Source organism: Macrotis lagotis, chromosome 1, assembly GCF_037893015.1.
Source record: "Macrotis lagotis isolate mMagLag1 chromosome 1, bilby.v1.9.chrom.fasta, whole genome shotgun sequence".
Taxonomy (NCBI): Eukaryota; Metazoa; Chordata; class Mammalia; order Peramelemorphia; family Peramelidae; genus Macrotis; species Macrotis lagotis.
In genome coordinates, this window is record NC_133658.1 from 214,577,584 (window position 1) to 214,713,801 (window position 136,218).

The window sequence follows — 136,218 nt, forward strand, 5'->3', positions numbered from 1 at the left end:
TCACAAAGTTCAGTCTTCTAGAAAGATATGAAGCATGTCCAGACTTCCAACAAAAATGGCATAGAGAAGCCAGGAAGTAATTTAAGCTCTCCTGGCTCTCTATCAGAATTGATAAATCAAACCTCTTAATGAATTTTGGATCCACAGAACCTACAGAAGAATAGAGGGTAACATCTCCCAGAAAGGTCTGTGGGGGTGGGGCATGGGCCTGCCCAGGACACAGAGCAGAAACTCAAAGTAGGGGTGGGGTGGAAGCCTTTGCTGTTTACACAGTGGGTGAACAGGGAGGGCTCAGGATGGCTGCCCAGGACATCTGTCATGCCAGCTCCACCAGTTTAGATGACCAGGATTGGGAACCCTGTGTTTCTCACTGAGCCCACCTCCCTTGTTCCTGTAGGAGGGCCTGACTTCCTTCAGCATAAACACAGAAAGAACCACAGGTTTTCACATTTTGCCCCAAGGCCCAGGTATGGGAAGCTGATCTTCTCCAGAGCTGACCACCCAGAGAGAGCCAGTGGTTTTTCTAACCTCAGGGCCCAGGTCAAATTTTGCCCTGGGTCTAGAGAGTGGGCCATCAACACTGAAAACACAAACAATCCAGAGAAAGCTTCTGGCATTCCTACTTGTGGGCCTACTGAGTAACCTACTAGAGTGCCTAATCTTTGTCTCCAGGGATCTCAACATTGAAAGTCTGCAAACCAGCCCATGCCCCAACCTAAGACCATAAGGAAAGGGTTCAAAATTAAGAAAGGACAGTGGAAATCAGGGTCTGTTGAATGTTACCTTGGAGATAAGGATACTAGTTCTGAAAAGCAGGGCCAAAGAGGTGAAGCTGCAGAGGAAAATATGAATTGGTCTCCAGCCCAAAAAGACTTCACAGAAGAGATAAAAAAGAAGTTTAAAAAGCAAATGGAAAAATCGGGAAAAGAAAGAGAAGAGAAAATTAACTCTATGCAAGAGAATATGATGCAAATGCAAAAAGAAAATGATTCCCTTAAAAACTCAATTGGGCAATTGTAAAGGCAAAACAACTCCATCAAAAATAGAATTGACTATGTTGAAAAGGAGATGCAAAGGTAAATGAAGAAAATTTTTCCCTTTAAAAATAATTGAAATGTGTGGAACCATGATTTCATGAGACACCAAGAATCTGTTAATATTAAAAAAAGAAAAATAATAGAAGAAAATATAAAATAACTCATTGGCAAAACAACTGACCTGGAAAATAGAACCAAGAGAGATAAATTAAGAATCATATAACTATTTGAAATCCTTGAAGAAAAAAAAACCTGGACTTCATACTTCAGGATACATTAAAAGAAAATTGCCCTGATATCCTAGAACAAGAGGACAAAATAGTCATTGAGAGAATACATCAATCCCCTCATGAAAGGTATCACAAAATGAAAACACCAAGAACTATTGTAGCCAAACTCTAGAATTATCAAATCAAGGAGAAGATCTGGCAAGCAGCCAGAAGGAAGCAATGCAAATATCATGGAGCCACCGTCAGGATTATGCAGGACTTGACTGCATCAACATCAAGGGATAGAAGAGCCTGGAATAAGGTATTATGGAAAACAAGAGAGCTTAAATTACAACTAAGAATTCACTATCCAGCAAAAGTGAGCCTTCTCTTTCAGGGGAAAAGATGGACATTTAATGAAATAGGAGAGTTTTAATCTTTCCTGATAAAAAGACTAGAGCTAAACAAAAAATTTTGGTCTTCAAATAGGAGATTCAGGATATACTTGAAAAGATAAATTGGGGAAAGAAAAAAATATGTTATCCAATAAGATTAAATAGGTTACATCCCTATCTGGGAGGACAATTCTCCTAACTCTTGAGAACTGTAATTCTATTAGAGGGAATATACTTAGGCAAAAGGAATGGACATTCATGATATATCCATGACTTTTATGGAATGATTTTAAAAAATATTTCATTAAAAGGGAGGAAAATAACAAGATGGATGGAAGGGAAAGATTAAATGGGGGTAAATTATATCACATGAAGAGATGCAAAAGGATGGAAGAGGTAAGAACTGTGCGAATCTTATTCTCATCAAAGGGGGATTAATACACATACACTCTCATTTGAGTTTGGAAATTTATTTTACCTTTCAAGTATTAGGAGGGGGAAGGGGAGGGGAGGGAAGGACAAAAGGGAAGGGGGAAGAAAAGGGAGGGAATTGGAAAGAAGGGGGTAAACACATTGTAGGAGGTAGTATTCAGAAGCCAAATACTGGGAAGGAGGAAGAAAAAGGGGAAAAATACAAATGGATGGGAGATAGCATGGAGGACAATAAAGAGTTAATAATTATAACTTTGAACTTGAATGGCATGAACTCTCCCATAAGACAGAGGTGGATAGCAGAGTGGATTAAAAATGAAAATCGCACAATATGCTGCTTGCAAGAAACACATTTGAAGCAGAGTGATGCACACACACAGAGTAATGGTAAAAAAGATGGAGCAGACTATATATTGTTTCAGCTAAAGTGAGAAAAGCAGAAGTAGCAATCCTTTTCTCAATCAAAGTAGCTGCAAAAACAGATCTCAAAAGAGATAAGGAAGGATGCTATATCCTCCTAAAAGGAACTATAGACAATAAAGTAATTTCATTATTAATTACTGAAATGGTATAATATCTGAATTCTTAGAGGAGAAGCTAAATGAATTACAGGAAGATATAGGCAGCAAAATTCTACTGGTGGGGGAACTCAACCTCCTTTTCTCAGAATTAGATAAATCTAACCATTAAATAAACATGATTGAAATTAAGATTGTGAATAGAATGTTGGAAAACTTAGATATTGGATGATTTTGATTACATTAAATTAAAACTTTTGCAGAAACAAAGCCACTATAACCAAGATCAAAAGGAATTTAATAAATTGGGAAATAATTTTTACAGCAAGTGATTCTGATAAAAGACTCAGTTCTAAAATATATAGAAAACTGAGTCCAATTAATAAAAAACCCAAGTCATTACCCAATTGACAGATGGTTAAATGATCTGTAAAGGCAATACTCAGGCAAAGAAATCTAAGTTATCTATAGCCATATGAAAAATTGCTCTAAATCATTATTGATTAGAGGAATGCAAATTAAAACATCTCAAGGTACCACCTCACACCTCTCAGATTGATGAATATGACCAGAAAGGATAATGATCAATGCTGGAGGAGATATATGAAATCTGGGACACTAATGCATTGTTGGTGGAGTTATGAATTGATCCAATATTTCTGGAGAGCAATTTGGAGTTATGCCCAAAGGGCAACTAAAAATAATGCAGACCATTTGATCCAGCAATTCCATGCCTGGTCCTTTTCTTAAAGAAAGCTTGAAAAGGGTAACAATCCCACATGTATAGAAATATTCATAGCAGTTCTTTTTGTAGTGGCAAAGAATTGGAAATTTATGGGACGCCTGTCAATTGGGAAATAGCTGAACAAACTGTGGTATATGAATTGATGGAATATTGTTCTATATGAAATCACGAAGGATATGATTTCAGAAAAGGCTGGAAAGACTTGCATGAATTGATGCTAAATGAAATGAGAAAAACCAGAAGAACATTTTGACACTAACAACAACCTGGGTTGATGATCAATCATGATGGATTTGTTCATTCCACAGTGCAATAATTAGGGACAATTTTAGGGAATTTATGATAGAGAATACCATCCTTATCTAAAGAAGCAATTGAAGAATTTAAATGCTTATGATCTTCAATTTTTAAAGGTTGTCTTATATACTATGTAATTTTATTATCTCTTAAATTGTCTTTCCTCCTTTTGGATCTGATTCTTCTCTCACAACACATTCAATTTCTTTTTATTTTTTTGAGAATAACAAAAAATAGTTTACTAAAACAGAAGTTTCCAGACAAGCCATGCAAAATGGTCACAAGCTTTTCTTAAAGGGTGGTTTCTACACTTTGAGAGCAGAATCACAATATTAGTATGGGCTGTGATGTTTAATGTTACCATTTTTTGTTCAAAAAAACAAGCTTGTCCATCTACAAAGTCTAAAGAGTTAGACTTGGCTAGAGGGCATATTCCAAAGTACAACTGGTTAACTGCTTTAACTGAAGCAATTAGCATCACCATAAAAACGGAAAAGGAGTTCATGAAACTGGAAGAAAAAAAGACACACCCTGGTAGCTAACAGACAACTACTTTCATTCAAAGTGTTGATACTTAAACCATCATGGGAGGAGTGAAAAAAAGTAGAGCTGTGCCATTGCTTTTAAACAATTTCACAATAATTCAGTTGATACTTCTGGTCTCTGCTCATGCATTACAATGGTGAGTCAGGACAAGACAGGATTTGCTAATGTGCATTTAATCACCAAAGATTGAAGATGGTCTGGGTTTTTATTCTGTAATGTTTCTAAGACTATGTTCATTAAATACAAACAAAAAAGGAAGAGGTCTTCACAGAACAGGGTAAGTGATGCACACTTTATGTTGAGATTGAATTTAAATATTATTCATGGAAAAGAGCCTAGTCCATGCTCTGGTTGTCTCTATAACTTGGGCTTCATTGGTCTTTCACTGCTCAGCTATATCATTTGCTAAAGGATCATCTGGATTGGGATCACTTAAAGTTTAGGATTAAGAGCAGCACTTTACAGATCTGCAATGCTGGAGACCATTTATCTTTAAAATATCTAAACCTGTTCTTCCCAACTTGTCTACATTAAGGTGATACATTTTGGTCTTGAAATGTACTTTAGGAGCTTCCATTGGGTATTCTTCTGGAAGAAATAGTTCAAGTTCCCTCCCTCAAAGGAGGAATCCTGTGGGCCTTCAATGATGGGTGTTGCTTTCATTTGGTTCTGCTTTTATCCTAGGAACTGGTTCTGCCAGTAATCTCTGAATTTCCTTAATAATCCTGCAGGGCAGCCTAGTCATCTGGTCTGATCTGGAATTTAGCCTCAGGGCCTTGACCAACAAGTTCAAGTTCTATCTACACTTGTTAGGATTGCAAATGAAACCTATATCAGATTGCCTTCTGTTGGGGGAGAGAGGGAGAAAAACTGCAAAACTCAAAACCTAGCAAACAAATATATGTAATTGGAAAAACAAATAAAATATTTAAATTAAAAATAAAGTTTAATATGTCCAGAAAGCTATTTTTCATGATAATAATGAGAATGATATTAGCATGACCCAAAGTGATGTGTGAATTCTGAAGGGGAAATACATTATATAAGATGAATATGTATTCTCACCTATTTTCTCAATCATCAGAGATCTTGTGGAATAAATGGGGATTTTTTTTGATTTAATAAGATATAAGGAGGAAGTTGGAAGCTGATATTTGTTTTGTTCTTTGAAGGTTACGTAGGAATCTAATAGTTGAAGATGATGAAAGAGACTATTTCAGTTATAGAAAAGAATATGTGTATATATATGAAGTCAGAAAATCAAGTGAAATAGAGGCCAATCTCATTTATCATGATGTAGAATATGAATTGGATAGAAGTGTGAAAAAAAGGATATAAAGATAGGATGAAAATAAATTGTTGAAAGATTTGAATGAAGGCAAAGGTGTTTAACCTTGGCTTTCAATTTTAAATGACTTTTCAAAGAGAAGAGTAATGTATTTATAACAGAAGTTTGGATGTGTCACCACTACTCCTTCTCTCTTTTCTTGTGTTGATTACCCATCCTGAAAATAAAAGGTTCTTAGAAGGTGGAGCCACACTTGCCACAACTCACTTTCAATATCTCAAAGTTACCCTTTTTTTAGGAGTTATGTTCCTCTTACCATAATTCCAGAGCTCCTAATCAGCATCCATTTAACAAATGAGACAAAATATCACTATTTTAACAAATTTCCCATAAATCTGGGCCACACCCTCCCACCAATACATAGTGTCCACAGTGGAGAGAAATCATAAATTTATAGAATCAAAGAAGGGAAACAAAGAAAACACAAGGACCTGTGTCTTGATATTGTATCTCCCTCTGGGATATGCTGTGCAACTTTTCATTGACAGTTGGGAACTAATGGATTACTGAAGCAGCTTTAAATTCTTTCAATAAAGCAGAAACATTAAGTTTGTTATTTGCAGAGTTTTTCCCAAGTCTTCTCCCTTGACTTAATAGTGATAATTTTTTATTTTCCATTGGTAGGTAGCAATATAAACTCTAGGTCCAGAAGTTTCTTCTGGGTTCTTGATTTTCTGCATGGTTCTTTCCTGGAATCATAAGCTCTAGGTTCAACTATTTGCTGAGCCCTAAGCTCACCTCTGCTTCAAGTGCAGTCTCTAAACCCTAAATTCTACTCTGATCAGCTCAATTCCCAGTTCAGACTTCTTAGCCTGAAACTAACTTCTGTTTTCCCAAATATCATATAGTCCATTCTACACTTATACTCACCTTGAAGTGTCTCCTGCACCTTGCTCTAAGGAATCTTCACACAGTTAAATATGAAACTTTTTCTAATGCACTGAGAGGATAATTTTGGTTATTAATCCTTTTCCCAGGAAGCATGTCCTGAATGAAATGACTTTACCTCTAGATGATGTCAAGAAACTAAAGTGCACATTTATTTTAGCCAAGTCACAATTAGGCAATATATGTTTGTTTCATAGTCACCAAATAATTTAATGTATTAAAATTTCCCAGCTCCAACTCCAAAATTTTCCTATCAGTCACATGTAAAGAAGTTGGGAAACAGTATACTTTTGTCACTGTTATTCTGATTGTCTCATTTTTGTGACCTAATTTCTCAGATTTTTCTTATAACTATCCTTATTCTTGTATATTCTGATAATGAAATCATCCATATCTGAAAGAGGCATCATCTAACATCTGTATAAGGATGATGAATTATTATGAAGGATGGAAGAGAGAAGATAATAGAAAATGCAAGATTTATTATTATTATTTGTAATAATACATTTAGGCCTATAGAAGAGAATATTCATGGGAATGTAGAAGTAAGGATAAATATGAGAGATGGTATGAAAGTAGAATTAATAGCTCCTGAGAACCAAATTTGTAATGGAGAAAATGAATTAAAGTTAGTCATTGAAGATGCTAATAATTTACATTTACCTAGGTTTTAAAACTATATAAAATGCTTTCCCCAAAACAACTTTCTGAAGTTCTCATAATATTATTATCTTCATTTACAAGAAAATTAAGGTGGCAAACTCATTGTCATATGCTTAGTGAGGTGTTCAATATAAGGGATTCAAGTTCTAGCCTATTGAACTAGAAGTTTTTTCACTATAGGATCGTCATTCTAGTTTCCAAATTGATCATTAATTTTTCTTTACAGCATATGTATGTGGGTGTGGGTGTGTGTGTATACATACATAAACACAAATACATACATACACACACACATATATATATAGAAATATAAAAACAGGGGTATATATTATTAGCATATACTAATTTTCTGACATATTTCAGCACAAGCATGAGCTCAGCACTGTAACAAAAATATATGTTCATACTCATCCCTTTCAATGCAAAGACCAGAGGTTATGAGTCATTTGCTTAGTATCAGTTCAATTAATAACCAAGCAAACATATTAGAATTTTAAAAAATTAATGAGAGATTTTAGAATACTGTCTGAAGGATTTTCTTATCTACTTTATTTTTTTTAAAAATAAAACATTTTATTTATTTATTCTTCTAACTACATTCTCTTTTTATTTATGTTTTATTTTTCCAAATATATGTTATGAAAGTTCTTCAGCATTCATCCATATACCTTTGTATATTATTAAATCACAAAATTTCCTTCTATCCTCTCTTTCCACTCCCCTTCCCTCAGTGGCTGAGAATCAGGTTAATATTGCACATCCACATTTGTGTTAAGCATGTTTACAGATTTGTGATTTTTGGTATGAGGAATTAGGGTTAAGGGAAAGAAATGCATGAGATATATTTTGATAAAGTAACTGTAGTGTTCATCAAATTCTGAAGGACATTTTTTTTTGTTTTATTTGATTTTGTTTTGTTTTTCTTCCTCTGGATGGGGATAGCATTGTCCACAGCCAGTCTAATACAGTTGGCCTAGCTATCTGAACTGCTGAGAGGAGCTGCTTCCATCAGGGTTGATCACCTCACAATGCTGCTGTTTATGTGTACATTGTACACATATGTACATATGTACTCTTGCTTTTGTTCCCTTCCCTTAACATTAGATCCTGTAACTATTCCGTGTTTCTCTAGAGTCCAAACATTTATGATTTCTTATAGAACAATAATATTCCATAGTATTCATGTACCATAACTTGTTTAGCCATTCCCCAATTGATGGGCATCCCCTCAATTTCCAAGTCTTTGCTGCTATGAATATTTTGAAACCTAATGGAATTTTTCTATTTTCATAATTTCCTCTGGATATAGATCTAGAATTAGAATTGCTGGATCAAACAGTATGAACAGTTTTATTGCTCTTAGAGCATAGCTCCATATTATTCTCCAGAATGGTTGGATCAGTTCACATCTTCTATCTATATTCAATGGTAGTTTTCACCAATCATGACTTTTGCAAGGTTCTAAATTCTACATTTTTCTCCCTCCTTCCCAGACTTCCCCACTCCCCCTGACTGAAAAAATAGGTGATGCATGTATGATTGTTGCACTGATGAAATGAGCAGGTACATTAAGGATGATCATCACCCTCATGTTGCTGTTAGGGCTTGTACAATGTTCTTCTGGTTCTGCTCATCTTGCTTGGCATCAGTTCATGTAAATCCTTCCAGGCTTCCCTGAATTCCCATTCCCTCCTGGTTTCTAATGGAATAATAGTGTTCCATCACATACATATGCCACAGTTTGTTAAGCCATTCTCCAAATGAAGGACATTCATAGATCCATATTGATCATGTTGTGAAAGAAAAATCAAATCTGAATGGAAGGGAAAAAAAAAAGCATTAGATAAAAACAAAACAATATAACATATGTCAACTTTTAAAAATTAAAGATATTAATCTTTATTCTTCATTTAAACTGCCCTACTCTTTTTTCTGAATATGGACTCTTTGCCATCACAAGTCTTTTAGAATTATCTTTGATTATTATCCTGCTGAATTGAACAAGCTCATCATAGTTGATCATCATCCAATATTGTTGTTACTGTGTATAAAGTTCTGATTCTGCTCATTTCACTCAGCATCAGTTCTTGAAAGTCTTTCCAGGCTATTCTGAAGTACCATTATTATAGAATAAGTATTCCATTACATTCATATATTACAATTTGTTCATTCATTCCTCAATGAACATCTCCTTAATTTCCAATTCTTTGCCACTAATCTTATCCACTTTCAAAAGGGAGTCAATAAAAGGAAACCATTTATGGTTTCTGACATAAATTTTGGAGATTCTGTTGCATTTCTGATCACTTTTTACTTTGATTGCTGGCATATGATACTTTCCCTTAATCTTAAAAAGAAGCTATTTAATAGTAGATATATTGATATGAAGTCCATTTCTATTCTCTTTTTACTTTCACTGATTCTCTGGATACCAGAAAAAAAGTCACCATGAAAACAAAATAATCCATCTCCAAGTTTCTGCTGTCTCTCCAACTCCTTTATCCTTTGTTCAAGAATTAGAGTAAATTAAATATATAGGGTCAAAAGAACAATAAATGTAAGACACCCACATAAAGCAATAAAGAGTTTTACCAGTTTCTTTAACTAATAAAGGGGAAATCTATTCATCATTTGCAAGTATTTGAAAGTTTTGATTGGTTATTCAGGATGTAACTGTCATTCAGGATATAGCTAGGAGCAGATGGTAGAAGTTACCAAATGATAAATTTCTGTGTGAATGAAAGGAAAAACTTTCTAATGATTAGATTGGTCTAAATCTCAATTAAGATATCTCAGCAGAGAGAGTTATTCTCTTTCTTCCGCACTGTCCAGCAAGGGTTATATGACAACCTGTGAGTAATTTTAAAGAAGAGATTTTCCTACCAGTTGGATTAGGTAATCCATGAGTTTTTCAATTTTAAGACTGAATCCATGTGAAAACTTTCTCATAATATAATGTTTATCAAGATCTGACCATTTTATAAAATTGTGGGTTTTTAAAGCTAAAACCAAACTTAGCCTATTTCAACTTAATTCTAAACTCACCACATCATTCCCTCAAAACTTCTTTCTGCAAAGTTAGCAATGATCTCTTAATTGTACAACACAGTGGCCTATACAGTAGCCTCATTCTCTTTGATTTCTCTGCAGTGTTTGATAAGTTTGAGGGACACCACTCTCCTGGTTCTCCCCCTACTTATCAGACTGTTTCTCATTCTCTTTTACTGGATCTTTGACAGTTTATATCCTTTAACTATAGTTATCTCACAGAGTTCTTTCCTGAGCCCCATTCTCTTCTTTTTCTGTGGTATTTGATAATGTGATTTTATAAACTTTGAATTTAACCACCATTCATATGCTGATTATTCTTAAATCTACTTATCCTACTTCTAAGGTTTCTGCTGACCTCCAAATTCACATTTTCAGCTTACCTGTAGACATCTTCAACTGAATGTTCAAAAAATATCTTAAGCTAAATATTACCAAAACACAATTTGTCTTTTCCCCTATGCCTTACTTATTAACTTCCCTATTGCTATAAAGGGTAACATTATATCACGGTTCTCTAGGTTCACAACCTAAGAGCCATCCTGGACTCCTCACTATTCCTCACTACCCTTCCTTCCCCATATGCAGTCTGTCACCAAGGTTTGCCATCCTTTTTCTCCTCTTACAGTACCAATGGTGATGGTATAGTCATTCATTATCTCACTCACCTGGATATTTCAATAGCCTGTTGGCAGGTCTGCCTGCCACAAGTCACTTCCCTCTCTTAGATTCAGAAGTTTTCCTGAAGATGGCAGTGTAAGGGCAGGATTTCCCAGAAGCTCTCTTCTAAATATTCAAAAAAAACCTTAAAAATTATGACCCTAATTAAATTTCAGAGAGGCAGAATTCAGAGAAGGTCCCAGTGAAATAATTCTATTACACCAGTGTCAGAAGGGGAGGCAGTGAAGCCAGGGTCATGCCACCACAGAGTAAATGATCTCCAGTCTTCCAGGAACTGCCTACAGGGGACCTGGATCCCTGGGGGCACTGGCTCATGTCAGCAGAAGTGGTTTCTAGGCTTCCTGAGACAGTGACCATCAAACACAATTTGGAGCATCATCATGGAAAACTCTGCCAGAGTGAGCACAGAACCCAGACCAGTGTGGTTCTCAGCACAACCCTGTCCAGGAAACAGAAGCAGGCCCAGGAGTTACCCACCTAGCAGCTGCTTCCAGAGTGTTCAGCCCACAGAAGGTAAGGGGGTCAGGGTAGACTGCAGAAGTTTCTCTGCTATCCCTGGGGCAGGACTTTATTGCTTCATCCATACTCAGACCCTGGTTGCAGTCTGGGGCCCCCCATTACCTTAGTGCAGAGATCCTCCTCATGGCTCCAGGGCAGAAGGATGTGCCATCTACAGACTAAAGCATAGGCAGGAAAGCAGTCAGAGCCTCTCATAAGAATTTAAAGGTCCCAAGGTTCTTGTGGGGATGTCCCCAAAGCATTCAAAAGCTCAGGAAGTACCTCAAAACCAGGACATAGATTGGGGAAATGAGTACAGAGGGAAAAAAGGAACCTGACTATAGATAATTACTTTGGTCCCACGGAGGATCAAAACACATACTTAGAGGATAACAGTGTCTGGCATGTAATTTGGGCACAGGTCCTCCTGGCCGCAAGGTCAGTGCTCTGTCTGCTGTGCCATTCAACTACCCCATAGCACACTTTTGAGGAATGACAAAGTGAAAAGAGAGAGAAAAGATAAAAAAAAATAGGAGCAGGAATGAATGTATAGAAAGCTTCGGTATCCAAAATCTCCAAGAAAAATAAGAATTAGGTTCAGGTTACAGCTGTATTTTGAAAATCAAATAATGGAGGCAAAAGAAAAATTGGAAACAGAAATGAGAGCAAGGCAGGAAAATCATGAAAACCAAGTCAGTAGTTTGGTGAAGGAGATACCAAAAAATGCTGAAACAAACAACACGTTAAAAACCAGTTTAGGTCAAATGGAAAGAGCATTCCAAAAGGTCAATGTGGAAAAGAATTCCTTAAAAGGCAGAATTGACCAGATGGGAAAGGCTAAAAGAAAGCTCTCTGGAAAAAACAGCTCCTTCAAATGTAGAATGGAGCCAAAAGAAACTGATGACTTTGTGAGGGAATCAAGAAACAATAAAACAATTCAAAAAGAATGAAGAACTGGAAGAAAATTTGAATTATATCATTAGAAAAACAACAGAAGATGGTGGTATAAGGGTAGGATTTCCCAGAAACTCTCTTCCAAAATATTCTGTAAAACAGATCCAGAAGAAACAATTTAAAAATTATTGGACTACCTGAAAGTCACGATAAGGAAAAGAGCCTTCACTTCATTCTACCAGAAAGTTCCCTTGATATCCTAGAAGCAGAGGGTAAAATAGAAAATGAGAGAATCCACCAATATCTTCCTGAAAGAGATCCAAAAAAAATAACTCCCAACAATATTATAGCCAAATTCCAGGACTCCCAAATCAAAGGGAAAATATTACAATCAACCAAAAAGAAATAATTCAAATATCAAAGCACTGCAGTCAGGATTACTCAGGATTTAGCAGTATTTATATTAAGGGCTCCTAAGGCTTGGAATATAATATTCTGGAAGGCAAAAGAGTTTGGATTACAACCAAGAATCAACTATGCAGCAAAACTGAACATCTTCTTCCAGGGGGGAAAGATTGATATTCAATGAAATAGGGGTCTTTCACATTTTCCTGCTGAAACAGCCAGAGCTGAACAGAAAGTTTGATTTTCAAGTACAGGACTCAGGTGAAGCATAGAGAAAGTGGATGGTAAGGACTAGTTATGAGAAATTTAATGATGTTGAACTACTTTTATTTCTACATGGGAAGAAGATGCTGATAACTCATATGAACTGTATCAATTAATAGAATGGTTTGGAGGATATTATTTGGACAAGACACTGGAGAGAGATAAATATGAAGGCATAATGTATTATAAACATGGAGTCAACTGGTGAAAAAAGGAATGCCCTGGAAGACAGGGAAAGGTGAGGTAGAATGGCTAAGATATTTCAAGTAAAAGAATTAAGGAAAAAGGTTTTGCAATAAAGTAGAAGGGTGGGAAGGGGGAGATGAGTGAAATCTCTTTCCCTAAAGGAAAAAGGAGAGGAAGAGGATGGGAGAAAGAGAACAGGGGGAGGGGAGGGGCAGTGTAGGTGATAGAGTAGTGGGAAGATCATGAGAGAGGGTAGTTAGATGCAACACCCTTTTTTGTTGTTGTTTGTTTTTTTGGCAAAGTGGTGGGATTGGGTGGTCTGCATGGGACCATGCAGTTGGGTGGTTGTTTGGTTTCTGGCATGGGATTTGGATACGTTTCCTCCTGGCTTCAGGGTCAGTACTTTGTCTGTTGTGCCACTCAGCCAATCCATAGCACACATCTAAGGAGAGACAAAGTGAAAAGAGAAAGAAAATAGAAAACATGGGAGCAGGGAGGAATGGATGGAGGGAAATGAATCAGCTACAGTAACTGTGGAAAAAAATATGTAAGCAACTTCCCTGATGGACTTGTGACAAAGAACGTGATACATCCCAGAGACAGAGTTGATGGCATCTGAACCCAGACTGAAGTACAACTTTTTTCTCTTTCTTTCACTTTATTTTTTGTGAAGTTTTTCTATTTTTATGGGGGGAGGGGCATTATGTTTACTCTTACAAGAAGACTATTTTAGTAATGTGTAAATAAAAAATAAATTAAATAAAGATTAGATTCAATAATATTATTAACTAGCCAATGCCCCAAATTTAACTGTCACAAAATCACCTGCAGGATCAAATATAAAATCCTCTATTTGTAATTGCTAGATCAAAGGGTAAGAACAGATTTATTGTTCTTTGGGCACAGTTCCATATTGCTGTCCAGAAAGGTTGGATCCATTGACAATTCTACTAGCAATGCATCAATGTCCCAATCCTCCTTTAACCTCTCCAACAATGATCATTTTCCCTTTTTTACTCATCTTTGCCAATCTGATACATGTGAGATGATACTTCATTGTTATTTTAATTTGCATTTCTCTGATTCTAGGTCTGCATCCAGAGGAAATTACCAAAAAAAAAAAAAGAGAGAGAGAAGGGAAAAATCCTCCATGTTTCAAAATATTCATAGCAACCCGTTTTGGAGTGACAAAGAATTGGAATTTGAGGGGATGCCCATCATTGGGGAATGGCTAAACAAGTTGTGGTACATAAGTACTAAGGAATAGTATGGCTCTATAAGAAACCATACATGGTCAGAATCTAGAGAAGCATGGAATGTCTTACACAATCTGATGCTGAGTGATGGGAATAGAACCAAGAGGACAATGTACACATCAACAACAACATTGAGACCTTGATGGAAGCAGCTCCTCTAAGCAGTTGAGAAAGCTAAGACAACTGCATTAGACCAGTTATGAACTATGTTATCTCCATCCAGAGGAAGTATTACAAAACGAAACAAAACACACACACACACAAAACCCTCCAGAATCTGATGAACACTTTACAAAAATTACCTCTTATGTATCCATTTTCCTTAATCCTAATTCTTCATACTGAAAATAACTAATATATCTCTCAACATGTTTATCAAAATATGTATGTACAATGCTAGCTTGAGTATTATTCACTTAAGGGAGAGAAATGGGAAGTGGGGGGAGGGGATGAAGAAAATTTTATTACTTGAAAATATGCATGTGCAAATGGATGATAATGAATAAACAAAGTAATTAATAAATTAAATAATTTAAAAAACATTATATGAAATATTCAAAACCCCAAATTTGTCTCTCCTTTCTTTTTTAATTTTAATTTTTTAAAATTTTTATTAAAGATATTATTTGAGTTTTACAATTTTCCCCCAATCTTGCTTCCCTACTCCCACCCCCACCCCACAGATAGCACTCTGTCAGTCTTTAGTTTGTTTCCATGTTGTACCTTGATCCAAATTGGGTGTGATGAGAGAGAAATCATATCCTTAAAGAGAACAGAATTCTCAGAGGTAACCAGATCAGACAATAAGACATCTGGGTTTTTTTTTTCTGAATTAAAGGGAATAGCCCTTGTACTTTGTTCAAACTCCACAGCTCCTTATCTGGATACAGATGGTACTATCCTTTGCAGACAGCCAAAAATTGTTCCCAATTGTTGCACTGATGGAATGAGCAAGTCCTTCAAGGTTGAACATCACTCCCATGTTGCTGTTAGGGTGTACAGCGTTTTTCTGGTTCTGCTCTTCTCACTCAGCATCAGTTCATGCAAATCCCTCCAGGTTTCCCTGAAATCTCATCCCTCCTGGTTTCTAATAGAACAATAGTGTTCCATGACATACATATAACACAGTTTGCTAAACCATTCCCAAATTTAAGGACATTTACTAGATTTCCAATTCTTTGCCACCACAAACAGGGCTGCTATAAATATTTTTGTACAAGTAATGTTTTTACCTTTTTTCCTCATCTCTTCAGGGTATAGACCCAGTAGTGGTATTGCTGGGTCAAAGGGTATGCACATTTTTGTTGCCCTTTGGGCATAGTTCCAAATAGCTCTCCAGAAGGGTTGGATGAGTTCACAGCTCCACCAACAATGTAATAGTGTCCCAGATTTCCCACATCCCTTCCAACAATGATCATTATCCTTCCTGGTCATACTGGCCAATCTGAGAGGTGTGAGGTGGTACCTCAGAGAAACTTTAATTTGCATTTCTCTAATAATTAATGATTTAGAGCATTTTTTCATATGGCTATGGATTGCTTTGATCTCCTCATCTGTAAATTGCCTTTGCATATCCTTTGACCATTTGTCAATTGGGGAATGGCTTTTTGTTTTAAAAATATGACTCAGTTCTCTGTATATTTCAGAAATGAGTCCTTTGTCAGAATCATTATTTGTAAAGATCGTTTGCCAATTTACTACTTTTCTTTTGATCTTGATTACATTGGTTTTATCTGTGCAAAAGCTTTTTAATTTAATGTAATCAAAATCATCTAATTGGTTTGTAGTGATGTTCTCCAACTCTTCCTTAGTCATAAACTGTTCCCCTTTCCATAGATCTGACAGGTAGACTAGTCCTTGATCTTCTAATTTGCTTATCGTATTGTTTTTTATGTCTATGTCCTGTAACCATTTGGATCTTTTCTCACTCCTTTCTGAAAAAAAATTCTTTTTTGACCAACTTTGTCATTTTAATTTCAATATTCAGTTTAATTTTTTTGATGTTCATATTATTTATATTGCTGTAGTCATTTACGTGTTGCCTTCATCATGTTTTCTCTACTTTGCATCAATTAATTTAAGTCTTCCCATGTTTTTCTGTATTATTTTCATATTCATTGTTCCTGACAGCACAGTAGTACTCCATTATAATCCTGCACTATAATTTGTTTAGTCATTCCATGATTGATAGCTAACTATTCTGTATCCACTTCTTTGTTACACCAAGAAGTGCTGGATAGCTACCACTTTAAAAGACCATAATAAGAGAAAATTATTAGGTACAGATGAGGGACTGGCAGATGGAAAACAATACTTTATTAAATGTTAGCTTCTTTGAATTTAGTTAAAGCTCCAGAATTTGCCATAAAACTATCTATGATACCTGATGTTCCTGTAGCAACATGTTTGAGACTCACTACTCTAAAATGTATATTCCTAAGGGGTAGGTACCATTATTTTTGCTATTTCTGCATAATGATATTAAATTACAAAAATATATTAAATGTCTACTCTGTTCAACATTGGTTTAAATCGAATGTTATATACAAGCTGCACACTTTCTTTGATCTTAAAATCTAATACTACAATGAGAATATATCATATACCACATGTACATATAAATAATATAATTCAATCAAAACATTTCAAAAATACATAAAGAATAGTTCTGTGTTGTCTGAAAGGGAAAATTATTGACAGCTAGAGGTGGGTGTGGGAGAGAGTTCAAAGAATGCTTAATGGAACAAACATATTTGCTGAAATCTCCAGAATCTTCATATCTCTAAATAACTTCTAGATTCATGATTTCATTTTGATATAACCCCAAATTTCTTTCACACATATTTATGGAAATTACAATAATGAGGCTAAAGTAGAATTCAAACTTTATCCATTATTGGAAAGAAACAGTTTTTAATCTGTGTTCTACAATTCTATGGTACTCAAATATTTTCTTTCTGAAAATCTAAGAGTATATTTCATCCTTTAACTGAAACATTGATAAGTTTCATTTTTTTCCTCAGAGAAACCATCTCTAGAAAGAAGGGCTTATATTCTGTTCATAAAAGTTTCAAGCCATTTTAAACAGTTACCTCTATCATACTCATTATTGTTTCTTACCCAAGCTCTCTCTTGATTAGGAAAGTTATTTTATTTTATTTTATTTTATTTTTAGAAAAAATATCACTGGCTGCTGGGGACAGCTGGAGTGTGTGGGTTGTGGGACTCTATTTATTCTTCTCTACTTTGAGAAAGCAGCAGATGGGTGGCTACTTCATTATATCAGAGGCCATGTATGGTAAATTCCAGATGTTGACCATGCTATCAGGATTACAGTGACAACCCTGTCTTTCCAAGAGAATTGTGAGTAGTTTTTCTTTTGAGTTTTAATAATTCTTAGTGTTTATTTTCTTGGAGTTTACCTTTAATGATCTAATTTGCATTTGTACCTCTAGCACAATGTCTGGAATATAATAGATGATTAATAAATGCATATTAGTAGTTTGTTCTAGCTTTTATGTTATACTAGAATATATTAAAAATAAGAAAGACCATAATAAAGAGATCATACACTAAAGGGTCAAAAAGATGTACTCTGTTTAGGCAAAAATTTTCTAATGATGATTTCCAACTTTCATTATGGGTCACTGGTTGGTGCCAATATCCTGTAGAGGGAAATTAACATTGCTTTGAGGAGTTTTTAGAATAGCTCACATTTTATTGGCAAAACTGATAAAGCACAAAGTTCCTGTGTTTGGGAGAAGTCATCTCTGCTGTCATGTCCTCCTGGACATACATTCTAGAGCATATGTCAGATATTCAGCTCTAGTCTAAATTTAAGGACACTCCCTTGATGGGCAAGTAGCTTTTCATATCCTATCTTCTGATAATGAAACTGTCTTTTAAAAAACCCAACTATTTCAAAACTGATTCTCCAGCTAGAACCTCCCAGGGTATGCCTGCATACTCAGAAATTTAGAAAAGCATTAATAAACACGTATGTTAACCTAATTCCATTTTGTTCTTTCTTGAGGTCAAACTCAAAAGGTTAACATTTATCCCTTATTAGGACAAACTCTGAAGATTGACACATATATAGTTTAATTATTATTTTTAATGCAAAACTCATGGAGGTCCTCAGTAATAGTAATTTTTTGGTAGGGAAAACAATCACAAAAACACCCCCAAAAATGAATGTCCATTGTTTGAAGAATACCTGAAAAAATTAAGATATATATATATATATATATATGCATATATATGTAATTATAGTGTAATATTAATGTAGTCCACAAGAACTATAAGACCTATGAGAAACACACAACTGTGAGAAGATTTATATAAACATGGTGAAATAAATAGAACTAGAAGAACAATATAACAATGGAAAAAAGGAGGCTGAGGTACAGACTTGCAATTTCATTGAGTTAATGAATAATTGATGACAAACTCCTTCTATCATTGTGAATTGATAGATATTCTATACTGATAGTTTTGCTTTTCTAGGATTCTAGAAAATTTTGTGCAGAATCAGACAGCTAATATAAGGACTTGTCAGAATTAGGGTATGAATTTTCCATAGTTTTCCAAAGTTCAGGTCTATTCAATTTATCTGATTTCCTCTAGGTCATCAGGACAATAGTACAATAAAAAGAACTTTAAAACCTACCAAATGTGCTTCAAATTGACACTGGAGATCAGATGGGGAAAGGTATTTCTTTCAGCAAAAAGATGAAAATTATGTGGATTAAAGTTTATTCAATAAGACTAGGTGGACTTATTTACCTTTTTTTTTCTTATCAGAATACCCAGGATCATAAACTCATCAATTAAAAGTTGAAAGATACCTTGGAAGTCATCTCATTGAACCACTACATTTGGTGATCATCTCGGAAAGCTTGAAAAATCACAGTAATATTTTATGGCATTTTACATATCTGAAATATTATTAACAATAACTCACATTGATATATTATTTTAAAGGTTTGTAAATCGCTTTACAAATATCTAATTTTATCCCCCTGAATCTAGGTCTTGTAACATCAACAAGGTAAATTAGCATGACAGTGCATTCAGTCAAACATCCTTCTTTTTGGGAAGCTATTGTCATAAGATTAGAGTTTGAAAAGGACTTTAAAAGTAACTAGTCAAAAGATGATTAAATTAGACACCAAGGGTTATTAGAAATCAATTAGTCCAATACTCTGATTTTATAATTGAGAAAACAAAGAATTGGAGAGTTTAAGTAGGGTCACAACACTAGAAAGCTGTAGGTCCAGTTTCAGCACAGATCTATTCTACCCAGATCTAATACTTTCATTCCTTGTGCTTCCTCCAAACAACTCATTTCATGAATGACATAACTGAGACTCAGAGGTTCTACAGGTAACACACTTTGTAGGCAGTGTTTGATTCTTTTTTCAAATACAGATCTTGGGTTTTTTCCCCTACTTCATACTGGTTGGATGGAATCAGTCATAGAACTATAGAACTTAAACTGGAAGAGACTTCAGAAAAGTCAACTAGTCCAACTGCTTCCTTCTATACTTGAGAAAACAGAGACCAGTGCGATTAAATGAACTGGCCAAAACCACAAAAGAACAAACTTGAATCCAGGTCCTCTGATAACAAAATCAATATTCTTCCTATTGTATTTTTCATATATTATCTATTTTATAACAGCTATAAATAATAAAAAAATCCTAACAATTTTTTCCTGAATTTTTATAAAACAAAAGGCATTGTCTTTGTAATAATTTTACTCTGGATGCTCACTTTAACCACAACTCACCTTGGGGTCCATACTATGGGAAAAATTTAGAGGTAGCACATTCTCAGAATAAAAGTGCATCCTGCCTCTCCACACTTTGGATAGGGTCCCAGACAAACTTTTCTCAAACTTAATTCTACTTGATGGCAAGTCCTGTTCCAGTGTGGTCCCCCACAGTGTTGATACACTTCCTCTCCTTTAGGGGATGGCAATCTGTTTTGGTTCAGGAGACATATTCTACAATCTCCAGCTTCCCTAGTGTTTCAGGGAGAAGGTGGGTCAGAGCCAGCTGAGAGATTTTGTAGCAGCTACCCCAGTCAGAGGCAGGTACTCAGGGGTGGGTGCAGACTTGATTTTACAAGTACATCTGTTCTGTTTATTTTTGCTTCTTTGCAGTATTATCAACTTCTGCTCCATATGGGTGATCCATATTGTGCCTTGGTGAAATGATACCACATTATGCTTTTATGCTTTTATCATCAAACACTACTCATGAAAAAATCACCAGGTTTGCTTAGGTTCATCTGTTCAATTTATTTTTCCCAAACTTTATTTTGAATAAAACACCTACGGTAAATGTGATTTATGTAAATGAATAAAACAAAACTGTTATATAAGCTTTTTTGACATCATTCCGTTTCTTTCTGTCAGGGCGCCACGAGATAAAATACTCTGGCAGCATATTTTCTATAGGATTATATTATTTCTGAAATCTAAGTGCTGAAGAGATAAAACTATAATATACTTTCAAAAGCTTTAATTTAATTTTTTTTCTTCTTTCTCCTCAAGCTTTCCATATGGAAGAACTCCAATATTTTAAAAGAAGCTTTTACTTATGAGTTTCTTTCAGCACGATCCCAAATGCCTGCAGTCATTCCTCTTTCGCTCTTTCATTTTTCTTATATCCTTGCTCTCTGTGACTCTTTTCTTTTTTTCTTCTTTCAATGTCTATCCTTTTTCCTTTTCTCTTATCTTTCTTCTTTTCTCTTTCCTTCTAGCCTTCTCACTCTCTTTTTTGTCTTACTCCTTTCTCCTTTTAGTTCCTTACCTCCATTTTTTCTCCCAGCTACATTCTCCTAATACTACTTTTAAAAGGTGGTTAATATTTCTTTTTCTTTTTTGTTTGTATTTCTGGTTAACTTTTGCTTCTCTTCCTGGGCTTGGTCACTTCAATCTAACTGCCATTCCAGGAGACTTCTAGAAAGAATAGTTTTTCGCATAAGCTACAGCATTGTTTTAAGATAGCTGACTTTTCCCTCAGTCAGAGACAGATAGGACAGACACCCTGCTCCTGTTGTGATCATACAAATCAGTAATCAATAATCAATCAATCAATATTTATTAAACACTTATTATGTACCACACATTGTGCTGAGTATTAGGGATACAAAAGAAAAAGTAAAACCAATCCTTGTACTAAAAGAGTTTAGGGGGACAAAGTGTACATATATAAAAGATACATGTGGGGTAGATAAAAGGTAACCTTAAAAAGGAAGATACAGCATGGGTGATGGGGAAATCATTGCTATAGATGATGGTGCCACTTGAGTTGAGTTTTGAAAGAAGTAAGAAATTCTAAAAGGATGAGGCAAGAAGAAGAATGGGAATTCCTGGCATGAGGACAGTCAGTTCAAAGAGAAGGTGAGGCATGAAACACCATGATTGTGTTGACCATTATAAGCTAGATTGTAGAGTGAATGGCAGGGACTAATATATAAGAAAATGGGTAACATAGAAGAGACAGGTTGTGAAAAGTTTTAAATGTCAACGGGAGTTTATATTTGATCCTTGATATATACAAGAAGTAACAAGGTTTGAATGCAGAGACACAGTATTACCCAACTCACATTTTAGAAGTAGCTCCCAAATATTCTCATTAAATCCCTCTAATTCTTCTAAGTACAGTCAAAGTGCTGTTTGCTCTAGACATTCTTCTCTTATCAGTCCTAGACAGAAGTGTTCCCCATTTCCTCATATTCCCATGAGGCAGCATGATGATTGAAAAGAATTGCCTTAGAACTCAAGAGACTTGGATTCTAGTAATGGTTGCATCATTAACCAGGTAGATGATTTTGGACAAGTCACTTGATTTTTCCTTTTCTTCAATTTCCTCCTCTGTAACATGAGGAAGTTGGGATAGTGGTGACTACAACTCAGTTACTCTAAGATTCATAGAGAGATTGCCTTCTCTAAGCATTTGCTTAGATAAAATATTCCCATACTGCATTTTAGAGATGTGTAAGGTTGAAGTCCAGAGAGAAGAATTAGATATCAAATGTCACCAAGTTAATGAATGACCAACTCAGGTTCCTTCATTCCAAATCCAGTGTTCTCTGTTTTATACCACTGACATTTCCTCTTATTACCTTCTAATTCGTATTAAAGTTATTTGCAGAGTTGTCAAAAGATTACAAAGTTTTAAGATCTTTAGTAGCAGGCAATGTTTTACTGTTTGTGGTATCCTTGGAATTGAGTCACAGCATGGCACATGAACTGAGAACTAATCTCACTTTTAGAAAAATATAGAAGGTAGTGTCGCATCTGGCACAGTATTGCTTTTTTACTATGGGTAGGTCACTTAACCATCTAAGGTAACTCTGTAAGACTATATTGGTTGCAAAACAAATGTTGACCTTATGAACTCTATTAACTCAGTCCCTTGTGTGAAAAAAATGGCAACAAAGAGAACAAATATAAGGGAAAAAAGTCTTACTGGAACAGTACAGGATATCTGCACAAAGAATTGAGATGGGATGAGGTCAGACAGTGACAAGAGGACAAAAGATACTATTTATAAGATCTACTGGATTTTCTCTTCATTCCAAATCACTAGATTGAAGAGAAGACTTAGTAATTGAGAAATGTTACCCACAACTTTGCCTTTTTCTTCTATCTTGCCCTGGGCTTTTCTCCATGTTTGACTCTATTCCTTTCATCTGTGAGATGTTATGATTTCTACTGGCAGAGCACAAAGACTGAACAGTCCAAGTCTCCTTGAAGGGACACATGTAGGGTATCAGGTGGGTCCCTGCCTTCTGTCAGCTCTACCAAGAAAGGAAGGCCTCACGGTCTGGTCTCTGTTATTCCTGTACAGACGCCCCCTACCCCCACCCAGTTCTACACTGTCAAATTTTCTGTCCCATTCCTTAGTTATGGCACATGGACTGAAAGCTTAGTTATAATAGTAATAACATTTCTATTATGAGAGTGGGCTGGATAAATGTTTTATTTAAGATAAAAAAAAACTTTCATTTTCATGTCACTTTGTGAATATGTTCTTCTTTCTCTTCTATCTACAGAGAATTAAAAAAGAAAAATTATCAGCTCAGCAAAAATAATCTTACTCTATACCAAGTCTACAGAGTTTATACAATGTTTCAGATATTTACTTCTCTAGTTCTAAAAAAAAGTGGAGGGAAGGAAAATTGTGTAACTTTTCTCTGGAGACAATTTTGTTCCTTATATTTATACAGTATTTATTTTAATTTTATTTTTAAAAAGTCTTTTCTTATTTACATATTGTTTTTTGTGCATTTAGTTTTTCCTTGTCCTACTCACTTCACTCTGTATATTTACTTATATATGCTTTTTCTCAATTCTTTATATTCATTGTTTATCATAGCATAACAATATTTCATTAGATTTATATAACACAAATTAAATAGGCACTGATTATCTGTTAAACACTAGATTTCCAGTTTATTTTTCTTTTTCTTTTTTCGTTTTTTTTTCGTTTTTTTTCTTTTCTTTTTTTTTTTTGCAAGGCAAATCGGGTTAAGTGGCTTGCCCAGGGCCACACAGCTAGGTAATTATTAAGTGTTTGAGGCCGCATTTGAACTCAGGTACTCCTGACTCCAGGGCCAGTGATCTATCCACTGTGCCACCTAGCTGCCCCCAGTTTATTTTTCTTGCTACCAGAAAAAAAGATTTACAAGGTTTATACAAGAACTTTTAATATTTCATTTACTGATAAAAGTCTGATATTGGAATCCCTGGGCATATGTATAATAATTAAAATTGCTTCCCTGAATTGTTATCAAAATCACTAACTACCACTAAAATATTATTTGTCTTTCAATAATTCCTTAAACATCCACCATTCCCATTCTTTGTCAGTTTGCAGATAAGATAAAATTTTATAATTGTTTTAATTTTTATTTTCCTTATTATCAGAACAATCTTGAAACAGAGGTTAATAATTTACAATCCTTATAAAATCTATTTTTATTTTTGATCACTTTTTAATTAATGAATAATCTAATAATAATTTGTAAATATTTGTGTTCTTTCTCAGTATATCTTGAATATTAGATATTTATCAAATACTTGTATTCAGAGATCTCCTCTCCCCTTTGCAACAGTTTGTTCTGAGTAAATGAAAAACATTGAATCCTCAGGGGAGCAGGCAAGGAAACATACCTCTCACCTCGTGGTAGAAGTAAAGGGCAGACACATACTTTGATATAATTACTCTTGCTTTTTTTAGTCACAAAGATAAGTTCAATGTGAAACTGTAGGGATGAAATAACTGATATGAAGACCAAAAAAGTAACATTAAAATAAATTATGAATATATTTATTGTATATGCTCATTTACATCTCCTCATGTTAGCAGCATAATAGTCATAATACATTTTATTCATGACTGTAATCTTTACATAAGTAATCAGCCTTGCTTCTTCCAGAATACTTAGCTTCATTACAAAGGAGAAAAACTAAGTAAAATACAGTGATTAATCCATTAACTTAGATAATATATAATATGATACACCTCAATTATATAATATATATAAATTATGAATAATATAGACTAATAGACTCATATAAGTGCATGTACATTACATACATACAGAAAGTCCTAGTTTATGTTTAAACTTTAATGGCTCATTACATTAATATAGAAAGTAATGTATTAATTAACATCAATAGCATAAGCTATACACAATATTATCAATAGGTAGTAAAGTACTTACTATTTCTTCAAAGATTAGCTCCATTTGTGGTTTGGCAAAATATGTTCCTTAGCAAAAATAAAGTATAAAAGACAACTTTGTGAATAGGGTATGTGGTAGGGAGGGAATGCTGTACAAAGAAATAGTTTATAAAGAATTCTTTGTTGTTAATATTATCATTTCAATTTTGTCCTATTCTTCTTGAACCCATTTGGAGTTTTCTTGACAAAGCTACTGGAGTGATTTGCCATTGCTTTTTCCAGCTTATTTCATAGCTGAGTAACTGAGGCAAATAGCCTTAAGTGACTTTTTTTAGTGTCAAATATGTATCTGGGGTTATATTTGAATTCAGGTCCTCTTGACTGCATGGTCCAGGCTTTATCCAATGTTCCACCAAGCTGTTCCTCAAAAAATTCTAAAGCCAAGAAAATTTTCCAGGATTTCATTGCATTGAATAGTTCAGTTCATAGGCACAGGATATGGATTTTGGTGAAAAAGTCACCCTCTTAATAAAGTGGGAGGAATGAAACTTGGACTTCCTCTCTTAACAAGATTAATGAGCAGAAGGTGTTTTTAAAAAAATGCAATTCTCCACAAAATGTGATCTATTGACATTCAAAGGATGATTTCAAAAAAGAAAAATTACATTCTATATTATTTTCTTACTTCAGCAATGTGAACATACCTTGTATTTTGTACATCATGAAATCTACTATTCTATAAATGTGCTATGTGAAAAATTAATTCATTTATCAATCTTGCCTGGAATAGATAATTCACTGAAAAATAAATAAATGTCCTTGGGTAATCTCTTAGTTGCTTTCCCAATATATTATACTTCAGTATGCATTTTTTAAAATTTAAATTTGTCAAATTTGAATTAATGAATATTCCCTCATTTTAATAGACTGAATGAAAAAGAAGTTCTACAACTCTGGTATGAACCATAAATTATAGCTAGGGATTAAGGAATATTATCAGAAAATTTAAATAACTACTAAACTTCAAGATAAAACATAGTATGACTAGAAACCAATATCAAAATTATGATTTTGCTTTTAATACAGAGAAACTTATCAATGCAATTTCCTATAAACACAAGTAATTTATCTAATATTTTTCAGTGCTACAAAACACAATGCTTTCTATGGGCAGCTAGGTGACAGAGCAAATGGAGTACTGGGTCTATAATTGGACCACCTGAGTTAACTCTAGAACACTTTCTAGTTGTGAAGCCCTAGGCTAAGCATTTGACTGCTATTTGCCTCAGATTCCTCATCTGTCAGATGGAGTTGAAAGAATAGTGTCTGGCACATGGTAAGTAATGTAAAGATATTAGTTATTATTAGCATTTCAATGCATCATGAGAACAGTGGCACCAGTACACATACCATGCACAGTTGCCACAGAATACAGATCCTATAGGACTTATATGACTTATGACTTATAAGTCATTCCATGCTTCTCTAGAGTTTGACTATTTATGGTTTCTTACATAACAATAATATCACATAATTTGTTTAGCCATTCCCCAATTGATGGGCATCCCCTCAATTTCCAATTCTTTGCCACTACTAAAAGAGCTGCTATGAATATTTTGGAACATGTAGAACTTTGCCTATTTTTTATAATATATTTTGCATATAGACCTAGAATTGGAATTGTTGAGTCAAAGACTTGAACAGTTTATTTCTCTTTGGGAATAGTTCCATACAGCTCTCCAGAATGGATAGTCTTTCTTTTTAGTTCTTCTTAGGTGTAAAAGGAAAGTACATGAATAAAATGTTGCTCTGTACGGTCAGTATCTTTTAACATTCATTGTTTTGATGGATGTTTATCAAGGAGCCTTTGCTCATCAACTGTGGAATCTGTCATTGGATGGTCTCAAATGAGTCCAAAGGTTTTGTTTTTATTTTTTCTTTTGGCCAAAGCTTCTGTTTTTGCATATGTGACAAATGGATTCAAATAAATAAAGGAAGAATTACAATGAAACTTGAAACTTTTTAAATTAAAAAGTTCCTAAAGATATTATTTTAATACTATGTGGATATATTCTGCTTCTCCATGCCATTTTGGAAGTACTCTCCCCCCCACACACATATACACACATTTTACAAAGAAAAAACAAAGCAAAAACAGGAGCTATGTCTACCATTGTACAAGTTATTTCATTCTAGTCATCTTTTATTATAAGAAGAAATGTCTGCTTTGCTATCTGCTCTTTGGCAATGCTTTATATTCACTTATGTCATGATTCTATCTTATAAATACTTTATTATATTATTAATTGGAACTATGCACTTATTATTTTGAATTCAACATATTTCATTATTCATACATTGCCTTCCTTCTAGTGATTTGTATAATTAATATAATTTTGTAGTCATTGTGCATGTTATTCTGTTTTTCACTCTGCATCAGTTGATTTCCCAATACTTCTCAAATATCCATCACCGCTTACTGACCAATAAAATATTATTATAGTTATATACCATATTTTTTCACTAGTCATTTCTCAATTTTATTTCCAGCTGCTATGAGAGAATGTTGCTAGAGAAGGAATAAGGGAACCAAAAAAAAGAAAAAAGAGGAGGGCAAGGATTGTCAAAACTTATTTTAGATTCTGCCTGACTCAGTCTTCTGGTAGGTGGCTATGCCTTCCAGTTTTATGCCATTATAAAACTCAATAATATGCCTTTGTAGAAATCATCAATTTTTTTAAAGACCAAAGATAGTTTCCCTAGTATATTCCATGAAAGACCACTTGCAAAGTTCATATTAAAGTATTAACAATTACTCTTTCAGTTTAGTTGTTCAATGAGTTTTAAGTCATGTATTTTTAGCATCTATTCAATCTCTTCATATTTCTAAAATCCGAGTATACTCTATCTATAGAATTCCCATATTATAGTGATTTATGTCTCTCTTGAAGTAAGAATATTTACTGTGATTTACTTGTTCTCAATGAAGTTGGGCAGACTCTTTGCAACAATCTTCTTTTCTAGATATCTATTTTATTGACTACCTCTTCAATGATTCCATCAATAATTCAGACTCTGTTAAAGTAAAGAGGGAAATCACCTCAAAAAGGAACATTGACCTGGACATAATAAAATGATATTAAAAAGAGATAAATGTAACATATTACATTTGGACCAATAAACAACATCATAAAAACAATATGGGAAAGGAATGGTTAGGCAACAGTTTGTAGGAAAAAAAATATTTGGTAGTTTTAGTGAACAGCAAATTCAATGTGAGTCAGCAGTGTGATGCAACAGTCAAAAAAAAAATAAAGGACGTTTTAGTAAAGCACAGATTCCAGAAATGGAGGAATGGTAATCTCTCTATACTGTGCCTTCATCAGAACACTGTTTTGACTTTCCTTTTCTGAAATCTCCTCATATTTTTAATGTTTTTCTTTCCAATTGTGGTTTCCATCATTGAATAAATTAAAATGTTAAGGCTCTTGAGATAGTGTTCTATTAAGGTGACCTGAAGGAACTAAGGATGTTTGACTTGATTAGTGAAGACTATGATAACTGTATTGGGCTCTTTGAACAACTATAAAATGAAAATGGGGAGAACCAGGAGTAAAAGATTAAAATTACAAAGAGTTATAGACCAATTTCTCTAATGAATATGGATGCAAAAACTTGAAAAAAATTAGCAAAGTGATTTCAGCAAGATATCCCTAGGATAATATATTTTGATCAAGCAGAATCTGTACCAGAAATGCAGGATTGGTTCAACATTACAAAAACTATTAGCATAATGACCATATCAATAAAAACCTAACAGGAATTACATGATCATCTTAATAGAGCCAAAAAAGCTTTTGAAAAAATACAGCACCCATTCCTACTAAAAACACTAGAGAGCATAGGAATAAATGAATGGTCCTTAAAATGATCTAACTCATCAATATATGCAATGGGGATAAGCTAGAAGCATTCACAGTAAGATCAGGGGTGAAACAACAATACCCATTATCACCAGTATTATTCAATATTGTATTAGAAATGTTAGCTTTAGCAATAAGAGAAGAAAAGAAATTGAAGAAATTCGAATTATTAATGAAGAAACAAAACTCTCACTCTTTGCAGATGATATGATGGTATATCTAATGAATCCCAAAATATTACCTAAAACCCTACTAGAAATAATTAGCAACTTTAGTAAAGTTGCAGGATATAAAATAAACCCATATAAATCCTTAGCATCTCCATATATTACTAACAAGATACAGAAGAAATAAATAGAAAGAGAAATCCCATTTGAAATATCTTCACCAATCCTTCTGGAGAGCAATATGGAACTGTGCTCAAAGAGCAATAAAATTGTTCATACCCTTTGACCCAGCAATTCTAATTCTAAATCTATATCCAGAAGAAATTGTAAAAAGTGGAACAGGCCCACATATACCAAAAGATTCTAGCAACTCTTTTTGTAGGGGGAAAGAATTGGAAATTGAAGGGATGCTCATCAATTGGGGAATGGCTAAATAAGTTATGGTACATGAATACTATGGAATATTATTGTTATATAAGAAAACATAAATGGTTGGAGTCTAGAGAAGCGTGGAATGACTTATGGGATTTCATGCTGAGTGAAGGTAGTCTTGATGGAAGTAACTCCTCTCTACAGTTCAGAGAGCTAAAACAACTGTATTTGACTGGTTATGGACTATATCATTTCCCAACCAGTAGAAGAACAAAAAAAAAAACACATAGAAAAATAAAACCAACCCTCCAGAATCTGATGAACATTCTGTAAAAATTATTTCTTCAGTATCTCTTTCCCTCAATCCTAATTCAGTGGCTAATTTGTAATTATGTTTCACAAAATATGTATGTAAAATCCTAACTTGACTGTTCCCTGCTGAGTGGAGGGGGTGGGAAGGGAGGGTTGAGGGAAATTTTGTAACTTGGAAATATACATGCACAAATGTATGAAAATAAATAAACTTTAAAATAAAATAAAGTATCTTCAGACAACATAAAATACTTAGAATTATACCTGCCAAGACAGACTCAGAAATTCCATGAAAACAACTATAAAAATCTTTTCACACAAATAAAATGAAATCTAAAAAACTGGGCAAATATTAATTATTCATGGGTAGGCTAAGCTAATATAATAAAAATAACAATTCTACCTCAATTAAATAACTTATTAGTGCCATATCAATAAAACATCCAAAATTTTTAGTTTAGTGAGTCAGAAAGAAATAATAACTAATGCACATGGAAAAGCAAACAAAAAAATAGCAAATGAAAGTGGTCATACCAGATGTCAAATTATATTATAAAGCATCAGTCATCAAAACTGCCTGATATTGGATAAGAAATAGAGTGTTGGATCTGTGGAACAGATTAGGTGCAAAGGAGATTTTGATAAACCCAAAGATTCCAGCTTCTGTGATAAGAACTCACTCTTAGATTAAAAAAACTACTGGAAAACCTGAATGACAGTATGGCAGAAACTAGGAACCATAGATAAGGTCAAAATGGATGAAGAATTTAACCATAAAAGATAATATTAAAAGCCAATTAGGAGAACAAAAAATAGTTTACTTGTTAGATCTATGGATATGGAAGCTGTTTATGAGCAAAGAAGAGATGGAGAACATTATAAAGACCAAACTGGATAACTTTGATTACATTAAATTAAAAAGCTTTGTTCAAGCTCAACCACTGCAATCAAGATTAAAATGAATTGGGAAATAATTTTTAAAACTAGTGATTTTGACAAAGGACTCCTTTCTAAAAATTATATAGAGAGAACTGAGTCAAATTTATAAAAAAAAAGTCATTCCCAAATTGATAAATGGTCAAAGGATGTGGAAAGGCAATTCTCAGATGAAGAAATCAAAGCTATCTATAATCATACAAAAAATTACTCTAAATCATTATTGATAAGAGAAATGCAAATTAAAGCATCTTTGAGATACCACTTTATATCTCTCACATTGGCCAATATGACCAGAAAGGGAAATGATCAATGTAAGAGAGAATGTGAGGAAAACTGGGACACTAATGCATTGTTGGTGGAGTTGTGAACTGATCCATCCTTTCTGGAGAGCAATTTGGAATTGTACTCTGTAGGCAATAAAAATATGCATGCCCCTTGATCCATCAATACCCCCATTGAGTCTATATCCTGAAGAGATCATGAAATAGGGTAAAAATCTCACATGCACAAAAATATTCTTAGCAGTTATTTTTGTAGTGGTGAAGAAATGGAAATTGAGGGTGTGCCCATCAGTTGGGGAATGGCTGAACAAACTGTGCTATAACTATATGATGGAATACCATTGATCTTTAAGAAATAATGAGGAATGGAATTTGAAGGAAGCCTGGAAAAACTTGCATGAATTGATGTTGCATGAGATGAGCAGAACTAGAAATACATACTAGCAACAACATGGGGTTATGATCAACCATGATGGACTTGCCCATTCCATCAGCATAATAATCAGACAATTTTAAGGAACCTGTGATGGAAAATAACATCTGTATCCAGAGAAGGAGCTGAGGAGGTTTTTTTTCTGTTTTTTTTTTTTAGGCAATCACATAGTTTATTAGGCAATTACAGTGTAGTCTCACAAAACTTCCCAGGGCAAAAACATTGATAAAAACAACTTTTAAACACAAATACTCTCCCAGAAAGGTATGTTTACAAATCTTTTTTTTTCTTTTTTTATTAAAGATATTATTTGAGTTTTACAATTCCCCCCCCCATCTTTACTTTGTCTCCATGTTGTACATTGATCCAAATTGAGTGTGATGAGAGAGAAATCATATCCTTAAGGAAGAGACAAAAAGTTTAAGAGATAACAAGATTAGAACATAAGATATCTGTTTTTTTCCTAAATTAAAGGGAATAGTCCTTGAACTTTGTTCAAACTCCACAGCTCTTTATCTGGATACAGATGGCACTCTCCTTTACAGACAGCCAAAAATTGTTCCTGATTGTTGCACTGATGGAATTCTTGTGTCCTTCAAGTTTGAACATTACTCCCATGTTGCTGTTAGGGTATACAGTATTTTTCTGCTTCTGTTCATCTCACTCAGCATCAGTTCATGCAAATCCTTCCAGGCTTTCCTGAATTCCCATCCCCCTTGGTTTCTAATAGAACAATAGTGTTCCATGGCATACATATACCACTGTTTGCTAAGCCATTTCTCAATTGAAGGACATTTACTTGATTTCCAATTCTTTGCCACCACAAACAGGGCTGCTATAAATATTTCTATATAAGTGATGTTTTTACCTTTTTTCATTATCTCTTCAGGGTATAGACCCAGCAGTGGTATTGCTGGGTCAAAGGGTATACTCATTTTTGTTGCCCTTTGGACGTAGTTCCAAATTTCTCTCCAGAAAGGTTGGATGAGCTCACAGGAGCTGAGGAGCTTTAAAAGTTTTCTTATGTATTATGTAATTTTGTTATCTCTAATGTTTTCTTTCTTCCTTTTGGATGTTATTCTTCTCTTACAAAACATTCGGTTTCACTCTATGTTTAGCATGGCTACAAATATAAAGTCTATATCATATTGCTTTTGTTGTGAGGAAGGGGAGGAAAGGGAGGGAGAAAAATTGTAAAACTCAAACCATGCAAAAATGATTGGTTAAAAACTACCATTACATGTAGTTAGAAAAATAAATGAAATATTTACATAAATAATTGCAAAGAGTCAAATTAATGTCAAGATTAAGTGATGTCATCTAAAAGAGAAATGGGCTTCCTCAGGGTCTCATGAATCCTCCTCCCTTTCAGGTCTTCAAACAGAGGTTTGATATATTAATAGGGGTTCCTCTCAAGAATGAGTTAAACAACAAAGCTTTCATTCCCTCTTTGCCGATGATATGATGGTATCCCTAGTGAACCCGAAAAAATCATCGAAAAAATTCCTTGAAACAATTAACAAATTCAACGGAGTAGCAGAATATAAAATAAACCAACATAAATCATCAGCATTTCTATATATGAACAACAAAAGCCAAGAGCAAGAGACAGAGAAATTCCATTTATAGTAACTATAAACAACATTAAATAATTGGGAATCCTCTTCCCAAGAAAACCCAGAAACTATATGAACACAATTATAAAGCACTCCTCCCCAAAATAAACTCAGATCTAAATAACTGGAAAAATGTCAATTGCTCAAGGTTAGGTAGAGCTAATATAACAAAAATGACAATTCTACACAAATTAAATTGCTTATGCAGTGCCATACCAATCAAACTATCAAATAACTACTTTATCAAACTAGATAAATAGTAACAAAATCAATTTGGGGTAACAAAATGTCAAGAATAGCAGGGGAACTAGTGAAAACAAAATGAAAATGAAGGTAGCCTAAAACTGTATTATAAAGACACAGTCATCAAAACAGCCCAGTACTTGTTAGAAAATAGAGTAATAGATCAGTGGATTAGGATAGGTTCAAAACAAGTCACAGTAAATGACTACAGCAAACTACTTTGATAAACCCAAAGACATCGATGTCTAGGATAAGAACTAAAAATTTGACAAAAATTGTTGGGAAAACTGGAAAATAGTATGGCAAAAACTAGACAGAGATCTATATCTCCTACCCTATACCAAAATAAGATCAAAATGGGTACAGGATTTAGACATAAGTAGAGACACCATAGATGAAAAAATACACCAAAAAAAAGTTCTACCTATTAGATCTATGGAAAGGTGATAAATTTATGACCAAATAAGAATTAGAGTACATTATAAAATGTAAAATTAATGATTTTGACTATATTGAATTTAAAAGGGGTTGCACTAATAAAAATCAATGCTGCTAAAATCAGAAGGAAAGCAGAATGCTGGGAAACAATCTTCACAACTAGAATTCTGATAAAGGTCTCATTTCTAAAACATATCTAGACTTGCATCAAATTTATAAGGTTACAAGTCATTCTCTAAATGATAAATGGTCAAGGGATATTAATAGACAGTTTTTGAATGAAGAAATCAAACCTATATATAATCACATGAAAAAATTCTCCAAATCATTATTAATTAGAGAAATGTAACATAAAAACAACAATGTGGTATCACCTCACACCTATCAGATTGGACACGGTGAGAAAAAAGGGAAAATGATCAATGTTGGAAAGATTGTGGGAGAATTGGGACATTGATGCACTGCTGATGGAGTTGTAAATGGATCCAACCATTCTGGAGGGCAATATGGAACTATATCCAAAGAGCAATAAATCTGTTCATATCCTTTGACCCAGCAATTCCAATTCTAGGTCTATATACAGAAGAAATTATAAAAAAGGGGAAAAGTTCTACATGTTCTGAAATATTCATAGTAGAGCTTTTTGTAGTGGCAAAGAATTGGAAATTGAGGGAATGTCCACTAACAAGTTATAGTACATGAACACTAATGATTATTTTAGAGAAGCATGGAATGACTTACAACATCTGATGTTGAATGAAGGGAGCTAAACTAAGAGAACAATGTGCATATTAACAACAATATTGTGAGATGAACAGCCTTGATGGAAGCAGCTCCTCTCAGCAGATCAGAGAGCTAGAACAACCATTCTATAATGGCTATAGACAATGTTATCCCCATCCAGAGGAAGAAAAACAAAATAAGACAAAACAAAAACAATCCTTTGGAATCTGATGAACATTTTACAGCAATGATCTCTTATGTATATCTTATACCATACTGAAAATGACTAATCAGTAAACATGTTTATCAAAAATATATATGTACAATATTAACTTGACTATTTGCAGCAGAGGAGAGGAGGCATGGGAAGAAAGGGTGGAAGGACATTTTGTAACTTAAAGATATACATGTGCTTATGGATGAAAATAAAATAATTTTAAAAAAAGAGTGAGTTGAACCAAATGACTACTAGGATTCTAAGTCTTAGATTCTCTTCTTTTGTGATGAGTACTTTCTTTAGAGCTCTTTGCTACCATAGTAATAGTTCTATGAGGAATATAGAATGTAGAGAGAGATCTAACACCTCTGGTATGAAGGCTTGTGGAGAACTTTTCAGGGCTGCTTCTTCTCCTTTGTATCCCCCTGATTCAACCAACTCTCAGCTTTGAAAACAAAAGGCTATAGCATGCACAGCAACCACACCCCATAGTGCCATCTAGGCAGATAGGCTAAAAGCTGGTTGAGGGTAATCAATGAGTCTCAACCCTTTCAGTGAGTTAGGAAGATGTCTACCCCCAAGGATGTGAAAACTTTCCCCAGTGAATGAGAATTAATTTTCCCAATGACCATGAAAGTAGATAAGGCAGGTACTATGGAGCCTTGGAGCTTGATCAGGCTTCAAAGTTGCCAAAATCATTTTCTATATCCCAGACACCTTCAATCTTGACTTTTTGTACTCCCACTGGACTTTAGTAATTCAAGAAGAGAACAAGTTGCTGATGATTTTGATCAGTTCTATCTCACTTAAATCTAATTCATGCACAAGTCAAGATGCAATCCTGTGATGTTATTGGTCTTTGAAAAATGTACAAACATCATAAAAATCAATAGTTCTAGGAACATAGTATAATTTGGACCTGAGTTTCTATTTTCTAATTTCACTAGGGGATTTAGCATATGTGTGAATTGATCCAACCTTCATATATATGTATGTATGTATATATATATACATACTCTATTCTATAAAATTTTCTTACTATTTTATTTTGCTGCTCTTCTCATAGAGTCCCCCACCCCAATACTGTCTGTTCTGTCATGTCATGCTTGCTACAATTTAATATTTTTCACATCATTTGTTTATCCTGCTGAATATTCAGTTATAGACTATAAACTAATATTCTTCAACTCACTAATCTTTATAGGTGTGGAGACAAAGGGATTTTTAGCTCTTTTAGAGTAAAATGACCACTACTTAGGGAGATGGAATGTTAATGATGGATGTCAAAGAAGAAATATTCAAAATTTATTTTGATTTTTTTTCTCTGTCAAGGAGAATGATTCATTATGGACTGGAGAGATTCAATCCCAAATTGTGAGTAAAGAGTTATATAAGATCAATAATTATATTTTTTAAAAGTTTCTTTGTTAAATTCAAGTAACTAGGCCTAGCTAACCACATTATAATGAAATAAATGGTAAAAATGTTTGCTTAGCAAGTGTCGATTTTTTTTAAACTAATGGGAGATGTGCTATAGGAATGGAGATGGATAAAAGCTAATTTACTTCTCAAAAAGAACTCAATTTCATTTCTGGGCAAACATTTTTGAAGGCTAAATATCAGACCAAATTTAGGAAATAATGCAATGATCAAGAAGGAAGAAAATGGTTTCATCAAGAACATCTGGAGCAGAGGTGTCAAACAAATGGCAGATGGACCACATACACCCACAACACTCCTGAGTGTGGCCCAAACCAAGTAAAATATAATTGGAAACTATTTAACAAAATAAATAAAAATCCAATAAATTATAGATAATATTGATATATAATTTTTTGAATCAGCATATGATCCACAGGGATCTTTATGTATATTTGAATGGCTCCCATTTTGATTTGTGTCTGACACCAATTCTATAGAATTCCTGTATTTTACAGACTTTCAAATTATTCTTGTTGAAAAGATAGAGATGTGGTCAAAATGATAGAATAATTAACTGCATATGATTGAGTGACATGATCTAAAACATAGTCATTAATGATTCAATATCTAAAACTTAGAGTTTAGTGGAGGATCTGTCCTTGTTTGACCACTGTTCAAAATCAATGACTGGATAAAAGCATACCTTAGAAAGAATGCTTATTAATCTCATTTTTTTGTGATGGCATAAAGTTGAATTTCCAAACCCTGATTGTGTGAATCTGATGAGATAAAATGTAATATAAGAACAAATATATAGGACACACTTGGGCTCAAAATAACAACTGCGCAAGTACATTATGAGAAAAATTGTGCAGTTCATTTGAATACCAAGCTCAATGTGAGTCAAAAGCATGACATAATGTGATAATTGACTGCATGAAAAAAGACATATATGTTTCCCAGCTCTAGGGACATCATACTTTGCTTATTGGTAGCATTGTATAAGCAAGTCCTATTCTCTCTGCATCACTTTTTCCTCATCTGTAAATTACAATAGCATGTACATCACAGGATGATTATGAGGAGGGAGTGAAATGATGTATATAAGTGATAGGTACAGCTCAAAGTGACATATGAATGTGAATTATGTTTATTCTAATAATGGCCATGGAATCAGGAAGATGAGAGTCAGAATTCAGCCTCAGATACTTGACACTTACTAGTTGTGAGACCTTGGGCAATTGCCTTTCATCCAGGACTATTTTCTGATTCATATCTGGCCAATGAACTCAGGTGACTCTGGAGGAGAAAGTGAGACTGGTGACTTAGCACAGCATCCCCTCGCTCAAATTCAATTCATGCGCTTGTCATGGCATTACCTCCCTGATGTCATAGTCTTCTTTGAGAATGAAGGGAAAACATCTTCATCATTATCACTTTACATGCATCCTGAATAAATTTCTTGTTAGTCTCAGCCCAGCATTACAACCTATAAAGTGTGATTTGGAAAGAGCATAAAAATTTAAAATTAGATAAATGTCACTTAAAAATCTCTATGATGCTATTTAAAATCCTTGTATTGTTTCCTCAAAGTATGGCATGTCACACAATCCCTTTGTTCCTTTGGTGCTGTCATTCAGTGTCCTGGTTTTATAATTAAGGAAGATGAGGTCAAAAGAGCTAACAGAATCACCCAGATAATAAGTAGCAGACACACGATTTGAATTCATGTCCTGGAACTCCAGGTACATCAAACTGATCTTTGATATTACACTGCTTCATGATGAGAAGCCCTTATAGTCCTAGGTTTCACTTGACTTAATATTTCATGAATCTGAATGTTTTTGAATGTGAAATGTCATGCTTCATGAACTGATCCTATTTTAATAGAATGCATTTTTAATTTAATTCCAAATTAATATTTTATTTTATATCATTTGACTTTGGAGTAAAAAGGAAGTAGTATGAATCAATAAATTATTCAAATCAACAAGCATTGATTAGCTGCCTACTAGATGGTAGGGACAAAAAACAGTTCCTAATCTCAAAGAGTTTAACAAATGTTATAGAATATTATTTTCATTGACTGACAATTGTCTGGATTTCAAGTATGCTTAGTGACTGATTATAAATCACAAAAGCATCATGGTACAGCTTTTGACCATAGAGTCAAGAGATCTTAGTTTCATTTCCCGGCTTCCATACTTTTCAGGAGTGCAATTTAGTCATCTCTTTTTTCCTCCTAGAAGGACTTTTGCCTTCTGTGCAATAGTTACAATAATATTAATTTGATGTTAATATGACAGAAATGCTTTGGAAATGTAAATGTATTATTGGAATGGGAGTTATTTTTAATGAAGTGTTTTCATAGTATATGCCCTTAGGGAACCTGCTTTAATGAATTGTTAATTATTTGTCATGGGATATCATTTGCATGTAACTATTTGTTGCAGTATTCCCTTCCTTTTCCCCCCTCTCTTCTTTCTCCTCCTTCTTCTCTCCTCCACTGAATAACTTGCAGAGCCCAAACATATAGAAATATAGTCATGTTCATGTAGATTGCCTTTAAGTTGCAAGGTAAACCTTAGTTCCACACAGTTCAGATGAATAATCTGAATTAATGAAGACTTGCTGTCATGTGTTTTACATTAATAGTTTTAATAGGTTTTACATTTAATAGTTTTTCAAAGCACAGTACCACTCATTTTACTCAGGAAAATTCTATGAAGTATAAAAAGCAAGAACTTAATATTCATTTCATAGAAGGAAGAATGGTCATTTGCAAAAGTGAAATAGTCTATCCAAGGTCATAAATTAGAGATAAAAGGGGGAAATTAATCCAAACCATTGATTTAAAGGTAAATGAGTCCATAGGTTCTATCTGATTCACACTCTGTGTTTGACATATAAGAGATCTAAGATGCAAGAGAGGTTAAGTGATTTAATCACGGAAGTAGCAAGTGATGAGTATAAATTAAGCCCAGTTTCCCGATTGCTTCTCTCCTAATATCAATTCCTATGTCCTTTTCTTGTACATTGTTGATCACAAAGATATACACCCAGATACCCAGTTCTCCCATCTATGATGCCTTCCTTCTATTATATTTTGTATTTCCACTTGAAACAAGTATCCTTCTTCCCAATCCCAACAGTTCATCCATATAGCAAAGCTGCAGAAAATGCTTGCAAGTTCAGCATAATATATTTTCTTGGCATGGCTGCCTGTGCCCACAGACTTAAGTGACCATGATTATAGCAGGCGAATTGATCCAAGCTCCAAAAATTGTACTGGAATCTTTATTTTCCTGTTGATAACAAGTTCCATCAGAGAGAGTTTTTCCCATCAAGTAGGGGAAGAAAATTATAATTATTTAAGGCGATAATGATATATAAATGTAGTATTAGACTATATATCCCTTAAGAATCTGATATCAGTAAAGATAGGTACTTACCAGTCAATCTTCCTTTAAAACCTAACACAACATTATTGAACTGAAAGCAAGGCGATGAGGTTGGGAGTGGGGATGAGCAGAGGTGGCTCAGTTTTTATAATTTCCTTGGGGAATTATACCTTGATATTAGCCAAAGTGACCACTAGATGGCAATGCAGTGTAACAAAATTTGAGTCAGTGCAATTTTTGTGGTTGGAAATAAATTCAAGATAGGATCATCAAATTTAAGTAAGGAATGGCCCCGAAAGGTCACTGAATTTTATAGATGAGGAGAAGAGAGGTTAATGCAGAGAGGTTAAAATGTTTCCCAAGGTCACACAGGGTGGTGTTTAAAGACTGATTCTTTGACTCTGGAGAAGCATTTGAAGTGATTTTATAGAGGATTCTGGTTGCCTTGATTCGAAATTCATTGCTCTTTCCATTACACTACATCTTAACTTGAAAAAAAATTTAGAAAGCTATTATGGGTGATTTATTTACTAGTTTAGTAGAATCAGGAACACCAATTTAAAGAAAAATTTCTTAGAGCTATCTATATTTTAAAAATACATATTCAAAGGTAGAAGTCATGCCAGTACAACCTCCAAATCCTACTCTTTTCTCTGTTTCTTTGTCTGCTTCTTCCTCCTCCATCTGCTCCTTTTCATTCTTCTACTCCTCTACTCTTTCTCATTCCTTTACCTTTCTCATTTCCTCTCTTTCTATATATATCTGCCTGTCTGTCTCTGTATATCTCAGAGAAGAGAATGAGATCACAGCAAGAGAGAAAAGAAAGAAGGAGGGAACATAGGAGAAGGGAGGTTCAGGGAAAGGAAAAGAAAGGTCTGAGCATTTTTTATAAATAAATAGGGAAATATGAAAATATGCACAATGGACATTTATAAATATACACATACACATACTCATATATACATATCTATCTATCTATAATATATATGTATATATACATATATTTATATATACATATATACATATATATATATATATATATATATATATATAGAGAGAGAGAGAGAGAGAGAGAGAGAGAGAGAGAGAGAGAGAGAGACAGGAAGGGAGAATGGACTTCAGGATTTTCAGAAGTCAGGAAAAAATTGCAAATTAACATTTCATATTTGATTAAATTTAGTTCTTTTCTTTGTAAAATTGTATTTATTTAAGGAAATGGGGTTAAGTGACTTGTCCAAGGTCACACAGGCAATTATTAATTGTCTGAGTCTGGATTTGAACTCAGGTCCTCCTGACTCCAGGGTTGGTGCTCTATCTACTACATTACCTAGCTTCCCCCAAATTTAGTTCTTTTCAATGGTCTTTCAAATACAGTATCTATACACTAATTCTATTTAAGTCTGAAGATATACTTAACATCAAGGTAAGATTTAAAATGATTTCTCAGCAATAATTTGACCAAGGGAACTTCTCAGAAAGAAGCTGTATTTTGATGGGAGAAGAGGACTGAATCTTCTTGGCCCATCTGCCTTTTTCCAAGACTTGTCTGTTGAGATAGAAAATGTATATGGTTCCTGCCTTTTGTTTAGTTTAATACTAATGAAACAATTTATTGTTTATAAAGAGTAGAAAAGGATAGTAAAAGAACTGAAGACTCTGGCATGTGGTTAGGGGAATAGTAATTTTTAGCACAGACTTAATAGGGCATGACAACTCCCATCAGGTAACTCAAGGGCTACTATATGGAAGAAGGATTAAATCTTGTTTTGTTTGATCCCAATAGGTGAGGGTCAGACTAATAAAGTTTAACTTGATTTAATCTTAACAATTAAAATCATTTTAAAATGGAATAAGGTAGCTTTCCTATTCCCTGTTCTCTTCCAGAACAGGCTGGAGGATCTCTTGTGGTAGATATCTTAAAGGGTATTTTTGCTCAGGTACATGTTAGAATAACTTCACATCTAACTTTGAGAAGTGGTTCTGGTTTAGATTTAATGGAGACCAGAGAATTAAAGATCCAAACTTCTCATTTAGGAGATTGAAAAATAACTGTCTAAGGGTCATTGAATGATTTTTTTACATGATGTGGTAAATTACAAAAAGTCTCACTCTTTTTTCTTTATGCTTTTATTTATGTCTTTATCTTACTATCTATTGTACTGATTCTTAACTGAAATCCATTCTCCTCTCTCTCTCTCTCTCTCTCTCCACTTATAATCATATATCTTCATATTATTCATGGAAGAATATAGATGTGTAAATCTCTCTCTCTCTCTCTCCACTTATAATCATATATCTTCATATTATTCATGGAAGAATATAGATGTGTAAATATGCATATGTGTACATGTATTATGAACTGTTTTTTCAGCATAATTTAGTAGCCTATGTATTTTCTGCATTGAAAAAACAATTTTCTGAGAAGGGTTTTATCAGTTTCACCAGAGTCAAAGGAGTCCATGAAGTACACAAGGTTAAGAATCTCTTATCCAGAGCTTCAACTCTCTATATTTCTACAGCATTCAGTTATGTTTCAATTCTATATTTTCTGGGAGTTGACCAATCTATTCTCATTTTCGTTTTATCCTTTAAAAGAAAAGCACAAATGAATTACAGCCTGAACTGTCAGAAAGCACCATTTCTTCCTTCCCTTTTTCTTCTTGTAGATCAATACTGTAATTCTAGAGTGCAATCTTGGGAGAAAACCAAAGGCCTGGGGAGTCTTGCTGTCCTGTGGGCTGACTGGGTAGTTGGTAGGAGCATTTCAGTTCTCAGACCCTCCCAAGCTCCTGTTTTTTTCCCCTCCCCGGAACTCTTTGCTCTCCCCCCCTGCTTCTGAAAGCCTTATTGATTTCTCAAAGTGAACTCATCGGCCCACGGTTTCCTCAAGCCTCAGAGGAGGTTTAATTTCCTCTGACGTGGCCTCTGTCTTCTCTCCCCCTGCCCCCCCCCCCACACACACACACTTGGGCCTGGGATTTTTACATTTCAAATACTTGACAGCTGGGTGAACTTTTTCTTCCTCTTGCCCAGAGAAGGACTTTTCAGATTTCATAATGGATACCAGTAGTGCCAGCGCTATTTTCTCTCCAGCTGTGAGAGGGGCTTTTTAAAATGACTCACCCAAGCTGCTGCCCAGCTGCCGGGCCTCACCCTCTTAGGAGGGCCCTGCATTTTAAACAGTGGTGTTGCTGACTGAGGCGAGAAGGGCTCATTTATGGGGATGGCACAGATGCATTCTACCCACAGCAGTTGAGCCTAAAGAGACCTTCCATTCAGGCAGGTGAGTCATGGGCTTATGTCATTGCAGGTGTTGACTTAGTGATTAGACTGTGAAAGGAAAACATCCCAAGTGGCCCAAAGTCATCACTGGCCCCCATCCAGGAAGAACACAGAGCAAAGTGTGCATCTCCATGGCCCGCGTGATCAGATGTTCCTGAAGCCACTGTACATGCTGTAGCCCACGTGTCTGTCTTGTTCTCTGTGAAACTACTGTTTGGTTAAGGGGAGAAATTAATTCTTTTTTTTTTCAAAAAATGAGTAATGGTCCTGGAAGACCAGAAGAAGGAAGGCTATATTTAGAGTTGGAGAAACTGGATTCCAATCCTTAACCTTTTTTTTGAGCTTAATTCCTTATCAATATAATGAGATGGATAGACTAGATAATCTTCTAAGATCCTTTCCAGCTCTGCATATATATATATATATATATATATATATATATATATATATATATATGTAGTCTTTTTACAGATTAGAATCTGATGATATTTGTCCTTTGTTAACAAAGAAGACCAAGACATCACGGGAGGTGATACCATGACAAGCATGTGAACTGGATTTGGGAGAGGGTTGCTGTGCTAGCTCACCAGCCTCACTTTCTCATCTAGAGTCATCTGGGTCCAGTGGTCAGATATGAATCAGGACTACTGATGATCCTGGATCAAAGTAATCAGGGTTAAGTGACTTGCCCAAGGTCACACATCTAGTACATGAACTCCTGCCGTCCTGACTTCAAGGCCAGTCATCTTTCCAATGCACCACCTAGAATCAATAGCATAATGAAAAGAGTGCTAGTTTTGGAGTTCAAAACTCAGCCCTACTAATTGTTTATCTTGGGAATTACTTAAGTTCATTATGTGGAACATGAGAGAGTTGGATTGCATCTCAAGCTCTCTTCCAGTTCAAAACACATAATTGTATGCATATGTCTCTATGTTTATATAAACACAATGCACATGTGTATATCATATACACACTTTTAATGTGTATGCATTGCAATGCATGATATATGCATACATATTTATGGACAGAATAAATAACACACAGAAATAGAATGAAATAAATAATACAATAAATATATATGGCTAATAATAATGAAGATAAATATTTATATACTTCTATGTACCAAGTACAATACTAAGTACTTTAATATTATCTCATTTGATACTCACAACAACCCTAGGAAAAGAGAAATGGAGACAAAAGTGATTTGCCCAAGGTCACACAGCTAGGAAATGTCTGAGGCTAGATTTGAATTCAGCTCTTCCTCACTTCAGGCCAAACACTCTATCCACTGAACCTCAAGTAAATGGTGAAAGTCCAATGTGTTAAATAAAAGATATTTTGGGAGGGAAGATATCAGAAGATAAGAGGAACAGAAAAAGTTCAGACTGGGGTTGGATTATGGAGGGACTTGGATATCAGAATAAGGAAATTTATCCTTTATTAATAGCTGCTGTTTATAAAGCACATTAAATTTTGCTAGTCATATGTCTAAGAGTACAGAATTGCTGCTTAGTCCAAAGGAGATAAGGCATTCTTGATCTCTCACTAAAGGGACCTCTAAGACATAACTCATGTGTATACCCTAGATTCAGACTTTATGGTTCCTGGGTCCTATACTCAGGAATTAAGCTCTTTTTCTTGAAATTTCTTGGTTTTAACCAGAGTTCTAAGGAAAATTTCTTGAAGTTTATATGTTTCTCATGCCTAGTATCTTTCCAAAAGGAAGTTAAAAAAGTAATAGATGTATAGTAGAAATCCCATATAAAATATTAATTTCCTTCACACAAAAGACTCAAAAACATAGGACAGGAATATATGTACACTCACATTCTCCTAGAAAATTGATAGATACTTAAAATATTGAAATGTCTGTGTGTGTGTGTGTGTGTGTGTGTGTGTGTGTGTGTGTGTGTGTGTGTGTGTTTGGATAAGATATAAATAAGCATTCTTCTTTCTTATAGATTCTAAATGAATCTAAACTGACCAAATGATTCCATCCAGTTCTATATCCTCTGGCAAGACAGACCAGGGCTTGGTCTCTTCCTCTTGCCAATTTTTTCCCCAAGAAGTGAGGTATTATCTGTGCTGTAGCACAGATGACATCTGAGAAAATCTCAAACTCACAAGGTTGCCTCCATGGCAGGAAATATTCAACTTAGAATTTCTGTTGAGAAACCTATAGTTCATCTAAAAACACAGAACAGAAGAAAAAGCTAAAGGTGGAGATTCAAACTCATCCAGCCATACTGCTATACTTGCCTTATATGAATGATGGTCATTTCTGCCAGGAATACTTCAACCTCTATCAGAGAGAGAGAGAGAGAGAGAGAGAGAGAGAGAGAGAGAGAGAGAGATTATACTACATTATACATATTTTGGAAAGAGAATGGAAGTGACGGTCAGGAAACACAATTAAAATTTTCTTGTCCCTCCCCAACCTAACCTCAAGTTTTGTTGTGCTGTCTGAAAGAGACAAAGCTGAGTACATGATTTCCTAGGAACTACCAGGACAAAGTTTTGACATTCCATTAGAATATGATTAAACCACTGAAAATAGGGTCTAGCTGTGGTCAATGCCCCATTATATCTATCTATCTATTTATCTATCTATCTATATCTAGATATATACTTTCTATAAATTGACCCCCATAGCAACTTTGTGAATTAGATATTGTGGGGATATTATAACCACATTTTACAGATGAGAAAATTGAACCTAGTTCTCTCTCCTTGTTCAAAGTCTAGCACTCTACTGTTCTGCAAATAATAAATGATCAATGACAAGTTTTGACTAAACTGTGACATAATCTAATCCATACATTCAGAAGACAATCCTTTATCTGTTATACTTCATCTGTTTAAACCTTAAACATCATCATTTGGAAGGCAAAAAAGTTTTGACCTTTGGCCTTAAATTTTTAATGGAAAAATATATATATTGAAAAATCAAAAGCATAATGGATAGGAAACTCACTTCAAAGGCATGAAGATCTGAGTTCAAGTCCTCTCTTTGACAAATAATTGCTTTATGGGGCAATGTTTCAGTCCCCACATTACTCCCTGAGATTATAAATTGTGGAGCAGGTATCAACTGACTTTGGTAAAAGGAATTTGCTTACTGGATGATACCTATAACAATGAAATAAATCACAAGTCTTATCTGAAATTAAAACAAAAATGCTCCTCCATAGAGTTTATAGAATGGAATAAACTTTCCTTGTCTTTTAAAAAAAAGAAATGTAACAACCTAAAAGATGGCATCATACTGTCCTATGAAGCCTTCAGCTATATTTGAAATCTACTACATCTTTTTTTTTGCAAGACAATGGGGTTAAGTGGCTTGCCCAAGGTCACACAGCTAGGTAATTATTGTCTGGGGTAGATTTGAACTCAGGTCCTCCTGACTCCAGGACCAGTGCTCTATCCACTGTGCCACCTAGCTACCATCAAAATCTACTAAATCTTGAAGTTATATACCAATTCCAAAAGGAAATTTTGTAGCAAAGTTCAATGTTTCTGAATACATTCGAGTAGTCATAGATTTACACAATAACTTAAATGCCACTTGCAAATTGTGCCATGTTGGACAAAAATTTGAGTCCTTCAGTTTTTAAAAAGCTATATATGGTGATCTTTCTTCTTGCATTTACTAGTTCAATTTCTTCAATATGGGTCAAGAAAAAAAAGAAACTCCAGATGGGGCTGCTGTGTCCTCTGGGAATTTGTCAGGTATGTCTCCTGGTATGCCCCTTGTTCCCTGGTAGAGTTCAGTAATGATGGAGTTATAGACCTTCTCCATTTCTTTCTATTGATGCTCATATTCTTCTCAGCATTCTACTTCTTATCCAATCAGTTGATTATTTCATTACTGTTTGTCTTCATCAGTAATTTTGCCTTGGAATTTGTCATCCTCTGTTACAGTCTTTCATGTTGTAAACATAAGGTTCAAGTGAATTCTTGAATTATCTTTTGAATTCACTTGAATTATCAAGTGAATTCTTGGAAGAAACCTCAGCATGGAGTCTTGGAGGACTCTCTGATCCTGTTCTTTATTCTTGTATTTCTCAGTTTCCTATCTTATACACTCTATGCCTTCTTTGTTCAGATGACCTTTGCCATCTTAAAGGTAGTCTTATTTTCCTTGACTGTCCTCTGAACCACAACAGACACATGTAAGATACCATTTGCGTTAATTCAAATGTTATTTCAATCTGAGGAACACTTCTGGGGTCTGGGGTGGGATCAGAACTTTTAAAATTCCACCAGAAGTTTCAAAACCAAGAGAAAGAAAAAGGATATTAAAAATAATAGTAAAGGGGTAGCTAGGTGGCGCAGTGGATAGAGCATCGGTCCTGGAGTCGGGAGTACCTGAGTTCAAATTAGACCTCAGATACTTAAAAGCCAGAACTGATGTCTGTATAACTCACTCTCCCTAAGTGCTACTGTATATTCTACCAACACCCAGTCTAGGCTGCTGACTGGTACCAATACCTTTCTCAGCTACTGCAGAGGCATTCAAATTCTAAACGCCTTTGAATAAGTCTGGTTCATATTTTCATAGGACTTCCAGTTACCTTGATGTTCCATTCAGGATAGGAGAAAAATTCAAAACACCAGCTCACAATAATCTGCCATTGGATGTTCCTTGAATTTTCTTGACTGTTTACAAGAGAAATACAATTTGGCTTTTCCTGGGGGATAAATTGAACTAATAACAATAACTAATTGAGTATTTAGAAGAAATTAAGAAAATGCAGGAGGTTCAATGGGAAGCTGAGGAAAGCTGAAGAATCGGAAGAAATAAAAGTCAATTCCAAGAGTGACTCAGAAGGTGACAGCAAAATGAGTTTCTCAGACACATTATGAGATCATCATGCCACATGTCATTAACCCCATCCATGCCAACTTACAAAAACGACAATATTCTCATCCCAAAATATTAGCACCCATGTCATAACACATGTTTCTTAACTTACCCCATATAAAAGCTGACTTTAACACCAATGATTTTGAATGTGAAGAGTATCCAATTGATAACATAGAATTTAAAACTATTGATGCTGGAAAGGAAATTGAGAAACATTCCTCTTGGTATGACTGGGCCTATCATGGCACAAATCTTAGTTAGCAATTTGCTCAAGGGATGTTCTTGGCTTGTATTGCCAAGGATCAAAAGTCTTGGCATCCCTGAAACAGGTTTCACTGTATTTCAAGCCCTTTCATGAACCCAAAGGCTTTATCATTTTCCCACCTTTAGGTGATTGTGAAAAGATATCACAGTCTTCCAAAATATCTCTCACTCCTATTGCTGCTTTAAACATTATCAAGCTTTTTGTTTTCCTCCCCCAACTTTACATCAAGAAAATTACAAAGCTTACAAATACTTTTCACAATACCAATTCCTCTGAATCCCTTACAGCCCAATTTCCAGATCAATGCTAACGAACTCAATAGACAACTTAGGGTGGGACTTTCAGCTTAAACTTTGGACAGTGGCAAGGAAAAAAATTAGTGCTCCCTCCTCATCCTATCTGCCTTCCTTGTCTATTTTGTCAACATGTATAGAGGAGTCATTACCTCCAAACACTGCTTCAGATGCTTCATATCAGGATATTACATGTATACAGAGTTAAAAATAAACCCTCCAAAAAACAGTGTATTTAGAATTGTAAACACGGTCTATCCATGAGTAGCATTGAGGGGGAACAGTGAACACATAGGATACTTCTATGCACATGCTTTGAAACTTATGAAGAAAAAAGGAGGAATATAGAACAGGTACTTGATATGTCTGCACATGCAGTTCTAGTCTGGTAGATTTTGGAAATCTGACAGTGTTCCTAGGAAAAGTCAACAGAAATTCTTCAATTAATGAACAAATTTAAGGAATTGGGCTTTGATTTGGAAGACATAAAGAAATTTTTCTTATTTCACAATAAATGATCAGGATTATTCATTGAAAGATCTCATGGTTTGGGAAGGAGCCACCAGAGAAAAGACTCCTGCTTACCTCTAACCTTCCCATCTCCCTTTTTACTGCCCCCAAGTGTTTTCATTGGTCCCTAGAGGTTACCTGCCCTTTGAATGGCTTCACATCCTCTTTAGCAAGAAAGGAAGTTGTTTGTTTGGTTTTTAGTTTGTTGGCTGCTATGTTCATGGTGCCACTTTTGGTGGTATTTATGGAGACATCACCACACCTTGATCTATGTAAGAGTCTGATCCCTGAAGTCCTCTAAGGCTTCTCTGAACTCTACCCCTCCAATTGATTTTATTTGTATTTTAATGAGTGCTCTTTCTAGTTGGACCCTGATGTTTATATTCAAGACCAAACACTGTTGGTATGTTCTCAACCTTGCCATGAATATGAAATACAGGGGTGGTCTGGAGGGAAGAGATTATTTGAGACTGTCAGTGTTGCTTTAACTATCATGTGCTGGTTAAGACATCTAATGCTTCTTGACTGAACTGAAATCCATATCTAGTGCAATGGAAAATGCATTTTTTAGAGTAGTTATTTGATTTTACTTTCTTTAATCTTTAAAATGAACTCCTTGCTAGACTCACTTAGTGTAACAATGGTTCCTAAATTTTTACAAGGCATAAAGATTGCCATTTTGTTTGGGATCTGTATTCTGCCCCTTCTGGTAGGTAATCATTCTGCTTACTCAAGTCCTTGGTTAAATCTTGGCTAAAAATCAGAGTATCTAACTGCTGCCCTTAACCAACTCCCTCAGGTTTAAAGTCCCCATTTCAAGGAAACTGTTCAATTGACATTTTAATCTTCACAATAAACAGTGATCTTCAAAGATCTTCTTTGCAAGCACTTTTAAATGGGGTTAGGAGAATGAGCCCATAATCCATTAGCCTAGCCCTAACCCACAAATCTATTCTTTTTACTTCCTACATTCTTGGGGAATTTACTCACTGCTTTAGAATAACATATTTGGTAATATCTAATAATATAAATTCAGCTATTTGGTTTGTTTTGTATTATGTTTTACACTGTTAAAGATTTAATAAAAGAAAAAAGTCTTGATGAATCTAATATGATAATTTTTGATTCTTCAGATACAACTATTAATAACACTTAAAAAGATTAAAGAAACAAATCGTACACACTCTCAGATTTATCTCCATACAAGATAGAATCTTGAACAACTGCATCATAGGCTATTGTTTCATCAGGATTGATAATCTGGTTCAGCTCATTGTCAATGAAGAAATTTTTTTTTTAGGTTTTTGCAAGGCAAATGGGGTTAAGTAGCTTGCCCAAAGCCACACAGCTAGGTAATTATTAAGTGTCTGAGACCACATTTGATCCCAAGTACTCCTGACTCCAGGGCCGGTGCTTTTATCCACTGAGCCATCTAGCCGCCCTCAATGAAGAAAATTTTACAGAAGTTTCTGGTTTGGGGAAATATGAGTGAAACCAGCTACCAATATGATATGTTGAATCTGTGAATCATCTAGTTTGGAATCCACTGGGACCTTTTTCACACAGTCTGGTGTGTCATGGAAGAAAAAAGCATGCAACTCTTCAAAATGGGCACAGGTTCTAGACGAATAGAAATTATTAGAAGTCAATCTATCAGTCCAAGCATAGCACAATATATAAACTGCTCTTTTGTTCTTTTATGCTTTTCATTGAATTCAAAATTAAATGACTGCCATGTGGTAGACAAAGTCCTTGCCACACAAGTGGGTAACTATATTTATTTCAGTATCAGTCTTTTGATCCAAAACATAAGCAACAAAAGCAGCAATTGGTGTTTTGATGATTTGTAACACTGAGACCAATGATGTTATTAGTATCTTTTCTGGCCTGACATTGGGAATCACTAAATTCAGTTGATAATACTGCAATATCATTTGTAGTCATCTTAAGGTAAGATTTGTCAATTTATTTCATCTTAATAGATCATAGGAGACATTCTGGATAGAAATTTTCGGGCTCCCCTTTATACTTGACTTGTATTTCTACTCCTGTCTGCTTCATTCACCACCATGAAAAACTAATGTTTCAAAGCAGATTGTTCAACTATGTCATGAAATCTGCATCCTGTTAGATGGCAACAAAAACTGTAGGTGAGGTTCATTGCAATTTTGTTCTTTGTTGCATCACTGATTAAAGATTCTATGTAAGCAAAGGAACTGTGGTTTGGAGTAGTCCTGTTTTCTTGGTCATGAGTAATGATCTCCACTTTCCAATATTAGAAGATTCCTACATGGAAATAAATGTTGTCAACATTAATGTAAAGTGTAAGTTCTTTCAAAATTATTTCTGGAGTGTCAGAGTTGTTATAGACTGTATAGAATAAGAAGGGTTGTTGCTGTGTTAAGCAAAATTATCTTTTAAGTGGTCAGTCAACTTCTGTTTGAAGATCTCTAAAGAGAGGAAGCCCATTACTTCTTATGGCAGTCAATTTTACTGTTTGCTTGTATTTTAATGAGTGCCTTTCCCAGCTTGTCCCAGCTTCTACTATTGGATGACTCTAATTTTTAGGAATTTTGATTTTTCTTGAAATTAAGCCTAAATAGGCATATTTATGAACTTCTACTTTTTGATCCTGGTTTTATCCATTGGGTTAAACAGAGGCAGTAAAACCCCCTTTTTATTTAAAAGTAATTCATATACAGCAACATAAATATAATATGTCATGATTATTTCCTTCTCCAGAATAAACATTCCGGTTTCTTCACATGATTCTTATATGACATGAACTCAAGAACCTTTATTTATTGTTTCAAAATGATGAGGATTTTCCTTCCTATGAACTTCCTTCTGTTTCTAGGTCAATTTCTTAAATGTAGTATCCAGAACTAAGCAAAATATTCCCGATGGATACTAAAAAAGGTCAGTTTACAAGAGGATGACACTTCTGCTTCTCTTAATGTGGCCCAATATTATATTAACCTTTTTGGCTTCCACACCACACAGCTGCCTCTAACTGAGCTTGTAGTACACTAAAACCCTTAGATCTATTGGAGACAAACTATGGTCTAACCTTGACTTATCTATCTTACTTTGGAAATGATATGATATAAAAATGTAAAATCTACATTTATTGCTATTTACATTCAACCTAATGTTTTACTCTTTCAAGATATTTTAAATCCTAAATCTGTCATATGGGATGGGAGTTGTGCATTTCAGCTCTATGCCATCTACAGATGTGAAGAACACACCACTTTGTCTTTAAGTCAATATCTCCAAATTTTGTATAGATCCCTTAGGTGGGTACTATATTGGACCCTTCATGTTAAATTTATATCAAACTATTAACCAAAATCTGGTTCTGATTGTTTAGTGGATTCTGAATTCATTTAACTGTGTCATTGACTAGTCCACATATCTCAATCTCTTTGTACAAGAGCACTAGGAGAAACATCATTAAATACTTTGCTAAAATCCTATGTAAACTAAATGACCCAGATTTTCTTCATCTACTAGTTTAGTAACCTTGGTAATCTTAGCAAAAAAGAAAGTGATGCTAATCTGACATGACTTGTTCTTTATGAAGCTATTCAGGCTCTTTGTAATCACTAATTCCTTTTCTAGATCTTTACTAATCATCTTTAAGAGGCAGATAATTAAGTGGAGTGGTGAATAGAGTAAAGGGGTTTGGAATTAAGAAGAAATGAAGTCAAATATAAACTCAGACATTTATTAGTTGAATGACCTTAGGAAAGTCACTTAATCTTTGTGTTCCTCTGCTGCAAAATGGTAATAATAATAATAATAATAATAATAATAATAATAATAATAATAATAATAAATACTTACCTTCCAGACTTGTTAAAATCAAATGAGATGATATTCAAAAAGTATTTAGCATAGTATCTGGCACATATTAGTTACTTAATGAATGTTTATTTTCTTCCCTCCTCTTTTAATAATCTGTTCTAAGATTTTCCCAGAAATCAAACTGAAGTTCACTCACCTATATTTTTCAGATATTATCTGTCTATCCAGTTTAGAAAACAAATATATTTACCCTCATAAATTTCTAAGACTTATTTTTCATTCCCTACAGTCTTTCAGATTTTGCTTCAATTGTTACATTCACTAGTTCTTTAATTATTTAAGTGTATTATTCACCTGGGCCAGGTGACTTAAATATATCAAAATGCATTAAGGTAGATATCATTCACTGTTACCTATTTTTATTGTGTCATTTCTATTGCAAAGGTTATTCTTCTGATGAAGCAAAATAAGAATTTATCGGCTCTTCTTGCTCTTTACTGGGAATTATCACTACACAATCCTTGCTAAATAGCAATTCTTATTTTTTTATCCTCATGCTCTTCTCCAATATAGCTAAATATAATCTTTTTATTGACCTTAGGGTCCATAGAAACCTCTGCTAATTCTGAGTTTTAGTACCCCTGACATGATTCTTATAGGACTTCCTCAGTGCTATGTTTATCCAATGCCTTGCTTCCATCTTGTGTATCAACTGGTGATGTCATCATCACTCATGGGTTCAAAGTATAGCTCTGTGGAGATGCATCTTAGATGAAATATTCAGTTCTCATCCTACTTTTGAGTTTCAGTCTAATTATTCCAACTGCCTCTTGGACATTTCAATCTGAATTCCTAAGATATCTTAAACTCTACATATTCAAAACAGACACCATTATATTTTCTTCCAAGATTTCCTAGTTTTCCTAGTTTTCCAGTAACTATTTGGAGTATCCCTATCCTCTCAATTGTCTAGGCTCCTCAGTGTAATCCTTGACTCCTCATTTGCACTCATCCCACATAACCAATCTCTTTCCAAGTCTTGTCATTTTTATCCTTCACAGCCTCTGGTGGCAAGAGGGGGAAAAACTAATCTAAAAGTGATATAGCATGAAGGGCAAAGCTATGCCATTATATTAGTTGGTCAACTACATCACCAGATGGACTCTGACTGTACAGAAAGAGTTTATGTCCAATAAACAAAAGCTAACTCCCCCTCTCTTCATCTAGAAATCCCACATCCTCTGTACTGCTTCAGTAAAGTCAGTGTTTGGTGCTTTTTCTTTGTTTTGTTTTAAACTTTGAGTGTGTTTTTTTTTTTATTTATAGACCTTACAATGTACTCTGGAATAAACAGTTATGTTGACATTATTCCAGCTTAAACTGAACAATATGGGATAACAGCAGTCAAATAGAGTCAATGTGGAATAAAATTTCTTTCCTTTTCTTCCAGTTATCATATTAATTATAAAAGGTACTTCCCTCTGGTAGACACTGAGTCTATACTTCATTATCTCAGTACACTTTTCCCAGGTGTCTTCGCAAGAACAGAATGCTCATTGTCATAAAACCTTTTGGAGCCGTTCTCTGATTAGTGAAGGGTGGATCAAAATAAGATTCTATGACATTAAACAAGCGAATTCTGTCTATTCTAAGTGACAATCTAAAAAGTAAACCCAGGAAATATTATTCATTAGATTGTGAATCAGATACCTATTAAATGTTGACAGCATTAAACTTAGATTCACAGAGCATAATATTAGGGCAACTATAAATTTCCTTGTAATAGAGACCGACTTTTCAAATGTTGAACAAGTACTCTCAAACAAGTGAAGATCACTTTTACTCACACATTATTTTTTAAGGTCAATGATTATATTTGAATTTACTAAATTTATATGATATGTTCTATGTAAAGGACTGGAGATACAAAACAAAGGAGCAAAATGTCCCATTTTCAAGGAGTTTCCAGGCTAATGGGAGAGACAAAATGCATATTACTACATATGTATAAATAAGGTCTAGACAGAATAAATGGAAGTAATTTCCAAGGGAAGGCATGAACATGAAAGAGAAATGGAAATACTTCTTTTCTTTTTTTTTTCTTGCAAGGCAGTGGGGTTAAGTGACTTGCCCAAGGTCACACAGCTAGGCAATTATTAAGCTATTATTGAGGCTTGATTTTAACTCAGATCCTCCAGGGGCAGTGTTCTACCCACTGTGCCACCTAGCTGCCCCAATTGAAAGACTTTATTCAGAAGGTAGCAATTTTATTGAGATTTGAAAGAAGCCAGAAAATCAGGAGTTGGAGAGAAATACAGGTATGAAGGATAGCCAATGAAAAAGCTCAAAGTCTAGAACATGGAGTGTTGAGTAGAGTTCAGTATCTTTGGATTACAGAAGACATGGGAAGAAGTAATGTGTAAAAAGACTGGAAAGGAAAAAAGAGGGATAATCTATGAAGGGCTCTAAAAGCCAAAAAAAAAAAAAAAAAGAAAATTTTAATTTGTACCTGGGGGTAATAGAAAGTCATTGGAATTTATTGAATAGTGGGATGAAATAGTCAGAACTATACTTTAGGAAGATCTTTTTTGATAGTTGAAGAGTAGATGGCTTAGCAGAGAGGAAGAGTATTACAATAGGTGAGGCTTTGGGGACTTTTATTTGGGTGGTTGCAATGTCAGAAGACAGAAGGGGGCCTACATTGACAGCTAAGTGGTATAGTGGATAGAGCACTGGATCTGGAGTGAGGTAGTCTTGGCTTTATTCCTGACTTCAGAAACTTCTGTGTGACCCAGGGGAAGTCACTTCATCTTTGTCTGCCTTAGTTTCCTTGTCTGTAACAGGAAGATAAAGACAGCAACTACCTTGCAGGATTGTTGTGAAGGACTGAGGTGATACATTGATATTCCCCTCTAATTTGCTTAGCTGAAAGCTAAACAGGAGTATATAGATATAAATGGTTGTATATCAATAAATCATAGGTCTTAGATTGTGTAAAAGACTTTGAAATTTACTTGATAAAGTAAAATGACTATTGGATAACTGTTCCGATAGAATGAGAGATCTTGCCAAATTCTGAATTCTGTATAAAAGTAATGACTTAACTAGAATCAAGGAGTTCCATGGAATATTGGGTCAAGTGAGAAATTAATCTTCAAACTCTTGAAGAGAATCCTGGGAAGAGGGATAAGAGAGACCTCTGTTTCAGTCCTATCATAGCCGCCTCCCCCATCTTCCCTTTGGATGGAGCAGGAACTTGAATGCTTCTGTGAATGTCCAGAGAATTTTAGACTTCCATTGTTCTTATCGGTATCCTAGTACTGTACTCCTCCTTCTAGGAGAGCAGCAACTGGCCCCAGTGTGTATATTGGACATAGGACAGATAAGGACCAGATTTCTCATGCTTAAGGGGAAATTATTGAGTATTCCATAAATCTGAGAAAATAAATTGAAGCAACTTTAAACTCTTGGTTACTCCTTTGTAACATGTACTCTCTATGTTCAATCTCATTTTCCCTTGGAATCTGTATGAACTTGATTGAAAATATATCACACAAGCTGTACAAGAGTATATCACACTATTAGTAGGCTGCTTTATATCAACTACTTTTACTCTACCATCTTAGTAAGAATACCTCTCTCTAGAAGCTCCTAAAGGCTAGATCTAACTTATGTTTCAATTAATAATTTGTAGAAATTAGAGAATCATCCTTAAGGGCATGTCTAGTACTCTCATAGGGAAATGAAGCCTTGAGTCAGAATTTGATAATTCTCTGTGATAGTATGAATTGATGTAAGGATTCCCAGAACTTATATAGACAGCAGAGACATTTGAGACCATAGGTGTTACTACCAGTTGTTTTTTAGATTTTTTTTGGTTACCTATGAATTCCCAAGTATCTCAACAGCTATTTTCTCTGTTTTTGTTAGTGGCTCTTTATAACTACTTTTTGAAACAGTACTGTCAGAATAACCAGATACTTGACTCCCCTATTATGATCTTAAGTCATTGACTTGGGTGTCCCTAAAAAAGAGAAACTAAAGTTAATAATAGTAATTTATATTTATATCGTACTTTAATATTTACCAAAACACTTTTCTTTCCTTTTCCTGAAAACAAAACAAAATGACAAGATCAGCAACAACAAGACCTTGACTGATATCTAATAGAACTATCAACATCCTGTTTTGCAGAAAAAGATAATGGATCTTTTTAATATTTATTTATTTTTCATCCATATGCACATGTATATTTCCTTCCACCTTCCCTTCCCACACCCCACTCTCAGTGGCAAGCAGCATTATACATACATAATTTGATAAACATGTTTATAGATTTTTTTTGTGGTATAAGGAATTAAGATTAAGGAGAAAAGATACATATGAGATAATTTTTATAGTTTTCATCAGATTCTTAAGGGATGTTTTTGTGTGTATCATTTTTTTCTTCCTCTAGATGGGGAGAACATAGTCCAAAGACAGTCTAATATAGTTGTCTTAGCTCTCTGAACTGCTGAGAGAAGCTGCTTCCATCAAGATTTTCTATCTCACATTGTTGCTATTGTGTACATTGTTCTCTTGGTTCTGCTCCCTTCTCTCAGCATCAGATCCCAAAGTCATTCCATTCTTCTCCAGAGACCAACCATTTATAGCTTCTTAGAGAACAATACTATTCCATAGTATTCATGTACCATAATTTGTTTAGGCATTCCCCAATTGATGGGCATCCCCTCAATTTCCAATTCTTTTCCCCCTACAAAAAGAGCTACTATGAATATTTTGGAATATATAGGACTATATATATAGGACTGTATCCATAATTTCTTCTGGATATAGACCTAGAATTAAAATTGCTGGGTCAAAAGGTATAAACAGTTTTATTGCTTTTTGGAGGATAAATGAATCTTAAGACAGCAAAAGAACTTGGCCAAAAATAAATGGCTGTTTTTCAGTGGTGAAAAAGTACATTCTCAAATTCAAATCTTTTCATTCTCAAGTCAGTAAGTACCCTTTGGAATAGACCACCCTATTTGAGTGCTAGTGATGTCCTACTTTCACAATTTTTTCTGACATTATTGACTAGGTAATCGAAGAAAGGATCTGGGGTTGTTTTGTACATTTGCTTGTTTATTTTTGTTTACTCCTGCTGGCCAAACTAATACTGAATCAGTCTGTCAGTGAAGATAATGTTTCAGTGTTTTTGTATGAGTAATCTGCAGTTTATCCTACTTTTTCTTCCCTGGATTGATGAAGAGGAATCAGGTAAATAAAAGATAAATCTTCATTTTTATTGGTACATGCCTAAGAGTGATTGATGAGGACTCAATAAGTTAAGGGCTAAATTTATGACTATTCATAAAAGCTTCCTGGATCTTTCCTCATTTTAGACTTTGTCAACATTATTTACAGTGACTTGACCTGCACCAACTGAAAATGGTACTGGTTTGTTTATCACCCAACATTGTAAGAAGTCAATTTATCTTTAAAAATCTGATTCTGGATTATGAAGACTTGGTGCCCAGTGGCAAAGACATTGACAACATTCCAAGACTCTTTAATATGTTTACTTTTTAGACCCAAAGAAATAGAAAAGTGGGCACCCAAATCACTAGTATTTAATACAAACCTTCTTTAATTCATAAGAAGTTTCTTAGCCTGCAGTTCAGTTTGATAAACAGTCAAAATTTCAATTCCAGAAATGTGAGGCAGCTAGGTGGCATAGTGGAGAGAGTGCTGGACTTGGAGTCAGGAAACCTCATCTTGAGTTTAAATCTGACCTTAGACACAAACTAACTGAATGATCCTAAGCAAGTCACTTAACCCTGGTTGTCTGTTTCTCATCTGTAAAATGAGCTGGAGAAGGAAATGGCAAGAAACTCTAGCATGTTTGCAAAGAAAACCCCAAATGGGTTCACGGAAAATCAAAGATGACTGAAATGACTTAACAACACAACTGAGCTATGAAAAAGACATTGTTCTTAAAGAGGAAGTTTAGAAGTAGATATAAAAGTAAATATCTACATGCATCTATTTCAATTAAATGTAAGTTTTGTATTCCCAGCATCTAAACTAGTTCCTTTGGATCCCCAGTACATGATAAATCATTAATAAATGTTTGTTGCTCAAATAAAGCACAATACCTGACTAATAATAATTGATATTTAAACATTGAGAGTTCCAAAGCCCTTTCATATAAATCTCCTTTGCAGTAGTTCATTATTAACCCCTTCTATAGATAAAGAAACTGAGACCCCCCAAAAGACAAATAATTTGCGTAGAGCAAGTAGATGGTAGAGTTCGCATTTGAATTCTCCTGAGATAATTTTCAGTACCCTTCCTACCTCTGAAGCTCCAATCCAATAGAGGAGATAACCAGTCCCACAAACAAAAATAACTGTGTCAACGGACAAAATGCTATTAAGTTCATCAAAAATTATCATGATAGGGGTGGCTAAGTGGAGTAGAGGATAAAGCACCGGGCCTTGGAGTCAGGAGTACCTGGGTTCAAATCTGGTCTCAGACATTTAATAATTACCTAGTTGTGTGGCCTTGGGCAAGACACTTTAACACCATTTGCCTTTCAAAAACATAAAAAATATTATCATGATACTTTGAAGAGTTTGATAAGGGAGAGAACATTTCCCGCAATATGAGATCAGAACAGACTTCAGGGAAGGCAAGGGTAATTTAACATGTCTTTTTTGTTCATTTTAATATAAATATTAATTACTCACATAAAAGAGAAGGGAATAGTAAATTACATTAGACACTAAGGACATACTTCTACAATAGAATTTGCAAGTCAAAGAAGTCATCATTTCATTACTTTAGTTTTGCATTATTTTGTTGAAAAACTTTCACAATAGTTATATAAGCCACATCTTTGTCTTGGTTTTACTCTTCAATCCAAACCACTGCCACTCATGTCACTACCTGCAAAGTTTTCTTTGGGTTTCACACTGAAACCAATACGACAGATGTTTAGCTAAGTGGAATTTACTATGGTCCTTTTAAGACTGGGGTAATCAATTCAATAATCAATTTATTTTGATTGAACATTAGAAATGTCCTGTGCTTGCTTTTGAAGCTTTGAACTCATTACATAGTTATTTCTACATCTCCTAAAATGTCTGTATGACATATTTATTCTTTAAGGTTGATGTCAAATAGCATCTGCTTTCTAAAAACCTCCTTGATCTTTCCCTTGAATCCCAGCAAAATGTTTTGACTTTTTTCCCTTTTGAACGCTCACAACTTAAAAAAAGTTATTTCCTACTCCTAACCCAATGAAACCAAATACATTGTATTTATCAATGTCTTGACTCCCTCCCTCCCTTCACAGAAACAAATCAGAGCCCTTTCAGATCTTGGAAAATATCCTTCTTTAGTTGTCATGGCCAAAATATTCAGCACTTGACTTATGGCTTTCAGACATTTAGTATTGGAATTATTAGTTTATCACTAGGCCCATATTTGAAATCTTTTCAGCCTGATGGGTTTTGCAAGAGTATGACTTCTATAGGCATAACCCTAGAGAGCCCCAAATCCACCCACCTGTCATGACAAGTGATATGTTCACATAAAAATATTGCAGAAATTTATAGAACACTCTATAGGATCATGGAAACTATCTAGCACAACCTTCCCAACTGGGAACTGGGGAAACAGTTCTCAGAAAGGTAAATGACTTACCTAAGGTCACAAAGTATCAGAAATATGGTTCTAGGTCTGAACATGTCAGTTCCTGACTCATTAAACTCCAGTTGATCCTCATTACCTCTAGGTTCAAATAAAAAGTACTCTGGAATTTAAAACTTTGTAAATGGATGTTTTCCTACTTTAGTAGTCTATACATTTTATTTTTCCTCCATAAAATCTATGATCCAGACATCCCCTTCTCCTCCAATTGGAGGGTTGAGAAGCAGGGCAATAAACTCCTCCTAAAGCCTTCTTTCATAAGAGGGCTCACAAATTTCCAGGTAACATTTTCCATCTTTGACTCTGAGAGGTTTTGGTTCTAAGAATATCAAGGCCCCTTGCTGAGCACCCTCAAGTTCCCTCCACCTTTTTCAGCTACCATTAAGTTATAAACTCCTTGAGGGCAAGGACTTTTTTTTCTTATTCCCCAGCACTTAGTAGTTAGTGAGTTTTATAGTTATAGAATTGAATTGAAAACTTCTCTATGTGCTTTCTCATATTTGATATTTAATTCCCCATTTCTATACATTTGTTCTAATTATGCCCATGTTTGGAATACATTCATTACTTCTGCCTCTTGGTTTTTCCTGCCTTGTATCAAATTCCAGCTTCTTCAGACAATTCTACCTCCCTGCCTCCCCCATACCACTTTCTTACCCCTGCTAATACATTCACCTCTGAAATTACCTTCCACGTACTCTGTATTATCTTGAATGCACCTATTTCTTTATACATTTCCTCCTCAAATAGAAAGTAGGTTTATTAAAGGGGAGGAATTCATTTTGCTACTTTTTCATACCAATATTAGCTCATTTATGGTAAAATAATTAATAAATTTCTGCACAACAATGAGATATAGATTGTCATTTGTTCCAGATCAATCCTAAGACTAGATTAAATGATGGAGTAAAGATTCTGATTCATGTTTCATGCACCATATCCAGTTCCTATACCATATTTTTCAATTCACCCCTAGTCAAGAAATTCAAATCCAAGCCTGCATCATCCAAAAATTCATCCAACACTTTTCTCTTGCTGCTTAGGCAGATACCTCATGGTGCTGAGTGCTCCACTGAATAAATGAAGCTTTAGTATAATCAGAGTGGGGAGGTATGGACCAGACTAGACAAGAGGTAGTGTGACTTCTCCTGCCAAACCTTTCAGCACAGCTAATCATGGTTCAGCGGCATCAATGGGATTTATTGGTTTGTCGAAAGTGAGAGAAGTTTCTCAATAGGCGATGATAAACAAAGGAGAGTGTTACAATACGAATAATTCTCAATTCCCACATGAGATATAATTTCACCAACGAGTCTGAATGGAAGTATTGAATGCACAAGGTTTTTGTAATTATGATGTGGTCAAGCAGCTGGCTTCCTTTTCTCCCCCATTAGCATTTTTAGCAATGTTTCTATGCCATTGTTTGTTGATACATCTTCTGGGGTTTGACAGCCCAGGTCTCTGGACACTTGCATGATGTGGTTATTTCTATGGACTATAAGGCAAGTGCTGAGTTCAGCAAAGAAGAGCTGCTTCCTTGATTCAACTTTTTCTTATTCAGGACTCTTAATGCACTGCCAAGACTGGAAAATAACTCTCTGATCTTGTCCTCTTTCAAGATGGTCAATTTCAAAATTTTTCTTATCTGGATATCAAATCTTTGTTGGAAAAAAGACTTCAGAGAACAGTTAATATCCCACTCACCAAAAGAGGAATCCTCTGTACAAGTGATAAGAAATCCACCCCTGACTAATGGTCATCTCATCTTCCCAGTTAGGGGGCATCTATTAGATCCAGAAGGTGACTATTTCATTTTTTCAAAGTTCTGCTATCAAGGCATTCCTCCTTCCCCTTTACCTCAAGCCACCATCTGTCTCTCTACATCTTAGAGTGGGCTATTTTCTCTTAACTTATTTCTCTTTACTCAGTCTCCTGGAATCAAACAGAAAAATTCTAACTTCTATTAAATAATTCTTTAAATATTTGAAGATAGCTTCCCCTTTCTCCTCCCAATAATTCCTCTCTTCTCTATGTTAAACATAGCCAATCCATCAATTAATCTTCAAATGGTATGGACTCCAGGTCCCTAGTCACTCTAGTTTTCTTGTTCTGGACATTTGCCAACATGTTTTTCCCAAAATGTGACAATCAGAACTTAAAGAATAAAAGTATTTCAACTTGAGTCTGTACAGAATACAGGTGAGAATAATATACTCTAATATTTGTCTAACCAAAGGGTAAATTTAACATTGGTGAACCAGTAAAACAAACAGTTAAATGGATTTTCCTTCTGTGTTTACACTTTTCAAAATGAAGGAAATGTAAAAATCTAATCAGATAACATAGCTTTATTTAAAAAAAACTAAAAGTTTTTGCACATTTGTGCTATTTAGGTCCCTTGGGAAATGTTTTTTATTCTGAGCAATCTGAGTACAAATCAAAGCCCTGGCACATTCAGTGTGACCTTGACTCACCATATCCTCCCTTCAGACTCAGTCTTCTCATCCGTACAATGAGGGAGTTGCACTACATTATCTCTGAGGTCTCTTTCAATTCTAAATCTGTACTAAGATCCATTTTGAGAAAGAAATCATTCTGAGATATATATGGAAAAAATTTTAATCATAGAATGTTAAATGTAATTATACTTGATTAGATCTTTATGAGCTATGAAATCATAGACAAGTCATTTTACCTAGGTTTCAGCATTGTTGTTTAAATTATGTCTTACTCTTCATCACCCCATTTCTTGGCAGAAATACAGGAGTAGTTTGTCATTTCCTCCTCTGGCTCATTTTTCAGATGAGGAAACTGAGGCAAACATGGTTAAATTATTTGCCCAGGATCACACAGGTAAGTATCTGAGGCCAGATTTGAACTAGGAAGATAAGTCTTCCTACCTCTACCTTCTACCTATTTCCATTGTGCCACCTAGTTGCTGAGTCTCAGTGACTTGTTCTATATGAGGCTGATCACACTTTCACTACTATCCTCATCAGGTTCTTATGAACATACTCAGATTTGCCTTCTTCATGAGTTATTTACATGTGCTAATATTCTATTTGGTTTCAGTTCAACTATAGTTCACTCATGAGCTATTTAGGTAGTACAGTAGATAGAGCCCTTTCTCTAGAGTTAGGAAGACTTGGTTTTAAATCTGAACTCAGTCACTTCCCAGCTGTGTGACCCTGGGCAAGTAACTTCTGTCTCTCAGTATCTTCAACCATAAAATAGGAATATTGATAACACCTACATTGCAACACTGTGAGAATCAAATGGGATAATATTTTTAAAGTCCAACACAGGAAACACCAAGTGAATACTTATCTCCTACCTTTCTTCCTATACTTTCCATTAAAAAAAGATCTTTAAAATTAAAAAAAATCTATATAAACATGAATGATTATTAGTACGGTTATCATAATGATTATAATTACAAACAACAATCAATAGACTAGACTGCAATGCAGATAGCCTTTTAAAATTTACTGGATGACTTCACAGCTCTCAAACTTGCCAATATGACCAGAAAGGACAATGATCAATGTTGGAAGCGATGTGGGAAATTTGGGACACCAATACATTGTTGGTAGAGCTGTGAACTCATCCAACTTTTCTGGAGAGCAGTTTGGAACTATGCCCAAAGGGCAACAAAAATGTGCATACCCTATGATCCAGCAATACCACTACTGGGTCTGTACCCTGAAGGGATGAGGAAAAAAGGGTAAAAACATCACTTGTACAAAAATATTCATAGCAGCCCTGTTTGTGGTGGCAAAGAACTAGAAATCAAATAAATGTCCTTCGATTAGGGAATGGCTTAGCAAACTGTGGTATATTTATATCATGGAACACTATTCTATTAGAAACCAGGAGGCATGAGAATTCAGGGAAGCCCAGAGAGATTTGCATGAACTGATGCTGAGTGAGATGAGCAGAACCAGAAAAACATTGTATACCCTAACAGCAACATGGGGGTGATGATCAAACTTGATGGACTTGTTCATACCCTCAGTGCAACAATCAGGGATGATTTTGGGCTGTCTGCAATGGAAAATACCATATGTATCCAGAGAAAGAATTGTGGAGTTTGAACAAAGACCAAAGACTATTACCTTCAATTTAGAAGAAAAAAAACCTTTATCTTGTTATATGATCTTGCTATCTCTTTTACTCTATTTTTCTTCCTTAAAGATATGATTTCTCTCTCATCACATTAAACTGAGATCAGTGTCTACCATGGAAACAATGTAAAGAATAACAGAATGCCTTCTGTGGGGAGTGGGGGGAGGGAAGCAAGAATGGGGGAAAATTGTAAAACTCAAAATAAATAAAATCTTTCTAAAAAAAATAAAATGAAGGTAATGATAAAAAAATAAAATTTACTGGATGCTGTTGAAATATTTGCTCCCACACTGAATGATCTTAGTCTGCTGTGAATTTTGAGTTCTTATGTAGACTCTTCATAGTTTTTTTTGTATCTTCCCAAGCTGTCAGACTGCCAGCTATTTAGCTGTGCAGGTGTCAGTGAGCTGGCCTCTGGCAACACCTTCTACCTCCTAATGCGTACTTAAAATATCCTATGGACTTGGAAACTTGATAAGCCTGTCTATCTCATTAGGACTTCCCATAACACAAGAGTGAACAGGCCTCAAGAAAGAACCTGAGGGGCTCTCCTCTCAGTACAGTGAATGACCCACTGATTACAGAATTTGTGACCTCTGCTTGCTAGGCTTGGGCTTTGTTTATTCTTCTTTCTTTATGTTTGCATCTGCTCAGATTACTGGAGAAAGCCTGGCAACTTAATTCTAATCCAGGGAGATATTATTGCATGAATTAGAGTCAACAGAGATGCAGTTTGATCACCTTCCCCATCTGGGTCTTGATGCACAGTTCTGGACAATGAAAATTGATGTGCCAAATGACCCTAAGGCCCCATAAGACCCTGAATCATTAAACCAAAATTCAATTATGCCCACTAGGCTGCACTTGCTAAGGAAGGCAGGAAAGTTGACTCAGACATTTTATTACACCATAACTGTGACTTATGGGAATGAAAAGCCATTCAGACCTTGTGATGGGCAAAGTAATCGTAGCAGGAAAATTCAAAGGAATTTCTCTGCTCCAAAATTCTTTGATGCAGCTATTTGGTATCCCATGTTTAAACTTCCCAGAAAGCAAACTGTGGTGGTAAAGATCTGAGTCTGTCGCTGATCAAAAGATGGCATTATGTAATGGTCTCTGGACCCTGGACAGAGGAGGGCAGGAGGGGTTAAATCTTGGCTCTCGCTTTGTGACTGTGTGACCTTGGATTGGTCATCACCTCCTTTTGGGTCTCTGTTTTCTCATTTGTAATAAGAAAGAGATTGGATGAGATTATCCCTTCCTTTTCTAAATTATATGATTCTATTAAAGAATATAGAATTGCACAAGCCTAAAAAACTAGAGCTGGGTTTTGAACCAAAATGCAATCTTGTTTTCCATTACAATTGTCAGCTTCAACCTTCTGGTCTAAGGCTTGGAGAATGATGAAATAAGCCACTCAAGTGCCAGGGAGAAGACTTCCCACAGAGTCCTCCAGGCGATTCCTCCCTCCCAGGGCCCCTACCACAGACAACCAACAGTTACAGCCTGCCAATGTCTTGGCCCTGGGGCATGCATCCAAGAGGGCATGCACCTGGAAGTAAAGTTCCCAGCTAACTCAATGCCACAGGCTCCACAGAGCCTGAATAACTCAGAGGTCATGCACTATCCTTCCCTAGACAAAAGACGAGTCAGCCAAAAAATTCTCACTGATGAAACAAAGCAGAATTCTGGGACTAGGCTTTTCTTTTCTTTATTTCTTTCTCTGTCTCTTTCATTTACTTTCTTACTTTCTCTCTTTCTTTCATAGAAGGGAAAATAACACAATTATGTTGTCCACCAACATATTAAGTAACTACTTTTTTCAGTGTGTAGCATTAAAAATAATCACATAATACAAGAGAAGCAGTGTAGTACAAAGGAAAGAGCACTGAATTTATATCCATGGGACCTGATGGCAGTTAGATAGTGAAGTGGATATAATTCTGGGTCTGGAGATAGGAAGATTCATCTTCTTGAGTTCAAATCTGACCTCAGATACTTACTAGCTGTGTCACCCTGAGCAAGTCACTTAATTATTTTTGCCTCAGTTTCCTCATCTGTAAAATGAGCTAGAGGAGGGAATGGCAAACCACTCCAATATCTTCATAAAGAAAACCCCAAATGGAGTCATGAAGAATCAGCTACAACAGAACAACAATCCTGATTTTAGATCCAGGCTCTGTCACTTAGTATCTGGTACTGCAACTCTGAACTTCTTTTTCCTTAAATGTAAAATGAAGAAGTTGGACAACATGATTTCTGAGGTCACTTCCCTCTTTTTACTCATATGATCTTATAGTTTCCACTCCTATTGGAATATATTTTATTGAAATAAAATTCAAGAATTCAGGGTTACTTCCATTCCATGGTGAGGCCTCAGAGTAAGACTGCATTAATGAAAACAATAAAAATAAGCACTCATGTTTGTAGAATTCTGTAATTTACAAAGCACTTTCTTCACAGCAGTACTTAGAGATACATAAATAAGCTCTGTTTTTTTTTTAAGAAAAGAAACTGAAACTTAAAGAGTTTGACCATAGATAGTTGTGACTGGACTCAAGTCCAGGAGCCTGACTCGTGGCTTGCTTCCTTTTCTTTTCTACTCTAAACCTTCTCTGATTTCACAACTCTGCTGATAAAAAGATTCTCCTTTCTCCCATTGAAAATTGCCAGGACCAAAATCTCTTTTCCCTTTCTACACTTTTACCTTTGCTGATCTCAGATTCTCTTGTGGCTTCAATCATCATGATACGAATGACTCCTAAATCTATATATCTACATCTAAACTGTTTCTAGAACACCATTCCTCTTTTTTCAGTGACTTGCTGGACAGAAAACCTGCTAGCATTTCAAAATCAACGTGAGAGACCTGGTTGTACCAGAAGAAATAGTGATGAATTTGGAATCAGTGGATTTGGGTCTGAATTCTGACTCTGTCTTCATGGTATCAATCCCTGTGTGATCAAGTTAATCTCTTTGGATATCATTTTCTTCAAATGTAAAATAATGGGATTTAATAAGGAGTTTTCTAAGAAGTTTAACAGATAACCACTTAACAACCTGTGATCCTGTGTACAATTTAGAATTTCTCATTTTTGCTCTAAATGAGACAGCTCTTTGTAACTTCTCTATGGAATCACAATCTTTCCAGCTTCACAAAGTCATATCCTCAGAGTCATCTTTGACTCTTTTTTTCTCCTTCATCTCCCATATCTTATTATTTGTCCAGTCATTTTGCCTCTGCAACATCCCTCACATATGACTACTTGATTCCACTCCTGTTGTAACTCTGTCTTATATTCTTATCTAAAATATTATGGTAGTCTCCAAACTGCTTTTGTTCTCTTGCTTGAATATGTGATATAGTGGAGAGAGCCCTGAGCCTAGAGTCAGAAAGATTAATTAGATGTGTGACCTTGGGCAAGTCATTTAACTTGTAGTTGCCTCACTTTCTTCACCTTTGTAATGGAGTTGAAATAGCACCTACTTTGCAGGATTTTTATGAGGATCAAATGAGATAATCATAAAGCTCTTAGAAAGGAGGTGCTTAATAGAGGTTTACTTTCTTAACAAATTTTTCCTATAAAGAATGAATTCAATTCATCCATCCTCCATAGCACCTTGTATAATTTTCCCAATATGCTGACATGATCCTCTTCTAAAAGTTTTACAGCAGTTCCTAATTGCTTCCAAAAAGACTTCAAATTCCTCCACAATTTGGCTCCAACCAAATGCTCAGATTTTTCCTATTCCTGTTCAGGCATTTTTCATTGCTTCAAACTGCACTACTTTGCCACTATCATCATCCTTCTCCTTCCACCATGATTTATCCATTTCTACAAAAGACTCTTTTCCCATCTGCATCTACTGATAACCCTTTTTTCTCCAAGACCCTGATCTTATCTCAGGTATATTAGGAAACTTTCCCTGAATATATTCCCCCCCCAGTGGGAATTCTCCTTCCTCACATGCTTCAAGCTTTTCCTGCCCTCCCTTCTCCTTTGTGCTTATCTCACCCCCCCCATTTCATAATTATTTGTATATACATCCTCCCATTGCCACCCAGTAGGTTATAAATTCTTTCACAGTAGTATTTATGATGTATCTTTTTATCACTAGCACTGACACAATATTTTGCATAGAGTAGGCATCTAACATGACCATTGACCTTGCAATTTAAAGAGAAACAAGCAAAATCTTACTTAGAAATATCTTCTGGTTTAGTTGTGCTTTTTAAATGATACAATTGCCACAATTATTTCTAGACCTACCAGAGAAAGATCATTCAAAAGAAAGAGAATTGACTTGGGATTCAGGTGATTAGAGCTCAAATACTGCCTCTAATGTACTATCTTACCCTAGCATCTTTCTTTGATCAAATAATTTATTAAGCTTCTACTCTATGGGTACTACATATCAGAGGGCAATTTATCAAGAGATTTTGGAATTTAGTCTTCATAAGAAAACTTTTGGTAAGGAGGCAGCTTCAATCTCTTTCTATTCAACTCAACAAGCATTTCTTAATCACCATTTCTTTTTTTTTTTTTTTGCAAGGCAATGGGGTTAAGTGGCTTGCCCAAGGCCACACAGCTAGGTAATTATTAAATGTCTGAGACCGGATTTGAACCCAGGTAGTCCTGTTAGTCACCATTTCTAAATATAGTATAAATATTGGGTTTTGGGGAGCAGAACAGGGAGCCAACATCATTCTTTTGAGAGTCTGGGAGGGATGAGACATCCCCAGACAAAGTATATTAAATACCAACTATATTCGAAGTAGATCCCAGAATGGACAGTTGAGTTGCACAGTGGAGTCAGGAAGATGAGTCTTCCTCAGGTTCAATCTGGTTTCAGACACTTACTAACTGTTTTACTCTGGGTAAGTCATTTAACTTCGTCTATCTTGGTTTTCTCATCTATAAAATGAGCTTTAAGATGAAAGGGCAAAACCACTCCCAAAATAGGATCATAAGGAATCAGATAACACTGAAAGGACTAAACAAAAAGTGTCCAGAGGGAGGATATAAAAAGGAAGGAAGTAAAGAAAAAAACTGAACTGAAGATGGTTTTAAATAAGATTTTTTTTTCCATTTCTTTTAAGATGACCTGGGAAGGAGATTTTTGCCATGTAGCCACATCTCAGTAGCACTGAGCAGCAGATCAAAGGATATTAGTATCATAAATTTAGTATATTAAGGGTCCGCAAAGGCTACCTAGTCTGACCCTAACATATTATAAATAAGAAAACAGAGGAACAAAGAAATTAAGTGACAGAAGCAATTAGTTTCTTCAGTTCTGTTTTTCAGTCATTTCTGACTCTTATGTGATCTTATTTGGGGTGTCTGAGAATGGATTTGAACTCAGGTCTTCCTGACTCTAGGCTAGCAATTCTATCCACTGTGTCCCTAAGCTTTTCCAAGTAATTAGTGACAAAAAAACCCCAAATTTTGACTGTTTCGCACTGTTTCTGGGGAAATAACTTGTTCTTGATCACCTAGTTGGTTGAATCATGGACAAGGTCTGGATGCTGACCTTAGAATAAATGATTTGCTGTTTGTGTTTATCTGCCTAGTCAGACACATTTGTGATTGATTTGAGTAAAATAATGTGATGTTAAAAGTCACTCATCTTCTCTAAACCTTTGGATATAAAGAATGAATTTCCAAAGTTTCTGTTCTGTTCAGTCATAATTCAGTGATTAGACTCTGCCTCTTTAGAGATTTTTTCCACAGCATATCATCTAGGAAGCATTTCAAGTCAACTACTTGGATCAGAGAAGTGGATATTCATCAAAACAAACCTAGCTGGAAGATAACAATGGACACCTAGTTTTACCCTGCCCCATCCTTATCTTACAAATTCCAGGGCTTCCAAGGAGCTTCTACCTGTGATACTTTCTTTTCAATTGCTCTCAAAGAGAAATTTTCCTTTAGAACATAGCAAATATCTAAGGTTCACTCATTTATTTTGTGTTTTCTTGTCGAGTCTTTCTTTCCTTTCTTTTTTTAATAATCATTCTGAAGCAACTTGGCATGTGGTATTTACTGAGACCAAACCATGGCAAACAGTTTTCTGTGTGGTTTGCCTCCACACCCACACATTGCACCTTCTGCAGAATTTACAGTGAGGGATCTGTCCTGGGAAAGAGCAAACTGAAAACTAAGATACATCACCCCACCCGCTTAAAAAAAAATCCCCTTTAATGCAAAAATTCAAAACCCTTTCTCAGAAAGAGTTGCCTCTGTTGTTAATATATGTGTGTGTGTGTGGGTATGTTTGTATGGATATATATTAAAAGCCAGAAATAGATTTTTCTTAGATTCTTGTTTACTCAGATTTCTTTTCTGTTAACAGGAAAAAAAAAATGCTCTTCCATCACCACCCAGAGATTTTTAGGAACTCAGAGAGAGATATGCTAATGCTTTTTGCTTGAATGAGTTATGCTCCTCACATTGCTTATTAGAAGGTAAATGCATAATTATAGGGTACACTCATATAAGAGCAATAAACTTTATGTGTGTGTTTATAAAACAGTGTTTACATCAGCAGTGCCATGTAAATAACAAATAATAATAACATTGTCAAGTAAATGAGCTCCTTAGATGCAAGAGCATTTAATATGGAACTCAGTATAATTAATATCTTTGCAGCTTAATGTGATGCTTAAGATTCCTTTCTCCCTTCTCCTCATCCCCCCCCCATAGGAGAGAAACAGAAGTTGTTTAATTTATTATGGCATTTTCATATTAGAATGATGCCAAAATATACTATGCTGATATATTCTATTTTTTCCCTTGGATTTATCATAGATATTTCAGTTGGAAGTAATCATATCAGGCATAATGAAGAAAAAGGAATGTACATATATATACATTCAAGTACATATACCTTTTATAAGGTATATATATATATATACTTATTAAATAAATATATATATGAATATGCATATATACACATTTAATATTTATATACACATCTCATTCACACACACAAACACGCACACACACAAACACACACATACACATATATATATTATATATCATATCATTGCTTCAAGGGACTTACAATTGCTTATCATTTGAATCTCCAAATATCTATAGGTAGAGAGGATTGGTATTAGTGCTTGTTTAATTTCACAAATCAATGCAATATGTACAATGGAAAGAAAACTAGATTTATACTACCTTACACAAAATTAATACTTAATGAATGCATCCTGAATAAACAAATGAGTCTGAGAATTACTCCAGTTTCTTTCTTGCAAGCTGAATGAATGTTGTGCTCCCTGACCCTAAGGTTTTCAGCTGTAAAATGAAAGAAATCATACTAAGTATTGTCTAAGACTCCTTCAGATTCTAAAATTTATGATCCTTTTAGTTCTTTAGCCATTCTGAGTCTCAGTTTAGTCAAATGATACATTTGATACTTTTGAAGATAGAAGTCCTGGACCTTTAAACCAAATCTTCTGAATCTAAGTCCCATATGCATTCTTTCTCCTGAGACATAATGACTTCTCAAGATGACATCTAAAAAGTTAGCTGAGAGGTTACTTATCAGAGAAGTGTTATCCTGGCTATTCCCTCCTAAATAGTAAGGAAATTAATGAACTGAATTCACTCATTAAAAATAGTCATCAAATTTCTTGAGCTATAGTAATACTCAAGCATCTTAGGTATGTGTGCAGAGATGGGGAAGAAAGGGAGATGGGAAGTAAAAATAAGTGGTAGTGGGAAAATCAATATTTATGTTCCAGTAACATTAAATGAGAATTTAGGTATAAAGACTTGGGTTTAAATCTCTGTCTTTATAAGCAAGTCACTTCATCCTTCTGGACTTTGGCTTAGTTATCTACAACATGAAGGTGATACTTCTGAGAATCAGTTTGCTGTGGTAGAGGGTTGACCTTAAATGGGGGAGAATCTGCCTTCCACGTTCTACTAACTGGGTCATCATAAGAAAGTTACGTAATTTCTCAGAGCTCCAGTCATCTCTCTAAGATCAGAATTTATAGATAAATTGTTGATCCGCATGGCACAAGAGTTTCTGCACTAGGATTTCCCTAAACCAGTGGAATCATGGGCCTGGATAATACTAATACCATCAGCAACAACATTGTGCTGCTTACGTCAAGAGGTTATTTTGAGGAAAACACTTTGCAAACCATAACAAACTCAAAAATTTGGGTTATTCTCATCCTTATTCAACCCACCCCCACCCAAACAATCTGGCCAGCTCAGTGAGTATGCTACATCCTAAAGTTATTTCAGAACAACTGGTGTGTCATACATTCTGATGGTTAAGATCTTAGAATATATTAAATGGAAAAATATATTCTGCTTTATTGTTAAACATTATAAAATCCAATGAGAAAATGTATTATTGGATTGAAACAAAAGTGGCTTTAAGCAACCTGTAGATGCACTTTATCTTTGGTCCTCTTTCTTTTTATTGATGCCACTCAATTAAGTATCCATTCCAAAGGTCATAGCTCCTTTGACCTTCTTTTATTGACCCAGGACCCATCAGAGACTTTATTTTTTTAAACAGACTGATCACAATTTCTTTATTTCCACTGAGTTCAAAGATGCTGAGGGTTCAAGAAACTATATAAGTAACCTGGAGAATTATTTTAAAATGTAACTTATTTTATTCACTTTTGACTTTAAAAAAGCAGCATGCTTTACAATCATCTCTTCCCATAAATATTCCACCTAATCTAAAGGTCTAGAATGGAGAAGGGTGTGGGGAAGGAGAAAGGGTAAGGGATATTAGAAATAAGGAATAGCAGGCAAGGAAGAGGTTGCTTTTCAGGCAGAAGGGTCATAGATTCAGATCTAAAGCTGGAAGGGGCATTATTTAGTCAATCCCTCTTATTCTACCAATGAGGAACCAAGAACTTTTGCCCAAAGTCACACAGGCAACAAATGGCACCAAGGAACTGAACACAGGTATTCTGACTCCAAACTAAGCTTTCATCCCCCTGCTTGTTTCCCTTTCACCTCCTCCTCCTGATATACACAAACAGAAACTAGATTTTCTGGGCTGAACTAGATTCTTTACAGCCTTCTGTGACAGATTACAAGTAAGAAGTTCCATGAAAGCTCCTGAATGTGCTAGAGTGGGAAAATACAGGAGTTTACAAAGAGAGGTTTCAACTTTCTGAGGAAGAATCTTGCCCACCAGAGGTCTGACTCTGACTTTATGAGACCAGAATGTTCCAGGACCATCTCCCTAGAGTATTTGGCACTCCAGATGCAGTTGATGCTGGAAGATGTAACCAGATGTCTTTTGTAGTTTCATGTGTTGTTATAAGTGGTTGTTGAACAGCCACTTGTAGCCACTTTTATCTTGTCCTTATAACGATCTAAAGCATGTTAATAACAATAATAACCGTATGGAGTGTTTATAAAAAATGTTAAGCTTTGCAAAATAGTTTTCATGTTCAATCCTCACAATAGCCCCATAAGTTAGATGCTACTATTGTTCCTTTTTTATAGATGGATAAACTTAGGAAAGGTTAAGTGATTTATCCAGAGTCACACAGCTACAAAATGTCTGAGGCTGAATTTGAACTCAGGTTTTACTAACTCCTAGTATAAAACTCTATCATGCCGCCTACCTGTCAAAAATATTGCATGTGATGTTCCAAAGGAAGAGGTAAACTTGAACATAATGCTATAGGAAACTGATTAAGGAGAAGAGAATGCTTTTACAGAATCCATTTATAGGTGACACCAGTTCCTGGATATGGGATATACAAGAGTCTTTTGAATTTGTTTTTATGCTATTTCCAATTCCAACTCCCCATCCCCTACACCCTTTTTCAGAAAGACAGGCCTGTTTGCTTCCAAAAACAAAATGTATTCAGTCCAATGTCCAAATTCAATATCCTCAACAAAAATTTATTTGGATCCTTCAGTGTATAAAGCTCTGGACTAGAGATACAACACAGGTGAGACTATCTCTGATTTCAAGGAGCTTATATTCCAACTGGCCAGTGCAATATATAAAAAATGATCTAAGTACCCAATAAGTTAAAGGGAAAGGGATAATAGCCATGGAAGGGGGAATCAGGAAAAGTTTCCCATAGGACAAATGTTATTATCCATTTTACTTTTGAAGACTTTGAAAGATAGGAAATTGCCCTCAAAGCAGTCCATTTCATTTGGGGATTGCTCTATTTACTATTATGTGTTCATTTTTAAGGAATGAGACCTAGCTCTAGCCTAGCCCTAGCTCTCCAGTATTAGTTTCTTCAGTTGCTTCTTGCCTCAGTGATTACAGGGTAGAGTAACAAACTTTTTTCATAAACTCCCTTTTCAGAGGGTTCTTCAGTGGCCATCAGCTTCTCTACTTGGTTCAAATCCATCATGTTTATTATACCTCCTTACCATTCATACCCCAACCCCTTTCAATTTATTTCCTTTTGTGTGTTGTCTTATCGCATTAGATTGTAAACTCCTGAAAGGCAGGTGCTGTCTTTCTTTTTCTTATTTGCATCCTTAGCATTTAACTTAGCATTAACATCTACTGCCATTTAGTAGACTTAATTTTTATCCCAACAAAATGTATAAAATGTCTTCTGTAACCAAGCAGAGTCACAATAATTCTAATACCTCTTCTCCCTGACAGTCTTTTAGAGGTTTAAAATGGCAACTATCATTTCTTGTGTCTACCATCCTCTCTATCATCAAAATTTAATCTTTTTTTCAGCTGATCAACACCAGTTTCTTCAATACAAATTTCTATATCTTAGTTTCAGTTCTCTTCAACATCCTGATTATCTTCCCACAAATAAACTCATGCTGAAGTCTTGACAGGAGACAATGAAAGGGCCAGTCCAAGGTAATGTGACTTTTCTCATTGACCAAACTTTGAAGTTGGAAAGGATCATAAATATAAGATCCTAGGACCACAGTTCTAGACCTGAAAGGTATCTCAGGGTTGATCAAGTCAGACCTTCTCATTTATGGGACAAAAACTTAAAGACCATTAATATTGACTTGCACAGGTAATAAGAGACATCATTTTGAACCTGTCCTTTGATTCCCAGATTCAACCTTCTTTTGTTTTGAGATCAATTTCCTGCTTTTATGATGTAGAATCCAAGAATCAAAGATGTAACAATCTCAGTCCAAAGCCACATAGTCAGTGACAGAGCTGGGTTTAAAGCCCAGATCTTTTGATTACTGGTCTGGAGTTCTTTCCATTTTATTAGGCTGCCTAAGAGGGGCTTTGTAGAAAATTTCCCACCTCTCTTCACTTATTCTATTTAAGGAAGGAGATGAGAAGAGAAATGGCTTTGCATTAGGCTACTGAGAATGGATTTCCTGTGTGTGTGTGTGTGTGTGTGTGTGTGTGTGTGTGTGTTTGTGCACATATGCGTGTGTATGTGTGTGTGTGTGTGTATATGCTTGTACCTATGTACTTTGGATGGGTGAACAGTTGGATCCAAAGATAGGCTGGTCTTCTTATCACTTACCAATCATACCAAAAATATGAGGTTTATTTGATTTTGCCTTTATTCCTAGTTTGAAGTTTTGACAATATCTTTTAGGAACCTGAAATAGCAAAATAAAATATAAAGCTCTTAAAGAAACTCACATAAACATACACACACACACACACACACACACACACACACACACACGAGGCATGATAAGAGGCATTGAGAATTCAAATTAATCTTGTGTTCTTCAATAATTGTTGTTCCTTCAAACTCAATATTACTCATATTAATAATACTTTTGCCTTTTCTCCTAAGGGTTATGTTACTGGAACCCACACAGAGAGATCTTTTCCTCTTCACTATTTAATTATTACTCTTCTTTCTTAATGAATACTTAAAGGCAATGACTCAGATTGCTGCTACCAACTGGGCCTAAGTGATACTCAAATGGACCCATCTCAGATAATTTGATCCCTCCACAGTCTCACACATAATGCATCAGGTGCCAACTTGGAAATGCCTGGGGTGATCAGGACAGGAATGGAGACCACGGTTATGAGAGACTGGGTGTGGCTGCCTCTAGGTGGTTGGCAGTCCATGGAGTGTCCATCTAAGGTAAAAAGACAGCCCACTTCCAGGACACCTGCTCAGTTTCTGTTCAGAGTTCCAGACAGATCGTAATCTGTTCCCCACAGGAACATGGCCAGAGAACCACTGTGGTAGAAAACTTGCCACAAGCATGTTGGGTGTCCAACCGGTCTATCAGGTCTCCCTCCACCTGTTATTTGGAAGAAGAGAAATCATAGCTCATTGTTACTGAGAAAATTTGCTTGCAGAAAGCTTCCCAGCTATTTGTTAACACAGAAACAGTTCTGTTTCTCAGCTCTTAGTGACTGCTTCCCAAATTTATTTCTGTATTTAGTAATTTGGTTAGCAATGAAAACCTGCTGAGTGAGACTTTTATTCCACTAAGGCAAGAAAATGATGTCTCTAATGAGACAGATTTGTTTCTTTACTCCCCTGAATAATGGCCTTGACCAGGGAAGGGTAAGAATAAAAATATGTATTTGATCAATAAGAAAAATTGAGTAGTTTTAGTTGTGCTTTTTTTTCTTTTTGAACTGCTAAACTATTCACTCACTGAGATCAAAGATCCTAGAGAAAATACCTAGTTTCATTTTAACTTTCTGATGAGTGATTAGCTGTGTGCGTTGCATGCAGTAGGTTTTTAATTAATGTGAGAAGAATGACTGACTCAATGGATTTTTCTGAAGTCATCCTTGTATCTTTCAAATATGGAAGATCAACTACTGGAGCTGAGGAAGAAATGTTTACTGGTGGTTGGGAAATAGTTTCTACCACTATTTTGTAATTCAAGTGAACACAATTAAACGTCCTGAATTTTTATTTCCGTTCTTAGTATATAATGAATCTAACTGATATCAAACAAGTTCAAAATCTAAATGTTATAAGTGATATCTTTAGGCATATATCTCATCTTATATCTATACAGAAATTTGCCTACTTAACCTTCATAAATTGTCATCTGACCCATACCTAAAGATGTACATCTTAAATGTAAACCATTCAGATTTTAAATGGCAATAATCATTGGGAAATATTTTCCTTATATTAAGTCTGTATTCATCTTTATTCCTTTTTAAAGGCATATTGATCTCTTTAAAAGCAAGGAACTTTGAAAAGGCCATATATATATATATGTATTAATCCCATATTGTTATCAGTGATATTAAGACAGTCAGTGAACCTAATCATTTGAAAGTTGGCAAAGTAAGTTTTTCTTCAATCTTTTGAGACTGATCATGTTAAAAGAATTTCCCCTCATATTTTACACTATTTTCTTTTGTCATTTTTCCCAAAGATTTTCTTTATTTTGAGTTTTACAGTTTTCCCCCAATCTTACTTCCCTCCCCCCACCCCCACAGAAGGCAATTTTCCAGTCTATACTTTGTTTCCATGGTATACATTGATCCAAATTGAATGTGATGCGAGAGAAATCATTCTTAAAGAAGAAAAATAAAGTATAAGAGATATCAAAATTGCATAATAAAATATTTTTTTTCTAAATTGAAGGTAACAGTCTTTAGTCTTGTTCTAACTCCACAATTCTTTCTGTGGATACAGATGGTATTCTCCATTGCAGGTAGCCCCAAACTGTCCCTGATTGTTGCACTGATAGAATGATCAAGTCCATCAAGGTTGATCATCACCCCCATATTGCTGTTAGGCTATACAAAGGTTTTTTTCATCTGCTAATCTCACTCAGCATCAGTTAGTGCAATCCCTCCAGGCTTCCCTGAATTCCCAACCCTCCCAGTTTCTAATAGAACAACAGTGTTCCATGGCATACATATACCATAGTTTGTTAAGCCATTCCCCAATTGATGGGCATTTACTTGATTTCTAATTCTTTGCCACCACAACCAGGGCTGCTATGAATATTTTTGTACAAGTGATGTTTTTACCCTTTTTCATCATCTCTTCAGGGTATAAGCCCAGTAGTGATATTGCTGGATCAAAGGGTATGCATATTTTTGCTGCCCTTTGGGCATAATTCCAAATTGCTCTCCAGAAAGGTTGGAGTTCATAGCTCCACCAACAATATATTAGTATCCCAGATTTTCCACATCCCTTCCAACATGGATCATTGTCCCTGCTGGTCCTATTGCCCAGTCTGAGAGGTGGAAGGTGGCACCTCAGAGAAGCTTTAATTTGCATTTCTCTAATAAGTAACGATTTGCAGCAATTTTTCATATGACTATGGATCTCTTTGATTTCCTCATCTGTAAATTGCGTTTGCATATACTTTAACCATTTGTCAATTGGGGAAGGGCTTGTTTTTTTTTTAATTTGACTCAGTTCCCTGTATATTTTAGAAATGAGTCCTTTGTCAGAAATACTAGTTGTAAAGATTATTTCCCAGTTTACTACATTTCTTTCGTTCTTGGTTACAGTGGTTTTGTCTGTGCAAAAGCTTTTTAATTTAATGTAATGTAATCAAAATCATCTGGTTTCTTTTTGGTGATATTCTCCATCTCTTTCTTGGTCATAAACTGCTTCCCTTTCCATAGATTTGACAGGTAAACTACTCCTTGATCATCTAGTTTGTTTATAATATGTTTTTTATGTCTAAATCCTGTATCCATTTGGATGTTATCTTGGTATAGGGTATGAGGTATTGGTCTACTCTAAGTTTCTTCCATACTAACTTCCAATTTTCCCAGCAGTTTTTAATCAGAGAGAGTTTTTATCCCAATAGCTGGACTCTTTGGGTTTATCAAACAGCAGATTGCTATAATCATTTCCTGCTATTTAACCTAGTCTATTCCACTGATCCACCACTCTATTTCTTAGCCAATAAGCCACCTTCTTTTGCAATTTTTTTCATTGAATCTAAGGAAATTATTGACTTTTTATTTCTCCATATGAATTTATTTTCAACTTTTTCTAACTTATTAATTTGTTGGAATTTTGATTGGCAGGGCATTAAACAAGTACTTTAGTTGTGGTTGAATTGTCATTTTTATTATATTAGCTCAACCTATGCATGAGCAGTTGATGTTTGTCCAGTTATTTAAATCTGATTTTATTTATGTGAGAAGTATTTTGCAATTTTTATTTTTTTATTTTTAATTTTATTTTATTTTAGTTTTTTTTTTTTTTTAGTTTTTGAAAGGCAATGGGGTTAAGTGGCTTGCCCAAAGTCACCCAGCTAGGTAATTATTAAGTGTCTGAGGCTGGATTTGAAATCAGGTACTCCTGACTCCAGAGATGGTACTCTATCCACTGCACCACCTAGCTGCCCAAATTTTGTAATTTTTATCAAAAAGTTTCTGAATCTGCCTTGGCAAATAGACTCCCATGTATTTTATGTTGTCTGCGGTTACTTTGAATGGGATTTCCCTTTCTTACTCTTCTTGCTATATCTTGCTAGTTGTTTATAGAAAAGCTGAGGATGTATGAGGGTTTATTTTATATCCTACAACTTTGCCAAAGTTGCTAATTGTATCCATTAGTTTTAAGATGATTTTGGGGGATTCTTTAGGTATACCATCATATCATTTGCAAAGAGTGAGAGTTTTGTCTCTTCTCTCCCAATTATAATTCCTTCAATTTCTTTTTCTTTTCTTATTACTGAAGCTAATATTCCTAATACAATATTTAATAGTAGTGGTGATAATGGACATCCTTGTTTAACCCCTGATATTATTGTGAATTGCTCTAGCCTCTCCCCATTGAATATAATGCTTGTTGATGGTTTCAGGTAGATTCTACTTATTATTCTACTTATTATTCTATTCTATTCCTACACTCTCTAGTGTTTTTAGTAGGAATGGGTGCTTTTTTAGCATCTATTGATATAATCATATGATTTCTGATAGGTTTGCTATTGATATCATTAATTATACTGACAGTTTTCCTAATATTGAAACAACCCTGCATTCCTGGGCTAAATCCTACTTGGTCATAATTTTTATCCTAGTGATAACTTGTTGTAGTCATTTTGCTAAGTTTTTCTTAAAGATTTTTGCACCTATATTCATCAGGGAGATAGGTCTATAATTTTCTTTCACTGTTTTAACTCTTCCTGGGTAGGTATCAGCAACATATTGGTGTCATAGAAAGAGTTAGACAGAGTTCCATCTTAACCTATTTTTCCAAAGAGTTTATTTAGAATTGGAACCAATTGGTCCTTAAATGCTTGATAGAATTCATTTGTGAATCCATAAGGCCCTGGAGATTTTTTTCATAGGGAGTTCATTGATGACGTGTTGAATTTCTTTTTCTGAGATAGGGTTGTTTAGGTATTTAATTTCCCCTTCATTTAACCTGAGAAACTTATATTTTTGTAAATATTTATCCATTTCACTTAGATTGTCAAATTTTTGGCTTAGAGTTGGGTGAAATAATTCCAAATTATTACTTTAATTACCTCCTCATTGGTGGTAAGTTCACTTTTTTTATTTATGATACTAGCAATTTGGCTTTATTTTTTCTCTTTTGTAATTGATTTAACCAGAGGTTTAACAATTTTATTGCTTTTTCCATTAAACCAACTTTTGGTTTTATTTATTAATACAATAGTTTTTTTTGTTTTCAATTTTATTAATTTCTCCTTTAATTTTTAGAATTTCCAATTTGGTATTTAATTGGGGGAGTTAATTTGTTCTTTCTCTAATTTTTTAGTTGCATATTTAGTTCACTATCTCTAATTTATTCAAGCAAACATTTTAAGATATAATATACCCCCGACAGCCACTTTGAGTGAATTTCATAGGTTTTGGTATGTTGTTTCATTATTGTCATTACCTAGGATGAAATAATTAATTCTTTTTATAATTTGTTGTTTGATCCACTCAGTTTTTAAATGAGGTTATTTAGTTTCCAATTAGTTTGGGGTCTATATATCCCTGCCCCAATATTGCATATAATTTTTATTGCATTATGATCTGAGAAAGATCCTTTCTGGTTTTTTGCAATTGATCATTAGGTTTTTATGTCCAAATATATGGTCAATTTTTGTGTAAGTGCCATGTACTGTAGAAAAAAAATATATTCCTTTCTATCCTCATTCAATTTCCCCTCTAAGTCTATCATATCTATTTACCTCCTTAACTTCTTTCTTGTTTATTTTTTATTAGATTTATCTAAATATGAGAGTGGGAGGTTGAGGCCTCTCACCAGTAGAATTTTGCTGTCTCTGTCTTCCTGCAGTCCTTTCAGCTTCTCCTCTAAGAATTAGGATGCTATCCCATTGGGTGCAAATATATTCAGTATTGAAATCACTTTATTGTCTATAATACCTTTTATGATGATATAGTTTCCTTCTTTATCTCTTCTGATGCTTATCTATTTTTGCAGCTGCTTTGTCTAAGATAAGGATTGCTACCCCTGTTTTTCTTTCACTTTAGCTGAAGCAAAATATATTTTGCTCCAAACTTTTACTTTTACTCTATATGTATCTCTCTGCTTCAAATGAGTTTCTTGTAAGCTACATATTGTAGGATTCTGGGTTTTAATCCACTCTGCTATTCACTTCCCTTTTAAGGAAGAGTACATCTCATTCACATCCAAAGTTATGATTAGTAACTCATTATTGCCCTCCATTCTATCTTCCCTGTGATTGTTCCCCCCCCCACTTTTTCACATTATCCATATTCTCTAGTATTTTGTTTCTGAATACCAGCACCTTCATTTTGTTTGACTTCCTATATCTACCTCCTCCCTTTTCTTTCCTCTTTCCCTTTTTCCTTCCCTTCTTTCTGTTAGTTTCCCCTTTCCCCCCCTCCCTGTCTCTTCCCCCCCCCCAACTCTCCCCTTTTCATACTTAAAATGTTTTTTAAGTTAATTGTATGTGTAACTTAACCTTAAACCAAATCTGATGAGAGGAAGATTCAGGTATTTTTCATCCCCTCCCTTCTTCCCCCTCTATTACAATAATTCTTTTGTACCTCTTTACATAATGAGATTTACCCTATTCAATCTCCTCCATCCTCCTGTCTCCTTCCTGTCCCCCTTTTTAAGGAGGTAGTGTTTTTAAATCATTCTATCTGAGTCACAGAAAATCATGAGCATCAATCACTTCTGGCTAAGTAAATTCTTTCTAATAGAGTTACAATTCTCTAGAGTTATTAGAGTTTTTCCTCCCTAACAGAGATATAGCCAGTTTAATCCTATTGGATAGCAGTCTCATGAATAAGTCGAGTGTCCATCACTCCTGGTTAAGTATATTCCCTCTGAAAGACTTACAATTCTCAAGAGTTATTAAAATCTTTCCCCAATGCTGGGATATATCCAGTTTCATCTTATTGGATTGCAGGGGTTTTTTCCTCTTTATCCACCCTTTTTTTAACCTTTTCATGTGTCTCTTGAACCTCCTATTTGATGTCCAAATTTTCTATTTAGCTCTGGTCTTTTCATCAGGACTTCTTGGAAGTCTCCCATTTCATTAAATGACCATCTTTTGCCCTGGAACAGAAGCTCAGTTTTTCCAGATAATGGATTTTTGGCTGTATTCCATACTCCTTTGCTCTTCAGAATATCTCATTCCAGATCCTTTGATACCTCATTGTTCATGCAGCCAGGTCCTATGTATGTAATCCTTACTGTGGATCCTTGGTATTTAAATTGTTTTTTTCTGACTGCTTGTAGAATTTTCTCTTTTATCCTATAGTTCTGGAATTTGGTCCCAACATTCCTTGGTGTTTTCATTTTAGGATGTCTTTCTGGATGGGATCAATGTATTCTTTCAATAACTATTTTGCCCTTTGCTTCCATAATATCAGGGCAACTTTCTATCACTAAATCCTGTAATATCAAATCCAGGGTTTTTTTTCTGTTCAATGTTTTCAGGAAGGCCTATATAATTCTCAGGTTTTGCACACTGAGTATTATCTCCAGCCGGCCAGTAGGGAGTGTGCTTGCTTTCTCTGGAGTGTCTGTGACCTTGACTGAAGCCCTCTTCCTTTGCCTGGAGGGAGTGGTTGAAGTTGATCAATACTTTTATCTTTGACCAATGATGACTTCTACCCTGGGTTGAGGTAATCACTCTCCCTATTCACAGTGAAGGTGGTTCTGCTGCTCAATCTTAACCTGGAGCAGAAGGTGGACTGTAATTGTATGTGTTCTGGGAAGAGGCTTCAGATAAAATGAAGGTATGGATTCTGAGATCCTCTGGACCAGAGGAACCTGGGGATCATTTTCTGTAGCTCTCCCACACCAGAACTCTCACTCCAGTCCTACTGGCAAACTCCAGATGGTCATGCCACAACCAATGTCTCTGCTCCCTAGTTGGCCTAAGCCCCTGTGGCTAACCAGGCTCTAGCCCTGCTGCTGATCAAGGCAGTCCTGTTTGCAGGCCCTCAGGCTCCCTGGCTCTTACCAGTCTGTGCTCCCATCAGAGTCTGCCCTCTATGCCTGGATTCACCCACAGTTATGGAAGACAGATCCTGAGGTGCATGTTCTTCTCACTTTTCTTTCTGTTTTGTTTTTTTTTTTTATAGATCAGATTTCTGTTAAGAGGTTTGTTTCATATCATACATGAGGGAAGATCAAGAGACTTTTAGTACGGTGACTGTCTTCTTTCTACCATCTTGGCTGGAAGCCTACTATTTTCAAAAGAGAAAAAGAAGGAGGAGGAGGAAGAGGAGGAGGAGGAGGAGGTGGAAGAAGAGAGGAGGAGGGGAGGAGGAAGAAGATGAAGAAGAAAGATAAAGAATTAGTGACAGATTCATCCATCTTCTGTCTCCTCTTCAGACTCTTTATCATAAACTGACATCATGTAATCTTTTCTGAGGGAATAGACATTTGGATGAAGAATAGAACATTGTACCTCACGTTGTAGAAAATTGGGGAACCTATCCACTGTGGCAGTTTTCCTTAGGGTATTCATCATGGATACTTTGGGTGACCTGAGTCCTATGAGAGTCTGGATGAGAGCATTATGGCTATACTTAGATATACTATATTGTCTGTCTATAAGACTCAACAAGTGTCATGATGACTTTGCAGTTTCAAAAGTCCTGAGTCATGCTGTTTTTCAATACACATTGGCATGGATTCACCAAAACCTTAAGCTGCTAGGACTCTAATAAATTCTGACAAAATCTCCTTCATATTGTCATATTAAATTCCCACTTGGTAATCACAATGAAGAATACAATCCTGTTGTGTCCTCCCTTGTCTGCTATGATGTCTGTAAGACCAGGAAGAGGCTGGTGGTACCACTTCCATGGACAACATTATCGGACACTGTAACTGAAGCAGTATAAACTTCATTAAACTGGAAAAAAATAGATTGCAAGCTCCTCAAGGGAAAGAATTGTCTTTTACCTCTTTTTGCTTCCTCAGTGCTTGTACAGGGTCTGGCACATAATAATAAAAACTTCTTTATTTGCAAATGGTGTTTGTGCCAGCTTGCTAAAACAACCATTTTCTCCAAACTTTTGTTAACTTTTAGAATGTCTCCATTTTCTATTAGTTGTTGAAAAAGGTACAAGCAAGTTAACATTAGCTCCACTTATAAAGAGCTTTCAATCTTTCTAAAAAGTTATAGGCTAAAACATTTCAATTTGCCAACCAAAAATTGGAATAAATTTTAATTTCTCTATAAGGGACAGGTATCCTGTCAAGGAAACTTGGTATTCAAGATTTCAAATAATGAGGAAGAAAATTACTATTTTTTGTTGCCATGGGGAAGTGAAAGAATTTTTTCCCTGTTTCCAAAGCAAAGACTTCAATAGATGAAAAACGGTATAAAACACTGGTTTCAGAAATGGAAAGTTGAAGTGGCATATTGTAGTTATTCCCTGTACCTCATCTCTAGGCTATGATCTGGGGTCTTTCTTCCTCTTTCTTGTACCTTGTTGCCAATAGTGGATGAATTTCTCCTAGAATCTGTATTTCTGAGGTCACTTTTCAGCACTTTTTTCTTGTACTGCAAGTTCATTGTATGCAGGGGATATCTTTCTTTTTGTTTGTATTTTTAATCCTGGTAAATATTGAATTTTATTTGAAAACCAAGGCAGGTAGTTATAAAGTTTCTAGTTAGATGACTGTGGAATAGAGTGAAGCATGATTGGAGCCTATTTATGTGTAAGTCAGCTCTCTAGGACCCCCACCAACAGAAGACCTAAGAGAGAGGAGCTATGGACCTGAAAGGACAGGAAGTCCTCAAGAGTCACCTTTATGACCAAAAATACCTCTGAATGAAACAAGGACTTGGCAGGAACATTATCTTTGGAATGCAAATTGGGATATATTTAGAATATTCTAGTCATGTGTGATGAGTTTGGATTTAGGTTTAGTGTGCAATAATCAAGATTCTTGGTCCAAAGTACATTTTCTCTTTCCAATATATTTCCTGGATGTGCTGCTGCCTTTTTATGCTACATACCATTAGGTAGGAACCATGATATAACATTAAGAGAGATACAAAGCATGCCACACACCTTGGCTGGGTGTAGTGCGGCTAGCATTGCCAAATCACTTAGTTATCAGAATGGTACAATGTCATGGAAAAGCTCAGTAGGTTTGGAATGAAGAGCCTTGGGTTGTAGTCAAGGCTATGACATTTACTATTTGAATGGCATATTTCAGTTTGGTGGAAGGGGGGAAAAATATTAACCATGGAAACTTTCCAGTATTATAATATGACCACCTATGGAACATATAACCTTTTTTTATATTTGTAATTTTTTTTTTTAGATTTTGTTAAGGCAAATGGGGTTAAGTGTCTTGCCCAAGGCCACACAGCTAGGTAAGTATTAAGTGTCTGAGACTGCATTTGAACCCAGGTACAGGCCGATGCTTTATCCACTGTGCCACCTAGCTGCCCCTTATATCTGTAAACTTTCAAAGGTAGCCTTTGGGACCACTTGTCAGAAAAATTCCAGAAGAGATTCCAGGTATGGGTAAGAAAAGATGGTATCTAAATTCTGTTTAAATATGTGATTCTGTACTTCCAATTCAAGATCACATGGTTATACTAATAAATAAGGAATATTTTCATGGCTATCTTCACAGTAATATGTGAATAATAATATTCACTTAGACTCTCAGATTCTATTTTTGTAAAATGAAGATTATCTACTACTATCTAGATCATTTAGCTGTTGTCAGGTTCAAATAACTGCTCTACTGGTCAAAATTGCTACCTAAATGCAAATAGGATGCTCAGCATCAACATAAAGGACACTGAGGATCCATGAATGAATTTCAAAATATCAAGAAGGGCCTAACTTCAGGAGGAAAAGATTATTTTGGAAACTTATATGACCCAAAGATAAATAATATCAAAATGGCCATTACCCCAATGTTCAAAAAAAAAAAGAACAGATTCTAGTTTTGGTACAAATCCCCAAATCAGTAATTAAATTTGGAGAGATAAGTAAATCTTTCCTCACCTTCAAAAATTAAAATGATAATTATACAATTATTTTAATAGCAATAATGTTGTAAATCTTGAGATTTCCACCAAAGAAAGAAAAATTAATTCTATTATAACTGTAAATGGAGATTCAGTGGAAGGGAAAAACATGGATTTTCTTCAAGGACTAAATGAATACTTAGAAAAAATAAAAAGCTCAGGGGGCAGCTAGGTTGCCCAATGGTTAGAGCACTGATCCTGAAGTCAGGAGGACTTAAGTTCAAATCCAGCCTCAGACATATAATACTTTCTTAGGTATGTGACCTTGGGTAAGTGTCTTAACCCCTTTACCTTGGACAAAAGAGACAACAATAAACAAACAAACAAACAAACAAATAAATAAATAAATGAAACTCTGGAAGAAAGAATTATGCAAATGTCTTCTGGTTGCTTACTGTCCCTAATTTTATGCATATCCATATATGTTTGTAAATAGTTTGCATGCTGCCTCTCCAATTAGACCATCGGTTCTCCGAATTCAATGGGCTGTAGTTTTTCCTTGATATATATATATATATAGCATTTAAAGAAGTATCATAATTAAAAAATGCTTATTAATTGAATGTGAAAAAGTTTCTTAGTAGATAAAATGACAAACAGTACCTCTATTATTATAGACTCCCTGAAAACTGAGTCAAACAGAAACTAGTGACCCCATGAGACAGCAAGAAATATTAAAACAAAATCAAGATAGAAAAAAAAGGAAGTAATCAAGTACAAAAAATTTAAGAATCATTAAACTTTCTAAAAAAATTGTGATTCTAAAAAAAACCTTAAACAACAGTCAAAAACATCAAGGGAAATAATCTTTATGGTATATGTAATAAATAATATTAGAATATTATTCCGGGGCAGCTAGGTGGCGTAATGGATAAAGCACTGGCCCTGGAGTCAGGAGTACCTGGCTTCAAATCTGGTCGCAGACACTTAATTACCTAGCTGTGTGGCCTTGGGAAATCCACTTAACCCTATTTGCCTTGCAAAAAAAAAAAAAAAAGCTAAACTAAAAAAAAAGAATATTATTCCTCAGATCTATTTTCTTACATAAAATTTACTAAGGGAAGAAAGACAGAATACCCATCTTTTATTAAAGTAGAACTTAAAGTAAAAATAAAATTTACTTTCTTATTCCAATTATTTCTTGAAAGAAAACTCCAAAATAAAATCCTTCAATGTTGCAATCAAAATCTAGAGCTTCCATTTCAAAATACTTCAAATATCCAAAATTAGGTTTCTGTACTGAGGAATCACAGTCAGGATCATGATAGACCTGACAATATCAAATAAAATGGAGAACTAATTATGAAATATCATATTTCAAAGTTCAAAAGAAAGATGCTTACAACCACATTCACCTTAGAAAAATCTGTGAATAACTATATTTGAAAAATAACAAAGGAGTATCAAAATACTTATGTCTAAGTCACTGATGAATATCTAACAGCATAACACCAGAGAAATGTCCCTGGGATATAACTCAAGAGAAGTAATTGAAGGTTGACAACCCCAGTTCAACCTTATAATCTTAAAATTGTAGTATATTCATCACCAAAAAGAAACATAAATAAATCCCATGAGGAAATAAAGAAAAATAATAATTTGTTCTGATAAATCAGTCCCCAAAATTTTTCTCTTAATATAATGATAAAGTAACAGAAATTCAAAAAAAGTACAACTTATAGAATAATAAAATTTGAATGCTATAAAGAAAATTGGAAGTTGTAAAGAAAAAACAACTTAACAGAGTTGTTTCAGAAGCAATCATGGTAGGACAATGTTCAATAAATCCAATTGCCCCAGTTACTGAAAGGAGGATTTACTATTTAGATAATATGGGGAAACTGGATGGCAGCATTAGGTTTAGTTAGACTAAAACTTCACATTACTTACCAAGATAAGGTCCTAAAGGACAAGTTAGCTAGATATTAAAGAACAATAGGAAAAAAAGAAGCAAAGACTTTTAACAGTTAAGGAGATGAAAAGAATTCATTACTAAACAATTAACAGAATCATACAAATTAAATGAATAATTTTAATTATAAAAGAATTAAGTTTTTTGCATAAACAAATATAAGGTATTTAAATTTTGAATGAAAACAGATCAATGAAAAAGAAATTATTTTAGCAAAAAAGTTTCTCAAAGATTTTGCATTCAAAATAAACAAGCAATTTATATAAATTTATAAAACTAGGAGCCCTAATTCAGTAGATAGTCAAGTATATAAACAAGAAATTATTGAAGAAAGAAATCCAAGTTTTGAATAGCACATAAAAATGTCTTAAATCACTGAGAGATGTGTAAATTAAAGCAATTTTGAAAAAAAAGAACTTCCATGGGAATTGCAAACGGGAAAACAGGAAGACTGGTCCAATGTTGAATTAAATTGAGAATTTGTCTAGCTATAATGGAAAGCAATTTGAAACTTAAAGCTACCAAGTTGTACTTAATTTTTGATCTAGATACACTACCATTAAGTCTATACTCATAGAAAATCAAAGGATGTATATATATATATTATATATAATGCACATACACATAAATATTCATAGCAGCTCATTCCATATCAGTGAAAAAATTGAAAATCAAGTTTGTTATAATTGAAGAATGGCCAAACAAATTATTTTTAAAATTTTAAAATTTTATTTTTTCCCCTGGTTTCATTAAAAACAAACAAGTTTCAACATTCACTTCCAAAGCCTTGAGTTCCAAATTATTTCCTTTCCTTTTATTCCACTTCCTCTCACTGAGAAATTGTTACTTGGTATATGTTAAAAATGTGTAATCATGAAAAACAATACTATAATAATCATGTTGTAAAAATAAAAATACCCCCCCCAAAAAAGAGAAACCTCAAGAAAAAGTGGGGGGAAAAAACTTGCAGACACCATCGGCTCTGTTTTTTGGGATGGATAGCATTCACTACATTACTGAGAAAACGTAGGTCATTCACAGCTGATCATCCTGCAATTTTGTTGTTACTTTTTATAAAGTGCATTTCCCATTGCATCTGCTCATGTAAGTTTTACATTGATAGCATCCTGTTCATCATTTCCTATAACAGAACGGCATTTCATCTCAATCTTTCAACACAATTTCTTCAGCTATTCCCTCACTACTGAGCATCTCTTCAATCTCCAGCTCCTCACCAAAGGAAAAGAGCTGCTATAAATATCCCTATACAAAGAGGTTCTTTTCTTCTGGTATTGCATTTCTTCTGGAATATAGACCTAACAGTGGCATCACTAGGCCAAAAAGAGGCCTTTGTGGGTTTATAGTCCCTTGGGAAGAATTCCAAAGTGCTTTACAGAATTATTGAATCATTTTACAACTCCTCCAACAGTACACTAATGTCTCGATGTTACTACATCCCTTCCAACATTTGTCATTTTCTTCTTCTGTCCTAGTGGCTTATCTAATAGGTATAAAGTAACACCTCAAAATTGTACCAACCTGCATCTCTTCTATCAATAGTGTGTTAGGACATTTTTATTCTTTTTATTTTATCCTTTATTGATGTTTTACTTTACTAAATACATGTGATGATTTTTTTTAACACTCATCCATATGCCTATGCATATTTCTAAATTACAAAATTTCCTTCCACACTCCCCTCCCATACCCATCTCCTCAGGTTAATATTGTACTTATTTTTGTGTTAAGCATGTTTACAGATTAGCCATTTTTGAGGAATTAGAATTAAAGGAAGGAAATGCATAAGATAATTTTTTTAAAAAAAAGTGAATGCAGTATTCCTTAAATTCTGATTGATTTGAATTGTTTTTTGTTTTGTTTTGTTTTTCTTCCTCTGGATGGGGCGACATTGTCCATAGCCAGCCTAATATGGTTGTCCTAGTTCTGAACTGCTTTTATCAAGCTTGATCATCTCACAATTTCCTTGCTAATGCATATATTTTTCTGTTGGTTCTGCTCCCTTCACTCAGCATCAGATCCTATAATTCCTTCTCTAGAGTCCAAACATTTGTGGTTTCTTAGTATTCCATGGTATTTCACGGTATTCAATAGTATTCCATGGTATTCATGTTACCATAATTAAACCATTCCCCATCTGATGGGCATCACCTAAATTTCGAATTATTTGCTATTACAAAAAGATCTGCTATGAACTTTTCAGAACATGTAGGACTTTTCCTATTTTTTAAAATAATTTCTTCTGGATATAGCTAGGCCTAGAATTGAAATTGCTGGGTCAAAGGGCTTCATTGTTCTTTGGGTATAGTTCCATATTGCTCTCTAGAATGGTTAGATCTGTTCACAAATCCACCAGTAATTGTATCAATGACACAATCCTCCCACAACTTCTCCAATATTGATCATTTTCCCTTTTTTGTCATTTTAGCCAATCTGATAAGTATGAGGTGATAGCCCATTGTTGTTTTAATTTGCATTTCCCTGCCCAATAATGATTTGGAACATTTTTTCATATGATTATATATATAGCTTTAATTTCTTCATTTGAAAACGGTCTTTATATCTTTTTGACTTTATCAATTGGGGAATGACTTAAAATCCTATAAATTTGATGCAGTTCTCTATATATTTTAGAAATGAGACATTTATCAGAACTCTAAGTTATGAAGATTGTTTCCCAGTTTTCTACTTTCCTTCTAATTTTGGCAGCATTGACTTTATTAGTGTGAAAACTTTTTAATTTTATTTAGTCACAATCATTCATTTTGCAGTTTATAATATACTCTATTTATTCTTTTTCATAAATTTGTCCCCTTTCTATAGATCAGATAGATGAATATTTCTTGTTCTATTAGTTTATCTATGGTATTGCCCTTTATGTACAAATACTGTACCCATTTTACATTATTTTGGTAAAATTTTGGTATAAATTTTAAATATTTAAATAGATTTTATGAATAACTTCTTCTGAAAACTGTTCATATCTCTTGATCATTTATCAATTGGGAATGGTTCTTTTTATATACATTTTACTTGGTTCTTTATGTTTGAGTAATGCAGTCTTTATCAGAGAAACTGGTTTCAACATTTTTTTTTCACAGTAATTCCCTCTATCCTATTCCTCCCACCCCTTATATTCTATCTTCTCTCTTCTTTTACTCTGTCCCTCCTTAAAAGTGTTTTACATCTGACTACCCCTCCCACAATCCCTCCCTTTTATCACCTACATTGCCTCCACTCCCTTTCTCCCATTAATTTCCTCTCTGACTTCTACTAGGGTAAGATAATGAGTGTATATGTTATTCCCTTTCTGAGTTAATTCCAATGAGAGTAAAGGCTCACTCATTCCCCTCCTCACCTTCACCCTCTTCCACTCCACTGCAGTAGCTTTTGCTTGACTCTTTTATATGAAAAAAATTACCCTATTCTACCTCTCCTTTCCTTTTCTCCCAGTACATTCCTCTCTTGCCCATTCATTCCATCTTTTTAATGTTATACTTTCAAATTCAACTTCCATCTATACCTTATCTATATATGCTCCTAATTGCTTTAATAAGTGAAAAAATTATTTTGTTTTCAGTATCATCTTCTCATTCAGGAATAAAAGCAGTTCAATGTCATTAAGTCCCCTAAGAGTTACCTTTCCTGTTTATTTAGATTTATGCTTCACTTGACTCTTGCATTTGAAGATCAAATTTTCTGGTCATTTCAACAAGAAAGTGTAAAAAGTTCTCTTTTTCCATGAATTTCTGTCTTTTCCACTGAAAGAGTACAAATAGTTTTGCTTAGTAGTTGATTCTTGGTTTTAGTCCAAGCTCCTTTGCCTTCTGGAATATCATGTCCAAAGGCCTACCATCCCTTATTTTAGAAGCTGCTAAGGATTGTGTTACCCTGACTGTGGCTCCATAATATATCAATTGTTTCTTTTTGTCTGCTTGTAATATTTTCTCCTTGACTTGGGAGTTCTGATATTTGGCTATAATATTCCTGGAAGTTTTCATTTGGGGATCTCTTTGAGGAAGTGATTGGTGGATTTTTTCAATTTCTACCTTACCCCCTTCTCCTAGGATATCAGGGAAGTTTTCCTAGATAATTTCCTGAAAAATGAGAGTTCTTTTTTGATCATAACTTTCAGGTAGTCCAGTCATTTTAAAATTATATCTTTTGGATCTGTTTTCCAGGTCAATTCTACTCCCCATAGTATATTTCACATTTTCTTCTAGTTTTTCATTCCTTTGGATTTGTTTTATTGTTTCTTGATTTCTCACAAAGTCATTAGGTTCCTTTATCTCCATTCTGTATTTTAAGGAATTATTTTGTTCAGAGAATTTTTGTATCTCCTTTTCTATTTGACCAATTAGTTTTTAAGATATTATTTCTTTAATATTTTTTGTATCTCCTTCACCAACTTGCTGACTCAATTTTCATGTCTTTCCTACATTGTTCTCATTTCTCTCCCCAATTTTTCTTCTACCTTCTGTAGTTGATTTTCATGATTTTTTTTGAGCTCTTCCATGGCCTTAGACCAATTCATATTTTTCTTAGAGGCATTGGATGCAGAAGCATTGACTTAGCTTCTTGTGTGTATTTTGATCCTCCATATGATCAACGTAATTGTCTATGGTAAACATTTTTTCTTCTGCTGTTTGGTCATTTCTCCAGCCTATGACTTTATTTTATCTCTTTGTTAAGGTGGGACACTCTGTCTCCATGGTGGAAGGCTCACTATCTCAAACTTTTGAGGGTTTTTGCAGCTGCTTTAAGAGTTAGCCCCAGGGACCTGTAAGTTTTCAACTCCTTTGGTCTTATGAAAGGCTATAACTACTCTCCTGACCTACTCTGGCCTGTGAGAGTGCACAAAATTATTAACCTCTGCCCTGAAACTGTGAGGAGAGTCCCCACTCTGTTGCAGGCAATAAACTGTTGTTCTTCCACTCCATTTCCTGAGACTGGGGCCCCAGGCCAGGATTTGGATATGAATATAGGCAAAGCCAAAGAGCTCTGCCTCAGGGATAGCAGAAAGACCTTTGCAATTTCCCCTAACCCCTTTAGCATCCCTGGGCTGAGCACTCTGGAAGCAGGTGCCAGGGTGCTCCCCAAGGTCTATTCCTGGTCAGCTGGGGCCAGGTCTGCTTCTGAGATATATGTTGAACTGTATTCCACTCACTCTGGTAAGTCAGAGTTTTCCTGCTGACCTTCCAAGGTGTTCTTGGCAATCCCTGGGCTGAGAAGCCTGGAAACTGCCACTGCCACTAATCCTAGTGCCCTGTGGTTTTTGCCTGGATGACTGGAGTTTGTTCCTGGGCAGCCCAGGCTGTACTGTGGATCCTTTCCAAACCCCAGTGTAACAGACGCTTCTGGAGGATCTTCTCAATTGTCTTGGACTGAATATTGTTTCACTCAGTCTTTTTGGGTGTTCTGCCACACTAGAATTTGATTAGAATCATTATTTAAATGCATTTGGAGTGGTTTGACAGAGAACTTTGGTGAGTCACTGCCTTTACTCTATCATCTTGACTCCTCAATTCCGTCAAACAAATCATTAATGAAATGAAATTTTGTCTTAAAATATTCATAAAAATGATGAAATGAACTATTTTAGAGAAACCTAGGAAGACATATTTGAAATGATACAAAGTTTGGTGAGCAGAATTTAAGTCATACAAAGTTACTGAAAATCATAGGAAAAAAAACTGTAAGACCCTATTTATTTGATAATTATTTAAAATGAGGTAATTTTTCACTTGACCTGGGTTTTTTTGAAGTCCTAATCATTATTTGCGATCACTACTCATTTTAAAAAATGTTCATAGACTATCTTTTTCAATAAATATATAGATATTCCTGATCTTATTCTCTACAACTGAAAACATAATCTACTAATCTCTGGAGTAAGACCTGAGGCACTGCTGAACTCACTTAGAATTGGAGGGTGACGTCAATAAACTTCCTTCACCTCTCTCTAATAGACAGTACTCCTTGACCTCTGTTTTGACCATTAGTTAGGATGAAGAACAGTCATCTTTACTGATGTCACTTGCCTTTCCTGAATTTATTTTACATCTTTTTCTCCTGAATTGAAGATCAAATTGACTAAATGCCAGACATTGCTGCAGATACAAGAAAGTTAAAAACAACCCCTATCCCTAAGGATCTTACATTCTAATGAGGAAAGGACATGTCAAAATACTAGTTTATAAAAGATACATACAAAATACATGAGTGGAAGGCAAATCAAGGAGACTAGGCAAGGATGAAGTAACTGAGGTCCAGAGAGGTTATGACTTGTTCAAATTGTATAATAGGAACTTAAATCTGGGCTTTTATGATTACAAATTACAAATAGTCTTTCCAGTGTACTATATTTGAGCCATCTATTGACAGCAGTCATACTTTTCTGATATGGTTTAAAATGTCTAATTCAATCCTTTTATCTGACAGTGGAATATATATTCATTAAGTTTATTCATCTCTTCAGACTACTCAACGGCTCTCTTCTCTATCATATTTCTGTGCTGAATACCATTCTTCATCTCTCATTGCTCCCTAACCCTCATCCCTCCACTTTTATGCTTTATTAAAAAATTTGTTGTCTTCATCTATTAGACTATAGACTCTTTGGGAATAGGGAAGATCTTTTGTATTTCCAAATACAGTGTCTGATACTTTGAAATTATTTACTTAATGTTTATTGACTAACTGTAGAAGATATGGTTAAATGGATTGCCTTTATTAAAAACAACCATGATTTCTAGTTTTTAGTGAATCTTTTCCCTTCAAAAGAGTGATCTTTGTTGGCAATGTTGGCATTTTAATTATATGTTGCTTTTTTCTAATAATAAAGGGATCGTCACTTTTAGAGTGACCTTCCACATCCTTAGTAAAATCTTTGGTATCCATCTCCTCCATGATTGAAACCTGTCATCCTCTTATTATCTGAAGAGTCCGTAGCAACTTGGAGTTAACTCTAATATAAAATATGGTTTACTAATCATTGGGGACCCAAAATATGTGATTATAAAGTGATGTAAGTGATTTTTCATCCTGGCTTATAAACTAGTTCAGGTGATAAATATAAAGAATACTTGTACATGGAAAGAACAATGAATCTTAGCATAAGAGAACTGGAATCATAGGGAGTGGGATTTAAAGAATTATCAAGGGCCCTTGATTGCATATGTGAATCTATTTTAAATCCTTGCATTGAAATCTAAATGATGAAACAGAATGGAGGAGGAACCATATTGATAGACCAAATTTGAATCTCTTCAACCAGACTTCCAGTCTCAGAAAGCTGCCAAGCAGCACCCGTCATCTCAGTAGATGACTCAGTGTTATAAATATGAAACTTATCTCCTTTAGAATGAATAAATAATGTGTCTCTCACATGCATGTAATACTAGTTTTCAAATATGTGCAACTGTTGTTCTGATGAGCAAAATAAATATTCAATGAAAAGGTTCTTGAATTCCTAGTAATTTTGTTATAATAAATTTTCTCACACTACCATTTTCTCAATGTGCAATTAGCACAAAGACTATCAGGAGAGATATGTGATAATGTTTTCCTGGTTAATAAAAAATATATTTATATATATATATGTATATATATATACATATATATATATATATATATATATCTTTAAAATCAGCCCTATTATGATTGAGGAACAAATACATAGTGAAGACAATAAATGATCTGACATTATTTTCTTGCTAATCAACTCAAAAATAATTATTGAGAGTATACTATATTTATCATATAAATGGCAGTCTTTAAAGATTTTTGATAAGTAACAACTTACTTATGAAAAAGAAAAGAAAGTGTTTTTATGTAAAGAAATAAATTTATAGTGTCAAAGGATGTACGATATTTCTGGTGTCACAGAACAAAATTTTGATACACAATAGAAGTAGGAAAAATGAATGTTCTAATATCTAATGTTTATATATATACAAGAAAAAGCAAACCTTTTGGATGGGAATATGTTTTAGAGCAAAAAGTATCTGTAGTATAAAAAATAAAGATTCAAATATTTTTATAAATCATATAGTTATTTTTCTGACTAGTGTGTATGGAGATTAATATTGCAAAGAATTACAGAAAGATTTTTTTATTAAGAACTGGAAGAATTTGGTAAAGAAAATGTTTCTTTATTTCTTTGTTTCTTTCTCTTTTTGAAAGCAGTTTCAAGGATATCAAAATGGCAATTTATTTTTTAACTTTATTTTATGATTAAAGAGAATAATTATTTTCACAAGGCAATGAGGTTTAAATGACTTGCCCAAGGTCACACAGTTACATAAAGAGAGCAAATTTTAAGAATAAATCATATAAATAAATATCTGGGTTTGTAGTTATAATTTAAAATATACAGTTAGTTTTAAGTTGGGGATTTGTGGAACTTTAAGAAAAAAAATGTGAATTTCTGATTAAGAATTAATTCAGCCATCCAAGATATTGAAACCGGAGAAGGAAATGGTATACCAGAACCTGAAGGGGCTGGGGGGAAACTGAAGCAGAGTGAATAGAAGTGACTGAAAACAGGGCGAGAAGAGTCAACTATTCTTTTACAGTACCACCTAGATTTGGAGAAAGGTAAAACTTCTCTTAAGATTCTGTCGCTTTATGTTGTCACATCTGACTTGAGATAGAAAGACTGAGTAGGTCTCAACTGGTTTAAAGAATCAATTTGGACCATGGTGCCATGAGTTCCATTTTTTCAGACAACACATATTTCTCTAACACATAAAACCTCCAAAATAGCCTCATGTATGAGCTTTGTAGTTCTTTGGATGAAAGGTTACCTTTTTTTCTCATTATGCTCTAACAACATTTAAATGTTCTTGTAAGAGTGATGAGAAATTTAAAGTACTTACAAATGACCTATTTTTTAAAATTTTTCATAAATGTGTTTACAGATAAGTTATTTTTAGTATGAGGAATTAGGATTAAGGGAAAGAGATACATAAGATATAATTTTTATAAAGTGTTCATCAGATTCTGAAGGGGATTTTTGTTTGTTTTGTTGTTCTTCTCTGGATGGGAATAACAATGTTTATAGCTGGTCTAATACAGTTGTCCTAGATCTCTGAACTGCTGAGAGGAGCTGCTTCCATCAAGGTTGTTCATCTCACAATGCTGTTGTTGATGTGTACATTATCCTACTTCCTTCACTTAGCATCAGATCCTGTAAGTCATTCCATGCTTCTCTAGAGTCCACAATTTATGGTTTCTTATAGAACAATAATATTCCATAGTATTCATGAACCATAATTTAATTAGCCATTCTCCAACTAATGAACATCACCTTAATTTCTAATTCTAAAAGAGCTGCTATGGATATTTTGGAACATGTGGGACTTTCCCCATTTTTTTATGATTTCTTCTGGATATAGTACAAGAATTGGAATTGCTGGGTTCAAGAGAATGAAGATTTTTTTGTTCTTTGGGCATAGTTCCATATTGCTTTCCAGAATGGTTAAATCTGTTCATAATTCCACCAGCAATGCATTTGTGTCCCAGTCCTCCCACAAATTTCTCCAACATTGATCATCTTCCCTTTTTCTTATCTTGGCCATTCTGATAGGTATGAGTTGATACCTCATAGTTGTTTTAATTTACATTTCTCTAATCAATAATGATGTGGAACATTTTTTCATATGATTATATGAATAAATAATTTCTTCATTTGAGAGTCTATTCATATCTTTTGACCACTCATCAATTGGGGAATGAATGGTAACCTTATAAATTTGCTGCAATTCTCCATAAATTTTAGAAATGAGACCTTTATCAGAATTCCTAGTTGTGAAGATTGTTTCCCAACTTTCTGCTTTCCTTCTAATTTTGGCAGCATTGATTTTGTTAATGCAAAAAGGTTTTAATTTAATATAGTCAAAAATCATTCACTTTGCAATTTATAATATACCCTAATTCTTGTTTGGTCATAGTTTCATCCCCTTTCCATAGATAAACTATTTCTTGGTCTATTAATTTATCTATGGTGTCCCCCTTTATATCCAAATCCTGTATACATTGTGACCTTATTTTGTTATAGTGTGTGAGATGTGCATCTATGTCTAGTTTTTGCCATACTATTTTTCTGTTTGCTCAACATTTTTCGTCAAATAGTGAGGTCTTAACCCAGAAGTTGATGTCTTTGGGTTTGCCAAATAGTAGATTTTAAAATCATTTACTGTAGTTTCTTTTGAACCTACCTAATCCACTGATCCATTACTCTATTTCTTGAGCAGGTCCAGGTAACTTTGATGACTGTCACTTTATAATATAGTTTTAGGTCTGGTAGCAAATGACATATTCAAATAAAAAAGATAATTTCCCTTGTTTGAGTGCTGAAGATCAATCCAAGAAATGAGCAGAAAATAGTCTTCTGTGGTATAAATATTCTGGTACAAACCAATAACATTGAAGTCTGTAGTCACCAGAATTTTCCTGCAATATTTTCTATAAATGGGTCCCCACTTTTCACCAGCAAGTACATTGGTATGAGAGTCAGATACAGGTTTATACTTGGATTGTGATGTATGTTATTATTTATACATTAGTAATGGTATATCACTTTTGCCTTATTTTTAAGATCTAAAAGTTTTATTATTATAAGTTGTTGGCTGTATATGTGTATATTAAATTACATAGTTACTTGTGAATGGTGGGTTGTAAAAATGGAAAATACAATAGATTGGAGCTCATGAAGTGGAACCAGTGAATAGAGGAAGTATAATTCTTTCAAAAGGTTTATTCTTGGGATTCTAAGAGAGTCTGAATGTAACATGTTCATAACAGATCTCTAGAGACTTAAATTTGCTAGTGTATGAACAGGCATTAGAGAGTGAGCCAAACCAAGGCAATGAACTGGTAAGCGCTTGAAAGAGGTGATATATATTTAGTAATATTGTGTGTTTTAACTTTGTTAGGTTATGAAAACCTTTATGATTATTCATTTTATGAGAGTCAGATACAGGTTTATACTTGGATTGTGATGTATGTTATTGTTTTACATATATATATATATATATATATATATATAAAACTATTGTTATAGTGCAAATTATTCTTCTATTTCTGTTTTCATCTTTATTCATTCATTATAAGTCTTTTTATATCTTTTTTGAATTCATTCATTTCCTTATTTTTACAACACAATAATAAAGCAAATTTTCCACTTGTGATTTCTGAACAGAGAAATTATTCTGGCAAATATGTGAAGTACAGATTAGTTGGGAGATAAATGGAAGTATAGAGTTTTATAAGTAAGCTTTTCAAATGACCCAGATAACTGCTAATGAGGTCTTATAATAGATTAAAGGTCCTGGGAATAGAGAGGTAGCTTATATGAGAGATGGTGTGACTATAACTACAATAAATCCTGGTAACTGATTCTTCCCATAACCTAAGTTTGTGTAGCCAATCAGTTGTCAAGTCCTTCAATTCTACTTCTTCAACATCTCTCAGATCTATGCCATTTGTCTATCTCATTATTTCTATTCCTATCACATGCTCATATCTCTTTCCTGGATTATTTAGACAGCCATCTTCCAGTATTGTTTCCTTCTTCTTCAATCTCCCATAATCTACCTAATTGATCTGAACCTGTCCTTCATTTGCTCAAGAAGTTTCAGTGATTCCTTATAAACTTTAAGATAAAGATGCAAATTTCTCAATTTGATATTTAAAATCCTTCAGAAACTGATTCCAGTTTATCTTTCTAGATTGATTAGATAGTACTCCCATTCATAAAATCCATCTAGTCAAAATAACTTACTTTTTGCATAAGTTGCTTCCCTTCTCTTATGATGATGATATTTATCCTTCATTCTCAAAGAAGACCAACATCAGGGAAGTGATGACATGACAAGCTCATGAATTGAATCTGAGTGAGGGGAGTATTGTGCAGTCACAAACCTCTTTTTCCTCCAGAGCCACCTCGGTTCCCGTGAACAGACATGAAGTAAAATGACTAGAGATGGCCCTGGATGTGAGGCAGGAAAGCTAATTATTAAATGTCTGAGATCCACATTTGAACTCAGGTCCTCCTGATTCCAGGGCTAGTACTCCATTCACTGTGCCATCTAGGGGCCCTACATAAAACATTTAATAAATGCTTGATTATTGATGAACAATGAACTAGCATGATTGGAAGTGTTAAAAAAAAGATTCCATGTATATTATTCACCTGACCACCTCTAAGAGGAGGGGGGGGAGTGGGAAGGGAGGGTGAAAGGAAATATTGTAATTTAAAAATATGCATATGCATAAGAATAAATGTTGAAAAACTTTCATAGCTTGCATTTGGAAAAATAAAATATCAATAAAAGAATTAAAAATAAAAATAACAATTCTGAAAAAAAATCAAAGATATACTCCCACCCACCCATGTTAAAGTATTTGAACCTATTTGAATAGTGGTTTCCTTTCAGAGACTGCAAGAAATGTGATGACACCACAGCATCATTTCCAACCAATATCCTTCAAATTCAATATTATTAGATATATCCATTCTAGGCACAGCTAGGTGACATGGTAAATAGAGCCCTGACCCTGAAGTCAGGAGGACCTGAGTTCAAATCCTGCCTCAGACATTTAATAATTGCTTAGCTGTGTGAGTTTGGGCAAGTCACTTAACCCCATTTGCCTTGCAAAATACCTAAAAAATTTTTTAAAATATATATCCATTCTACACAAAATCTCATTAATGTTGATTTTAGAGACTCAGAAATCAAGGATATTCAGATACAGCAAGGTCTATAAAGGACTACTGAACAAAATATTGTAAGGAGTATTTAATATACTTAATTGTTACCCATCACTTTAGAAGCACCAATTTCTGTGTAAATAATTGATACACTGATTATAAATCATCATTATGTAATCATTAAAGCAATTACCTCAAAAAACTATGCTAGGCAAAACTGCTAGTCTACTTCTAATTATTGTAAGCATTTCAAAGTAACAAGCCTACCTTTCTTTGGGGGGAAAAAAAGCTGTGATTGAATGATCACTGCTTCAGATTGACCTTCCCCAACTATTCCTGAATTAGTGAGTGTTATGTATAATATATGCCAAATTATTCCTTTTCAGGATAAAATTTTGTTGTCTCATTTTCCTTCCAATTTCATATGCTCTCTCTAATTAAGATCAGAAGATTTAGAGAACAGGAAAATTTTAAAATCTAATCATACTATCAAGGACATCTGATTTTTCATTTTTATTGTGTAAATGAGAAAACTGAGGCCCTAGGAGATAAAGTAACAAAGGTAGTAATTCCAAACCCAGTGCCCTTCCCAAACTGTATAACACAGTTCCTGCCTTCAACCTCAGTTTACAGAAGATGAAACAAAGCCCCTGATGGATTAGGGGATATAACTACAGTCAAAAGGGTAAATAAGATGTGGAGAATGGATTCAGACCCAACTTTGATGATACTAAATCCTTTTTTTACTGATATTTTATTTTTCCAAATACATGTTGTGAAAGTTTTTTCAACATTCATTCAGATGCACATGTAGATTTTCAAGTTATAAAATTTCCTTCCACCCTCCCTTCCCAACTCCCCTCAGTAATGAAGTCAGATTAACATTGTACATACATATTTTTGATAAACATGTTTACAGATTAGTCATTTTCAGTATGAGGAATTAGGATTAAGGGAAAGAGATATGAGACAATTTTTATAAAGTGTTCATCAAATTCTAAAGGGTTTTGGGGAATTTTTTGCTTTGGTTTTGTTTTGTTTTTCTTCCTCTGGATGGGGATAGCATTGTCCATAGCCAGTCTAAAGTTGTCCTAGCTCTCTGAACTGCTGAGAGGGGTTGTTTCCATCAAGGTTGATGCTCTCAACATGTTGTTAATGTGTCATTGTTCTCTTGATCCTGCTTCCTTCACTCAGCATCAGATCACATAAGCCATTCCATGCTTCTCTAGAGTCTGACCATTTATGGTTTCTTAAAGAACAATAATATTCCATAGTATTCATGTACCATAACTTGTTTAGCCATTCCCCAGTTGATGGGAATCACCTCAATTTCCTATTCTTTGCCACTACAAAAAGAGCTGCTATGAAGATAACTCTAAATTCTGCAATATTTTTTTGCTTACCATATTTCAACTTTTTCAATAGCTTTAAAAATAATACAGTATGATTTCATCAGTTTGAATATACTCTCCTCTTGGTTTTTATCTTAGCAAAAAGTATTCAGATTCCAGATCTAGAATTAGATGACCCAAATTGAATCCTAGATTTTCTACCTTGTATCTGTGTGACACTGAATAAGTCACTAGGTCTCTCTACTGAATTCTCCATGGAAGAAGGGCACCATCTCTTCATTTCTCACCTGGCTGCATTCTCCATGTACTTCAACAAGGGCCTTAGCAAGGTGCCTAATTTCCCCCTTTCAGCTTCTCTTTATGTCTTATTTTCTCATTAGACTTTGAGTTTCTTGAAGGCAGGAACTTTTTCCTTTCTTTTTATACCAAGTGATTATTAGCACAGTAACTGGAATGTAGTAGACAATAAATCTCTATTGACTTGTTGATTCTCTTCATCATAGTTTTCTCAACTACAAAATAGGATACTTAAATTACTGTATTTCCTCATGTAGAAGACACATTATTTTTTTTTTTAAAATGTGGGGTCTAAAAACTGGGAGCATCTTATACAATGGTTGTAGTTCTTTTTAACTTGAATTTCCTGCTTTTTCATGCTTGTCATCTTTGTGCTCATTGTTTTGCATTTGTTACCAGTATATTAGATTACATTTTGCCATGTTCTGCTCAGAAATGGCTCAGAAAAGATTTTTGTCCAGTGCTGAATTCAATTTCAAAGTGATCCAATTTGCAAATGTGAAAGGAAATTGTGCTGATAAATGACAGTTTGGTCCTCCTCCAATTGAAAAAACAATCCAAGACTGGCTATGGGAAGAAAAAAATCTCTTGAAGATGCCCTGGCAGAGGAAGGTCATGAGAGGCAAGGCAGCAAAATGGCCTGAGTCAAAGAGGGAATTGATGAGACAGATTGAAGAGCAAAGGGCAATTGGAATTCCTGTGTCCACAAAGAAGTTTCAACAAGAGGCCAGAAGAATTGCTGATGAAAAAGAAGTTACTGATTTCAAAGGAAGACACAATTAATGCTTCAGGTTCATGAAAGAGAATGGACTAAGCATGCATCAATGTACCAGACTTGCCCAGGGTGGGCCCAGGTGGTCAATCACAGACCAGAGCATAGACAGGAGAGCAGTCAAAGAGGAAGTAGGAAAAGTGAAGTCCTTCCTTTCTCATTGGTTTAGTTCATGGCACCCAGATTAGGTACATCAAATAGAAGTCACCAAAAAGAATTCATTCAAAAAATTGGTAAGAAGGAAAGTCATCAACTTGATCTCACTTTCCTAAGATGGTGATTTTACATCAAACACAGATGAGGATGAGTTAATGGATGGGAGTTTTGACAATGGTGAGGAGTAGTATGAATTTTATGATGAATAAAACAAGTTCAATAACTTAATGCATTACATTTTTTCTTTCAAATTTCAGGCCCCCAAATTTTGGTATGTCTTATTCATAGGAACATCTTATACAAGGGGAAATGCAGTAAATGGTCTCAAAGATCGTTTCCAGCTCTCAATACATGATTCTGTGACTTCAGAATTTTTCAGTAATTCGAAAGTCAAGTCAATAAGCATTTATCAAGGATTCATGATATAATAGACTCTGTGCTAAGCTATGGGAATTACAAGCAGAAAAGAGTACGAATCCTTAAGGATCTTACAGTCTTCCAATGGGAGAAAAACAGCACACAAAAGAAAAATGAAAGAAGAGAAAATGCAGATTGGAGAAAAATAAAAATAGGGCTGGCTTATTGTCTTCCTTAAAATAGTATTTCAATATGTGAGAAATCCATTGTTGAAGAGAAACTTCTAGGGTGACGAGGTTTTTAAGAGTATGAGAGAAAAGACTAGCATGATAGAAAGGAATATATCTTTTTTCTATATTGCATGGTACCTACACAAAAATTAACCATGTATTAGGCATAAAAACTTCATAATCAAATGCAGAAAGGCAGAAATATGAAATGCATTCTTTTCAGTTCTTGATGCAATTAAAATGATATAAGATAAAGGAGAGATAGACCTAAAATTAATTGGAAACTAAATAACCTAATTTTTAAGAAAAAGTGGGTCAAGTGACACATGATATTAATTAATAATTTCATTCAAGATGATGACAATAAGGAGACAACATACGAAACCTTGTTGGATACAGCCAGAGTAGTTGTTTGGGATTAGAAAAAGTATAGAGTACTAGGAGTGAGGTTGGAGAAGAAAGAAATTTTCAAATCTGGTATCCAATCCTGGAGTTAAACTCTCTGAAATTAGCCAGCTTGGTGCTTTCTCAAATATCAGAGTTGGAAGTAACCTCAGACACTATCTAATCCCTCTCATATCTGACTAAATATTCTTTCCAACATCCCTGACAAGTGGCCATCCAGTCTTTGCATACAATTCTTTAAAGAGGACAAAGAGTTTCCCATTCATTAATAAACCCATGCTCGGGGAGGCTAGGTGGTACAGTGGTTAGAGCACCAGCCCTGGAGTCAGGAGTACCTGAGCTCAAATAAACCCATACTCAAATCCTTGCCAGGACTATGAGAACCCCAAGATCTTGGTCTCCAGTGGCACAAAAATAACAATTATTGGACACCCTTATAAAACAATGAGGTTTCAGAGATCCAGTTACAAAACAGAAAGAAACACCTTCAAGTTCATTGCTTGGATCTGAGATAAAAGAGAGGAAGTAGGAAAAGTGAAGTCCTTCCTTTCTCACTGATTATGTTCATGGCATCCAGATTGAGTGCATCAAATAGAAGTCACCAAAAAGAATTCATTCAAAAAATGGCAAAAGAAAGTGATCAACTTGATCTCACTAATTTTAAAGATCTAGGGTGGCCAATCAGTGGGGTCTCCCTTCCATGCATATGATAGGATATACAATAGGTTTCATGTCAGACCAACTAGGGATGTTCAAAGGCTTTTGTTAAAACTAGGGATGCTCAGATAAGGTCAGCCTGACATATTGCTTATATGAGAAAATATTCATATAATGCTCAAATAGTGTGCCCTGGCTATACAGAAACCTAATTAGGTCTATCTGTCAATGCTGTTATAGCTTATGTTACATAAGCATAATGTCAGAGAGGAACTAGACTGTCAAAGTTGTCATCACTATCTATGTGACTTTAATATCATAAGTAACCAGAAGGTTTCTTTTAGCGCATGTGATTTTCAAGGAAACCATACCATCCTTCTCTCTTCCACAAGCTACTGTGCTAGTTTTTATTTCCAATGTGTCACTAAGCTTTAGACTGCTTTGGATAGTGTTTACATGAAGCTGTCTCCTTATCAAACTGTCTCATTTTGCTTTTACATAGCCCAGTGAGGCATTTTATATCTTTTTTGGAGACCTGGGTCAGAGTTATCATACTGTTTTTCCCTGTCCTTTGTAAAATCTCAATGTATAGAAATAAGTAAGCCTTCTAGTAGCCTTGCAAGGGTAACTTCAGTTGCCTCTTTTCAGAATAGGTACAAAAATATCTATATTAACTATTCTCAAACTTTCATCGGATCAAGTTAATTATTGTGCAAAAATAATTTATAAATTTGTAGTCTTCAAAAATCAATATAATTCATTATCATTATTATCTATATCATTATTGTTATTGGTATTGAGATTCTTTTTTTATTTTGCTCAGCTTATATTCATTTTGTTCAGATTGAAATCATTCTGACAAGTTGCTATCCTAAGATTGTTCTTTCATGTTTAATATTTGGTGAATCCTTGTTTGGGCAGATGAAAATTATTGCTTTCTATAATTGATAAAAGCACTGGATGGCAAGCTTATCTTCAGTAGGCCCACTGAAGGCATCTTTGAAATAACTCCCATAGCAGACAGAATAGCACAAATGATATATACTTCCTCCTATTTCTAAATTGTTTTTATTCTTTCTCACAATTCTCTATATTTTGGAAACTATTTCATCCTTCATCAGTTGGAGGTCATAAGTATTCAATATAGCAGCATCTATTGAACACATTGTTCATGAATTTATATGGTTCTGTCTTAGGTCTTGGTTATTTTGTATATTAACTCTGTGATAATAATCCATTAGAGTTTATTTGTTAAATTCTTAAAGGATATTTGGAAGTTTGTATATTTAAAATAGGTATTTGTAATCTGAAGTAAGTTTATGAAGTTAAGTTTATAAAGTAAAATCTAGATATATAGGTCCTGTCTTTTAATAGTATCTCTATGTGTATATAGAAGGTGAAAAACTCTTGCCACCCACATTGCACAGTTTCTTTGATTTTCTTGTAACATCTTGTAACAAGTTCACACTTCATAAGAATTACTTTTTGGTCATTTTGGTGGCAATGATCTAACTTGCATCAGTAACTAAATCTTCATGACACATCCATTTGTTTGACATTTCCTTGTTGACATATCGATTTTGAGTTCATATGGATATTATCCATTGATTTAATTGAATCCAAAGCATTAAAATATGCTACATTCTCTACTACCCATCTATAACTTCTCTGATACACAAATTTTCTACCCCATAAAATCTAATCTTTCTTATTCCTTCACAAATAACATGCTCATTTGGTCTTGTCTCTTTCCTCTCAATTTTTTTCCCTATAAGGTTCTTCCTTCTTCTTTGTCTAGCCCTTCACTTCATCTTAACAATATTAGAGATTTTCTTACTCTATGAAGCCCTTTCTAAGCATTCTACCCCATTATCATCACCTGCTTTCTATATTTCTTTAGGATTTCCATTTACTAACCTTTCCTATTCAATTGAAGCTCCTTGAAAATAAGCACTGGGTCATTTTTTATCTTTCTATCTAGTGCACAGAATATCAACTGGTACATAGTAAAGTGCCACAGTGTACATCCTTCACAAGCTAACTTATATTTGTTTCACATATATTCTCAGTATAGCTCTAGAGATAAACACTTTTTCCCCGTTTAGAATATAAGGTCAAAGAGGACAAGAATTCTTTTCCTTTCATCTTTTTACCACAAGCATATAACAGAGTGTTTGACCTTTAAGCAGGTTAAGAATTCATACTTCACTGATTGATTGATATTAGACTATTAAGATGTTAAGTTCTTCTACAGACACAAGGGGGCACCTGCTGTGAAAAAAATCACAAATTTAATTACTGCTTGTTGGCAAAGTTGTTACTCTATCATTGACCAAGCCAAAAGTGATCTTGATTAGATAAAGGCCATCTCCATTCCAATTTGACACGTTTGGTGGTCTAGTAATTCATATGGTGCATGTGTATTTGTATATACATATATATATATATGTGCATGTGTGTACCTTTTTATTATGGTCATACTATTATGTTCACTAAAATCTTCTATAGACTCATAAAAGTATGCAAATGTCCCTGGTTTATCCAAGTCTATAACAATAGATGACAAAGGATGTAATGAGATCAGGGTGTCCAACCTTTTAGCTCTTTTGGGCTATATCACTCAACCAATAATGCCTTAAGAGCCTCAGATAGAATTCAATACTCATTCTTGACCACAAATAAAGGGGATCCAGGCAAGATTGGGCCTTGAGGGCTACTGCAGCTCTTTGGACCCACCTGGTCTAGGTGATGCCAGAGCCAATTTTAAAGTCCATTGATTTTAATTTTTGGCAGAGAATCTTGAGCTCTTAATGTGAGTAACACTATCCAAACTGCAAACTACAATTTCTCCTAAAAAACCCCTTTTTGAATTAGAAGAAAAAATATTCTTTAACTATATATTTAACTAAAGATACCTTCAAAGGAATAAAGTGAAGTTGAGTGGGAGGAAGGAGTAGCAATGTTTGTTATGATTCCTTATAGCTCTCTAGAAATGATGTTGTTGGATCAATATTCCAGGCTGAAATCCTTCAGCTTTCCAAGCCTCATCCCATGAGGTAAATAAAGTTTTTCTCAGCAATTTTGGCTCTGAAGGATCAGAATGGGGACAGGAAAGGAGGGGGGGTGGGCTATATTATCATTCATCTATCTATAAGCAGGGCCAGATGAGTTATCTACCTCTGTCTACTTCCTCTTCAAATCTGAAGTGGTGACATTAACTGGTTCTCTGGCATCGCCCCTGCCATAGGCTTCTTCTCTTTATTTTAAGCATCAGGACATTTGTCATAATTTCCATCTGCTTTTTGATGCCATTTTTGTAGCCCAGAGAGCTTCCCTTTCATACTGCGAGTGGATAAATGTTTCCATTATCAATAACATTACTAAGGCATTGGTTATAAATAGCCATCATGAAAGGACCCCCAGTAATAGGGATCCCATTTATATCAGGCATTCAATCATATTCAAACATACATCATTACATGCAAAAACATTTGCAGCACCCTGCGTGCAATTGAAGATAACCACAAATCAGACAGAAAAAAAGACCCAAAAGAAAAACAAAAAATCCAGAAAACAACATCAGCCTTCTCGCTGTTTGAGCCATTTAAAGTAATGTGGTTGTGGCTGATAACCTATCTATACAAGAAATGTTTCCTTTTGTCAGCACTGCTGGCTTTTGTAAGAAAGTTTCTCAACTTAGCCCAACAAAGCTCTTCACTGAAAAGCCCTATAAATAATTTTGAATTCCTGGTACAGCCACAAAATGTAGCTCTCCCTAGCTGCAATGTCGGCTGTTTCTCCGAAACCAGAGTAGTCATTCAAAAATAGTTTCACTCAATTTAACTTCCTATTGAACCCTCCAAATTACAGATATTAAGCCCTTGGTTTCACAACAAACTTAATGAACAGTTCTGACAATCTATAAGCAAGGCCACTGGAAATTCATGGGCCAGATGGAATCACAGATTACACCATTTTCCTACTGGCCTGCAATTTTCTGGCACCTGGATCGACATTGCTTGGATACAAATAATGTTTGGTGAAATAGCCCCTTCCCCTAATAAAAGAAATTTGGTCTAAAAAAGCTCAGCATTAGCTGATAAATTTCATCTGGGAGTTACTTTGCATTCCTTTTCTTCTACAATTTGAGGATGAAATCTGACCTACAGATCAAACAAAAAGTGATTTGAGGTGAGAACAGTGTGATATTATGGAGACAGCACCAACTCTAATACACAGTCTCAAGTTTTGCCTAAATCTATATTAACTTTATGTAAGAAACTACCAACACATTGAATAGTATAATAGAAAGAAGACTGAATTTGGAATCTAAGGAACAGGATAGAAATTCCAACTGTTTCACTTGAATGACCTAAGGCAAGTCATTTCATCTCTCTGGGTCTGAAAAATGACATTCACATTCAAGGACTCCTCAGTCCGCTTCAGATTCTAGATTCAGAGACCTGTGATCTTCTCAGATTCCCCACATGAGTTTCTAAGAATGACAAATTAAAGATCATTTGCTACAATCTGTATCAAAGAAATGAATTTTCATATTTGGGACTGTCCATTCCCAATGAATGAAATCCTAAATCTAGATTCTCTCTCCAAAGAGATAGAGTGATAGGTTAGAAAGAGGAAAAAAGGGGAAAAAAAAGTAAGGTAGAAATGGAGAGAGGGAGCAAGGAAGAGAGGAAAAGACAGGAAGAAGAAAAGAAAGAACATAGATCTTACTATTCTAGTGCAAATGCTTACCTCATGCCTGGATTATTGCAATAGCCTGTTGATTCATCTTTTTTACCTCAAGTAGCTTCTTGACTCTGTCCTCAGCTATCAAATTTCCTAAAAATGCATGGGGCAGGAAGATGCAAAGTGAATAGTCTGAAATGAGGAAAACTCTTCTTCCTGAGTTCAGATCTGGTCTCAGACACATACTAGCTATGGGACTTTGGGCTGGTCGTTTAACTCCCTTTGCCTCAGTTTTCTCATCTGTCAAATGAGGTATAGAAGGAAATGGCAAACCATTCCAGTTGCTCTCTAAATGGGGTCACACAGAGTTGACCATGTCTGAAACAACTAAATAATAACAACAAAATGTATATCTGACCTTATCATTCCCCTTATTCAACAAACTCCAGTGACTCTCCATTGTCTCCTGAATAAAATATAAAAAGCTTAGCTTGGTTTTCAAATTTCTTCATAACCAAGTTTCTTTCTATTGTTCCAGTCTTCTTATATCCTACTTCCCTCAACATAGTCTGCCAACCAGTGACACTGCCACCCCCACATCATAGCCACCTTTGGATCAAATGTTTTCACAGGCTGCCCCCTTATGCATAGAATGATCATCCTCTTTATCTCTACCTCTTAGCATTCCTAGTTTCCTACAAGTCTCATTGAAATTTCCATCTTCTCTAAGAAACCTTTTTCCTGTCCTCCTTAATCTTGTTTTTCTCCCTCCCGAGACCTCACTGCAAATTCTCCTGTAAATATTGTGTTTTCTACATACTCATGTTCTTTCCTATAAGTTAGGTCATTAGACTATAAATAGGAATCCTTTTTTGAGGTCTTCCTTTGTGAAGCATTTAAGCAATGTAAGTTGACTAACAAAGAGACAGATAATTAAATGGAGGTAAGTATTGAAGAAAAGATGTAATAAATAATAATGAAAACAAATGATAGTACACATTTAGAAAAGGAAATGTAAGCAATTCAGAGAGAAAGACCTAATGGTGAATGCATTGTGAAATTGAAGATTGACAGGACTTGAAAATTCACAATTTTCCTAAGCCTGATTTGTCTTTATGCTAAGACTTGACTCTAGAGATCTAAAATTTTTGTTTGAAGGCAATTCCAAGCCTACAAGGGGAAAAATGAGGAAAATGGGGATGAGGATGGATTTATATCATTACTTTCCACTTCTGCTGTAAATTTAAGACATATGAGGAAGATGTATAGAGAATAATTTCCTTTATATTTGCTTTACTTATAATAGTTAGAAACTTAGAAAATCCATAACCTGGGGGAGAAGCAAGGAAGAAACACTCTGGTAGATGCACTACAGAAAGGTTATTGCATAAAGGGATACTAGTCAGGTCATGTAAGGTGAATAATAGAATTGCTAAAGAAGATATCTTAAGGCCACAAATTGTTAGAATCCAGTAGGATATATGAATGTTTTGGTCATATGGACTGGAAAAAAATTGTCAGATGCTATTGCTAATGAAAGGCCACATTCCAATCTTGTTAGATTATGACAAAGTTCAAAGCATGTATGAATGTAGATAGAATACCAGCACTGGAATAAAGAGGACCTGAGTTCAAATCCAGCCTCAGACACTTAATAATTACCTAGCTGTATGATCCTGGGCAAATCACTTAACCCCACTGCCTTGCAAAAAAAAAAAAGTATGTATGAATGAAAATTTATGAGTGCTATTTATTGTGTTTAGAATACATTACAATATCCTTCAGTTAGGCTGAAATTTTTTTAACATTAACACAAAGCATTTTATAGCATTGATTTTGATGAGATTTTCTTTAAGAAATAGACATATCTATTAATTATAAACAATTTCTACTATTTGCGAACAAGTTCTACTACTATTGCTACTACTGCTTACTACTACTACTACTACTACTACTACTACTACTACTACTACTATTACTACTACTACTACTACTATTACTACTACTACCAGTCAAACTGAAGCTTGGCAAAGATTTTGCTTAAAAAGGTCAAGGTCTCCCAATTTGTCTAAGATCATCTCTAGTCATCCTGATCCATATCTGGTCACTGGACCCAGATGATTCTAAAGTAAAAAAAAAAATCAGATTAGTGACTGAATAACCTTCCCTCATTTAGTTTCATTTCACTTGCATGTCATGGCATCACCTCCCTTTTGTCTTGGTCCTTTTCACACTTGCAATGGAATCAGTCAACTTTTCTCTCTGTGATGCATGCAGTTCTTTCAGGATATCCCTTCTTCCTCTTATTTTTGATGTTTTTCCTTTCTTGTTGTTGATTGTTTCCATCATACCAAATCTTCATTATTCTATTTGGTGTTTCTTAGCAAAGACACCAAAGTGGTTTGCCATTTCGTTGCTTGGTCATGCAAAACAGAATTGTAGTACCTGAAAAGCAACCAGATTGCAAATTTAGAGAATCCACTGCAAATGTTCACATGGCATAATTGTGCCCAAGCTCTGGCATTCTAAACTCATATTAGACTGATCAGCTACTATTGGACATACTGTAACTTGATTCTAACATAGTGATATAATTTTGGTCCTCTTGGAGAATAAAGGACAACAATGAATCAAAAGTCAAATAAAGGCCACCATTCACCTTTCCATTACTCTTTATCTGATGTTCATTTCTAATTCTTCCCCGGCCATGAGATGGTACAGTAATACCTATAAAATGTCTGTACTGAAAAGAAGGGTTTGTCTATTATGAGAAACTTGGATTCAGTAAAAGAACTTGGCAACTTTTGGAAAACAATTCAGCTCATTCTGCTCTTCCTTTTCAATTATGGACTTTGTTATTCTGTTAAAATTAAATAAAAATATTTGCATTAGGCACCCTGGAGGACTAATATGAGACAAGCTTTTTGTAAAACTTGGATGAATGTATATTATTAAATCTAGACCAACACTATTGGAAGGGGGAAGTGGAAGATGTTTTTGTTTTTGTTTCTGTTTTGCCTGGTTTTTTTACAGATAAAAAAACTTAAACCTAGAGATTGCAGTGATTTACTCAAGATCACAGAACAATTAATGGCTGATCAAGACAGGAAACATTTCAGTCCTCTAGCTCAAAGCCTCCTAATATGGCTAGTAATTCATTTGTGCAACTCTAACCAATAGCTTCCTTTTAATTTCACATTGTTCTCTCAAGAGGCTCATTTCTTTATTTCTTTTGGTTTTGTTTTTAATTAATGTGTTTTTTGAATCCCTTGGCTGCAAATGAAATATTTGGATAGTTTGAGTAATAGGCTTTCTCAGAGGTCAGAGGTACTTAGGCTAGTATCCATTAACTTGTTTTTATTCGCTTTAAAATTTTGGTAACTCTACTTCAATATATTCAATTTTCTTTATAATTATTGAATTTTATTTAATTCATTTACAATCATGCTGAAAATGCTTCACCAGATTGCTGAAGGATTCCATGACACAAATAAAGGTCAAGAACCCCCATTTGAGAAAGAAACATCAGCCAAGCTCAGAATTATCCATTACTTTGAAAGTGCCAATTGGAGAGGGTGGGGAGAGGGGAAGGGAGAGGATGAGTAACTAGACACCATGCAATATACTTAACTTCTTGTCCTGCACTTGTGGTGCAAATAATAAATTGATTTTATTGCTCCTGACCTTAAGTTTCTTTGTCAAACATATCAATCACTCATGTAACCTTTTAGCAGGAAAGGCTAAAGCTGTTTACAGCAGCAATTCCTGTGGTGCACAAGGATGCCACCTCAGATGCAAAGAGCCAGATTTGCATACATTTCACTGATTACCTAAAAAAAAAAGATAGTTACTTTCCCCTCCCCCCTACTAAAATATTTATCTATTTTATTTTCTTTCAAGGAGGTCATGCATTTTCAGGGAGGTGAAATGTAAAAGTCAGCAGGATATGGCAGAGATTTATGTCTGGACGAGGATGATTCTTTACCATTCTCAGGCTGATTAAATAAAGGATATCAGGGGAGTAGTCCTGGACTGTGAACATGCTTTAGTCAATGAAAGTAATGCATTAGAAGGCGGCTTTAGGGTCTAATTTAAAAACATAATTCAGGCAGAGGCAGAAGCCTTTCAGATATTGGCAGATGTCTTTATGCTGAATTTCATATAGAGGGCAAAGTGAATTAAAGGACAAATGCAATTCAGATAATGGCTTGGTCTTTCTGACTTTCTCTTCAATTCACCCTCACCATGCCCCCAATTTGTTTCTTTATAATAGGGACAATATCTTTCCATGTTCTATCTTTTAGGAAGAACTTAAAAAACAATCATTATAAATGGAGAATGGTATGGTGGAAAGTGTTCTAGCATAGGAGTTAGCATCTTGACTCTATTACCAACTTGTCCTGTGACATGATTTAGTGATTTAGGAAAGAAAGAAACCTAAGAAGTTTCTTTTCAAATTCAACTTACCCATTTTATAGGTAAGAGAACTAAGGCTTAGAAAAGCTGATTCACTGTAGGGAGGGGTATCTAAGCAGGATTCACATTCAGGTATTTCTGACTCCAAGCCTCTGGTGTGAACTAATTGCCTAGTTAACTTCTCTGGGTTTCATCCATCTAATTGAGGGTGAGTGGAGGAAATTGTAAAAAGAGTTCTAAAGTTCTAACATAGGCTTAAATTCCAACTGTGCCACTTAAATTCAATATTATTAGATACCATTTTATTTATATGAATTACAATTTTTTCATCTGTAAAATGGGTTTAAGATATTTATACTTGGGCGGCTAGGTGGCACAGTGGATAGAGCATTGGCCTGGAGTCAGGAGTCCCTGAATTCAAATCTGGTCTCAGACACTTAATAATTATCTAACTGTGTGGCCTTGGGCAAGCCTCTTAACTCCATTTCCTTGCAAAAACCTAAAAAAAAAATATTTATGCTTTCTAGTAAGGTTTTTTGTGACAAAAGTATTTCTTAAGTTCTTGAGAGTTATTTTAGTTATGCTCCAATTCATTCACATTCAACAAGCTTTGTCATTTTTGATAGCTTAATAAAAATAATTTTGAATTGCTCTGTCTTTTACTAAATTCTTCCCAAAAGTCAATAAAGAAGCAAATGACATGGTGGGTAGTGGACTAGCCTTGTAGTCAGAAAGACATGAATTCAAACTTTGCATCTGATAACATATTAGATACATGACCTTGGATAAATCATTTGCCCTAAGTAACTCTGAGAGAATTTAGCTTTATCAGTGCTGAGAATTCACCAAGAGTCAGAATCAGTACAAATAACATGATTTCAAAGGACTTAGGAATATCCTAAGAATCAAAAATTGCCTATTCCTTTAAAACTGTTGTCAAATGTAGAAAGGTCAATGTGTGTAGGGGAAGAGATCAAAAAGGTGAAATGACAGGAGATCATATCCTATAGAGAAAGATGAAAATTTGTTTTAATTAGTCCATCAGGAGCAAAGAATGGAAGGTGCAGAGAAGCAAAGGTAGGATTTTAATGTGCCAGAGTTAAAATCTTCCTAACACAACATTTTTAAAGATCACAGGACAATTGCTCTAGAATTGGAAAGGATTTGGTTGCAACCTACATTTTACAAATGAAAAAACTGAGTCTCAAGCAGTTTATGTGACCAAGATTATTGATGGGTATGGAGTGTAGTGTTAGAATTTATTTCATTTATTTATTTATTTAGATTTTTCAAGGCAACGGGGTTAAGTGGCTTGCCCAAGGCCACACGGCTACGTAATTATTAAGTGTCTGAGGTTGGATTTGAACCCAGGTACTCCTGACTCCAAGGCTGGTGCTCTATTCACTGCACCACCTAGCCACCCATAGTGTTAGAATTTAAAAGAAAATATTTTGAATCCAATTGGGTTTGTATTTTCTGTACCAATTGCCTCCATCATCAGGCAGAGTTCTAATGTACACATCACACATATAGTAGAGGAGAAATTTTTAAAGTCATTTTATATATTTTTTTATTTAACCATGAAACCCTTTATGATGAAACCTATTAGATACCCTTTTTCAGAATAATGAATTTAAATGCTAGCGAAACAAAGGGAACTAATTATATTGAAATACAATTCTCAAATGAATTTAAAAAAATCACAGACCTCAGGTTAAAAAAGTCTTGTAGAAAAAAATTTGGTTAAAATCAAGTTGTAACACTAGATGATCTCTTAGAACTCTTGAAATTCATAGATGCTGAAATGCTTTATGCTGTTTTTTTAACGGGGGAGGCATCATTGTTCATCCCAGACAAAATGAAGGTCATTACTTCAAAAACAAAAGCAAAATCAATCAACAATGTTTTCTTTTTTACTAACTTTGAAATTCCTTCCCTTTTCTAATCTTGTGATTTGTTTGAAGGAATTCTATCTAGCAGATGATTTCACATTAAAATACTCAAGCTCTGTGGCAGGGGTTGTAGAGTTTACTGAAGGACAGAAAAGCTATTATTTTTCCCTATTTCATTCTTGATGCTTCCCCAGTGGTATGTTATCAGGTTTGTAAGAATCCCATTCACTTCCTCTTTATCCTTCCCCTTCAGATGAAGGAGGCAGGGATTTCACTTGCAGAAGAAATTTGCCGAGGTAAGCATATACTGTATCTGTTTGAAGATGAACAAGACAGATTTATAATGCAGGGAGGTTTTCAAGATACTCAAGTGAGGAGAAACCTTTTTTTTCCCCCAAAGTTACTGATTGTGTAATAACTAGAAAAATAAAAAAAAAGAATTGCCAGCTCTTTAGGACAGTCTCATTCGAGCTGACTGAGGGAAAAGCTTCAGGGATGAGTGAGAATGCTGCTGACCTGAACAGTTAGTGGAAATCATAGCACTCTTTGGACCCATTACTCTTGGCTACTAATCGGATATTTCTTTCAGAGAGGTTTGTTTAGGCAGGCTTCCTAAGGAGGACCATTAGGGAATTTGCCCTGTGACCAAGCTGGCTGGTCTGAGAGTTCATTTTCTGTTGAACACTGCCATCCAAGTATTGAGAGGCTAAATATGACTCAAAGTATTGTTGGAAAAAATTCATTCTCCCAGATTTCAAACCATGGTTGTTTAAGACCAAAGAAACCACCTCTACTACATTTTTCCTTTAAAGCAGTCCATCATACCTGTAATATAGTAAGAAGCCAATTCTTTGAATTTACTCTTTAATTGCAATTTTTATTTATAAATTTCTGTATAAAACTTGATAAAATCTTATGTCCAACATAATTCTTGTTCCTAGTCTCCTGTTCTGGACTTGTGAATTTTACAGACTTCCTGCTTATTATCTCCCTTTGATAATGAGATTACCCACTCCATTTTAATTTTTAGTATTTGTGAATTGCCTCAGGATCCTCAAAGTTTAAGCAAATTATCTAGTCACAAAGTCAGCATGTGCCAGATGCATGTCTGGAACAAGGTTTTTGTGATTGCAAAGCTGCGCTTCTAGTCTTTAAAAATTCTGCATCTTGTCAGCCCAATATGGGTAGAGAAAAACTTGGAAAATATATAAATAAATAATGTCATAATAAACTAAAGGTCCTGTTCCTGTGTATTGATTTTAGCATTATATGAATTTGTATGGGGAAAAATACATCTTTATTTCAACAAAATGCATTTACTTTGTAATCTGTGTATTTATGCATTAAAAAAAACCTTCATTCTGAAAAGGGATTCATGAGCTTCACCAGACTAAAAAGAAGTCTATGATATAAAGAAGGTAAAGAGACCCAGTTTGGTCTAATGCATTTTCTTGACAAAGGAGGATACTGAAGACCAGAAAGGAGAGAGTTTTTAATCCCAAAGCATACAGTGACAGAGTTCTGACAAGAAGTACTGCCTTTTCCTTCAGTAAAGGACTTTTTATTCTACCAAATTCATATCAATGTATGTCACTTGTTTAGTAGGTATTTAATATGATTTTTGAAATTCTTTAGAGAATTTAGTTCAATAACCTAATAAAAGTAATATTTTATTGAAGTCAAGATGATTAAGTTTCTAATTCTTATCAGAACTGTTTCCAATATAATAGTAACAAACCAAAAATGCAAGCTACTATAGGGCTTTATTAATAAATTAAGCAACTAGTCAACTAATTCACATTTTTTGTGTCTTTTGTTGGAAACCTATATTAAGGATAAGGGATTAGCAAATTCAACTTGATTGTTATGAAATAGTCAAAGGAAAAGCACTTTTAATGATTAAAAAATATCTTAATTTTGAAACTTCATAAAACATCCCAGGAGTCCAACTGGTGTTTGGACTTCTAATCTGATTTTCTGTGTGATATTAGATAACTTTAGAGTTTTGTATACTTCAACATACAGCTCTCTCTCTCTCTAGAGAGAGAGACATAGAGAGAGATAGAGACAGAGCCAGAGAGAGAGAGAGAGACAGAGACAGAGAGACAAAGAGAGACAGAGAGAGACAGATAGATGAGGTTATGGAATTTCTTTGTTTCAGGGCCACTTGGGATTCCCATGTCCTCTATAGTACACTAACTACCTTAAATATGTCAATTGTTAGGTTTTTTCATACAATTATGGAATTCTTAAGAATACATCAACTTTTTGCTCATCACAAAAGCACTGAATTTAAAATAAGATTCAGGTTTCATTTTGGATATGCTATTTTATTTAGTACCTGTGTCCTTAGTATTTTTTTTAATATTTCTAGGCTTCAGTTTCCTAATTCAATTGAAATGGTTTCAGCTAGATACAAGACCTCTTTAAGGTCTAAAATCAATGATCCTTTGCTCCTATAATTATGAAATTTGTGAAAAGGCATGTCATTTTATAGGATATTCAGAACTCATGGTGTGGAAATTCCCTTAGCCAATGTAGATCGACAATTTGCCTGCAAACTATACTTACTAAAAAGTTGCTTGGGACATAAGAAACCAAATTAGTTACCCATGTTCATTTAATATGTGTGAGAAGCAAAACCAAATGCTTACTTTGCTTTCTCGTTTCATCTTTACTTCTTAGAATCCTTAATTTTCTCTAAGGACAAGTTCAGTTATCATCTCTAATAAATGTCTATGTATCCTCCAAGTTGTTAGTATCTTCTACCCAAATTATATTTTTAATGTTACTTTTATATATTTTGAATCAACTTATCTTTGTGTATGTTGCTTTTTCCATGTTGAATGTTTTTCAAAGTACTAATGTAATGTAATGTAAATAATATAAGTATAAAAATTAAAATGGAGTGGGTAATCTCATCAGAGGGAGATCATAAGCAGAGCGTCTATATACAGACAGAAATCACAAGTCCAGACCAGGACACTAGGAGTAAGAATTATGATGGACATAAGAATTTATCAATCTTTATACAGAAATTTATAAATAAAAATGTAAATGTAAAATATGTAACATATATGAAAACATATGAAATTATAGTTGTTACATACATACATTATATAATGTATATGCATATATAGCTGTTTATATTTATTATATGCACATATGTTCTACATGATTCTGGTGTTGTTCAGATATTTCAGTCAAGTCAAACTCTTTGTGATTCCATTGGGGGTGGTTTACCATTTCCTTCTCTAGTTCATTTTATCGATGAAGAAACCGAGTCAAACAGGGCTAAATAACTTGCCCAGGGTCATATAATTTGAACTCAAGAAAATGAGGCTTCCTGACTCCAGACCTGGCATTGAATAAATCCACTGAGCCAACTAACTGCCCTAGTTCTACTACTACTACTACTACTACTACTACTACTACTACTACTACTACTACTACTACTACTACCACCATTACTTCTCCTCTTCCTCCTCCTCCTCCTCCTCCTCCACACACACATATATGTGTGTGCATTTACATACATGCATAGATTATCTACAATCTCAAATCTGCATGTGGAACATTGATGATGAAGACAAATACAGAAAAATAAGTAGGGGAAATATAGGCAAATAAGCAGGGTAATTCCTAGATTAAGCCAGAGAGCATATAACTTCACAAATACCTAACACATTTGAAGCAGAGAGGCCCTGAGGTTCAAGCCATAGCCTGGCACTGAGGCTCTGTTCTGTTCTTGCTTTTCAGTGAGCTTCTAAGCAAAGTTTGGTTTGCCAAGTTACAAAATGGGAGAAAAAAATCAGATTTTAAAGCCCTTTTCCAAAAGAGCAATTGTGAGAACAAGTTAGCTACATAAAATGTGCAAACTCCTTAGTTGTCCTTGATGATTGGTATCAAATAAAAATGAGACAGCATGATTGATAGTATATTTCCATCAGTTTCTTAGCTGAAAAATAACTAAAACAAACAAAAAAAGACCCTTACCTTGGTAATTCTCCGACAGATTATTGTATGTATTTTTATGCAGTAAAGAAGAATAATGCCAAAGGGAATCTGATGATCAGAAACTGAGCTAGGTCTCATCAGTGAGGAAGAAAACAGTGTAAGCCTGGATATTTTTATTCCTGTCTCTGAAAACGGCTTCAAAGACCCTGTGATGAAGAACTCAGAAATACCTGATGAAGTTTCTGCCTCCTCAGACATACTCTCAGATACAGCCCCAGGTGAAGCAGGTCAAACTAGTTTGTCCATCTCCTGGTTCCTACAGCTGATAACATTCCAGGGCTGGTGCTCTGGGCTTCAGGAACATTTTACCAACCCTAGGCTGCACCTAAAACAAGAGACTGCCAAACTCGAGGCTTTTTTCAGCAAAATCATACACTGATGAACCTGAAAAAGATAGACAAAAGCTTGAGGACTCTTATTCAAAAGATGAAATGATGACTGCTTTACAAGTTTGGGAATGGAAGTCTGAGGCTCAATGAAGATGATCCGTGGCATTAGCACATCCCTGCCCCTTCACCTTAGATTTCATTTTTCCCATCTCTGGCATTTTTTCCTATACATTTCTGGAATCCCTCTCCCTTCTTTTAAAGGACCTGAAATTTTATGAAGAGTAAAACTCCTATGTTGAGCCTGTCAACATAAAGTAAGATTCCATATTCAGATGTGGTATGGCTGTTTTACTATTGTTGACATTGTTTTTCTGTCTACCTTGCTTAGATCCAGAAAATCTTTAACCTTTAACCAAATAGTAAAGTTTTCCTCACTCTTTCTTCCATAAAGAGGGAAAGCATCCCCCTCTTTCTCCAATCTTGGTGAGGAAAAGATGTGGAAGTGACCAAGAGGCACATTTTAATTCAGGGTAAGGAAAATTTTTCTCATGATCTAGGCTATGAAAAAATGCAGTAGGTTGTCAATGAAATTCTCCACTATAACCAGGTATGTTCAAGCAGAAACTGATCAGTAACTTTGTGAGATGATGCTCAAGGGATTCTATAGGGAGCAGAAACTTGAACCAGGTTAAAATCTGTAGTTCCATTTAGCCTAAGATTCTTTTATCTATAAAAACAATGGAGGCACATACTCAAGATCTCATATATAAGATAGGAGAGTTTTACCCTAACCAAGGAGCAAAAAAGTGGAAATGAACTTGAATGAGAAGAGGAAATCAAGCTATTATCGCACAAAAGGAACAGTGGAAGGGATTGTTCCATGACCCACTATTTTTTCCCTGTTACCTTCAGAAGGGAAAGCTTAAGACAGATATTAACACTGTCTTCAATTATATCAGGAAATATTATATCCTATGAATAGGGTAACAAACAAAGGGTAATAGTGGAGAGCTCAGTATGCATTGGTAGACTGAGCACATTACCAATGATGACTAATACTGCAAAAATAAGTGAATAAAATAAACCATTATCGAAGATGTACATAACTAGATTAGAACATATGATTTCATATCAAAAAGGAAGGAAAATTACTTCTTGCTCTTTTGGCACAGATCAAGAATGTGGGATGAATGATGAATGAAAAGTGAGGGAACAATAGTTGGACAATATAAGTATTTCACAGATAATCTTTGAAATATGCAAAGTCCAGAAAAAAGTTACACATGTTGAGTATATTATTACGGTAGATTTATAGGAAGATGTGAATAAGCATGAAGTAAGATGAGAAAGTATGAAAAATGGTCCTGTACAGCTATGGAGACTTCATTTATGCTAATGAGTTAGAGACCCCCCCCTTAAAGTAATGAAGAAATTGTAAAACAAGAGTGGTTCAACTGTGTGGTTTCTAAGGACCATTCCCACATTTACCTTTGGGGGCAATAATAGAAAATCTCTAGAAATACCAGTTACATCTAGGTTTCAATGAGTGCTTACAAATGAATTTCCTAAAGTAGTTGCTTATATTTGAATTTACAGTATTTGAAGTTATAATTATATAAAACATGTTCATTGGTTCTAGGCTAATGGAAACATGAAGTGTGAATTCTAAAAGTTTCTAAGTTAATGCAATTCAGTTGATCAGTTAATAAAGTTGTTATTAAGTGCCTATCATGCACCAGATGCTATAGTAAGCAATAGGGATAAAAAAATGTAAAAGACAATCTTTTCATTCTGATCAAAAACAATAGAAATATGCAGTATGCATTCTAATAAGCATAACAACCAACATTTATATAATCTTTTTTTTAGGGTTTTTTTTTTGCAAGGCAAATGGGGTTAAGTGGCTTGCCCAAGGCCCCACAGCTAGGTAATTATCAAGTGTTTGAGACCAGATTTGAACCCAGGTACTGCTGACTCAAGGGCCGGTGCTTTATCCACTGTGCCACCTAGCCACCCTGTATATAATCTTATTAGTTTCATTATTCAGACATTGGAATTATGACAATTCACTTTTCTCTAGGAATAGGCAGTTGAGGGTCTACTACTAATTGTACAGTTTGGATAATAATCTAATCACTATATTTTATCCAGTATGATATGATGACATTGAACTGGCAGCTTAAAATAAACTTAATCTCTTACTACTTGTCAGAATTTTATGCATGGATATTTGCTTGCATCATCACCAGGTTCATTTGTGTTCTCTGCACCCAGATAAAGAAAGAAGGATTGGGCATAGGCAGTAGTAATTGACATTGATTTTTTTTTTGTCCTATGTCATAATTTCAACCATTAAACCTTTACAACTATTTGGATGACTACTTTAAGTCTAGATGAGTGGCAATAAAATTTCCACTTAAATTATTGATTTTTGCCTTTTTAAAAACTGTCATATTTCTGGCAAACCCAGGCATTAACATTTTTTGGTACTGGGTTGAATATCTTTCCATATTGACTGAATTTAATATTTCTGCTACTGCATCAGACAAGCATTCTAATGCTTCTTTTCAAACTGCTTGTTTGCTTTCTGAGATTGGGAAAACACTTTCTTAATTCTATTTTGTAGTTGCTAAATATTCTAAGAAGAGATCAATAAATCAACAAATATCCATTAAGTACCTACTCAGAGCCAGACTCTATGACGTTCAATCATGTCTGACTCTTTGTGACCCTGTTTGAGGATTTCTTGGTAAAGTGGTTTGTCATTTCCAGATGAGGAAACTAAAGCATAGAAGGTTAAGTGGCTTGCTCATGGCCACATAGCTATTAAGTGTCTAACATCACATTTGAATTCTGGTCTTCTTGACTCCACTCCCTGTGCAACCTAGCCACCCATTAGAAAAAAGTGGTTCAACTCTTTGTGATCTGTTGGACTACAGTAAACCAATACTTGGGGTTTCTTGACAAAAATAATGGAGAGGTTTGCCATTTCCTGTCTCAGTGGATTAAATCAAACAGAGATTAAGTGACTTGCCCAGGGTGACATAGATAATAAACAACTAAGGCTAAATTTGAACTCAGGTGTTTCCTACTCCAGGCTAAGGCTCTAACCACTGTACCACTTAGCTGGTCAGGGTCTGGATTAGCTACTATAATAAAAAAAGACAAAACTGAGATTTTTTTATCTTATTGGAAGGGAAAGGAGCTGGTGAATCATGTGGAAGGTGAAGATTGTTCTGAACCTTGGGGGGAAACTTATAAGATTTTTTAAAGTTGGAGATGAGAAAGGAGTAGATTTGAGAGATAGAGGGTACAGCCTGTAAAATGGCACAGCTTAAAAAAGTAGTGAGGAAGTCAGTTTGACTAGAGTGTGTTTTACATGAAAGACAGGAGTGTATAATGAGGTTAAAAAACACAGGTTAGGTCCAAGTTGTGAAGGACTTTTAAATGCCTAACAGAATTAAGACTTAATCCTAGAGGTCATAGGGAGTCACTGGAGTAGACTGAATAGAAAAGCAAAACATTTAGAACTGTGCTTTAGAAAACTTATTTAAGGATTTGAAGGTGGATAGAAGGTAGATGAAAGAGACTCACATCACAGAGACAAATTATGAAGTTTATTGCAGCAGTCTCTGCAGGTGCTAATAAAGACTTAGACTATGCTGTTGCCCATGAGAGTGGAGGGAATAATGAAAACTGTTATAATAACCCATATTTGTGGTGAATATTCATGTTTATAAAGCACCTTTCTCATTGCAAACCTATGATATCAATCTGATAATTTTTATTATCCCCATTTTATAGATAAGGAAAAACTAAAATATCGAAAAGTACAATCACTTGACCAAAGTCAGAACAAAGGCAGCAAAGGCAGAATTGATATTCAAACTTGTTTCTCTTGGCTCCATATACAACACTTTTCACTATTCTACAGAATTGCCTCTCAGAAATGAAAATATTTCTTTCACATTCTATTTGATAGATTTCTAAAAGGCCTAATAGCAAAAGTCAGACAGACAAAATACTTTCCATCACTATGACAAACTTAGTAGAAGAACTATATCTTACTGAAAAGGAAGAGGGAAAATGATGGGCAATTGACAGTCTGCTACTCCTTGCCCTGGTTAGATAATTGCCTATCAAACTCAATGGTCCATCCCTTACAGCAAAAGTTGTTGGCTATCCTAGTCATGGTGGGATGAGTATTCTTTTAGGCTTGCATTGAAACATATGTACACCCTGAGAAAAGTTTCCTCAAGAGAATGACAAAACTGACCGTGAATTTATTATAATCCCTCTTCTACTTTCCTCCATCCCCATGATCCAATTATAAGTGAATTTGCTGAAAACCAAACAGAGATGAAGAAAAGATGAACACATTTTTTGGAAACATCTTTTTTATCATTTAGTGATATAAAATCATTTTCCAATTTTTTTCCAATTTTTATTATTATTATTATTATTATTATTATTATTATTATGGTTTTTTAATCATTTGTTCTGATTAAAAGCAATAGGAATATTATGGAAACTATATAGGTGATCAATTTGAATAATAAGGCATTTTCATCTCCATCATAGACTGTTATGCTTTTGAGGATTTTTAACATTTCTAGAGATTTAAAAAATAATGTTTAACTTAACTGCTAACCTGACTATAAGCAACATTCAGAATGAAGTGGCCTAACAGCAAAATGAAACATCTTATAACCAGTGATCTAAGTTCATTCTATTTCCAGGTTGATTTACTGACATTTTATTTTAAGATCTTGGGATTTGAGATCTTAGAGCTGGAATGGATCCTAGAGTGTTGTCCAGTCCCTTTTGCCAAGAAAAGTGAATCTCAGTAACTTGAAGGAGTTTCTCAAAGTCACGCTATTAGTAAATGACAGAAGTAGAATGCAAATCAAAGTCTTCAGACTTAAAATCTATTACTCTTACACCTTAAAATTCTTGCATTGTATGAACTCCAATCTTTTCAAATTGTTTGGAAAATAATGACAACGTTAAGATAGCTTATTTCAACTCTTTAATAGAAATGTACAGGGAAACTAAAAAGATAAGTGTCTACCATAAATATTTTTGGGAAACATTTGCCATCAGTAAAGAGTATGAGCAGTCACCAAAAAAATAAAACGAGCATAGGTTAATGAGAGTAAAAGGCATAATTTTGATTGGTTTACTTTTTTTTTGTTTTAATCTCTCAAAATTGACAATTCCCCTTTTATTCATAAATTATTTTTTCAATTTCCCAGAATACGTTCTCTTTTCTTCTCCTCCTCCTTTGGAAAATAAAATAAAAACAACCAAAAAGTCTTGGAACAAATATACAGTCATACAAAACAAATTTCCATAATGACTCTGTCTAAAACTGTATGACTTATTCCATATTTTTACTCCATTACCATCTTGTCAAGAGGGGAATTACATTCTTCATCATCAATCATCTGGAAGCATGCTTACTCAGTGAGTGGATAAAAAGTTCTTAGTTACTATTATTAGGTCTATATCTCAAAAATGAAAGAGGGAACAGGCTTATATCTATAAAAAATTTATGATAACTATTTTGTGGTAGCAAAGAACTGTAAATAATAGGGAATGGCTGAACAAAAAAATGGTGTACAAAAGTAATGGAATATTAATGTCCCATAAGATATGATGATGAAAGCAATGGTTTCAGAGACATTTGTGAGGATTTATAAAAACTGGTTTAGAATGAAGTGAGTGAAATCAAGAGAACATTTTATATAATGAAATTAATAATTAAAAGAAAATAATTTTGAAAGATACATCTTGTTTAGTTGTACATAGCAACATAGTATAATAGAAAAAGATTTTGACTACTGAAGATACCTCTCAATACACATTATAACTGAAGGGAAACAAGAGTGTGGGAACTATGCATATAGAAAGTAATAAGATTATTTTTTTAAATTCTGCTTGGCTCAAACTGATCTTCCAAATTGTGCTTGGTGCTCCCTGGGGTCAGGAAGCTGCTTCTACTGCTGGGAGCCACGGCTCCCAGGCACTCTGGGGCTATTCCTAGGTGGCTGAAGTTCCTTCACTCTGGAGGGACAGCCACTCTAACCCCATGGAACAGTTTTCCCACTATTTCTCAGGTTACCTTGGGCTGGAGAATTGCCTCACTGCATCTTTCTGTGGATTGAAAATTTATTTGGAGTCATAATTTTAAGATTTTTGAAATATTTTGGAGAGAGCATCTAGGAGAGGCTCTTCTCCTGCCACCATCTTGGCTCTGCCCCTTTCAAATCAAATACTTAAAGAACAACAATTTGACATCAGTGAACAAATTGAAGGGAATTTGCCAAATCTTGGAAGGGTTGGTACCTGGAAGAAAGGGGAGGGTTGTTCCTCAAGAGCAGAACTAAGAGCAATAGGTAGAAATTGCAAAGAGGCAAAATTAGGATTGACTTTTTTTCCTCTTTTCTTCTTTCTTTCTTTCTTTCTTTCTTTTAATTATTTAATTATTATTATTTTTTTTAGATTTTTAAAGGCAATGGGGTTAAGTGGCTTGCCCAAGGCCACACAGCTAGTTAATTATTAAGTGTCTGAGGACGAATTTGAACCCAGGTACTCCTGACTCCAAGGACAGTGCTCTATTCACTGCACCACTTAGCTGCCCCCATTATTTAATTATTTTTAACCATATGGACACTTATATTTTTAAGTTACAAAATTTCCTTCCACCCTCCCTTTCTACCCCCTTCCCCTCAGCCACAGTTAGGTTAGCATTGTACATACATACTTTTGTTATATATGCTTACAGATTAGTACTTTTTAGTATGAGGAATTAGGATTACAGGAAAGAGATACATGAGTGCTAATTTTTATAGTATTCATCAAGGGGTTTTGTGTGTGTGTGTGTGTGTGTGTGTGTTGTTTTGTTTTGTTTTGTTTTGTTTTCCTCAGGATGGGGAAAACATTGTCCATAGCCCATCTAATACAGTTGTCCTGGCTCTCTGAACTGCTGAGAGTAGTTGCTTCCATCAAAGCTGTTCGTCTCACTATGTATGTAGTTGTTATTGTGTACATTGTACTCTTGGTTCTAAGCTTGACTTAAGAAAAAAATGTTTCTAAAATTAGAATTCTAGAAAAATAGAAGTTGCTGACATATAGAATTGTCAAATAAAATAGCACAGCTCCCTCCCTTCATTAGACACTTTTATACAAAAGGTAATAAGTAATTATTGGAAATATTATAAAGGAGATTTTTTTTCTCAGTTATGAATTGGTCTAGAAACTCTAGATGACCACTGAAGCCTCTTCTGGCTATTAAATTCTCCAATTTATTTTCCTCAGCAAATTTGGAATCACATAAATAAAGATGAACTGTCAGTCATATTTATATAGTATTTTTTCAAAGCATCATTGGAATGTATATATCTCCTCCTAAGATAACTTCGTCAAAGAGGACAACTCTCATTTGGATGGCAAGTTCTGATATATTTGTTAAAAAAAAAATCAGACACATTTCCGGATAATCACACCTCATATAATCCAAAAGTCACTTCTTTTTGGCTTTGAAATGTGTTTTATACTTAAATTTCAAAATAGCTCTGATCTGATGTTTTAAATTCACTTCAAACAGAATATTGAAGTTTTATTCTAAAAAGTCTAACTTCAGGGGAGCTGAAGAATTGTGTAGACCCTTTATTGACCATTTGGTTCTTCTCTTCAGTACTTACTATGACAGGATTTAATTATTCTTTCAAAACTTCCCAGACTTTAACTTTTTCCTGAAGCCTGAGTTAAGAGTATGGGTTCCAAAAGGTTCCTCTAACAATAAAGACAGTGTATTCTAGATGTCAACTAGTAGGTAATTGTCCAAATATAAAATAAAGTGAAATATAATGATCAGTATTCTGTTTTCATATTTTTAAAACCCCTTATTGACAGAATCAGCATAAAACCAAACTAGAATGTGACAATAACTTTACTGTATCATTATAAAACATTGGAGAGGGAGGCTAGGTGGCATAGTGGTTAAAGTATCAGCCCTGGAGTCAGGAGTACCTGGGTTCAAATCTGGTCTAGACACTTAATAATTACCTAGCTGTGTGGCCTTGGGCAAGCCACTTAACCCCGTTTGCCTTGCAAAAACCTAAAAAAAAATTGGAGAAATAGAATAGTACAATATATGAGGGAAGCCAGCAGTGGAGGCAGGGAAAACCTGGGTTCAAATGCTATTTCTGGAACTGTGTAAAGGTGGGTAAATCAATGAGCATCCCAATACTTCAGAAAATTCTCTTAAGATACAATTACAAATGAATTGCCAGCACTGATAGAAGAAATTTCCATACTGGGACTTCCTTTAAAAAAAAACACAGGAGATGCATATATAATTCAATAATATTATATATATATATATATATACATATACATATAACTGAAGTACCTATGTATAATTTAAGAATATGTGTGGGTTTTATGGGAATATATGTGGTATCTACATGTAAAAAATGTGTGCATAAATGCATATAAACCCTTATAAATTAATTTAATACTTTTCAATAAATTTATGACTTTAGTAGATTAGCAAGTATAGAAAATGTGCCATATTACATCCTGAGTGAATACATCTTCAATTATGAAGCTAGATACCTTGTTCCATCTTTACTATCTTTAGTTATTCAATTTTTTTAATGGGTGTCATCACCTCATATATAATTTAATCTCTTTGTATTCTCAGAATTTTTTTCAGAATTAGAAACTATCTCTCCCTTAAGTAAAATCATTTTTCTACAATAGAATAAAATCCCTTTCATTTACCTTAAAAGCACAACTGACTGCTTTTCATATCATATATGTCTATATATGGTAATAAAATATTCAATTATTAACTGAAAAAGGGATCATGAAGATTCTATAATGTCATCATTACGGATTGACAAGGTGACTAAATTGTACAATGGATAAAACACTAGGGTTGCAGTCAGGAAGATCTGAGTTCAAAATCAGTCTCCAACATTTATTAGTTATGTGATCTTGGGTAAATCACTTAATCCTATTTGCCTCAACCTTCTCATTTTTCAATGAGTAAGACAAGCAATTGACAAATTCTTCCAATATCTTTGTCAAGAAAACCTTAAGTAGGGTCACAAAGAATTGGACAAGACTGGACAACATGAACTTGCCTGAACTATGTAGAGATTGTGATCTACCCAGAGTCACATGGATATCAAATGTTACAGTTAAACTTTTAAGACTGTTTTTTTTTAACGAAAATAGAATGCTTTTTCCCATATTATCCCATGTTGCCATAATTAAAGGTCGGGCAACAGAAAAATGGTAATAATTCACTTATCTACAGGGTTTTAGTGTTTATACAATGCTTACCTCACAGTTTATTCTGTGCAATGGTCAATACTATTTGGTAGATTGAACATAGGAATTGGAAAAAAATCCTTTAGCTTGAATCCCATTTCACCCACTTATTAAATAGGTGATTCTTATCTAAGCAAGTAAGTCATTATTCTCTTTTGAACCCCTTTTTTCATCTATAAAATGGGGAAAATAGAAAGCCTGCCTCACAGAGTTGTTGTGAGGATCAATTGAACTGAAAAAAAAGTGCAAACCACTATATATAAATGATATAATTCTGTTTAGTGTTAATAATAGTACACTTACTATCAACTATTTCACAGATGAGGGAACTTGACAGTAAAAATTTGGTTAGTAAACAGTATGGTTTTGTGAAGACACTCTATCTACTTTTTTTTAAGAAAGAATGATCCTTTTTGATGAAGTCATATAACCAGGATAAACACATACACACACATATGTATGCATTCACACTCATAGGTATATATGAATAACTATATGCATATATGTGTGTGTGTGTGTGTGTGTGTGTGTGTGTGTGTGTGTGTGGTATGTAGCTATTTACTATGCTATGATTGGAAAGAAAAATAGACTTTGTCAAAATAGGTCATCCCAGACCAGAAATAGCAGATCTCAAATAAGAAGATGTTCATATCAATATGTCAAGATTTTGTTCCACTTGGAAATACATGGTCTTGTTGGGACATTATGCAAATTTTATGAGGATCAGTCTAGTTGCTTACTTAGAGGTTCATTTGCTTACAGATCCTAAAACAATGATTTAATTCAGGAGTTCTTACCTGGGATCTGGAACTTTTTTTTTTTTATAACTATTGCACTTTAATTAATTTCCTTTACAATTCTGTAAAATGTATTTTATAGGGGCAGCTAGGTGGCGCACTGGATAAAGCACCAGCCCTGGAGTCAGGAGTACCTGAGTTCAAATCCGGTCTCAGACACTTAATAATTACCTAGCTGTGTGGCCTTGGGCAAGCTACTTAACCCCATTTGCCTTGCAAAAAACTAAAAAAAAAGTATTTTATATATTTCAAAGCATTATTCTGAGGAGGGATCTTTAGGTTTCATCAAATTTCCAAATGTGTCAGTGACACATAATAAAGTTAAATCACCTGATATGAGATGTTAAATAATATGAACTCAGTTTTTGTCACTTTAAAAGATCCTGATTTTATATTATATATACATATGTTAATTGATGAATTTACAAAAAAATCATCATAGTAAAATTATATTTATTATAATCAAATGAATTTTTATTATTTTTTCAAATTTTTGCATCACTTTAATTGCACTATATCTCCCCTATCCCAAAGTGCTTTCCTTTACTATAAAGAATAAAAATTTAAAAATTCAGAAAAACAAGTCAACAATATTAATGTCAAAATTTTATGCAGCATTCCACATTCCTCATTTTTCCCCTCATCAAGGAAGAACTGCGTTTGCATATCCCTTTTGGGGGCCAACTTGCTCATAATAATTTCACAGTCTGCTTTACTTTTGTTCGTGTTTTCAGTTGCATTTTTGTCATTATTGTGTAAATTATTTTTCCTGGTTTTTCTTCCTTCACTTAGCAATTCATAGTTCAAATAGTCAACCAATCAATCAACTACCATTTATCTAGCCAAGATTTGTACTAAGCACAAGAATGATAATTGAGCAAAGGGATATCAAGATGGGAAAAATTTCTAACTTTATATTTCACCAAGGTAGAAAACATGTACATGTTGAATGCAGAAGAAATGTATGTATGTAAAAGTTCTAACATTTTTTTGCAAAGGGACTATCAGTGATATTACATTATCTTTAATATGGAGTTAGATAGAGATATTTTTGTGTGGAGAGACAGAGAAAGCAATAGTGAGAGAGCAAGAGAGACAGAGAGACAGACAGAGAACCAAGAGAGACAGAGAAAGAGACAGGGACATAAGGAGATAAAGACAAAGAGTTAGTGAGACAGAGAGTGAATAGACTAGACAATAAATGTGCTTACAATACTCCATTATGTTTTTCATAGTCATCACTCCTTATAGCTCAGGAATATTCAATTACATTCATTTGCTTTAATCCACTTAACCATTCCCTAATCAAGGGACATCTGCTTTGTTTGCAGTTCTATGCTGTTATATATATAAAAAAAATGCTGGTATAAATATTTGAGTATAAATGAGAGCTTTCTTTTTATCTTGTTTTTATATCTTTTTAAAGTCACATCTTTAGGTATGGAGTCATAATATGACCATTTTAGTCATGTTCTTCACATAATTCCAGGTTGCTTTCCAGAATAGGTAGGTTGATTTGCAGCTCCAAGGAAAGACTTCAGTATATTTTACTTTACCACAAATATTTCCAACATTGACTATTCCATATATTTATTATCTTTTGCAAATTGCTGAGCCTGAGATGAAAACTCAAAGATATTTTGATGTCCATTTCTCTCGTGATTAGCAATTTGAAGCAATTTTTAAATCACTAATTTTTCATTTTAAAGTACTGATCTTTGGTTAAAAAATTAACACACATATATATGGCCATATTACAAAATAGTGGCAAAATGCACTTTTAATATTTTAAACTAATTTTAAAATACTTTAAAACATGAATTTGTGGCAAATCTGTACTAACAACTTAACAGTTATTTTGTTACCAAATACTATCTTTGGATAGTTTCTGTATGCTCGATAAACAATTATGTATAACATTTTACATAGAATTTGAATACAAAAGTATGAAAATAAAAAATGCTTATTTTTTGCAATTATATTATACACTTGAGTGATTCAGGCAGTTATCTCCCATGGTGCCTAACATTGTACTGAGCTCACATGAGCTGTTCAGTAAATACATGCTGATTGACAGTGATTTTTATTACTCTAAAAGGAAACTTGAAATTAAATGAGATTGGTATCCCTTACTTAATTATTGCCAGAAAGAAAAATTAATTTGATTTTTCAATATAACTGATATATTGTGCTACTCAATTATGAATACAAAACCACTATTTATGAAAAACATACACATTCATAATTTTCTATGTATGCCAGATGAATATTTATTATAAAGCTAATACATATATTTCTATTTTTATGCCAAAATATTTTGTACATTTTTCACCATCTTATACTAAATTAGGACAGACCATTTAGAGCTGAATTACTTTTTAAGGACTTAGTGCTCTTCTTATTGATAAGGAAACTGAGGAAAAGTGACTTGATCCTGGATACACAAATAATAAATTAAAGAGCCCAGATTTATACTCTGGTGATAAAATTAGAAATATAGAAATATAGAACTCCCTTTGCCTTATGGCTAGGAGAGATGCATAGTTTAAGTAAGTCACAGACTAAACTACCAAAAAATTTGTGTAGTGGCATCAGTACTCTGTTACTAATTGCATTGTTATCTTGTCCTCTTATTTCCACTTCCACATAGCAGGGTAATGGCATGGTTTGACAGAGTAGTAAGCAGGAGAAAAATATCATAATACCCATTATAAATGCCCACATGATATTCAAGGTCTTTCACATTCCTGGGGTATCTTATTTTTTCATCATCTCTTATTACTTCTCTTTATAGCCTCTATTGCAATGGTGTTCAATCTTTTATCTCTTCTGGGCCACATAGCCCCTCAAAACCCCTCACAGATCACATACAGAATCCAATACCCATTTATGAATACAATGTTACCCATACCACCAATGACCACTGAAACAAATGCAACTGGGAAGTGAAAACCTGGCTATGTTGATACTGGCTGCAGGTTGGACATATCTGCTCTCTTGCAGTCCTTGGAGAAAAACATTATTGAATGAGACTCTTCATTGGTTCAGATTGATTATTCAATGCCCTACTCCTGTATAAGAAGCAGGTGGAGTTGCTGAGGAGAGAAGAGAGATTGAGGATCTGCTAACTTTCAATTTCAAGAGAAAAAGGATATAACACTCTTTCACAGTCTTAGGGAAGGGACATTTTTTGGGAAGAACCTTTGTCCATGTATAAATTCACAACTGTTTTCCTAACTTTCTTTGATTTAAATTTTGCTTTGAACTTAGATTAATGTGTTTCTTTACTATTTGCTATGTGTATTCATTGTGGAACTGGAATTTGATGAGAAGGATGTCAATCCCTGCATATATAGCTTTGGGTCTTCCTTTCCCCATTAAGAAATAGAGGTTAGATATTATAAGCAAACTATAAGATCAAGGAGTAGTTTACTTGTCAGATCTATGGAAAGAGAAGCAGTTTATGACCAAGGAAGAGATGGAGAACATCACCAAAAACAAACTAGATGATTTTGATTACATTAAATTAAAAAACTTTTGCACAGGCAAAACCACTGCAATCAAGATCAAAATAAATTTAGTAAATTGGGCAACAATTTTTACAACTAGCATTTCTGACAAACAACTCATTTCTGAAATATTCAGAGAACTGAGTGAATTTTTAAAAAAAAAAAGGTATTCCCCAGTTGACAAATGGTAAAGGATATGCAAAGGCAATTTACAAATGAGGAAAACAAAGCAATCCATGGTCAGATGGAAAATTGTTCTAAATCATTACTTATTAGAGAAATGCAAATTAAAGCATCTCTGAGGTACCACCTCATACTTCTCAGATTGGCCAATATGACCAGAAAGGACAATGATCAATGTTAGAAGGGATGTGGGAAATTTGGGACACTAATACATTGTTGGTGGAGCTGTAAACTCATCCAACCTTTTTTGGAGAGCAATTTGGAACTATGCCTAAAGGGCAACAAAAATATGCATACCCTTTGATCCAGCAATACTGCTACTTGGTCTATACCCTGAAGAGATCATGAAAAAGGGTAACAACATCACTTGCACAAGAATATTCACAACAGTCCTGTTTTGGGTGGTAAAGAACTAGAAATCAAGTAAATGTTCTTCAATTGGTGAATGGCTTAACAAACTGTGTTATATGTATGTCATGGAACACTACTTGTTCTATTAGAAACCAGGATGGACGGGGACGCCTGGAGGGACTTACATGTGCTGATATTGAGCGAGATGAGCAGAACCATAAAAACATTGTACATCCTAACAGCAACATAGGGGTGATGATCAACCTTTATGGACTTGCTCACTCCATCAGTGCACCAATCAGGGACAATTTGGGGCTATCTGCAATGGAGAATACCATTTGTATCCAGAGAAAGAATTGTGGAGCTTTGTTGGGAACCATTGTCTGTTGGAGTATTGTGAATTATCTTTACCTGGTGTCCTTGAACACCAGAGTCTTATCTTACTAAGTGCCATTGAAGTGGGAGTGAATATTAGACTGGAAAGGTATTTAGGCACTAGTGTTTTGGTGAATAAATGGAACACTTTGGAGCACTTGGAGATCTTGATGGAGTACTTGTCTCCTTTGTAATCCTTGTCTCCTGCCTCTCCAATGCTTGCCTGGGGAAGATTGAGGGAGTACAGAACTGGGACTCAACATACGAATTCAGAAAGGGACTCAACAGAATTTAAACAAAGACCAAGGACGATTACCTTTAATTTAGGAAAAAACTGGTGTCTTATTATGTAATCTTGCTATCTCTTATACTTTATTTTTCTTCCTTAAGGATATGATTTCTCTCTCATCACATTCAATTTGGATCAATGTATACCATGGAAACAATGTAAAGACTGGCAAATTGCCTTTTGTGGGGGGCTGGGGGAGAGAAGTAAGATTAGGGGAAAAATTGTAAAACTTGAAATAAATAAAATCTTTAAAAAAAAGAAAAAAAAGAAAAAAGAAATAGAGATTAGAAGCTGTAGCTTGAACCTAAAACATATATCCTCTAAGCTAATAGTACATAAAAGACGAGAAAGGGAATTCTAGTTCTCTAATCCCTTCTCTCTGGGGAGGAAAAAATGATAGTA

At 34.6% G+C, this 136,218-nt stretch overlaps 1 long non-coding RNA gene and 1 pseudogene across 2 annotated transcripts; one reads left to right on the forward strand and one right to left on the reverse strand.

The window, feature by feature from the left end:
* Positions 1-4,489: 4,489 nt before the first annotated feature.
* Positions 4,490-4,924, reverse strand: LOC141515204 (ubiquitin-conjugating enzyme E2 N-like; annotated as a pseudogene).
* A 46,000-nt stretch (positions 4,925-50,924) lies between these two features.
* Positions 50,925-121,225, forward strand: LOC141504542 (uncharacterized). Of its 2 annotated transcripts, none has more exons than XR_012473407.1 (3): positions 50,925-51,047; positions 70,711-70,822; positions 120,661-121,225. It is a non-coding gene; the product is annotated as an uncharacterized LOC141504542 (long non-coding RNA). The 2 variants fall into 2 exon arrangements; XR_012473406.1 differs by lacking the exon at positions 120,661-121,225 and adding an exon at positions 75,113-75,488.
* Positions 121,226-136,218: the final 14,993 nt, after the last annotated feature.